We start from the raw sequence: 144,179 nt of genomic DNA, 5'->3' as shown, positions 1-144,179 counted from the left end.
CCAGACAGCAATTGAATCAAGGCAGCAATAATCCAGTGCATCTGTAAGATACAGTCCTTGCTTTGTTCATAGTCAATATTCTCCTTTCACTCTTCCCTTAATAGTGAATAATATCATCATCACCTGAGTAGTTGTGACTGGACTGGAGAATTTGCCCTTGATTCTTCTTAAGGCCTTATGTTCAACTTTTACTTCATTAGCAGCAAGATATTCATAAAATCCAGTAGCCTCTCACTAAGAACCTCTTCCAGTTTTTCCCTGAACTGCATAGAAGCAGGCTCGCTGATCTTTGTTTCTACTCTTGTCTCAATATCCATCTCTTAGCAGCAGAATAATGTTTCCAAACTGAGATCATGTCATTTCTTTCCAGTGGAGTCCACAACTGTTAGATTAAAAACTCCATGCCTTGCCCTGACTTCCAAAGTCCTGTGGGTTTGGCCCCTGTCTACCTTTTTGACTTTGTCTCTTTCTAGTCTCCCTTTTATTCACTGAGTTTCATCCACTGAAACTGTATTTCTATCCCTCGGGCACCCCCTTCTTGTACTCCCTCACTTGATGTTCCTATGCGGAGAGAACACTTCTCTCAGATGTTATTGTAGATGTTTCTTTCTTCTCCTTTAGGACTTTGTTTAAAATCATCTCTTTGAAGAGCCCTAGCCTGACATACTTTGGCCAAAGTAGACACTTTCTCTGAAAATGTCCTTTCTTTACTGTGTTCGTTTTGCTAGAGTAATTTTGGCTGTATCAAGCATTGAAGCATCAAAAAGTTCAAGGTATAACTGAAGGGGATGTACTAGATTATATTTCTTACCACAGTTCTATTGAATTTGCAGAGGGTTGCAGAAATGCAGACTACAATCCTGTGCTTCTTCTAGACTGTATTTTGGTAATGTGTGATTAAGATGGCTCATCCTAGATGAAAAGCACATATTAATGCAATGTTAACAGTTCTCACACTTTTATTTAATGAGATTCAATTCTCACACTTGGACCTAACAGTGATGTTCTCCCACGAAACAGCACTCTGAGCCAAGGCCTAAAAATATGAGACCAAAAGTCACAATGCCAGCCTACTAATTTGATTATTTGTTCATTTTTTGCTACTTTGATTACCAACGCCTTTTTATCTTTCTAAAACAACTCTCTGCTTTTGTCACTTGCATATTTTAGAGTTTTTCTGAGCAATAACCATGAGGGAGAAAATGGCTTAAATATGATATTAACCATGAGGGGAACGGATAAAGGTACAAAGGGTTTTATAAGCTCATATAGGAAAATAATGAGGTATTTAATGACTAGTAACAATGGAATTCTTTAGCTCTGAGCCAAAAGAGAAAATATAAGATTAAATATAAGGAGGGGATAACATTTAATAAGTAACTGAAGGCTTTATACTTGTCTTATTCTGCTTAGGTTACTATAACAAAACTGCCTTCCACTGAGTGACCTAACAGAAAGATTTATTTCGTATAGTTCTGAAGACTGGGAGTTTGAGATAAGTCTACCAGCATGGAAGGGATCTGTTGAGAGCCTTCTTCCTTATTTACAGATGGGTATCTTCTTGATGTATCACCGCAGAGCAGAAACAGACAGAGAAAAGACAAACTCTTTCATATATCTTTTTATAAGGACCGTAATTCCATCATGAGGGCTCGACTTTCATGACATAATTACCTCCCAAAGGCCCCCATCTCCAAATACAGTTGTCCCTCCATATCTGCAGGTTCTTAATTCTTGGGTTCAACCAACTAAAAACAGAGGAAAAAGTATTTTTTTTAAATTCTTTCAGAAAATTCCTAAAAACAAAATTTAAATTTGCCTCATGCTGCCACATATTTACATATTATAGTTACATAGCATTTACACTGGTGGCTCACTTGGTAAGGAATCCACCTGCAATGTAGGAGACCCAGGTTCAATCCCTGAGTAGGGAAGATCCCCTGGAGAAGGAAATGGCAACCCACTCCAGTATTCTTGCCTGGAAAATCCCATGGACAGAGGAGCCTGGTGGGCTACAGTCCATGGGGTTGCAAAGAGTCGGACACAACTGAGCCTCTGAGCATATCTACTTTGTGTTAAGTATTATAAGTAATCTAGAGATGATTTGAAGTCTATGAAAGGATGTCTGTGGGTTATATACAAATACTGTGTCCTTTTATGTAAGAAACTTGAGTATCCACAGAGTTTATTATTTCAAAGGGTCTTGCAACCAGTCCCCCACAAATACCCAGGGATGATTATACTATCACATTTGAGATTAGGTTTTATCATATGAATTCGTGGGGAAGAAGAGGAACATAAACATTCATCCATGGCAATACTTGTTACTTTTAAGTAATTTAAATAACTTATAGAAACTAACACAACATAGTAAAGCAACTGATCAAGAAATCCAAAATTCTATCCACTGAGAAAGATTTAAAAAAAAAACTCGGTGTTTTTATCTTCTTATTAGTGAAACGGGAGTAATAATATTTTTTATCTGATTGCTTTTTCTGATTTCTCACAGCAATCTATAGGACAGTGAGAAGTAGCACTCTTTAACATTTCTTCATGGACAATATAATGAGTCATGTTGATCATAAACCTTGTCATGAATTAACATCTCTAATTAATACAGAATGTCTTATTAACTAAAATTATGATTTAGAAATTAAAATGAACACTTCCCATTGAGCTTTAATATCACCATAATCAATTCTAGAATCTTTAGTTTTAAATTTCAATGTTGTACATTTTAGCTGCTAAAAACAAATTAGAAAAAGAAATAGAATCAAAGGGAAGATAAATCTAACTAGATATATATGTTATTACTTGATAAAAGATTACCTAAAATATAAATGCCATTTCAGACAGAAACAAATTCTCTTCTAAATGATGGTGTTTTATCATAGCTTATCTGAAATTGTTGAGTAAACTTTCTATAAAAACACAATGAGAAACCCTGTGTCTGACTTATGGTCACTACCAAGGCCTTCTGTTCCTTCTTTCTCTTAAGAATTCCTCCTGAGAGTACTTTTGAGTCAGTGAAACACATTGTGTGTGTGCAAATTAAATGAAGTAATATATATATATAAAGTGCATAGTATACTGTGGTGTTCATCATAAGCACTTATAAACAGTAAGTGCTCTCATTATTATTCTGATTCTGAATCCTGTTCTCATTCTATCACATGATCTTATTATTTCCCCAAGGGTATCACTGCTGAGATAATTTGCCTAGAGATTCCTACCTGTGTAAAGGCTCCAAATCAAATTTTTAAAAAATACAGCATTTCTTCTTACAGCACAAAGTGTTTACATGCTTTGTTTCTTTCAGGTAAATTTCGCTGCTTTGACACTAAGTCACATTTATGGTCAATTTTAAGTGAGTGAGAAATAGTTTTCTTATTTTCCTATAGATATGAACTTGATAGAAAGACAACCATTGTGGCGACACAGAACAGAAAAGCCGATCTCCAGATCACGTTTTGAGTGCCCTCTGGCGGTCACTCAGTAACATTCAAGGAACCTGAAATTAGCAGCCTAGAAATAATCACCATAGAGATATTCAGATGCTCCCTCTTTTCCATTTAAGAAATTGATCCTCAGAGAGGAAGAGTAAATTGTCTTCTGCTACAATTCTTTGAAAAATTCAAATTAGAGTCAAACTTACTAATAATATTTTCAACTATATATTCCTATTAAAATTTCAATTATTATTTTTAAATGAATACCATTATGAATAAACCATACAAACTGATATAATGAATATCATTTGTAGAAACTGTAAAACTGATATAAAGGATTTTTTTAGTAAATGTTGACTTCCCTTTCCTTTGCCACTCTTCCATTACTGCTTTCTTTCCTCCCTCCCTTTCTGCCTTCTTTCTAAGCATCCTTATTAAGCTTTTCCCATTGCTTTCTTTAGTACTTTTAGAAAGTTTATCTAAATGGCATTTTAACACTTAAAATGGTCTGACATTTATTAACAGCTTAACAAACTTTTTATAATTAAACTCCTAGATGAATGGTGATTGAGTGAATGTTTGAGTCTAATCACAACTACAAGTGAGTATCATCCACATAGAGCATCTTAATTAACAATACAATCTCCTCATTCATGTTAAATTTCATATTATAATATCCTTTTAAATAGATGCATATTTTTGATAACTGATAACATTTATAAGCTATCATATCACATGTTTTGATGTCTGAACACATTTTATAAATGAAATTTATAAATAGGTCTTTTTTACTTTGTTGTTTTGGAATTTTATTAAAACGTAGCTTACTTACTTTTTAATTCATATTCTCAGGAAAAGTTTTCTGTGTTCAATGTGTATTTTAGACACAATTTAGAAAATAATGTAAATATCCTCATCTTCAGGGAATTTATTTTTCAAAAATGTTAAAAAGATAAATATAATAACCATAAGACAATAAATTTTTAATTTTCATCATTAGGTTAATACTTTATGTGAACTCTATTTTCTGTCTGACACTGTCCTTTGCTGAGGATATCTTGGCAAACAGGAAAAAAATAGGAAAATTTACTGTATTTGATGAGTATGATATTAAAATAATCTTGCATTACCTTTTTGTAATTTTCTTTTCTATAAATGTTCCCTTCAGGAACAGCTTTAGACAGATTTTTGAAGAGTAAATAATAATGAGAATATTAAGTGAAATAAAATCTCTAACATCACTTAGCACAGTGCTTAATTTATGGAGTGTGAAATATGCATTAGCTGCTGTTATTGTAAAGTAATTTAGAGTTTATATATAATTTAAACAAAGGAAGAGAAACCTAGAAGGATATGTATGAGCTGTATAAAAATCAATTCCACATACATATTTAACATCATATTTTCTGTTTTATATTTCTTGCTGATAGTCTCAGATTTGAAATTATATAAAAACTAAAGAGAGTCAGCCTCAGTGGTGAGCCTTGTTTTAGGAATTTGTTACCTGATTTCATTTGACAGAATTAACTCTGCTTCTATCCAGGGCTAACCAGGGACTATCTCTCTCTTTCTAGGCATATGTCAACTGGTGAGTTTCCCTGGAAGAAGGGTATGAGAGTTATGGGAGGGTTAGCTTGACAGTTAGGTATCAAGTGTGTAGCTTGGTAAAAGTACATACAGTTTACAAGTGTGCGTGTATGAAAAGTGAAAGTGTAGTCGCTCAGTCATGTCCGACTCTTTGCGACCCCATGGACTGAGCCTACCAGGCTCCCCCGTCCACAGGATTTTCCAGGCAAGAATACTGGAGTGGGTTGCCATTTCCTTCTCCAGGAGATCTTCCCCACCCAGGGATCAAACCCGGGTCTCTTGCATTGTAAACAGATGCTTTACCATCTGAGCCACCAGTTTTATAAATGCATTGAAACTTCAACTCCAAACTGAGTGACTCTTTTAAATATTGTTCATAACACTCTATTGAATAATATTTTTGAAGCAATAGCAGCTGGGATCCAGTTGGCCTCCATTCACTTCTGAACTCAAGGAGAATATGCTATAAATGACAGAAAGGCACCTATAATTTGCAACATATTGCAATATCATCTCTCTCTCTGAATTGAAAGATGTTGTTTCCAGCAAACCTTTATTTTTTAATCTAGAAACATTTTTGTTATTGTTTTAGTCACTAAGTTATGTCTGACTCTTTGGTGACCCCATGGACTACAGGCCTCCAGGCTCCTCTGTTCATGGGAATTTCCCAGGCAAGAATACTGGAGTGGGTTGCCATTTTCTCCTCCAGGGGTTCTTCCCGACCCAGGGACCAAACCCATGCCTCTTGCATCTCCTGTACTGGCAGGCAGATTCTTCACCACTGAGTCACCAGGAAAGCCCAGAAACATTTTTAGCACACATCTAATCAATTTGAATTTCCTACTAGTGCCACTTTGCTAATATTCTTTAAAACAGTGAACCTCATTTCTTTCCTAGGGTTTATTTTCTAGGTATGCAGTGGTCTCTGCCTTAGAATGGAATTGTAATTTTCATTCCTAATAATGAATACATACAGGTTCAATACCTAAGTCAGGAAGATGCCCTGGAGAAGGAAGACGAAGAATACTCCAGTATTCTTGCCTGGAGACTCCCATGGACAGAGAAGCCTGACAGGCTACAATCCATGGGGTTGCAAAGAGTCGGACATGACTGAGCAACTAACACTTTCAAAGGGCCATAGGAGGTTATTGCCAGTCCAAAGAACTCCATACACTAAAAAAAAACACCAGGCCAACTTACTAATCTCTGTAAGCATTTAGAAATGTTGACGGTATTTAATCTGTACAATTGTGTATTCATTTCCTTATTCATTCCTATATTTGATGATACTTGTTATTCAGTCACCCAGTTGTGTCCTATTCTTTGTGCCCCCATGGACTCCAGCACTTTAGGCCTCCCTGTTCTTTACTATATCCTGGAGTTTTCTCAGACCCATGTCCATTGAGTCAGTGATGCCATCCAACCGTCTCATCCTCTGTCACCCCCTTCTCCTCTTGCCCTTGACATTTCCCAGCATCAAAGTCTTTTCCAATGAGTCAGCTCTTCACATCAAGTGGCCAAAGTATTGGAGTTTCAGCTTTAGCATCAGTCCTTCCAATGAGTATTCAGGACTTATTTCCCTTAAGATTGGCTTGTTTGATCTCCTTGCTGTCCAGGGGACTTTCAGGAGTCTTCTCCAGCACCACGGTTCCAAGGCATCAGTTCTTTGGCGTTCTGCCTTCTTTACTTGTGCTTAGTCACTCAGTCGTGTCCGACTTTGCAACCCCATGGACTGAAGTCCACCAAGCTCCTCTGTCCATGGGGATTCTCCAGGCAAGAATACTGGAGTGGGTAGCCTTTCCCTTCTCCAGGGCTTCTTTACTTAGATTCACCTAAAATTCATGTCTGTTTTTGTTTTTTAGCTGATGATGTTATTATATAGCTGTTACCAAAAGGAATAATGATTGCAAAACAAAAGCAAAAGCCAATCTGCCTTTATCAAATAATTATTTGGAAAATAGTCTTATTAGAACACAATAGATTTTGTATTATCATCAAATAAATGGCATAGAGTAGATTTTCCTGTGATCAATGCCCTTAGGGTTATAACAGGATTTTAGAGTAGTGGTACTATCATGAAGACTTACTGGTATCTCCATATCTTAGTCTTCCTGCATGGAGCCTAAAATAATGGGTTTCAGAGCTTTAATAAAATGATAGATTGTATAACAACAGCCAATCCTACCATGGGATTTAAGTGCCATTCTTGTATTACTTGTTTGAATCTTCACAATAATCCCACTAGAAAGGAAACATGGAATGTATGGAAACAAAGGCTTAGTAAGGCAAAGTAATTTCCTCAAGGTTATGCTACTAGTGAGTCATAAAACTGGTTAATCACATAACTCATACTGAGTACCACTAAGCCTTTACCACATGTATCTTTGACTGAATGAAGACTGTGCCAATCAAACTGAATAACTGCCAAACCACCTCTTTCCTTTTTGTATGTATAGTTCCTTAAACATATTGAAAATGTCCACTATTTTAAAAAGTAAAGTCTATGTCTAACAGGCTGGCTGAGAAATGCAGAATCTCAAATGACATTTTTGTTTTCTTCATATACAGTTACCTATGGCAGCAATATAAATTCCATACAGTGAAAGACAAAATACACCAGACAATGACAGAGATGCTTTTACTTAGGTTATCGCAGTACGTTTTCTCATTAACAAAAAAATGTCTCAAGGAAGAGTTTGAAAACCTGGGGTTTTATAAAATAGGACAATCATGGGTGAAGATTCAATGTTTGCATTTTTTTTTTTTTTGCCATCCATCACAAGTGATCCCGCTCATCCGCTGTTCTTAATTTGAATTATTATCACTAGCTTCATTTTGCATAATTGGTACAGCAGCCATTCCCCATGTCTACATCAGACCCTTTTTCTGTGTTGACACTGTTGGCACGTGCTGCCATTTAATGTCAAACTCTCTGAGGTTTGACGCCCTGGACCAGACCCTATCTTCTGCAGTGGGTTTATGTTCTCAGACTGAAAAGACTCTCCAAGTAGAAGGTAGAAGTAGCCATATTTTGCTTCAGTTCAGTTGCTCAGTTGTGTCCAACTCTTTGTGACCCCATAGACTGCAGTAGCCAGGCTTCCCTGTCCATCACCAACTCCCAGAGCTTGTTCAATTATTGTGCTTGGTTCTATGAAAAAAAAATCTCTTTTTTCCCTATTGTTTTCCATAGTGTAAGAATGACCTGAAAATTGAGTATATATAATAACAGATATTAAGCAAATAACTTGTATTTCATTCATGATTATTTGAAATCTTAGTTTGACCTAATTTCTAAGGCAAATACACGTGCATGAAACCTATGCATACACACACACACACACACACACACACACACACACACACACACACACACACACACGTATGCTGTGCTGTGCTTAGTCATTCAGTCATACTTGACTTTGGGACCCCATGGACTGCAACCCGCTAGGTTCCTCTGTCCATGGGTATTCTCAGGCAAGAATACTGGAGTGTGTTGCCATGTCCTCCTCCAGGGGATCTTCTTAACCCAGGGATGGAACCCAGTTCTCCCACATTGCAGGTGGATTCTTTACCAACTGAGCCACTAGGGAAGCCAAAGATTACTGGAGTGGGTAACTTATCCCTTCTCCAGGGGATCTTCCTGACCCAGGATTCTAACCAGAGTCTCCTGTATTGCAGGCGGATTCTTTACCAGCTGAGCTACCAGGGAAGCCCTATATACATGTATATATATGCATATATATGGTCTTCCCTGGTGGCTCAGTGGTAAAGAATCCAACTGCCAATGCACTAGACATGGGTTCATATAAACTTGTGACAGTCTTAAGCTTCTAACTCTCAGGGATCAGAACACACAAGAACACTGAAATACATGTATAGCATAGCTACATGGTGGATAAAGAGCTAGAGCCCCAAAACAAATTATAGAATTTAAAATACAGTTTTAAAAATGTCACCCATTTCTATACAGTGCTATTTTTTTTTTAAATATGGGCAATTCGTATCACTCTGATCTACTTGTATTTGCTAATTCAACTGCTGATGCCTCTTTAAACAGCTCTGTTCATCATGTCAATACAACAGATCAAGGACTTCCTATTTCTAAATCCAGAGAAATACCTACATCACATAAATCTCTTCTCTAGGAACAGAGTACAGAGATTCTTTAAAGTGCCTTCTTAGGCATTAATATGCAAAGTTAAATGTGTATTTTTTTAGCAAAATGAAATGTACTTTTAACATCTGCAACATGAAGTTAAATTTTTAAAAATGCTAAACACAGTGAGACTCCAAGAGTAATGCTCCTTGGCAAGTTTGAAATAATCCTCATTTTAACATTTGAAATGTATTTTAAAATTTCAGCAAAGTCAGGTGTAGCAGTACACTCTGAAACTATTTTATCTTCTTTATAGCTATTAAAACTTCCACTCAACTTCTGCTTCTGAAAATAATACATGACAAAATTTCTTTCTTATGTAATTGCGAATGGTAAATTCATTCATCATCCAAGTGTGAGAAAGCCTGGCCCTAAAGTTACAGATATTAGAAGATCAAGGAGTTTGCACCGGAAGTCTCTTTCCTGTCATTGCCCTCTAGGGGTCCTACTCACCACCAGATGGAAGAAGCATCTGCTGGTGCACAGGGCCCAGAGAATTGCTGCTCTTCCTTCCATGCAGATTTTTTCTTTTCTTTTTTTTTTTTTTACTAGTCCCATTCAGCATGACCCTCGGAAGAACTGCATTGGTGGTTTGTGATATATTAAGGAAAGACAGCATAGAAACAGAAAGTGGAAAAGGAGAAAGCAAGAAACAGAGATAAAAGGAGATAAAAAGAGAAGATGAAAAATAGTTGGAGAAAGAAGCATAGACAAGGAAGGAATATTTTGCAAAAGTCTATCATACTTCTATACCATCTTCTCATGAGAATTACAGCTGTCTATATTTTTCAATATTTTATAACAATCTAATTTTCAGAATTTTACTGATACACAGAAATACCAGGTTTAGCCAAGTATCTAGTTCTCTTTCAAGGTTGTATAACAATTGAATTCTCTCTCTTGCTCTCTCTCACTGCCATCTCTACCTATATTTATGTATATTGCAAATAGCAAGGTATTGATTTTTTTTTTTTTTTTAAGACCAGCCTTCTGCTTCCTGTGTGAAGACACAGTTGCTACACTGAATCCCCTTCGCTAAGAGTGAATCTCTTTGGCAGTTGTTCCAGAACTGCTGACAAAACATACTATTATCACTTCCATTTTATCTTCCTCCTCTTTCTCCCTATGGGAGAAAAAATCTGTGTGCCTTAGAGCGAGTTAAATGTTAGGATCTCTTGCCTTTTAGCCTAAGAAATGCTCACTTTTTTCCTACCCTGCTCGTCATGTAGGACTGGAGATTTTGTGAGCAACCTTACATCAAATGCCATATCTGTTCACTGAGTAATTAATTAATTTGCTTGTTTAGTCAATAAACATTTTTTTGAGAATCTACTTGATGTTGGCAATGGCTTGGTAATTGGAATTAAAGAACTGAGGACAGACTTTCAGTTTGGGAAAAAGTAATAGCATATTAGCCTCGAAGTGTGATTTTTAATTTTAAGAGCCTTCAAAAATAGAAATACAAATAGCACTCATGAATACTTTCTAAAATAATTCCAACTGTGTATGTAGTGTGTACTTTTAAAACTAGCTCATTGAATAAAATATATATGTCTTCTGTGTGTTATCATTTGGAAATGAGAACTTTATTATTTCTAAATTTTAAACAATGGTCTCAAACTATAAAACCATGCATACGTGAGAAAATAGTGAGTGTGTGCAGGGGAAGCAGCTCAATAAGAGATTTTTTAAGAATCTAAAACAGGAAACTTTTTGTGTTTCTGATCTCTAAAGAATAAACACCACTCTTTGATAAGGATAAATTTTTTACCTGCAATATTTCCAAGTTATTTTACCTTTCTAAACCACTGAAAAATGTGGATTAGCAATACTACAAGGATTTGGGACTTCCCTAGTGGCCCAGTGGTTAAAAGTCGGAGCTTCCAATGCAGGGGGCATGGGTTTGACCCCTGGTCAGAGAAGTAAATCCCATATGCCATAGTAAGCCAAGAATTCTTTTTTAATAGCATACTATAAGAATTAAAGCCAATAATCCTTCAAAAAGTGAATGCATCAATATTGTCTTTCTTTATATAGTGATAACTTAGAGTAAAGGGGAAAAGGGTAGGTTTTAGAGTCAGACAGAGAAACCACTTAGGTATTGTATCAACTTAGGAGCTAAGTTACCAATAGCCCTGAATCTCAATTTCTTTATCATTGAAGCATTTTGCGGAGCACGTGGTATAGTACATGTGGGATAGATCATTATTATAGCAGAGGAAATCTTTGTTTATGGAAATATCACCTTGCGTCAAATTGAAGAATTTGTTTTTAGTTACCTGAAATTATGAATATGACTTCTCATTTAAAAATTCTCCTCTTTCTACTTTTGTCTAACTTTCCAGTACTATTATATTTATTCTTACAAATCTGTGGAACTTTTTATTCCGTCTTTTTCACTTCCTTACTTGCTGGCTTTCAAGAATTCTGTAACTTCACTTCCCGCCTCTAGTTTTGGAAAATATTATTGCTCAGTAAACCGTGAGTTAATTGAAATCAGGACTTATTTCTATTGTTACTTTTACAGTTCAGTTATCCAACATCAGTCCTTGTTAAATACTTTATAAATGCTAAATGATTTAATAAAGAATGAATGATATAATAGTCCATTCTTTAATAGATGGGAAATACATAGCATCATTCAAAAGTCACATAAGAACAGAAAACCTTATCAAAGTGTTACACAGAGAAAAATAAATCTTTCTCAAATGGTAGAATTACAAGGATTATTGAAAGAAATATTTTGGAGGGAAAGCATTCAAAACACGTCTTCTATCATGCCAAATACATTACAGCGTTAGTTTTTTTTATTGAAATATAGTTGGCATACAACATCATATTGGTTTTGAGTACACTATATAATGATTTGATATTTGCATATATCATTACATGATCAACAAAGTAAGTCTAATAACCATCTGTCCCCTTTCTCATTTTATACAAGTTGTTCTCTGCTTACATTGTCCCCTTGATTTATGACCAAGTAAACTCTTAGTCATTGTTATTTAAAGCAGTTTCTCCTTTCCCATAAATCCTATCTATTTTGTGTGCCAGAAAAACCATTTATTTTCTGTCCTTCCAAACATTTTGTGCCCTATAAGTCATTATCATATGGTGGTTTAATTGTCTATATTTTTCAGTCTTACTTGTCTGACTTACAACTCCAGTATATTTGCTATCATCTTTATGCATTTTTCTTCTCAATGATACAGTGCAGTTGTGCATATACTTCAGGACCAATAAGTGTATCTGTATGAGATAATTAATGGCTTTGGATATTTTTGAATGAAAGTGGTGGATGAAGCACTTGGAGGAGAAATCATCATACAAGGAGAGTATCTCAAGGGAAAGAAAAAGATCCAAGGAAAGCCTTTTAATAAAGTCTACCTTCAAAGTAATTTGCAGGAAAGAGGCATTGATGAAGGAGCTATAGAAGATTTAGACAATGGACAGTATGAGGGAGACTGCCATTATAAAGAACGTGATTGAAAGCTTCCAGAAGAAGGAAAAGTTAAAAATTATAAAATGTTGCAAAATAGTAGAATAGAATATGACCAGAGAGAAGTCATTTGGTTTAACAAGGAAACAACTACTAATGGTTTCACAGAAAACATTTTTGAAAATATACAAAGATGAAACCCACATGTCTAAGCATGGGAAAATGAAACCGAGGAGAAAAAACATAAAGATGTATAGATGCAGATAACGCAGGAAAATCAGAGTTCAGCTTCATGGACTGGGAAATCATTCATAAACTATTTCAAACAGAATGGCATTTTTTATCTAATTTTTTACATCAGAAGTATATGTTTTAAGAAGAAAATAATGCATTTGGTTAGCTATACATTTGAAAATATGTAGTAAGTAATATGTCAAAGCATACTTTATAAAGTATCACAATTGGAAAAACTCATTATTGGTGAATTGACAACATTAAATATTTATAAATATTGAGTTTTTGATCAAAATTTAGCACTGAAATTCTGAGTTCCTTTCTTCTATATCCAGTGTCAACTACCATTTCAGCTTGACATGACTATCTTGCAGACATCGCAAATTTAACACTTCTAAAGATAACACTTGATTTTTTTCTCTCCATATATGTTCTTCCTCTACGTAATGCCATATCCACAGAGTGGCTCTAACCTCTCCCAAAAGGGAGTTATTCTTGATTCCTTTCTTTCCTTTACCTCTCTATTTTAAATCCATCAGCAGGATGTATTGGGGTTTCTTTCAAAACATATTCTAAGTCTTTACACATCTTTCTACTGTTATCAATGTAATTCAAGCCATGGTCAGCTTCTACCTGGAATCCTCCCTTAATTCTGCTCTTACTCCAATAATACTCATTTTACTCACATAAGTCAGAATTAGCACTTCACAATATTTATCAACTCATTATCTTTTGGTTTAAAACTTTCAAAGGCTTTCCCCTAGAAAATGAGAAACCTCCTCACTGACTTCACTGACTTCACCTGCAACTCCCTACATCACTCATTACCTGCTAGTTACTCTAGTTTTTATCCTAAGAAAACACAAAAACTTGTTCATTTCTTGGGGCTTTTCCACATGCTGTTCTTAACAGAATGTCTTACCCAGTGCCTAGAGCATCCTGTAGAATTTTTGCTCCTAGTAATAACGGGCTAGCTTGTTTCAAAACAACTGTTTTGCCACCAAAATTAATAAAATGACTGAACAAAATGTAAAATATGGAGTGGTGAGACTTACTAGAAAACTTTTTAAAGCATCAAGGACTTAAGGAACTAAGGTAATACAGTGCAGGAAATCTTGGCATTTGTTGACATTTGAACCCTGCTTCACCCTTGAAGTATTTGCCAGGCTTAAGGCAGTTTGAGAGACTTAGATGTAAAACTAAGAATTGTCACATTTTATGCCAATGATGGAAATTATAGTTTAATGTAAATAAGAGAGACCTACTAAGCACCCTAGGCTTTCAGTTAGAACATGAAGAAGACTACATTTGTCTCAGCAAGATACATACCAATTCTCATAAAACTCTTTTCTTTGAATCAGCTCAGTCTCTGATTAACTTGTCATTCCTCAGCTATCTTCCATATGCAGAAAGGAATTTTTTTTTTTTTTAATTGAAGAAGCATGTCGTTACATGCAGAACTACAGAACCTCAACTTCTATTTTTCTCTCATTCTGGTTCCAAAAGTCTTCTCTTTACCTCACAATAACCAAGTAGGCAGAATATGAGAATTAACAAAAAACTATGAGAAAAGAATAGCAACTGATCTACTGAATGCCAGACACAAGGGTAACCAGAAAGGAACTTTAAAAGAATTCAATAAATTAAATCATAGGAAAAAGAATATTAATAGAAAATAGGAAACTATTAAAAAAGAATTATACTGAAATTCTAGACTGAAAAATTTAATAACAGTTTAACAATTCAGTATATGGCTTTAACAAGAAATTAGAAACATAAAAAAAAGAATTAGTTACATGGAAAAAACAAATAAAGGATATCTATGGAAATAAGAAAAAAAAGAAAATGTAGACAAGAGTGTAAAATAATACATGTGTTTGGAGTCCCAGTAGATAGGAGTAAGAAAATGAGGGAGAAGGAATATTTGAAGAACTAGTAACTGAATAGCTGCCATAAATATATCAAAGAATAGAAAAATGAAGCAGTACAGAGCTTTAGCAATAAGACTGCACGTTTGACACCATAGTGAGAGTGAGGTAAACCAAATAAACAAAAAACTGAAACTTAAAAACAGTCACAATGACATCTGACTTTTAAGCAGAAACAATAAAACATAGAAGACAAACTATGATACCTTAGAGCAGTTAAAGAAAATAACTACCAATCTAGAATTGTGTAAAATGTGAATACATCCTTCATCATTGAAAGTAAATGATGGCATTCTGGCATACATTCGTGGAGATCATGAATAGAACCACTTTTAAGAAAATGTTCAGGTAGTAAGAAAACCACTGAACAGGGAAACCTAGAAAAACAAGAAAAGTTAAGGATAAAGGACAGAACAAATACAAGGATTAAAAAAATCAGTATCTTTTAAGTTTTCAAATTTAGGATTAAAAATCTGGGGGAAAGTAATTAGGAAGGGATAAGTTCTGAATATTTCTTAACCTGTTTTTAATATAATTTAATCATAAATCTAAAAATCTTAACTTTTAATAATTACTATTGTTTAACAACTGGTTTGCAACAACAGCAACAAAATGTTATAAGAAAATATGCCTTTAAAAAAAGAAAATGAAGTAAAAATGCTCTAAGATTCTTTTATTTTATGGAAAGTTGCAAATATATTAATATATACTAGGTTTTAATAAGTTTAGTACATACTAGACTTTAATAAGTCTTGAATTCACAGTATAAAATTAAAAAGCTAGTTAAATAATGTATAACAGGCTAAAAAACAACAAAATGATAAAAGAGCATTTAGTGAATACAAGAGAATATAGAAAGGAGATCAAAAGTAAAGAAATAAATAGGGCAGAAAGAGTAATATGGCAAACTTAAAACCAAATAGATTAGTAAATGTATCAAATACAATAGATTAAAATCCAATAAAAAGAAAAAAGTTCACATTAAAAATAAAAATCCAAATATATGCTACTTCCAATAGATTGCCTTAAATATAAAGCAATCTTGTTTGCCTTATATTTATGGTTTAAAAACATAAACTTATGGTTTAATATTTAATTTAAATGTAAATATTTAAACATATTAAACATATTTAAATATTAAACATAAATTTAAATATTTATGTTTTAAAACCCTTTCATGTTTTAAAAACATGAAAACAGAAACACTAGCCATAGGAGTAGTGATTCTTTAGGTAGGAGAATTTAGTCAAGAACTGATAGCAGAGGTAAAAAAATACTTTGTAATAACAAAAGACTCAATTCAATAAAAAGATTTAACAATGCATAGTTTTTAATGCAGCTAATGATTAGAATCACATATGGAGGAAAAATAGAGCTTACAGAAGAAAGAAACCAATGCACAGTCATTCTAGGATGATTTGATTTTTTGCACTGTAATTTCAGGGTGATATAAGAAAAAAGTTTTGATACACACATCATTTAATGTTGAGATAATTCAGTATGGCTGTACATGGTGTAAGTTTGAAAAGGTAGGCAGTCTCAGAATAAGAGACTGGAAATAATACACCATGATGAGGAGTTTATACTTTTTCCCACTGGCAGTGAAGCTCTAGGAAGGACTTTTGGGGTGGGGATGTAGGAACGACATGAACATATTTGTAATAAAGATCCCTCTTGCAATAGTGTGGAAGAAGTATTGAAATGAGGTAATTTTAGAGAGAAAGAAATGATTCACATAGCTACTGTGATATTCTTAAGTAAACCTGTTTTAAGAGCAGGAAAATATTTTAGTGCTGTCTGGTAAACAGAATTCACAAGACCTAATTATTGATTGGATAACTGGCTTGAGAGTGAAATGAGAGTTTGAGTTGTCTTCTTTTGGGTAGTTATGTGGAGAGTAGTGCCGCTGACTAATCAATACAGAAGAAAAACCAGGATTGGAGGAGGTGATTATAATGAGTTCAAGTAAAGACATATATCAAGTCTAGATTTCCTGTGATTCATGACAGAAGTCTAGACTGGAAATGTAATTTAAGAGTTACATTTAGAGTTACATACTAACTAATCTTTTAACTAATCTCAACAAGTTATAATTGAGAAACAAAGACCAGACTCTTGGGTTTATGAAATTAGAAAAGGAAGAGACAGCAGAGTCCCAGAGCTCCCTTGACTAGTTTATAATCATAGGTGGGCTTAAGTCACTCCGTCATGTCTGACTCTTTGTGACCCCATGGACTATACAGTCCATGGAATTCTCCAGGCCAGAATACTGGAGTGGGTAACCATTCCCTTCTCCATGGGATCATTTTTAATCATGGTTATAGCCAGTCCTACTGATGTATACTCTTGTGTGTTACCCAAAGAAGTCATTAATAAAACATCCTCAGCCTAAGACAATATAATGTATTTTTACGAAATTAAGGGAGTTCCTTGCTGTTATTTGTTTATAAGCTAAAAACCACAGCCATCATGCCAACAAAAAAATACACACACAAAATTGAGCAAATTAACATTTTAACACATTTTGGAAACAGCCTATGAAGAATAATGAATGTTTACTAATGGTTCTCTTTTAATAAGATGAATTACAAATGTATATATATTTTGTATGACTTTTAACATTAAGTTTAGCTTTCTTTAAGCTACCATGATCTACATCTTATTCACCTAAGTTGAAAACATTTTAACCCAAAGAATTTTATTTACTTGTCTGAATCCTTGTATCATTTGTAATTTTAAGGCAATTTAGAATATCAATAAATGGAGCTGGGGATATTTGGTAGCTGAATATGTAGTACATACATAGTAAAAAGTGATCACTCAGAGTTTAGTAATTAGCTGGGTTTTACTGTATTTTGTTGTCATTGTAGTTGAAATGGTAGGAAAAAGGCTATACACGTTTTTTTTTAGGACAGTCATATTTGAAAGGTTGAATAAAAGAAAATCATAATACAATTTGGGTTGTACAAGAAAGGACAAATCGTACAAGTTAAGTCACTCTGTTATTAAAATGTTTTTAATTGTTCTCCATTCTTTGATCTTCATTTATACCGAATATGTATACTTTCACATGATGAGTAATAAAATGTGGACAGCTGCCTTGCTGATTTCTAATTGTTCTATAAAACAGTGGAATAAGGAGGGAAAAGTGAAAAGTATAAGTTTTTAAAAAAGTTCTGCAGTCTTTGAATATTTTCCAAATGCATTTCACTAAAGAAAAGCTTAACAAGATCAAGTAAGCTTAAGTGACTGTTAGATTGTACCAGACAATTCCACATTTCCCCATTTGAGTTTATTCCTAGGAGCTTTGATAATTCATTAAATGTATCATTTTTACATTTTTAGCAATGTGTGTGTGTTAATTGCTCAGTCATTCCCGACTCTTGCAACCCCATGGACTGTAGCCCGCCAGGCTCCTCTGTCCGTAGGGATTCTCCAGGCATGAATATCAGTCCTTAAAAGATAACTGCAGTTTAAAGAAATACCTCCTACTTACAAATCATTTGATTAAATAAAAATAGGGCATTCCTTTCAAATGTTATTTCTCCGGTTTCCTTTTTCATAGAGTTCTTCCCAGTGATTTCTAACCCCTGAGATCTTTAAGTTGTAACATTGTGCTGCTGTGCTCACTCGTGTCCGACTCTTTGCAACCCCAAGGACTGTAGCCCCCCACTCTCCTCTGTCCATGGAATTTTCCAGGCAAGAACACTAAGTGGGTTGCCATTTCCTCCTCCAGGTAGGCTTCTCGACCCAGGAATCAAACCCATGTCTCTTACATCTCCTGCATAGGCGGGCGGATTCTTGACCACTGCGCCACCTGGGAAACCTGAGTTGAAACACTAATGTATTCCAAACGGTTTTAAAGTATTTCTAATGGTTTTAAAGTATTTCTAATGGTTGTATGACACTACTACTGAGCACTTTTTTTTTTCATAAAGTATGGACATTTTATCATGAGAGAATAATGAAATGTCTGCCATATTAACTTTATGTATATAATAGCAGAAAGAGAAAAAGAAATGTGAGTTTAGAGGATTTAGATTGTGCAGAAAATGACTTTGTCTCTGCGAAGACTTGGAAAACATGTTTGAGTTGAGATGTCTCCTCTCTCTTCAGTAGTAATACATAAAATTTCTATGTTAAGAAGTCAGCTATTATTTTTTCTTTTACTAGTTATATGTAAGCTCTCTTCTTCATTGAGGCTGTCTTGCAACAGTTCAGACAAAATAAATTAAGCCTTTCCAGTTTGAAGTCATTGAACATTTTAGTGCAAAAGGAAGTGAGATGGGCCTTCTTGAATTAACCTCAGTAATATCTGCTGGAACACTTTTCTAATGCTAGCTAAAGTGCATTCCTGTATATTTCCACTTAAGCCATCTGCCAATCTCAATGCTTATTCCTGAGGGAGGAAAACTTCCAGAGCTATTTTTCATTTAATTTGCAAGGACATCCTGTTTAGGTACTTATCAAAAGAACAGAAGAATTGATGCCAAATACCACAAGCCCTAGTTTAGAAAACTTAATGGGTTGGACTGAAGTCATAACCTACATTTAAAAGGAACTGTAGCTTACTTCCTTTATATTTAGTAAATACTCAGAAAGTATGGCCGTGTGGCCTAAATGCTTTTAAAAATACAGTACTTTGCTCTATATACATTAAGGGATTTCTGGGGGTAAAAGTTGTTAACCTTTCCCTGGATGGTGACTGAATATTTTAGTGCACTAAAACCATGACCCTTTGTGTTTCAAGATCATAAAATGGTATTAAAACACCTATTTGTTTTGGGAAAGAACTGATCTAACCTAAAGAATTTTTTTTATCAGATGATCAATAACAAACGAGAAATCTATAAAAAGATAACTATCTTTTTCTCAGTGTTCCACAAACATTCTTTTGCATATTTAGATTCTGTTTTATTTAATCTCTTAATTTAACTCAAAATTTACCCTGTTTAACTTGCTATTGTATAACCCTCTTGCTATTACTGTTGTAAAACACTATGTAAGAAAAATGTAGATATTTTTATTTTTAAAAACCTGTTATTTGAGTGACAAAGAGAAGATCCAGTAAAATGCCTTTGCTTTTTATTATGTTGTGACAATAGCGTATAACTGATTATATAACTCTTGTAAGTTCAACAGCTTTATAACACATTATCCTTTCTATTCTGGGCTATGCATAGGGATTTATGCTGAATAAGTTCATGGAAACCAAAGTTAAATAACATTTTTAAAACACATTTGATCAGATTGGGTAAACTTGGTCACTCATTTGATTGACACTGTATAAGAAAGATATCCAGTTAATTTTGGTTTAAACTACATTGATTATGTAATTTGAGCATGAAAACACCCACCAAGCCTTTACTGAACACTTCTTCAAGTTGCATTTTACACGCAGGTGGAATATGTAGCTGCTTAAGTTTTGTGATTTCAAAGATTTGAGTTCAAGGCAAATGTTCCTACCAAACATTGTACTACTATAACTTATTTATTTGATTCTTAAAGTCTTACAGACTTTGGTGGCATTAAAATCTTCCAAAATACCAATCTTTTAAAAAATTTAAAAATAAAAGGATATTACTTTCCTGTTGTAAACCTCAAAAATAAAATAGCCAGTTATCTTACCAGCAAAATGTCCTATGCAAGAGCAGCAGGGATTTGCAATTCAGGAGAGAAAAGCTATGGTGAGGCATAGGCAAGTCCAGAGAGCAAAGGAGAGGAGCTTTGTTTAGTAGGTTTTAGGAGAAAACTGAGGAGAGTTACTCTGAATAAAAGAAGTTTCACTGGGCTTCCCCACGTGACTCCGCATTAAAGAATCTGCCTGCAGTGCCGTAGATTCAGATATGGGTTCGATCCCTGGGTGGGGAGATCACTTCTAGGAGGTCATGGCAACCGGTTCCAGTATTTTTGCCTGGAGAATCCCACAGACAGAGGCAACTGAGCACGCATGCCAGGAGTTCACTGACGAAGACAAGAGTTTGGAGCTCGAGGTTAGTGCTTCATTACTAGGACAGTAAAGCTCTTCCTTCCTTTGCTTAAAAGTGGGCGATGAAGTTCCCATGTGAAACATGTCCTCTGTCATACCAGAAGAAACATAACACTCTTATCATGATGGGTAAAAAGCTGAGACTGAGAGAACTTTGTACAACTAATTTAATACAAACAGATCTTGTTAAAATAATTCCAAGCTTTTTTTTTTTTTTTTCCTGCTGGTTGTACAGGTTGCAAGGAGTGAGATATGTATGAGAACTCTCCTTTCAGGGTTTCCTGACTCCACTTTCAATGAGGTTTTCCTCTATTTATTTTCATACTATATTCCCTAGGGAGAAGGCAATGGCACCCCACTCCAATACTCTTGCCTGGGAAACCCCATGGATGGAGGAGCCTGGTAGGCTGCAGCCCATGGGGTCGCGAAGAGTCGGACACGACTGAGCGACTTCACTTTCACTTTTCACTTTCATGCACTGGAGGAGGAAATGGCAACCCACTCCAGTATTCTTGCTTGGAGAATTCCGGGGACAGCGGAGCCTGGTGGGCTGCTGTCTATGGGGTCACGCAGAGTCGGACACGACTGAAGCGACTTAACAGCAACAGCACAGCATATTCCCTAAGGAGTTTCAGATTCAGAGAAGCTCTGTGTTACCTAAATAGGTAAAACTTAGACTAAGTTGGGACTCTTGACTCTCAGTCCAGGTACCTTTTATTTGGCATCCCTCTGGCAATTAACCTAGTAATGGTTTAATTTTGCTTTCACTTTTTCCATTTTTTTAATTTAAAATTATGTTTTTTCTTTAGTGAGGCTGGTCACTCAAAACAAGGGAGAGAAATTCAGAAATAAATCTAGTTGAAACATACAGTGAGTCCTAAGAAGTACTTCTGTCCAAAAGCTAATCACAAATGTAAGAGAGAATAAACCTGGGTCAGTTTCAAATGGATCAAAGGCCAACAGTATTATTGGTGGCAAAGTACAAATAAAGGACAGTTTAGCATCAGATTAGTGGTAATTTCAGAACCAGCCATGATTTGCTCACTATCTCTAGTCTAGTTTCCATGGATACAGACCTGATGTATTCATCAAGAAAGGTATCCTATGTATCACACGCAAAAGTGCAGACCACCTGGATTATACAATGGTTGCATAGTTGTAGAAATAGAGAACAGATTATTGGTTGTCAGTGGTTGAGGATGGCATGGTGGTGAAGCAAAGTGGATGTGACTGTAAGAGACAGTTTGTAGGAATCCTGGCATTGACAGACATGTTCCGGATCTTTATTGAGTCAACCTCAATATCCTTATTGTAATACTTTAGACCTGCAAGATGTTACTGTTGGGAAAACTCAGTAAAATACATATAGGATCTCTCTGTATTTTTTCTACAATTCATATGAATTTGCAATTCTCTCAGAGAAAAAGTCAGAAAAAGGAAAATGATGGATTCAAAATAGTATCAGCTATTAAGAAAAGGTATATTCTTTATTTTGGATAAATCAAGTAGAAAGAAATCTGGTAAGTGTAGTTAATCTTAATTATCAAATTAAACAAGCAGACATATAATTAATAAATGTATATAATAACATATTAATCTGAATTATATATTTTTATAAATGTGTGTCATACTGTCAACCTTACAAAGACTGAGCATATAGCCTTTATAAGTACCTCAGTTCAGTTCAGTCACTCAGTTATGTCCGACTCTTTATGACCCTATGGACTGCAGCACACCAGGCTTCCCTGTCCATCACCAACTCCTGGAGCTTACTCAAACTCACGTCCATCGTTTCGGTGATACCATCCAACTGTCTCATCCTCTGTCATCCCCTTCTCCTCCCACCTTCAATCTTTCCCAGCATCAGGGTCTTTTTCAATGAGTCAGTTCTTCACATCAGGTGGCCAAAGTATTGGAGTTTCAGCTTCAGCATCAGTCCTTTCAATGAATATTCAGGACTGATCTCCTTTAGGATGGACTGGTTGGATCACCTTGCAGTCCAAGGGACTCTCAAGAGTCTTCTCCAGCACCACAGTTCAAAAGCATCAGTTCTTCAGCACTCAGCTTTCTTTATAGTTCTACTCTCACATCCATACATAACTACTGAAAAAACCATAGCTTTGACTAGATGGAACTTTGTTGACAAAGTAATGTCTCTGCATTTTAATATTCTGTCTAGGTTGGTCATAGATTTCTTCCAAGGAGCAAGCGTCTTATAATTTCATGGCTACAGTCACCATCTGCAGTGATTTTGGAGCCCCAAAAAATAAAGTCTGTCACTGTTTCGCTTGTTTCCCCATCTATTTGCCATGAAGTGATGGGACTGGATGCCTAGAGATTGTTAAAAAATAAACATATGACACAAAAAACATGCTGTGATAAATCTGCAATATGACAGTAACACTAATACTTCCTGTGTATAATATTATAGATTTAAATATAAACACAGCTAAACCAGCTAGAAATGTTAACATATCCTTCCTCAGATAAATCTTGGAAAAAAGAGGAAATCAGGGATATAATTAGACTGTGTGGAAAATAAATGTGTGCTCAGTCGTGCTCAGTTGTGACCCTTTGTACTGTAACCTACCAGGTTCCTCAATCCATGAGATTTTTCAGGCAAGAATAATGAAGTGGGTTGCCACTTCCTCCCCCAAGGGATCTTCCCAACCCAGGTCTAAAACCTGCATTTTCCAGTGTCTCCTGCATTACAGGTCGATTCTTTACCACTGAGCCATAGGGAAAGCCCTATGTGGACAATAAATGCATGTATATGTTTATAAATAAGCATAGATCATTATAAACATTTATACTGTGTGTGGTATATAGAAGAACAAGGTATATAAGATATGATGGAAAATAATTCATATATTGATATAGTATATTACAGTTCCTTTAAAATGTTGTTGTATCTGTACTCATAGCCATAAACATTTCCAAATTAAATAAGAGGCACTGAAAATATACAAACTAAGTATTCAATAGGATTCCAGAAAAGAACAACAAAGAAATCCTAATAGTGATAAAATAAAGATCAAATAATGGAATGATAAAAATCATAGTCCAATAAGTTTATCAAAAAGTGTTGAAAGTCAAATTATTAAAAGAAAAAAATGTATATGTAAGAATCATATAACAAAAGATTCTGAAAAATTAAATATATAGCAGTACTATTACAATTCTATTCAAGTTTACTTGAAAATTTCAGCCTCATTATTGTTTTACAACATAACAAAATTACTAAGCTAATCCAAGACAAAATTAAGAAGCTTTGAGTTCTCTGTTATACATTAACAGTGTTGCACAGGCTCATATATTAGTAATCATTTTTAATTTTCCATTAAGTAGATAATTACCATAAAAATATACTATTATTGTAAATTTTATTATTCTCAATGAGTGTCACATTTAGAAAAACTGATAAAATTTATACCATCACCATTAACATATATATTGCTTGGATACTGGAAATTACCATTGTGCTTTCAGGCTAAACAAACACAATAACAAAATCTCCAACCACTAGGAATTTTTAATGTTACTTTGAGCTGTTAAAGAGAAAAAAAGAGAGAGAAGCAAAAGTATTATGTGGTTTTCTGCATAATTCTATGCCCAGTGTCGTGAAATTCCAAAACTGTGTTTTCAAAAATGAAGCGTACTTTATAGACAGCCATTGGCAATGGCCAGCATTTTTTTTGTTAAGTTGCCAGTGAGATTGAATTTATCATGTATAATGAAGTCAGTTGCACTCGGCAGAGATGTGAAACTCTACACACATCTGCAAAAACCTAAAGGAGAGTTAGTAATATGTCAACTTTTTTGGTAGTTACACTACCCATCTCTTCAAAAAAGTCATGTTAAAATGACCTTATCCAATGCCAATCTAAGAAAGTGTAATTTACTCGATACTCATCTTCCACTGAAGTTTACATTAATGTTGAACTAAGAATTCAGTTGAAGTAGGAAATGGCAACCCACTCCAGTATTCTTGCCTGGAAAATTCCATGGGCAGAGGATCTTGGCGGGCTACAGTCCCCGAGGTTGTCAAGAGTCAGACACAACTGAGACGGAGCACACACAAGAAGTCAATATTTGCCATACAATGTACAGAAAATTCAACTACTCTGTATTTTTCTTGATGAAATACATAAAATCAGCATTCTATGTACCTTTTACATTTAAGTCTGTAATCAATTTTAAGATTAAATTTTGAATAAGGTGTCTGGTTTAGGTTTACTTTTTCAATCAATTGGTGCCCAGTGACTTCAGCACCATTTGTTTCAAAGGCTATCTTTCCTCTCTTTAGTTGCTTTTGCTGTTTTGTCAGTGGGGTGTCCTTGTGTATTTCCAGATTCTTTATCTATGCCATTGATCCATATGTCTGTCCCTCCCCCAATATTGTATTTACTTGATTACTGAAGCTATTTAGTGTCTTGAAATTAAGAAAACAAATTTCTCTCACTCTATTCTTCATTTTCAAAAGTGTTTTAACTCTTCTAGTTCCTTTGCATTTCCATATACATTTTAGAATAGTTTTGTCTACAAAAGATCTTGTTTTTATCTTGAAAGAATCATATTAAGCTTATATATATACACACACACACACACACACACATATATATATATATAGAGAGAGAGAGAGAGAGAGAATTGACGTCTTTACTTTGTTGAGTCTTCTATCGCATGAACACAGTATGTCTCTCCATTTGTTTAGATCTTCTCTGATTTCATTTATGAGCATTTTGTATTTTTAACATACAAAGCCTGTATAGATCTTGTTAGATTTACATCTGAATATTCAATTTTTGTGCAGTTTAAGTGACAGTGAAAATTGAATTTCAGTATTTTCATGTACATTTATGGTATACAGGATTACAATTAACTTTTATATGTTTATCTTATATCCTATGATCTTGTGAAACTCCCATTTAGTTCTGATAGTCAGTCTCTTTTCAATTTGTTGAGATTTTCTACACAAACGTGTAATATTCAAATAGAAAGAATTGTATTTATTTCAATATGCATACATTTTATTTCCTTTTCTTGCCTTACATTACTGGCTGGAACTTCCAGCAATATTTAATAAGAGTGCTAAGACAGAACAGTCTTGCCTTTTTCTCAAACATAGGGGAAAAGCACGCAGTAGTCCACCAATATATATAACGTTAGTTGTAGATTTTGTAGATACTCTTTACCAAGTTGAAGATTTTTCTTGTTCCTATTTCCTGAGAGTTCATTCATGTCACTTGAATTTTTTTAATTATGAATTTAATTTTATTAATATTGATAGCTACATCTTCTGGCTCTCTTCTACTAACTCTGTCCCCACCTGTCTCTGTATTGAACCCGATTGCAACATCCTTCCCTGCCCAGTTCAAATACCATGACGACCATCATTGTAATATATTAGGAAGTACATCACATTGTCACTGTAAAATTACCACTGATGGCTGATTTTGGAAAAGTCACAACTTTTCTGTCAATATTTACATTCCTGAAATCCTATGGACAAAAGGAGCCTAGTGGGTGATAGTTCATGGGGTGGCAAGAACCAGACACAACTTAGCAACTAAATCACCAATATAGGCACAATGCCTGATTTGCTTACTTCACTCAACTTCTATGGTAATCAAATGAAATTAAATATGTGATAGCATAGTTAAAATTTTTAACTATGTCTTAACATAGTTAAGAATTAAATTTTTCAAAATTGATGTATTATTATCTTTAATTGGTCTTTCTAAAATCAAACATTTTTTTATACTCAGGTATTTTTATTTCATTTTATTTGAAGGCAGGAAGAATAAATCATGTATCATTATATGCTCCAAAGGATATAGCCTTAGGGACTAAGTAAAGAGACTTCAGACAAGAAAATAGGTAAACTCATGTTCATGGATCAGTGAATGAATTAGCAAAAAATAATTTTAATATCCACATTCATAATATCTTTATCTAGACTGTAGGTCAGCAAAAATTCTGTGAAAAGGCCAGATTATAAAAGGGCTAGATAATAAATATGCATCTGTAGTCATACAGACACTCTAGCAACTATTCAGTTCTGCTTTTGCAGTGTAAAAGAATTTCTACCCAAAACATAAAGGAATGTTCATGCCTGTGTTTTTCCATAAAACTGAATGAATACTAAAATTTCAATTTCATATAATTTTCATAGTTCACAAATCTCATTTTTTTCCTTTTTGTCTCTCATTCATTAATATGAAGGGGAGAAAGCATTTTTAGCTTAGAGATTGTGCAAAAACAGATGGTGGATCAAATTTGGTCCGTGGGCCAAATTTGCTGATCCCTGATCCAGACACTCAAAAAATTTAAAAGTTTAAGATATAACATAATGCAATTGCTAAAATGAGCACATTTTCTGCTGTTTGAAATGGAACATAGGGAGAAATTTTCCATTTGTGAATAGACATTTGTTGGCATATGGAGCTGTACAAAGAAATAGAATTACCAAGAGAAACTCTCAGTTTAATTTTTAAAAGTTGATTTATGGTACATTCATTAAATTGGGCATTCTTTATAGATAATGTAAAGTATTTCAGATGCTCTTTGGAGAAAATAAAAGGATACAATTTGGAACTGTAGCTAAATCCTGTTGTAGTTACTAGAATTGTTACATAGTTTTTCCTATATGATTTCCAACAACCTCAGAATGAGCTGAAATGCTTTGAGAGTATTTTTCATCAACGACATAACCCCCATTTTCCTTGATCCTGTTTCCATTTTCTTCCTTTCCTGCCTTTTTGCCCTATTTTCTAACTCTAAATTTGAAAGAGTCAGGTTATCATTTAAGTCTCTATCCACCTTTTCTCTCTTCAGCAATTAATCGCATGTCACGAAAAAGCTGCCTTTAAGACTACTGTTTCGAAAAAATATTACACTTGAGAACATCTTGAAAATTGTTCAGTTTATTCTCTATCCTCATTAACTAAGTCAAACAAGTTAATAATATCTCAGAACAGTGCAACAGAGTCTCAAATGCTGAAAATATGCCTAATGTAGTGTGATGATTACAGACTTCCTCCTTTTTTTTTTTGGTCATTGTTTTTGTTTCCAGTTTGCTTTATACCTATTAGAAATAGCAAAAAGGAGATTAACCTAAAAACACCCTTTAAACCAACAGTCTACATCAAATAACTAGAAATTGATTGTGAGCAAGATATTTACCCCGACGACAGTCTTTTTTTCAGTCTCCATATGCATTCCCAAATGGCTGAGCACCATATACACTAATATACCAGAGTTAGACTTTATTTAAATGGGACACAGACTCTAAGAGCAATTTTTAGCAACTTCGTATTTACATATATCATTTCATTGCAGAGTTAGACTATGTTTTATTTAGTCATAACATCAAGATTTTTCATCTTTGCTTAATAGAAAAGAGTGTTAACCTTAAAAAAATGTGTATTTTTAGAGCTATACTCATTTTAGTAAATAAAGATGGTCTTTTTCCTTCTAACATTTTCATAGTTTATTCAAAGGTTGTAACATCTGACACTATAAGGTTTGTTATGATGTCAAAGATATTATTTCCTCTTTTTCCTTATTATTTTTAGTTCAGAATACACTGTAAGTAAGGATATCAGGAAATTTATCAAGAGATAATAAAGTTCACTGAATAAAAAACAGAAGAAGGAAAACTAAGTAGATAATAAAAAAGGGCATTAAGCCATAGCTGCGAAAAAGAAAGATGTATTTGTCTATTATATCACCACCCTCTAACCATGAAAAATCAAACAAACCAAAAATCTCCAGTCTTCTATAGAGTTCATTTGCTTGTTTGTTAACATGCAAACAACTTTTTCAAGATTTTTTTTTCCAGTGGTACAGAAATGAAAAAACAGTTGTAAGTTTAGAAGAAGCCACAATACCTGTGCAGGTGTGTCAAATTGAAATGGAAAATTGAATAAGCTCAACAGCAGTTATTTTAAATTTCTTTTTTATATTTATGTTTTTCATTAATTTTTTAAACCCCAAAAGTGAATTGCTATTGCCTTGGGAATTAAAAAATACAAAAATAATATGTGCAATGGTGTCAAGTTGAAATGGCATATTATATTAGGTCAACATTTGTTACTTTTCTCTTCCTTTATGCTCGCTATTAAATCATTTGACACTCAAAGAATAAAATTGCTGTTGTCCTGGCAACTCTGGGCATTTGAAGTGTGTCCTTATCAATCAGCCCTTTATACCCCTCATCAGGGCCGGATGTTTGCCGATGGTTTTTTCTAAGACACTGCTTATGGCTGATAGACTGGCAGCACACACTGAAAGAATGAGGCTCAGAGCCTGGGAAAGGTCCTAGCACTGAATGCCTGCCATCCTGCAGGGCAATTAACTTATTAATAGAAGATTAGAAAATCAGTACTAAAAACACCCTACTGACCCACTTCTCAAGGGTCACCAGAAATTATAAATGATTATATCATATTTTTAGGAAGAATGAGTAACTCTAAAATGGCCCTTTTTTCTGTGCTTATCTAACTCTTCAGTTATTCAGAAACATTCAGTGCAATAGTGTCATTATTTTGACTTTCCCATACTGATTTTGAGTTTACATATAAAATCTAATTTAAAAAGAAATCAACTGAGAGAACTGTTAGAAAAGACCAGATTAGTTTAAGAGTGTGAAAAGGTTCCTTGTTAATTATACAGACAAGGATAGACATCAGATTAAAAGAATCACTCATTGACAAACAGTAGCTTCAAACACACTTTGAAAACTAGGAACAGTAAAAGAAACATCAGTGTCTTTGAAAAAATTGTTTAAAACAGAAAAATATTTTAGTTCTCCCTAAAAGCAAAATTAAAGTTGCTATGTGAAAGAAGGTCAGAGAAGTAGTCTGTATTTGAAGATATTGTACCAATGAAATTCTCTAGATAACTTTTCACTGCTGTTAACAAGAAAAAATGGGAGTTGCTGGTTGAACTTTCTCTTCATTTCACTGCCAGAAGCAAAAATCAAGTGCATTTTCTGAAAGAAAGCCGCTCAGTTTAAAACATTAGCACACTTTTAATGTTTATTATTTGCTGATGTGCTCCACTCAATGTTAAAACAAGCTGTGACCTCTAAAATTGAATATTAAACACATAGGTAGAAACTTAATTTAAGAAAATGAAATATCAAAATGTCACTAAAGAGCATATTACTCTCAAGGATAAAACATGTGTTGTACAGTGATAAATGATATTTTTGGTAGAGAGATCATCTCCTCTGCAACTATGCATTCATAAATGTATCACTGGTTCATAGAATATGAGTACTTGTAAGTCCTATGAGGATACAGACAAGTTGAAAAAAATATACATAAATCAAATTTACCTTTCCTCATGTTTTGCAGGGCATTTCATACAAGGTATTAATTTCTTATAATATGATAATAACAATATTAGTAATAAAACAGCTAGATGTCACATAATAAGGTGATGCTTCTTTGGTGAAAAGGATGGCATCCCTGACTCGATGGACATTGTTTGAGCAAGCTCCGGCAGTTGGTGATGGAGGGGAAGCCTGTAATACTGCAGTCCATGGGGTCACAAAGAGTCAGACACGGCTGAGCAACTGAACTGAACTGAGGCAGAAGTCAAAAAGTCAAACTTAGCATTTCCTTACATATCCTAATGAGGTTTCTGGGTTGATTGTTGGTAATAAAGATAAGAACTCAACCAAAACAATAGGGTTTATGCAGTGGGAAAAAGTCATTTCTCTTCTATTTCTGCTAAAAATGACCTTAGAGAAGAGAGCTGCTCAGTGGGAGGAAATATAATTTAGGTCCTTACCCTGATACAATATGCATGCCTGCATGCTTAGTCACTCAGTTGTGTCCAACTCTTTGTGACCCCATGGACAGTAGCCCGCCAGACTCCTGTGTCTTGGGGATTTCCCAGGCAAGAATACTGGAGTGGGTTGCCATTCCCTTCTCCTGGGGACCTTCCCAACCTAGGGTTTGAACCCAGATCTCCTGCATTGCAGGTGGATTTTTTTTACTGTCTGAGCCACTAGGGAAGCCCAATACAACATATATATATGTATGTGAGTGTGTGTATATATATATGTATATGTAAATGTGTGTGTGTGTGTGTATATATATATATATATATACACATACACAGAGAGAGAGAGAGAAGATCATTGTAAGAAAAGTACAGATCAATATTTCTAAAGATGCAAAAATACTCAACTAAATATCAGTTAGTTGAATCCAACAGTGTATAAAAAAATTATACACTACAGCCAAATAGGATCATTCTAGGTACAAAAAACTGGCTCAACATTAGAAATTCAGGTATTATAATCCTTTACATCAAAAGACTAAAGAGAAAATATATAATCAAATCAATAAATGGAAACATTAAACAATCTAATACCGTTAATAATTTTTAAAAAACTCAACAAACTAGGAAGGAACATAGATTTTGATAAGAGACTTTAATTTTAATACAAAATGCATAAAATAAAATCACTGAGTGTGGGTGGAGACGTGGGCAAAGGTGATCTAAATAACTTTGCAAATGAGTGAAATCCATAAGTCTAGAGAAAAGGCAAACAAGGTATTTTCACTGCACTCCAGTTGATAAAGTTGTTTCTCATTGGATACTGTTAAGACATTCATGCTGCAACTGAACAATTAAGTAAATGTGTAATGAATAGTAGTGAACAGGTTCCTTAGAGTTGTGGTAAGAATCTACAATAAAGCAAAGAGATGATGCTGAAATACAGTAGAGTTGGAGACAGTAAAAACTAATGTTTAACTCAATATGCATAGAGATGGTTATGTATAGCAATATCTATACATATGCATATATGTTAATGTACTCATATAATTTTTTTCCTCTATTACCTAAGAGGCCCTAGAAGAAATATCACTCCAGTAGCAATAAGCACAGTCGGTCTCCAATTCTTGATTTCTAACCATTCTCAATAAAAGGCTCAAGAGCTCTTTGGAGAAATAATTGATTAGTGGAAGAAAAGAAACAAGATGAGTCCAGATTATCTTATAGTAACAGGAAGAAAGGCAGTTCTAAAATAGCAACAAAACCTACCTCTACATTGATGGGCGCATGGTGAAAGAACATAAGAATCCAGTAAAAGAGACCCCAGTGGCCAAAGCTGGAAGAATTTGAGTAATAAAATAAATTAATATTAGACTAAAACCCAGTGTAGGAAATAAAAATCCCATGAGTTCATACTGATATAAATAAGTTTTTGAATAAATAAATAGTCAAGAAGAGACAGATCTCCCTTGCAGAAAAAATTCAAATAAATTAAGTAAGTACTCTGCCCTCAAGGAGTAAATCCCCACTCCTTAAAAGTGAGCTATATTAAGTAGCTTCCTTCCAAAGATTTCAATTTGGAAATGGGGGGAAAGAAAGAGTAAACGTACTGTTGAGAAACTTGACAAACAGTATCTCAGCCTGGTGATCAAGGTGAATATTAACATTTGATAAGTTATATTGATACTACATACCCTTGCTATGATGTATTGAAAATGGTAATTACCTCTTAAATTTTCCTCCCCAAAACCCATTCACCAGTTTAATAATGAGAGAAACACCCAAAAAATTCTCATTGAGGAGCATTCTACAAAGTTTTTTGACCAGCATTCCTCAAAACTCTGATGATCATGAAAAACAAGGGAAGTCAGACAAATTGTCACCACCGAGGGTAGCCTAAGGGCACGTGAAACCCAAATGTAATCTGTTATCCTGGATAGGGCCCTGGAATATAAATAGGTATTAGATCTATTTAAAACTAAGAAAATCTGAATAAACTATGGACTTTAGTTAGTAATCACAAATTAATATTGGTTCATTAACTGTGGCAAATTTACCAAACGAACATCCGATGTTAATAACATGAGAGACTGCATATGGGCTGTAAGAGAACCCTCTGTACTCTCTTCTCAATTTTTTCTGGAAACCTAGAGCTGCTGTAGAAAATGCACTCACAAATGAACCTAATACAAATTATTGTCTTTAAAATTGTTTTGCTCTTTGATAGAATTGGTACTAATTTAGAAAATATTTTTATATGGCATGACTGATTTTTTTTTACTATTGAGGGGAAATAGGGATATTTGATGGCATATCTGGATTAAACATCAAATATTTTAAACTCTCTAAAGGAAAATATTTGCCTTACTGCCATCGTTAGGGACAATGTGAAAACTAAGCTTGTTTTTCTACAATTTTACACAGCTGCCCCAAGCCAGAGAACTCTGGACAAGTTTCAGAACTTTTCAAACTGTTTATAAACTGAACAAACAAAGCTGCCCAAGTCCATTCACAGTTGATTCCTCAGTCTGTTTTCAGTAGTGAAGAACAGCTCTTTCACAAACGCGGTCCATCCTCCATAGACTGCGAAAAGTGATGTCAGCAGCTTAGGTGGATGTCTAAACATAAGAATTCCAAAGTGTCTGGTAAGTTCATGTTGAACGTTCAAATGTTAAATAAACCGTTTTTATATACAATATGGAGAAATGAGAATTCAGTTCAGTTAGGGAGATATGTGCAAAAGTGATTTTTTTTCTCTAATATTATTCAGTTTCCATTGTACTTTGTAAAGATTAGCCCTAATATTTACTTAAGAATCCTCAGGCCTAACTCTAAGAGGATGATCAGATATTTGTATAGTTCCTTCTAGTTTCAAATTTGAATAAAAATTAAACCTTGTGAAATTATGATTAGAATTTACCTGCTCCTTACCTCTACCATGTTTTAATAGATCAGAATCTAAGTGGGAAATTGTATGTGTGATTGCATTCTTTCCAGCAGATGTCTCTTTGAATTATAGGTGACACATATAGAATGGTTGTTATGGATCTGAAGGAGGGCTGAGAGGTTTTCTGTTCACTTAGGAGAAGAAAATCAAACTTGGCAATCATTAAATCTTCAATTCCCTCTGGAAACATGTAACTATATTATTCACTGTGCATGTTACATGTGTACGTGCTCAGTCACTCAGTCGTGTCCAACTCTTTACAACTCCATGGACTGTAGCCCACCAGGCTCCTCTGTCCATGGGATTCTCCAGGCAAGAATACTGGAGTGGGTTGTCATGCCCTTCTCCAGGGGATCTTCCCAACCCAGGGATCGAACCCAGGTCTCCCTCATTGCAGGCAGATTCTTTACCCACTGAGCCCTCACTACAGGGGAGTGGGGGCAGAATCCTACAACCAAACCTCAATTAGTCACAAAATGATTTTCTAGTTTCTGCTTTTTCTATGCCATTTGCTTCTCTATCTAGATACCTCTTGGCAGTCCAAATTTGTGTAAGAAAACTGCTGATGTTGCTGTTATTTTAAAAAGCACACAAATGTAAAATATACATGTCACAACATTCCATGTATTGACATAATTACATATCTTTATGATGTATACAGATGTTATCATATATGTATATGTAATAAAAACAATATATATAGGCTTCTCCGATGGCTCAGCAGTAAAGAATCCACCTGCAATGCAGGAGACGCAGGTTCAATCCGCAGGTTGGAAAGATCCCCTGGAGAAGGAAATGACAACCTCTTCTAGTATTCTTGCCTGAAAAATTCCAATGACAGAGGAACGTGGTGGGCTACAGTCCATGGGGTCACAAAGAGTCAAAGAAGACTGAGGGACTCTGTACACACATGCATGTGTACGTGATATAACAATTATACAAAATATCATGGTACATTATGCATAGCATATTACATGACAGTATACATAATACATGAATATATTTATATATCTAAATATGTAATATGTCTACATTTACTGTGTTTTTAATAAATTCTTATATCATGCAAATTATACCACTTTTTATTTCTTGAAATTAGTATCTGTATTAGGAGTATAATGCATATTTATAATGTTCAATAACATGTAGAATAGTAAGTAAATGTAAACAAAAGACACAAAATTTCACCAAGATCCATGCAATAATGAAAAAAAAAAGTAAAATTATTTCTATTTCAGATTAGCATAAGTATGTCTTTCCTGGTGAGGGGTTAAGGGGACTATTCAGGGATTATTCTACTCATATAGAAATCTGGGCTCCGCTACTGTATGTGCTTGGAGAGACTACATAACTATTATCAGCTCCAGTCCTCCTCAGTAAAACAGAGATAATAATGCATTCATTTTGAAGATTAAATGTGATAATTCATACAGTATGCTCAATTGAAGCCCAGAAAGGAATCCCACTTAAGGGTGATCGAAGTCCAGGTTATGAATAAAGTATTTTGATTTGAGTCAGTTACTAACAGTTGAAGAATAGGCCAGTTTTTGTAAAAGTCTAGTATAACCAAGGTACAAAACTAATATGAAAGCTTAGTGTACAAATAAAATTGTTTAGCAGAAAAATATTATTTCTAACTTCTCTTTTTTTAAGGATTCATTGAACTCTCTAGGTTGAATGGTTATGAATGAATATATACATATTTACTATATTCATTTACAATGGCTCTTTTGTTTTGGTTCTTACTTTTCTCTGCTTTTCTCTGTTGTTTCAATCATTTGCTTTATAATGCTTATTTCCTGCATTACTCTAATAGGAAGCTATTTCAATTTAAATAAATTTTTAAATAACTTCAAATACTGAAAGCTCTGTGCTGAATGTATCAACAATGTAGTAGGTCATAATGTATCACAGGATATAATGCTCATAAACAAGTTAGCAGCAAAATCTTTCTCCATATACATTTTGTATTTCAAGGTGCCATCAGATTGAGAGTCAGAGGAGATTAAGTCTGAAAATGAAATTGAAAGTGAATGCTTATCCACTTCTTATGTATTATAAATTATTTTCCTTTTAGAGTCAGACTTGACTCCAGTGGTGTGGTAAACTACAAATCATCAACAAATTCTTAAATAATTTTGCACATATACACTATGTTTCCTTTGTTTTGTAATTATTAATATTTATTCTAGGATTCAAAAGGTTAAATCTATTTTTCTTCATTCAAGATTTTACTTTTTATTTGTAATATTTTCAAACTTCTAGATAAGGTGCAAGAATAGTACAAAGAATTCTCATGTATCCCCCACCAAGAGGCCTCACTGAGGTTTTACCAACTGTCCAATTTTATCTTTTCTAGCAAAGGGGCCCAATACTTAATCATTGTACTTAGCTGTCATTTCTCTTTGGTATCCGTCACTTTGGAGTAGTTCTTCTGACCTTTCTTGATTTTCATGAATTTAACAGTTTTGAAAATTATAGGCCCATTACTTTGTAGAATTTCTCTCAATTTGGATTAGTCTGATGTTTCACATAATTTCAGTTCATGCATTTTCAGGTGGAAATACCACAGGAGTGATGCAATATTCTTACTCCAGTGAGGTACTATGTGATATCAGATTGCCCATCAAAGTTATTTTAACTCTGATCACTTGAATAAGGCCTTCTCCAATGTAAATGAACTCTTTTCAGCTTTGTAATTTTCAAGTATTTTGAAGGACCTAATTTGAGACTGTGTGAATTTTGCAATCTGAATCAAATTCATATAATCTAGTTTTAGAGTCCCTTAATGGTTGTTATTTGAGGTAACTATTAATATGATAGTTGCCATGTAGCAATTATTAAAATTGTGAAAGTCACTCAGTTGTGTCTGACTGTTTGTGACCCCATGGACTATACGGTCCATAGAATTCTCCAGACCACAACACTGGAGTGGGTAGCCGATCCCTTCTCCAGGGGTTCTTCCCAACCCAGGGATCAGTCTTCTGAACCCAGGGATTGAACCCAGGTCTCCTGCATTGATGGCAAATTCTATACCAGCTGAGCCACCAGGGAAGCCCAAGAATACTTGAGTGGGTAGTATATATCTCTTCTTCAGGGAATATTCCTGAACTAGAAATCAAATTGCGGTCTCCTGCACTGCAGGTGGATTCTTTACCAGCTGAGCTACAAGGCTATCCTTTAAAAATTTGTTAAATCTGAGAGAGTGCCTGAAGAACTATGGATGGAGATTGGTGACATTGTACAGGAGGCAGTGATTAAGACCCTCCCCAAGAAAAAGAAATTCAAAAAGGCAAAATGTTTGTCTGAGGAGGCCTTACAAATAGCTGAGAAAGGAAGAGAAGTGAAAAGCAAAGGAGAAAAGGAAAAATATACCCATTTGAATGCAGAATTCCAAAGAATAGCAAGGAGAGATAAGAAAGCTTTCCTCACTGATCAGTGCAAAGAAATAGAGGAAAACAATAGAATGGGAAAGAGTAGAGATCTCTTCAAGAAAATTAGAGATACCAAGGGAACATTTCATGCAAAGATGGGCTCAATAAAGGACAGAAATGTTATGGACCTAACAGAAGCAGACAATATTAAGAAGAGGTGGCAAGAATACACACTGGATGAAACTGGAGCCCATTATACAGAGTGAAGTAAGCCAGAAAGAAAAACACCAATACAGTATACTAATGCATATATATATGGAATTTGAAAGATGGTAACGATAACCCTATATGCGAGACAGAATAACAGACACAGATGCATAGAACAATTTTATGGACTCTGAGGGAGAAGGTGAGGGTGGGACGTTTTGGGAGAATAGCATTGAAACATGTATATTGTCATATGTGAAACAGAACACCATTCCATGTTCGATGCATGAGACAAATGCTCAGGGCCAGGGCAATGGGATGACCCAGAGGGATGGGATGGGGAGGGAGGTGGGTGGGGGGTCCAGGAAGGGGAACACATGTAAACCCATGGCTGATTCATGTCAATGTATGGCAAAAACTATTACAATATTGTAAAGTAATTAGCCCCCAACTAAAATAAAAAAAAAAAAAAAGAATACACAGGAGAACTGTATAAAAAAGATTTTCATGACCCAGATGACCATGATGGTATGATCACTCATCTAGAGCCAGACATCCTGGAATGCAAAGTCAAGTGGGCCTTAGGAAGCATCACTATGAACAAAGCTAGTAGAGGTGATGGGATTCCAGTTGAGCTGTTTCAAATCCTAAAAGATGATGTTGTGAAAGTGCTGCACTCAATATGCCAGCAAATTTAGTAAACTCAGCAGTGGCCACAGGACTGGAAAAGGTCAGTTTTCATTCCAATCCCAAAGAAAGGCAATGCCAAAGAATGCTCAAACTACCACACAATTGCACTCATCTCACACGCTAGCAAAGTAATGTTCAGGATTCTCCAAGCCAGGCTTCAACAGTACATGAACCGTGAACTTCCAGATGTTCAAGCTGCATTTAGAAATGGCAGAGGAACCAGAGGTCAAATTGCCAACATCTGTTGGATCATTGAAAAAACAAGAGAGTTCCAGGAAAACATCTACTTCTGCTTCATTGACTACGCCAAATCCTTTGACTGTGTGGTCACAACAAACTGTGGAAAATTCTGAAAGAGATGGGAATACCAGACCATGTGACCTGCCTCCTGAGAAATGTGTATGCAGGTCAAGAAGCAACAGTTAGAACTTAACATGGAACAAAGACCGGTTCCAAATCAGGAAAGGAATACATCAAGGCTGTATATTGTCACCCTGCTTATTTAACATATATGCAGAGTACATCATGCACAATGCCGGACTGGATGGAGCACAAGCTGGAATCAAGATTGCTGGTAGAAATACCAATAACCTCAGATATGCAGATGACACCACCCTTATGGCAGAAAGTGAAGAAGAACTAAAAAGCCTCTTGATGAAAGTGAAAGAGGAGAGTGAAAAAGTTGGCTTAAAGCTCAACGTTCAGAAAACTAAGATCGTGACATTTGGTCCCATCACTTCGTGGCAAATGGATGGGGAAATGATGGAAACAGAAACAGACTTCATTTTGGGGGGCTCCAAAATCACTGCAGGTGGTGATGGCAGCCATGAAATTAAAAGATGCTTGCTCCTTGGAAGAAAAGCTATGATCAACCTGGACACCCTATTGAAAAGCAGAGACATTACGTTGCCAACAAAAGTCCGTCCAGACAAAACTATGGTTCTTCCAGTAGTTATGTATGGATGTGAGAGTTGGACTATAAAGAGAGCTGAGTGTCGAAGAATTGATGCTTTTGAACTGTGTGGTTGGAGAAGACTCTTGAGAGTCCCTTGGACTGCAGGGAGATTCAACCAGTCCATCCTAAAGGAAATCAGTCCTGAATATCCATTGGAAGGACTGATGCTGAAGCTGAAACTCCAATACTTTGGAGACCTGATGCGAAGAACTGACTCATTTGAAAAGACCCTGATGCTGGGAAAGATTGAAGGCAGGAGGAGAAGGGGACAACAGAGGATGAGATGGTTGGATGCATCACTGATTCAATGGACAAGAGTTTGAGTAGGCTGTGGGAGTTGGTGATGGACAGGGAAGCCTGGCCTGCTGCAGTCCATGTGGATGCAAAGAGTCTGACACAACTGAGCAACTGAAATGAACTGAACTGAACTGACTCTATTTTGAGGAAGGTATTGTCTCTCTGCCTCTCTTTTATTATTTGTTTATTTATTTTTGGCTGTGCTATGTCTCATTTCTGTGCACAAGCTTTCTTACTTCCTGAGAGCAGGGCTACTCTACTTACTTGTGGTGCACAGGCTTCTCGTTGCAGTGGCTTCTCTTTTGCAGAGCACAGGCTTTAGAAAGTAGTCTCAGCAATTGTGGTACACAGGTTTAGTTACTCCTCAGCGTGTGGAATTCCCCTGGACCAGGTATTGAACCTATGCCCCCTCTATTGGCAGGCAATCTCTTAATCACTGGACCATGCAGCAAGTCCCTGCCCTTCCTCTCTTAGAAGATTGTTTCTCTTCACATTTATTATTAATATTTTTCTAGATTTGACACTTAACCTGTTTGTGATTCAGCTTCAAGGAATGAGAAACGTAACCTTGTTGCTCTAGATTCATGAATGGCACTAGTGCTTAGCTCTCAGTCCTCCTGAAAACTTCCTTTCATTGTAGAGTGCCATCTTGCTTGTGGCCATACTTCTTTTTTGGAGCAACCTGTATCCAGTGACTGATTGATGTAGGAGTGTGAACGTTCAGTCTTATTGTCATATCTGCTAAGTCTGGATTCAGCATCCCTCTTGAGATCGGCTGAGATCATGGTTGTGTCTGCATCAGAGATCAAGTTCTCTCTCTCACCAACTTTATTTCTACAAGTGTTGAGACCAAGAGTATTTCCTCATAAACTCCTGCAGGATAATCTCTGACTCAACATGGGCTTCCTGGAGTTTCCAGTCTGCAACAGAGTATGTTGCATTTCAATAATTAATCATTATCTCTCACAATATTAAGGAAATATAGAAGTAAGTTAACACTAAATACCTTTATAGTCAAGCTATAAAATCTACACTATCTGGATTTAGTATAATTACTTCTAAAGTCCATATACTTTCAGAGTATAGTTGAATTTAATACAATATTAAATATATAGCTTTTTAAGTTAATGAATTCTGATCTAACTTTTTCTAACTGAAATTGATAATTTTTCATTCATGAGTTTAGTTTAAAAAATTTTTTTGGATAGAACGCATATCACTGTGCACAAACTGATACAAATGCTTCCTGAAAGGATAGAAAGTCAGAGGGCATTTTGGATATTATCTTTTAATCTACATCTTAATGTTAAATATATATGTGTATATAATATAATACAATGTAATACAATATAATACTTACAGCTTAGTGTTTAATAGTATGCACTAGAGTAAGACTGCTTGTGTCTGACACTTACTTAGACATAAGTTTCCTCTAGCAGATAATAGTGACTGTCTCTTTCCATTACTCAAAAGATTAAATAAGTATAATGTATGCAAAGCACTTGCAAGAGTATGTGGTAAGTGGTCAGTACATGCTATCTCTTATTACTTGAAGCAACCCTCACATCAGGGACAGGCATCATACAGCACAGGTTCTCATGTGACCAGCAATTCCAGGGATGATATGGTACAAATAGAACAAATAGTGCTCTACTTGAATTCTAGAGAATGTGTTGAGAAGTTGGGTTTTTACACTTAGTATGTGATCTCAGGGCTTCCCGGGTAGCTGAGCTGGTAAAGAATCCACCTTTAATGTAGGAGACCCTGGTTTGATTCCTAGATCAGGAAATTCCCCTGGAGAAAGGATACGCTACCCACTTCAGTATTCTTGTACTTCCTTGGTGGCTGAAATGATAAAGAATCCACCTACAATGCAGGAGACCTGGGTTCGATCCCTGGGTTGGAGAGATCCCCTGGAGGAGGGTATGGCAATCCACTCCAATATTCTTGCCTGGAGAATCCCCAAGGACAGAGGAGCCTGGCAGGCTATAGTCCATGGGGTTGCAAAGAGTCAGACATGACTGAGTGACTAAACACAGCAACACAGCACATGTGATCTTGATTACTTTTTGCTCCAATTCATTAATCTCTAACATGTAGGAAGTTTTACATTTTCTATATACTTATAAGGATTTAGTGGATCAATGCATGGGAGACCTCTACTATCTGCTATTGTAGGCATTCAATAAGTGGGAAGATGAAAGAGTGAGGAGGTATAGCATGGTGTTGATACTTGACTCTCAAAGGTGTTAGTAAATTATTCAGGTAGCAATGGTGTGAGGATGTCTTAGTACTCGTTTGTGTCTTTCACACAGACTAACCACTTCTGCGTTGTCCTCTGACCTGTTTCCTTTACTCACACTAGCTTTTGTCAAGCTCAACCCTGGGTGCATCTATGCCAGTATACTAATCATGAAGAACTGGTAATCTTTTTATAAAAAATTATTTTCAGTGTAGTGATTAATGTGCAGTTTTTCTAATAATTAGATTCCAGCCATTAGGCTGTGTTTATTTCTATGAGCTTGTTCATTAATCTGTGGAAATGTGAAAGCGCCATCTCCTTCAAGATGAACACCCTGATGATGATTGCCACTTAATTCCCTGCTGCGGAGTGCCTAGAAATAAAGATCAATGCCTTTTGTGGCTGAAGTAGAAATTTTATAATCCTCAGTGACTTGGGGCTAGCAATAAAAATCTTTCTATTTATATGAGCAGGGAAATGTGTCTTGATTTATCTGCTCATTGAAGAGTTGAGATGAAGATCACAAAGAGGGAAAGAGAAACTATGTCCTTAAAGGGATTCTGAAGGCCATGAAATTAAAGCATTGGCCTTAGGAGGGTAATGGAGAGAGAAGTGGCATCAGAACTGGGAACTGCTGAGGACCTTCTCTACCCATCAGAACAAGAAGTCTGATGGAAGCAGACCAAGGTCTGAAGAACATCTCTCACCATCCAGTTTTGAGGTCCTCAGGGCTGAATTAGTTACCTACTTGTTGTTGTCCATTCAGAGCCTTCCATGTTGTACCTAAATTGGGCAGCAGAAAGAGAACTAGTCTTTCCTCCAACATTCTCTGAGCCCCTTCTAACTACCTCACATGGACCACCCATTTCTTTCCCTTGATTATCCTTACTCTGTGTGTGTGTGTGTTAGTCACTCAGTCATGTCTGACTCTTTGTGATTCCATGGGCTGTAGCCCACCAGGCTCCTCTGTCTGTGCAATTCTCCGGGCAAGAATACTTGAGTGGATTGACATTCCCTTCTCCAGGGGATCTTCCCAATCCAGGGATTGAACCTGAGTCTCCCGCAGTGTGGGCAGATTATTTACCATCTCAGCCACTTGGAAAGCCCATCTTTATTCTGGTTCAGGACAAAAGATCCAAACTTGTCATCCAGTCTTGTCACCCTAGTGGTCTAAGCAAGGATGATGGGAAGACTGGTACTAGCCCATTAATAGAACAGTGGGGAATCTATCCAGGTTTCAAATATTGTCTGTAAGATTTTCTCTTTAATTACAGAGGCTTGACCTCAAAAAGTTTGACTTTAGTAATTAAAGTAAAAAATTGCTCATGCATTGCTGTTCGAGAGTCTTGCTATACAAAATTATATCTCATATACTTAGTGTAACAGATTAGATGGAGTTAGAAATAGAGAGATAAAGAAAAGACAAATGTGTATTTCTAGATAAATGCCTGTAATTATGGCATACTTAGGGAAATTATTAGTTAAGAAACAATAAGTGTGACCCTAGTTAAGTCCCTTATCTGATTCCTTATTTTAAAATTGTCAAAAGCATCATGAGAAGCTACACGATCCCTTCCAATTTTAAATTCTCCATCCATAATTCAGGATGTAGGTTTTTATGGGAATTTACAAGATTTAAAATTATATTTTCATCATAGAAACTAAACACTATATATTTACTTCCTTTTAAGGAATCTTAGAACCTATGAAATTTGAGTTCCAATCTGAAAATACATAAGACAATAGAAGCCATTTGTCTTAATAACTTGACACAAAAATATCACCTATAGAAACAGCACATTACAATATTGGTGATTATAACTGCTTTAAATGAACAACATGAAATGTATCCTGTGCAATAATTCTTGATTTAGTCAAAGAATTACAGTGAAATATTTAGTCTGCCCATATGTCCTGGACTGTTTGTTCATTTCCTGTTATTTTGCTGGAGGCAGAAGCCAAAACTTTCAGTTTTCCTGCCTTTATTATACATCTGTTGGTTATTACTGTTTAAGCTGACTTGGTTCTTGATGACCACAAGGTGACTTAGTACAGTTGTTTTCCGAAAAGACGTTAACAGCAACATGTGTTTTTAAACGCATTCAATGTTGTTTTGCGACTTTTCAAATAATTTGGGAGTAATCAAGTGTAGACTACACATATGAACCCATAAGTAAATGTAAAGAAATGTTTTGTCTTCAAAGCACATAGTTGGTTTCAATCTATAAATTGCTTTGATTTAAATTTTTATTCAAGTTTTATTTCTATACTACATTTGGTTTTGGATACAATTTTTCTCATTCTATATACTTTTCAGAGCATGTCACTTAAATATTTATGTCAGCTTAGCAACATAACAAGGCATTCTTCAAAAAGCTTTCAATAGACTATATACACTTTACCTAGATTACTTCCTTATCTAGATTTGCTAAAGAGAACACCTACTTGCACATGTGAAGTGATGAGCCAGCTTTATATTCAGAGAAGAATTCATTTAACCACATCTGCTGTTCAATTCGATTTTAGTATATTATGTTTTATTTGATAAAAGGAAACAGAATACTTGGAAAATTTTCATCATGATGAGTTCATTCAGAATTTAGTTAACAATTTTATTCTTTTAGTTGCACTCAAAATTTTAAGTGCATCTTCTTTTGTATACACATGTATCTTTGCACCTATAAGATGATCTCTGTGGCCATTAATTACTAACTATGCATCAGTATCTACTCAGTGCTGTGTTGATCCAGGTTTCTTTTCAGAGTACTTTATCCCCTCAAACCACTTTAAAAAGTAAGGAATTTATGTATTTTTTTTTTATTGAAGTATAGTTGAAAAAATAAGGAATTTATTTTAGGGTTCAAGAAATAGACTCTAAGTTGAGTTTTTATGAATAACTGCCAACCTGATAAACAAGCTAGTGTCTTTCCTATCATTGAGAACCAGGCAGGGGATTGGGAAGTTACTCCTTCAGCTGCCAGGGGCAGAATCACAAGGCCACTGCCATAATCAGGAATCTCATAAAAGCTGAATATCTCCATGCCCACCTGTTATCACCTCCTCCACTCCATGCCACACTTTTTTGTCACTAGCTTAGCTCTATGGATGTGAGAGTTGGTCCTTAAAGAAGGCTTAGTGCCGAAGAATTGATGCTTTTGAATTGTGATGCTAGAGAAGACTCTTGAGACTGCACAGAGAGACAGCGAGAAGATCAAACTAGTTAATCCTAAAGGAAATAAACCCTGAGTATTCACTGGAAGAATTGATATTGAAGCTGAAGCTCCAGTACTTTGGCCACCTGACCTCTACCTCACTACTGTTTTCCAAATATTGAGCAATTGCATCTAGGTTAACCAAGTATACATCATATTCAGAATTTCAGAGGTAACTGAGATGTAGTTTTAATTTTGCAGACTTTGCAAGGCAACACACATTAGTAGAAAGTAGATAGATGTCTCCTGTATCAAGTGCAGGAATTAAGTATTTTGTCTTATATTTACATAAGAACACTATGAATCAAATTATTCCATTATGTCCATAAGGGAACTAAAGCTCAAGAAATTTAAATAGTTTACATACAGTCAAAACTTTATGATTTCCACTATACTTTCTAATTTTACTTCCAATGACTTCCTTTTTTAAAATGTTGTATCTTTTGTTTATTCATCTTAAACAGAGAGCTCTTGATAGATTCTGAACATTAACTAAGGTTTTTCCTTATTCAAACTTACTAAAAAAGTTATAATAATTAGAGCCCAATTTTCCATCTTTTTATTAATAAATCTTCCTTTTTAGTTGCTTTAAAAGAAAACAGTATATTCATTAAAATGTGTTCTGTTAGTGAATAAACTTTTTTCAGTTCTTTATTGTAAAGATAAATGAAATATTCTATATTTATATGTATGAAATAATAAAAATTATTGGTTTTATTTTATTTGGAATCCCATTTCTCTATAAAATTAGGATTAAAATTGAGGAAACAATTTTAAGCCTTCTATGTAGTATCTGGAAAAAAAAAAAAGAAAAAACAAGCATCTTTATCAGGATAAAAATTAAAAGAAAATCTGTGAACTTGATTAAAGGGACACAAGAGAACAGGAAAGAACAGTTATGGCATTATGCTCATTTAAGATATTTAATTTTATCAAATACATTCTGGGAAATATCATATTTTATATTCTTTCCTTTAGATAAAAGTTAGCAAAGGAAAAATATTTTGTCTGCTTATGTAACATCATCCTTTATTCCCGAAATTTTCTTTAATAAGATGAGGGTGTTTGTTAAGGAGAAGATTCAGTAAGTCAGGTTGTCGGTATCATAACCTCCATTATCTTTCAAATGCTCTTGCTAAGTGGCTGGAGGAAAGACATCCAAATATGTTCATGGTATGTTAATTGTTTCTCCCTCTGAAGTAAAAAGTGTGAATTTTGATATGAAGATTCAGAAAATGGATTATTTTTTCATAATGTTATCATTTGTTTAACTTGAAACAATTTATCAAAATGTTGTTTCACCGTGTTGTGAGTTTCAGGTATACAATAAAATGACTTAGTTATACACATATATAAGTATGTATATATATATACACATATATGTATTATTTTTTCCATTCTCTTCTATTATAGGCTATTACAAGATATTGAGCATAGTTCTCTGTGCTATGTAATAGGTTCTTATTGTTTATCCATATAGCAGTTTGTATATTTTAATTCCAAACTACTAACTTATCCTTCTCCCCTTCTCCCCTTTGGTAGCTATAAGTTTGTTTTCTGTGTCTTTGAGTCTTTCTTAGATAAATTTAGTTGTGCCATATGTTAGGTTCCATATATGTGATATATGGTTATTTGTCCTTCTATTTCTGACTTACTTCACTTAATATGTTGATCTATAAACCCATCCATTTTGCTGCAAATTGCATTAATTCCATTTTTTATTGCTGAATAATATTCCATGGTATATATGTACTACATCTTCTTTATCCATTCATCTGTTGATGGGCATTTAGGTAGCTTCCACATCTTGGCTATTGTAAATAGTGCTTCTGTCAACATTGGAGACTGTTTTCTATAGTGGTTGTACCAATTTACATCCCTATCAACAGTGTGGAAGGATTCCTTTTTCTCCACACTGAAGAGAAATTGAAATAATTGAAATGAAGACATCTTTGAAAATTTAAGAGTAGAAGTAACACATTTTTTTTAACACTTTGAAGGCACCCACCAATAGATTTCTCTGGAAAGGAGTGGAATAGGTGGAGAAAGTTAGGAAATGATGTGGCAGAGCTAAAGAGGGGACAGATATCTCATAGGCTTTGTGAGTAATTACAAATATTTTGACATTTACTCTAAATAAGATGGTTAAGAGCAGGGAAGTGATATTGCTGAGTTACTCTTTAATATGACCTCTCTTATTTCTCTGTTGCAGTACATTAGAGAGACAGGCTGGAAGTAAGGGGACAAATTACGAGACTTAGTAATAATTCATAAAAGAGGAATAGTGGTTTGAAGCAAGGGGGTAGCAGTGAAGGTCATGAGTAATTATTAATCAGAATATGTTTTAGAGAAAAAGTCAACAGGTGAGTTTATGATATGAATTTTGAGTAAAGGAAGTGTTGAACGATCTCACAATTTGGGGACTACAAAAGAACATAAATAGAATAGCTAATAGTGAACCCTCTAGATTAGCTGCTTCTGCTAGTGGGTAAGAAGAACTATAAATTTCCATGTTGGCTTGTTAATTTTTACATGCTTCCAGGTGGTCATGAGACCATGACATGCAGGTGATTAGATGTATGACTCTGGAATTCAGTTAAAATTTTTAAGACAGAGATGCAAATATAGGAGTCATTAGTATACAGATCATATAATAAATAATAATGAAACATTTTGAGACTATCACTCCACATTTATAAACAGAAAACATCTATAAACATAGTAGAGAATTATGTAACAGTTATGAGTGTCTTCATCTGCATGATGTAGTAAACTTGCTACTGTGGCCAGAAACCAATTTATTTTTTCAAATAACAGGAAGTTCTCAGATAGAGCATTCCAGCAAAGATTTGGCTGCTTGAGAAAATCTCAAGGACCCAGACTCCTTCTTGCCTCACAAAAGTTATCTTTATCATGCCACATTTATCCTCATGGTTGTTAGATGTTCATTTCCATTCCAACCTAAAATATAATTGCAATCAAGAGAAGAAAATAGAGGTACCTGTCCAAATTCACGAAAGCACAACTTTTTCAGAAATATCAACCAAACTTCAACAAATCTTATTCACTAAGATGTGATTTGACCACCTGTAGCAATAAGAGAGCTAAAAGATATATTAGTTTAGCTGGAGTTCATATTTTGAGGAAATGGGGGGGAGGTGTCTTGAATGAATAATTAGCAATGTTGCTACAAACCACAGCAGTGAATTTCAATGGTGAAAGGAAGTCATAATCCCCTAGATGCAGGACTCAAAATCATCTGGAATAGTATTTATACTGTGTGCACATATACTCACTCACTGATATTGAGACAACATTCTAATGTCATTCTTCCTTTTTGAAATATATTCATTACTCAAATATATGGAGGCATCAGATATATGATGAACCATTCAACTAGATGATCTTGAAAATTCAGGATAATATAAATACAAAAATATACACTTATTAGATAATGAAGAACAGATAAATTGTGCTTTTTAGACAATGTTAGTGTAATAATGCCCAATAAGAACCTATTTCTACCAGCTGTTAAACACGTCTTTTGCTCCATCTCTGATGTTCTTGCCGGAAGAGCATTTTCATGTTTCATTTATGAGCTTTGTGATTATATGATGTATATGCCATACAGCTGCAGAAAGATTTCTCAACCTACTATTAAAAAAGGCAACAAAAGTTTCTTAGAGAAAACAAAAGTCAAAGCATCTATTCTTCTTCCAAATTGCATAGTCTTCATGAATTTGCTTCCTTACAGCACTCACACACATGTGCACAAGTGCACACACAAGCTGGAGGTCTCCTAAAATTCCCAAGAGTAGGAGTATCATAATCCTAAAGGGAGACAAGTCTTGTAGAAACGTGTACGGATGGATCAAAAGAGAGAATATTGTATTTTTTAAGTAGATTTTCTTCCAACTAATGATTCATCAAATGACTTTTTTTTTTAACAGTTTCAATTTTTTATGGAAGATTATTTGACTTAATTTCAATATACAATCATTAAGAAAAAAGAAATAATAGAAATAACAGGGTTATACAAATAACCTATTTCGTAAAAAGGAAATGAGGTTTAACTAGTGAAGGAAACAATGTTTAGAATGTTTGTATAGAACATTCTAAACATTATATAGAACTATGATATTCTACCTATAAATATAACAATGAAGAGGCTTCAGCTATTTTTATGTACTAAATATTTATTATGTGCCAGGCACTACAAATATAGCAGTAATCCTATTACAGTGTTGAAATAATTCAAGTACTAAGGTAATATCATATAATTTCTGTCCTTTATTGTGCCCATCTTTGCATGAAGTGTTCCCTTGGTATCTCTAATTTTCTTGAAGAAATCTCTAGTCTTTCACCACTTCATGGCAAATAGATGGGAAAACAATGGAAACAGTGAGAGACTTTATTTTGGGGAGCTCGAAAATCACTGCAGATGGTGACTGCAGCCGTGAAATTAAAAGACACTTGCTCCTTGGAAGAAAAGCTATGACCAACCTAGACAGCATATTAAAAAGCAGAGACATTACTTTGCCAACAAAGGTCCATCTAATCAAAACTATGGTTTTTGCAGTAGTCATAGATTGGGAGAAGGCAATGGCAACCCACTCCAGTACTCTTGCCTGGAGAATCCCATGGACAGAGGAGCCTAGTAGGCTACAGTCCGTGGGTCGCTAAGAGTCAGACACGACTGAGTGACTTCACTTTCACTTTTCACTTTCATGTATTGGAAAAGGAAATTGCAACCCACTCCAGTGTTCTTGCCTGGGGAATCCCAGGGACGGGGGAGCCTGGTGGGCTGCCATCTATGGGGTCACTCAGAGTCGGACACGACTGAAGCAACTTAGCGGCAGCAGCAGCAGCAACATGTATAGATGTAAGAGTTGGACTATAAAGAAAGCTGAGTGCCGCAGAACTGATGCTTTGGGACTGTGGTGTTGGAGGAGACTCTTGAGAGTCCCTTGGACTGCAAGGAGAGCCAACCAGTCCATCCTAAAGGAAATCAGTCCTGAATATTCATTGGAAGGACTGATGCTGAAGCTGCTCCAATACTTTGGCCACCTGATGCAAATAACTCACTCATTGGAAAAGACCCTGATGCTGGGAAAGATTGAAAGTGGGAGGAGAAGGGAACAACAGTGGATGAGATGGTTGGATGGTATCTCCAACTCGATGGACATGAGTTTGAGTAAGCTCCAGGAATTGGTGATGGACAGGGAGGCCTGGTGTACTGCAGTCTATGGGGTCACAAAGAGTCAGACATGACTGAGTGACTGAACTGAACTGAATTGAAGGTAATATCATACTTTTTAAAATGATTAGTGACAGGTTTTTGTTATCCCTAAAGACATATTCTTCATGCTAACAAATACTTTATATTATTTTTACTACACTTCATTTTGGGGGAAATATCATTTAGTATGCATTCTGTAATCCTAATGACATTTGTAGAGAAATTATAGTTAATAAAAATAATAGTTTATACTTTATGAACAGTATTCCATAGCAGCATTTGTGTAATTGCATTTCAACCTTCTGCCAACCCATTGAGGTAGACATTATTATTGTATCTATTTTATGAATTTGGAAACTAAGACTTAGAAATATGAAAATGCTATTTCTTGATAATGCAATAAATGATGCATCTTAGATTTAAAAAAAAAACACCCATTCTAAACACCTCACTTCTTAAACACCCCATTTCTGTTCCCACACCTAATTTTATGTTATATTTTTTTTCTCCAGAAACTAGTTTAATTCTATTACTGCAGACCATTAGTTCATTATGTTGGCATACTCTTTTAAAACATTGCTGAGTGCAATGCAAAACAATGTTCAAAATAAAACCTGCCCATGCTCAGAATTTATCTTCCAAGTAGAGGAAACAGATAAGTACAAAGGCAATTGTGATACATTTCTTTACATACGTGTAACTGTACAGGTACAGGTGCAGACATAAATGGCAACCCACTCCAGTCTTCTTGCCTGGAGAATCCCATGGACAGAGGAGCCTGGCAGGTTGCAAAGAGTTGGACACAACTGAAGCAACTTAGCATCCATGCACACACATAAAAGTTAGGGGCAAGAGAGTTATAAAGTGATGTTCATGATAATGATTGGTCAAATTTAAGAAATTTTTTATTTGTAGCAAAATTTAATTTTTTCCAAGAGCTTTCCTAACTTTTTCATGTAAGCTCCTACCAACCCAGTGAAGTAAATAAAATGTGTTTTCATGCTTTTTGTTGTTGTAACAAGTTGTTGACAAGTGTGAAAACTGAGAAGTTAACTGACTCCCCAGGTAACATATCAAGTAATTTGCTTGAGCCTTAAATATGTGTTTACTTCCTATTCGCCTCACAGATCACATCTTCTTCATAGTCATTTGTTCAAGAAATTCAGTGATCTCTCTTAATCCTGGACCTCAGAAGCAACAGAATATTAGATCCTACAATCGTAAGGTATTTCCTGATATAAAAAGCAGCCAGTCATAGCTCTCTACTGAATCAACTTTGCTGCTGACTATCTTCTTCTCAGAATATTTAAACCAGATACTTATTTCTTTCAAATCTGAATTCTCTCTCTTTTTTTTTTATCCCATTCACACATTTCTCCTCTTCCCACCCACCCCCTCCACCCTGGCAACTGCTAGTATGGTCTTTGTATCGATTAACTTAGTTTTCTTTGTTCTTTTTTTTTTTTTTTTAGTTTCTGCATTTGGAAGATCATGTGGTATTTGTCTTTCTCTGCATGACTTATTTGGGATTCCCTGATAGCTCAGTTGGTAAAGAATCCACCTGCAATGCAGGAGACCCTGGTTCAATTCCTGGATTGGGAAGATCCACTGGAGAAGGGATAGGCTACTCACTCCAGTATTCTTGGGCTTCCCTTGAGGCTCAGCTGGTTAAGAATTTGCCTGGAATGCAGGAGACTTGGATTTGATCCCTGGGTTGGAAAGATCCCCTTCATTGACTTATTTAATTTAGCATAATACCCTCGAGGTCCATCCATGTTGTCACAAATGGCAAGATTTCGTTAACTTTTATAACTGAATAATATTCCATTGGGACTTTCCTCGTGGCTCAAATGGTGAAGCGTCTGCCTACAATGCGGGAGACTGGGATTCAATCCCTGGGTTGGGAAGATCTCCTGGAGAAGGAAATGGCAACCCACTCCAATATTCTTGCCTGAAAAATCCCATGGACGGAGGAGCCTGGTGGGCTACAGTCCATGGGGTCACAAAGAGTTGGACATGACTGAACGACTACACACTCACAATATTCCATTGCATAAAGTTATGATGGTTCAACTTATGATTTTTTCAACTTTACAAGGGTGTGAAAGCGATGTACATTCAGTAGAAGCTGTTCTTCAAATTTTACTCTTTTCCTGGGCTAACCAAATGGGGTTTAAAACTGTTTTTGTAATGCTGGGCAGCATCAGCAAGCCCAGCTCCCAGTCAACCACGCAATCACAAAGATCAACAGTGAATACACTTAAAACATTCTATACCCGGACAGCCATTCTGCTTTTCACTTTCAGTACAATATTCGATAAGCTCCTCAGAATGCCTATTCAATCTACATTCAGTGCATTAACTCCTAGTCACAATCCTGTAAATGTCTTGCATATCCTGAAGTCTTTACTGTTCCAAATGTATTCCTATATCTGTGTTTTCCTATTATTGCTCAATTCATTATTGCCAGCTCAAGTCATACAACCTTCTTAAAGACATTCCTGACCCATGCTCCTTTTTCTTTAAATTTCTGCATCCCTCATATTTCCATGGCATTTATTTGGCACTCCTTTTATCATTTAACTTGAGCTTAACACATTATTTGCTGCATGCAGGGCTTTTTTCCCTGAAGAATAAATATGATAAGTCTTATTATTCTGTTTCAGGCAACAAAATTGATTCTAATGCTAGTTGTGGGATTCTAAAACTGCTACCACCACCCTTATTTTTGCCACCAACACCATCTCTGGTATATAGTTAAATTGAATTTCTTACATCATTTATGACAGTACTTGGCCCATGAGAAATATGTATTTGACAGATATACATATATATTTATGAGATATATGTAATTGATTGGGATTCAATTTCTCAATAAAAGAAGCAACATGTGTTTTCCAGTTGTCCCAATAAAGGAAATGAAAAGATTAAATGTATTTATAAGAAATCAAAATTATATCTGAGGAAACTGTTAGCTATCACACATTTATAAAGCATGCATTAAAAATATCTAAAGCTTGTTTTACCAATTTCAGATTCATGTGGAAAAAGCACACTAAGCTCATAAAACTGAAACTTCAGATACTAGCCCACATTCTCGGGTAAAGCAAGTGTCCTTTTCTCGTTTTTGTTTACAGCAAGCAATTCTAGACTAAACTCCATTAAGCAGAGAGATTCTGGCGATCTTTTGCTGTACACAAACAGGATGTTCACTGTAAACACAGTGAGGGAGGTAGGAAGTGGACATCACCGGAAACTATACAAAAATGGATGCTGGCCACTACATATTGTGATGAAGCAGATCGTTAGATCAACAAAAGTGAGAGACATTTTTAATACCTAGTGAGATAAGCTAAATTAAAAAAAAAAATGATACTACCTCACTTCTGATTTTGCAATATACAGATTGATTTTTCAACCAGAAGCAGAAGCTCATTTAGAAGTTCTACTTGAAGGGAAAAAAAAACTGTTTGCGTATATAATTGGTAAATGACCTACAGTGCTATCCACAGTCATTTTGGTTTTAACTTAATTCTCTACATTTATAAAACTTTCAGACTGTTCCCTATGCACTAGAAAAGGGGTTTTATATTCCATAGCTTTCTGTTATATCATCATTACACCTTTGTTGGAATAGAAAATGTATGTGTGTAAGTGTGTGATATGTGATCTTTTCAATATATGTTATAACAAACCCCTTAAATTATTTAACTTCAGTCTCCAGTGGGTTTTCCTCAAAAATATTTTCAAAAATCTATCCATTACCTATGTTTTAAGTATAAAAGACTACACTTTAGCATATCAGAAGCATATCAATTTATGGTTATAATTTACCCAACACATCTGGATTACTGGTTTCCTCTTTCAGGTTGATTAAAAGAAATTTGTTGACTGATTAAGGGCATCAAAGCTTTGTGCTGCTATAGGCTTATTTAAACCCTAGAAAAGAGCATCAGTCAGTTTCCCTTGACCTTGATAGATTTCTTATAGCTATGCTGGAGGACAGAGACCAAAGAGACGATTTTAAATATGTGTTTTGGAAAACTGGAGACTATCTACCACTGCAAGAATTACATTCCTGAGTTGGCTTTTAAAACCAAATTATAATTTCAGAAATCATATCAAATATAATCCCATAAATGACCTATTGGTTAAAAAGATCTTTCTTGGTCATTGTAAGACTTATTAAAGAAAAAGAAAAAATGGGAGGGAGGAAGGAAGAAAGGAAAGAAGAAAATGACCTTCTTTGATTTTTTTTCCATTGACTTGTGGCAAGAAAGAATCCATGATGGGTGTCGATTCCATAACAGCTTCAGTTAGTCCCGAAATGTCTGTAAATTTTCTGAGACTAAATGTGAGGAGAGAGGAGTGGAAATGAGGAGTGAGTTTCATTTCAATAAATCTATTTCTTCTGTTTCTAAAGGAGAATATTCAGCTTATATGCATATTATCAGACCCATTACATTCTGCTGACATTTCCTTAGGAACAACATCATTCTTATTGCAAATATATACCCAGGTGGTTGAATTCACCTATGCCTTGGATATGTTGTTGCTTTCATTTTTCCAAAGGAAAATAAATTTTCCTCATTAGTAATAATGTTTAAAGTTACTGCTCAGTATTTAAAATCCTCCTTCAGTTTGAATTCCTCATGAGAATCAGCTCCATCTTTAATGGATGGTGCTGTCTCCACCATTATACATCGCCCTCACTGTGCCTCAGGCTTAGATTTTGAAGGTGAAGACAGGCATTGGTTTGTAGAAGTTTTAGCTGACAGAATGGGGCAGAAAGGAATAATATTGTGGAATTCAGAGATATGTTAAGATAAAGCATGAATTATAAGGGATGATTAGAGAAGATATCCATGCCTTCATACTTGAAAGATACACACTCTTTAAAAAGCAATATGCTGTTCCTCAGTGTCTGTTAGAAAAAAAAAAAGGCAAAAGAAGCAGAATATACTTTATTATGAATTATATTTATATTAATAGAAGTCTTCTAGACAAGCACAGATGTGAATGAGCAACTCTACTTGATTTCCAATATGCTAACAACAAAAACTCAACACCCACAAAAGTACCAAATGAATACTAATTTTTGAAGTCAGCATTTACTTCTATTGGTAGTGAAGACAACTCCAAATTATTCATCATTGTTAAAGAAAATATCAAAATACTAAACTGCTTAATTTAAAAAAAACTAAGTGCCATTATTGCTATCAATACCAATTTATTCCAAAAATAACGCAAATGGAAATGTACTTCAGTGATCGAATATCCTTTTTTTTACTGTTTCTCTGATGAGAACACCCATTCCCAGACGATCCTGCAGGTTACCTGTAGGGTAACATGTATGACTTCTTTCCTACACACCTACAGTGCTCCAGCTTTTTCTGTTACCAAATACTGAGACGTGTCCAGGGGTTCCTTACTTCCCTCACTCCTGTGTTTTTCAAAACCCTCATATTACTGATCATGTAAATATTATTAAGAAAAAGAGAACAAACACAATGTAAAAAGAAAAAGAAATGAGAGAGTTTATAATTTAATATAATGTAAATATCAGAGCATCTCAATTATTCAAAGTGTGCTGCATTTTAAGTGCATATTATTTTTTAAAAATATCTACTTCTGATTCCAATAAGGGGCTTCCCTGTGTCTCAAATGAAAAAGAATCTGCCTGCAAATGCAGGAGATGTGGATTCAGTCCCTGGATTGGGAAGATCCCCTGGAGAAGGAAATGGCAACCCACTCCAGTATTCTTGCCTGGAGAATCCCATGGACAGAGGAGCCTGGTAGGCTGCAGTCCATGGGGTCACAAAAGAGTCAGACAGGACTTGAGACTAAACAATAACAACAAATATACAATAAACAGGAAGGAAATATTGGTAACCAGCAACAGAGAAAGAAATTTTGCACAATTTTCTACCCTCAGAACCTACCTAGGGAAAGAAAAATTTCATCTTCTTAGCATTTCAACTTAAGAAAATCAATGTCTATTTCAAATTTAAGAATCTAAAAAATTAGGAGTATTACAACCAAAGAAAACTTCAACTCTATAGTAGGTAACTAACTATATACGTTTTTTTAAAAAAGATTTAATTAAATCATAGTTTTAAGTATTACATTATATAAAGTAAGATAGGCCAATAAAACTGCAGGTTAAATTATTATGCAAAAATATCTCACAAAAATAACACATAATTTTGTTAATCATACCACAGTTAAACATTATTGCAACAATGCAAATAATAAAATATTTATTTACAAAATAGCTCTCAATTTCAGGAAATTAAATTTTTGTTTTTTCTTAAGCTTGGACAAATGCTATAGAGACATAAATTTTCCTATTAAAGAACCTAATTTTTGTAATTCCAAGGTAGTTTTGAAATGTTCTAAACATCACAGTATTTTTGTATGCCTCCTATGAAACACTGAAAGGCAACATTTATAAAATAAAACTATTTTCATCTTTTTTGCATTTATTTTCACAAAATTAAATTTGCTCTTGACATTTTATTCCTTTTAAATTAGCGTGTCTCAAGAAAGATTTATATTCATGAAGAATCATCTTCCAGAAATCAAATGAGTAGAAGGAAATTTTACCAAACTGAAAAATGTGATATTTTTTTTAAGCAACTTACTCCTGCTTTATTATTGTACAGTTGGCAAATATAAATTGTAAATATTTAAGGATTACAGCAAGATAATTTTATATATATATATATACAGTGAAATTATTACAATTAAGCTAATTCACATATCCATCACCTCACATAGTTACCATCTGTGTGTGTGTGTGTGTGTGTGTGTGTGTGTGGTGAGATCACATCAGATCTACTGAAGTGTTAGCAAATTTCAGAATGCAATAAATGCAGTATTATTAACTATGATCACCATGCTATATATTAAATCCCTAGATTTTATTCATTTTATAGTATTTGTGTCCTTTCACTAAAATTTCCCTATTTCCCTCAGTCCCCAGCCCCTAGCAACCACCAGTCTACTCTTCACTTCAGAGTATGATGTTTTTAGATTCCCTGTATAGGTCCCATCACTTCATGGGAAATAGATGGGGAAACAGTGGAAACAGTGTCAGACTTTATTTTTTGGGGCTCCAGAATCTCTGCTGATGGTGACTGCAGCCATGAAATTAAAAGACGCTTACTCCTTAGAAGGAAGGTTATGGCCAACCTAGATAGCATATTTAAAAGCAGAGACATTACTTTGCCAACAAAAGTCCGTCTAGTCAAGGCTATGGTTTTTCCAGCGGTCATGTGTGGTTGTGAGAGTTGGACGGTGAAGAAAGCTGAGCGCGGAAGAATTGATGCTTTTGAACTGTGGTGTTGGAGAAGACTCTTGAGAGTCCCTTGGACTGCAAGGAGATCCAATCAATCCATCCTAAAAGAGATCAATCCTGGGTGTTCATTGGAAGGTCTGATGTTGAAGCTGAAACTCCAATACTTTGGCCACCTCATGCGAAGGGTTGACTCATTGGAAAAGACCCTAATGCTGGGTAGGATTGGGGGCGGGAGGAGAAAGGGACGACAGAGGATGAGATGGTTGGATGGCATCACCGACTCGATGAACATGGGTTTGGGTAGACTCCGGGAGTTGGTGATGGACAGAGAGGCCTGGCGTGCTACAATTCATGGGGTCGCAAAGAGTCGGACACGACTGAGTGACTGAACTGAACTGTATAGATGACATCATTAATATTTGCCCTTCCATATTCATCTTATTTTACTTAGTATAATGTTCTGTGGGTTCATCCATGTTGTTACAATGGCAGGATTTTCCTTTTTTAATGAATGAATAACATTCCACTGTGTATCTATGCCACATTTTCTTTATCCATCCATCTGCAGATAGACGTTTAGGTTATTTCCTTATCCTGGCTATTGGGAATAATACTGCAATAAACATTGGAGTGCAGATATCTCTTTGGGATACTTATTTCATTTCCCTTGGATATATGCCCAGAAGTGGGATTATCGGATGGTATAATAGTTATATTTTATATTTTTTTGAGGAAACTACATACTATTTTTCATTGTGGCTATACCAATTTTGGAGTAGGAAATGGCATCACATGCCAGTGTTCTTGCCTGGAAAATTTCATGGACAGAGGAACGTGGCAGATTACAGTCCATGTGTCGCAGAGTTGGGCACAACTGAGCGCACACACATACCAATTTACATTCCCAACAGCAGTATACAAGGGTGGCATTTACTCTACACCCTTACCAGTATGTGCTGATTTTCTTTTTGATAATAGCCACACTATATCTCCCTGTGTTCTTGATTTGCATTTCTGGAATGATTAGTGGTATGAAGGACAGTCTCATATACCTTTTGGCCATTTGTATTTCTTCTTTGGAAAAATGTCAAATCAGGTTCTTTGCTGATTTTTTTTTTATTGGATTATTTGGTTTTTTGCTCAGAGTTGCATGAAGTGCTTATGTATTTTGGATTTGAACACCTTAGCAGAGAGTTTGCAAATATTTTCTCATTCCACATGTTATCTTTTCATTGTATTCTTTCTTTTTATAGGCAGAACCTCTTTAATTTGATATAATGCCGCTTGTTTACAGTATTTTTTGCTTTTGTTGCTAATGCTTTTGGAGCCACATGCCCCCAAAAAATAATTACCAAGGCTAATGTCAAGGAGATTTCCCTATATTTTATTCTAGGAGATTTATACTTTCAGGTTTCACATTCAAGCCTTTTTTTGACATTAGTAGGTTTTATTATTGTTTAATTTTTATTTGAGTATAGTCAGTTTATAATGTTGTATTAGTTTTGGGTGTACAGGGAAGTAAATCAGTTATTCATACACATATATGCACTCTTTTTCAGATTCTTTTCCCATATCGGCCATTACAGAGTATTGCGTAGAATTCCCTGTGCTATTATATAGTAAGTCCTGATTAGTTATCTATTTTATATATAATAGTGTGTGTATGTCAATTCTAATCTCCCAATTTATCCCCTCTCCCCTTGCCCCTGGTTACCATAAGTTTGTTTTCTAAATCTATAATGCTGTTTCTTTTTGGTAGATAAGTTCATTTGTACCCTTTTTTAGATTCTACATATAAGTAATATCATGTTTGTCTCTCTCTGACTTACTTCACTTAGTATGAAGAGTATGCTGCTCTTCTTTATCCATTCCTCTGTTTCCATCAACATATAAAAGGTTGCTTCCATGTCCTGGCTATTGTAAATAGTGTTGCAGTGAACATTGGGATATATGTGTCTTTTTGAATTATGGTTTTCTCTGGGTATTTGCCCAGGAGTGGGATTGCTGGATCATATAGTAGCTCTGTTTTTAGTTTTTTAAGGAATCTCCATACTGTTCTCCATAGTGACTGTACCAATTTACATCCCCAGAATCTCCATACTGTTCTCCGTGGTGTCTGTAACAGTTTATATCCCCATCAACAGTGTAGGAGGGTTCACATTTAAGTTTTTTATTTTGAGTTGATTTTTATGTATGGTGTTAGATAAGGGTCTAATTTCATTATTTTGTATGTGGATATCCAAAACCAAATGGGGCTGTAGCCAAGTTCATAAGAGATGTGGCTATTTCCTGATCTGTATCCAGAACCAGTTTACCAGCCCTTCATCTGGGTGTGGGCTGACCTTAAATGATGTTCATTCTAAGCATCCTTGTCAAAGACAGTCAATCATATATGTGTGGATTTTTTCTGGACTCTATTCTATTCTATTTTCATACTACTTTGATTACTATACATTTGTAATATAGTACAAATTTAAAATAATTATTGATAGGTAAGTACTTCCCCTTGTCATTTTGTTAAACGTTTTCTGACTGCTTTGTAGCTCCTTTGACCCTTCATTCTCTTGCTACCTTCATCTGCAATTCGATGGGGTTTCAAGGTTTTCGCTTTAATTCCTTTATCTTTATCTTCTTTATATCTATCACAGATTTTCTTTTTGATTATCATGAGACTTACATAAGATATCCTACAACAGTATATTTTAAGCTGGAAACAACTTACCTTTGCACACAAAAACTCTGCCCGTTTACTTCTCTCCACCATGTTTTATGTTATTGGTGTTACTATTTACATCTCTTTACAATGTGTATCCAGGGGCTGGAGAGAGGCTGGAGCCAGGCCATGGAATGCTTCAGGGTGCATAGCTGAGACTGAGGTTGTTGAGCTGTTACCCAAGGCACAGGCAGGTGTGGCTCCTCCCAGGTCTTTTGGTGGATCGTGCAGGTAGCGGGACCAAAATCTAATGGGGCTATAGCAAAGTTCGTAAAGGTTGTGACTATTTGCTGCTCTGTAGCCAGAACCACAGTCCACAAGCCCGTCATCTGGGCAACGGCCGGCCTTAAATGATGCTCTTCTGTCTTGAGCTCCGCTGTGGTTTCACAACTCCCTACCTGGATCCCAAAGCTCTCACAAAGGCACTTTTGTTCATGGAAGACTGCCAAATTATTGTTGGAGTAGAGGAATATGAGCAGGGAACCTGCTGTCCTGCCATCTTACTGATGTCCTAGTCAAGCAATTTTTAAAAAGCATGCCTAAATAAAACAAAATAGAGCTTCATATTTTAGTACATGCAGATTTTTTTCTCTCAGTAAACTCAGTGAACTAATAGCAAAAGAAAGTGAATAGATTTAAGCTGAAATCCCCTCATTTTCTCTATATACCACCCAGTCATAAGCTACACCAAGTTTGGGGAAATTAGATTAAACATATTAACAACTGGATAAATCTTCTCCAAGTAATAGAGATGTAGTATTATAAGAAAATTACACTTCTTAACTTCTGTCCATAATCAACAAGCCTAGAGCCAAGGAAAAAGTTATGGTATTTATTTCACTGCTACTCATCTATGTCTTTTGGACAGTGATACACATATTCACATGTTTTACTTGTTTGTTTAACTAGATACTAAATAACATTTAAAAGCAAATAAAAAATAAATTGAGAAAAGATGTTTCAAATTATTGTGTAATTGAACACACAAGTTGCTGTTGTGATTTCTTAGTTAAAACTGTAAAATCAAACAAGTGCGGTGTGATCCTCTTTATTTTACCCTTTGTGAGAAACTGAGAGCCTTAACTCCAGTTGCACTAAGAAAACATTTTAAATGTTGTCACCATGCCAAAGCAGCAACCAGAGCAGTTCTGTCTATAGTCTCAGGCCAGGGAGCATTTTCCATTTCATAACTTGTTCCCCAGATGTATGATCATACCTCATATACACAGAAAACAGAACAATAAGCCCTTAAATATTCTCCAAGGCATTTTTTTCACAAGGGCAGGTTTACAAGACAGCGTGTCTGCTTAAAGAATTATTCTCTTGCTTTCTGTTTATTCTCAAATTAGCCATTTCCCATAAAATTAAAACACATGAAAATACCCCTCACATGGTCAGTTTATTTGGAAATCCTTTCTCTGTGTTTGGACACTAAGTTCTCACAAACTCAAACTTCAAGTGGGCTTTAATAATTTTTCTCTGTAAACATTTTTGCTGGTAGCAAATTTGCTAGAAGGCTTTCTGTCTGTTGCTGGAATAGTACAGCTGACTGTGTGTCCAAAATAATGAAAAATTTGCCACCCCATAACTCCTTTAGATAATGCTACAAAGTGAGTAACTTTATCACAGTCTCATGGAGAGATTATGGATTCATGGACAATGCAAACATCCTGGAGATCTAGTTAACATGTTTCTGAAAACAATACACATGAAAGAATCCAGATCTACATGGAATCTTCTTAGAGCAGTCTCCCTCCAGACTAGCAGAAACCATTCCTGCCAAGGAAGAAATATCTTCAAGATTCATAAAAATTTATTTTCTTTAAGAAAACTATTGTAACAATAAAATATCAAATCCAAGAAAATAGTATCTACCCTGGTGGCTTAGATGATAAAGAATCTGCCTGCAATGCTGGAAACCCATGTTTGATCCCTGGGTTGGGAGGGCCCCTGGAGAAGGGAATGGCTACCCACTCCAGTATTCTTGCCTGGAGAATCTCATGGACAGAGGAGCCCGGCAGGCTACAGTCCATGTGGCCACAAAGAGTCAGCTCCCTGACCCTGAGCTCCCAGCTCAGACAGGACTGAACAACTAACACTTTCACTTTATACTTTCAATGAGCTGTATCTTTTGGAAACTTTTGAATGCAATTAAGAATCAACCATGTTGCACAACTGCATAGTTGCCACTCATGTAACAAAGTGAATGCTGCTGCTAAGTCGCTTCAGTCGTGTCCAACTCTGTGCGACCCCATAGAAGACAGCCCATCAGGCTCCCCCGTCCCTGGGATTCTCCGGGCAAGAACACTGGAGTGGGTTGCCATTTCCTTCTTCAATGTATGAAAGGGAAAAGTGAAAGTGAAGTCACTCAGTCGTGTCCGACTCTTAACGACCCCATGGACTGCAGCCTATCAGGCTCCTCCATCCATGGGATTTTCCAGGCAAGAGTACTGGAGTGGGGTGCCATTGCCTTCTCCGAAGTGAATGCTACCTTCCTTGAATTGTACAATGTGTTGATACTAAAATAACTTCATTTTCAGGAAAAAATTGGAAAATAAATAGCAGTTTCTTCCCAACAATTGTGTACTGTAGATGGAAATGTTCTGAAATATATACACCATTCCAAGTTATGGTTGATATAGTTATATTTTAAAGTCCAAATGCCACATTTCAATGAAGCTAAGTATTTGAAGTTAGGAGTACAAATCTATGCAATTTGTTTCTAATAACTGAGTGATACAAAGAGAAGTGAGCTAGAGTACATTGGTGAATATTTGTGTTTGCCTAGATCCCTGCCCTTCATTAACAGTATCTAAAATATCTCTTGTGGATCCTTACTTCTTTCAGTCCATACGACCATGCTCCTGGATCCAAAGCTGGGCATAGTCATAGGTTTGCAGGCATCCTTTACCTGCACAAGGGAGAAACCCCTTTAGAATAGAGCAGTGAAAGTGAAAGTCACTCAGTTGTGTCCAACTCTTTGTGACCCCAAGGACTATACGGTCCATGGAATTCTCCAGGCCAGAATGCTGGAGTGGGTAGCCTTTCCCTTCTCCAGGGGATCTCCCCAACCCAGGGATCAAACCCATGTCTCCTGCATTGCAGGTGGGTTCTTTACCAGCTGAGCCACCAGGGAAGCCCAAGAATACTGGAGTGGGTAGCCTATCTCTTCTCCAGTAGATCTTCCCAACCCAGGAATCAAACCAAGGTCTCCTGCATTGCAGGCAGATTCTTTACCAGCTGAGCTATGGGGGAATCTCTATTCATAGAATAGAGTGGTGGTTCTCTAAATGTAGTCCTCAGAGCAGCAGTGTCATAATCAAATGAATACTTGTGAGAGATGCAGATCCCTAGGCTCCGGCCCAGATATACTGAAACAAAAACTCTGGCTGTGAGACCCACCATGTGAGACCCATGCTATTACATTTTTGCCAACATGACTTTATTCCCCAGGTTCTCTGTGCTTGCAACATTGTTACCCTCTTGATGAATGCTTGAGTTTGATCCTTTCCTCAAGGACTAAATCCAAAAGCTTTCACTTCTGTGATGTCATTCTTGATTGTGTTTATTCATTATCTTCTTTGAATTTCATGTTCACTTATATGTGCCTCTTCCAGGCATTTAAAAATGTCTTGTTTTATTATTTCTGTGCATATCTCATTTATCCCATTAGTTTAAAACTACTCACAGAACAACAAGGTCTATCCATGATTGTTACTCCAAACATATGTACTGATGAATGAATGAATATATAGAGTTCAAAACAAAGTAAGGCAGATGGATGAATTAGAATATCTGAAAAGAAACTTTTTTAGGCACAAAATAATTTGAAAAATCCTTTTAAAAATCCGTCTCAGTATTCCTCTCTAATACTCTTAATAGATTGAAAGATTACAAGACTAGTTAATGCATTTAGCTTCTTCTGAAATATATTTTATATTTTTAGGTTGTTAAATAATGGAGTTTTAATTTGCTACCCATTTCCCATTAATGGTGAATATAACTCTGGTCTTAGAATATAATCCAAACTGAAACAAAAAGACCTTTGGACAGGGGGCTTCCCTGGCGGCCCAGTGGTTACAACTTCACCTTCCAATGTAGGGGGTATGGGTTCAATCCCTGGTCAGGGAGCAAAAATCCCGCATGCCTTGTGGCCAAAAACATAAAAGGGAAGTAATATTGTAACAAATTCAATAAAGACTTTAAAAAAGGTCATTATTTTTAAAAATCTCAAAGAAATAAAGAACCTTGGGCAAAACTGAGATTAAGTTCAAGAATGAGCTTCAATATCCATAAGCAAATCACCTAACCCTCTGAACCTCACTTTTTCCTCAGAATGATTAACACATCTCTCCAAGATTTAAAATGCTATGGTTTATATTTGTGTTATTGTGTGGCTAATGAACAAGGCAAGTAAATACATATGCTGAAATTTAGAGTACGGCAGTAGTTGTATATTTTCGATAGAATTGAAGATTTCTGGGATTGCATTAAATACTGTAATTGAACTCATCTAATAATTGAATAACTATCTCAGAGCTGTGGTGGTAATGGTAAATCAAGTTACAACGAACACTAAAGAAAGGATATTGAGTAAGACGTCATCTTTCCAATACTAAAACTGTTTTTGCTATAATTAAAATCAGTAGGAATCATAGAATAACGACTTATGGAAACCATTAAGAAGCATAGGATTATTTGAGTTGTATAATAATCTTTTTTAGTCTGAAATTATAAAAGGTTCTAGAACATCTTCCTCTGGATGAGGGTGGACCAATCATAATATGAATTTGATTGTATATATGTTAATATATTTTAAGATGAAAAAAATATTAGCTTCCAATTACAGATACAGGTGAAAATTGGGTATGAATTCTGATTGATGACCTTGGCAAGTTAAAACCTGGAGTTATTAAGTAAACATGAGAAACCCTTAGAGAAAAATATAACACGTGGAGACAATGTCAAATTCCATGAAGGAAAGGGTTAGGAAGAGGGGTTGGGTGGCTTAATATTTGCCTGGAAACATATATATTGGGTTTAGGAAGGAAGGGGGAAGTTATGCCTTATTTTGCCTTTTACATTCATTTATTAATTGTTCAAAAATGGTTAACACCAATATTGGTCCAAGCACTGAGCTAGAAACTGAGGATACAAAAATTGAAAGATACGGAAAGAAATCCCATGCCCTTAATAAAGTTAATACGCTATAGAATGTTTACTTTTTACAGTTTCTAGAGTCTCAAGGTTTGGAAAGTTTGTGGCACTATCAAAGCCAAGATTGTGGACTCCAAGTGGATGTAGTATAAACAAATTGTACTGTACTTACAAAGGAATCCTAATTACTTGTTTCTATCACTCAAGGAGAGGCCTCGTCACAAAAAAAAAATAAAAAAATAGACAACATGTGACTCAATTAGCCTGCTTTCTCAAGGTCCTCACTGCCCTTGGAACACCTAGCATGAACCGCAAAGCTCTTTATGATGCTGTTCCTGCCTCTTAGCTCAGTCTATTCGTTACACACTACATGCAGCAGGCTACTTACAATTTATAATTTCTCAAATTAGTGTTTTTGTGTGTGATTTTATATAAACTGTTCCACTGTTTAAATGCTTTCCTCTCACAGAGTTACAAAATCCTTACCTACCCTGAAAAGGATTCTCTTTAGAATAACAGTGGAATGAAAGGGAACATCATTATTCTAATTAAGGATAGAAACAAAAGCCTACAGCCAGCTTCTAACTTAATGGTAAAATATGGCAATCTTTTCTACTGAGACTGGCAAAGAGATAATTAACTGTATGAGACAACCAGCCAGTGCATTAAAACAAGAAGAAGAAAAAAAGTCCTGTCATTATTCACAGCTGATTATATGTAGAAAATCCGAGTAAATCTACCGAAAACCTATTGGAATTATCAAGTAAAACTGACTGAGTGAATAAATATGATAAGACACGTGTATTTCTCTTTACCTGCCTAAAATCAGAAAATCAAATTTTTTAAAACATCATTTAAAATCATACTTAGATACTAAGTGGGCTTCCCATGTGGTGCTAGTGGTAAAAAATTTGCCTGTCAATGCAGGAGACCTAAAGAGACATGGGTTTGGTCCCTGTGTTGGGAAGATTCCCTGGAGGAGGGCATGGCAACCCACTCCAGTATTCTTGTCTGGAGAATCCCATGGACAAATGAGCCTGGTGGGTTACAGTCCATGGGGTTCCAAAGAGTCGGACGTGAGTGAAGTGACTTAGCACACATGCACAGATGCTAAATATCTAACTAGGATCTACAACAAGCCCAGTCCCTCCATGGAAAATAAAATCAACTTTGCTAGAAAAGTTAAAGAAGAACTAAATTAAAATATGTACAATGTTCATGAATTGAAAGACTCAGTGTAAAAATACCAGTTATTTCCACATTGTTCCATGGAATCAGTGCAATTGAAATAATCACAGCAAATCTGTATATAAACTAACCAGTTCACTTGGTGTGTTCACTCCAGAAATTCATTAAGTTACACATATGATCTGTGTACTTTTCTACATGTATATTATACTTCAGTATTTTAAAACCTAAAATACAGGGGGGGAAAAGGTATTTTATTTCATTCATAATTTTTCTCTATGAATACTTCTTTTTTTCAATCAAGAAAGGATTTCAGCTTTTTACATCTTTATTATAGCAGCTTTTAAATAAAGTGTGGAACATAGTCTTTTTTCAGGGCTGCTCTGAAATCAGATTAGGTGAGATACATATTTTTGGCATTTATGAATGAGAACAGAAGGAACATATGATATAAACATGTTCTGAGAGAGTCGTTGACTTGTTGAAAGCTCGTAAGACAGATGTTCCCATTTTATATAATACTTTCCCAACTTTAAACCTGTCCATTCAATAAATTGTTGAATTTAACAACTAAGCATTTTGCAATCTGGTGTCCTGGGAGAATTTTAGGCAAATAACCAATAATCTCAATTTTAAAAAATGAATTTGTCAAAATTTAGCCTAGCTATCAGGTATGGTTATCTCGTGCTTTGAGATTTAGATCATGTTGGCTCGAGTCCTTATAGCAAGTGTTATAGAATATCCAATGTCCTTGGTAAGTTTTCTATCAATGTTCTGAGGAATCATATTTTCACCTCATTTCCTGCTTTTTTTGGCTAAGTTACTTTAGTGCCTTGAGTGCTATGGTTGTTTTTTCTTCTCTGGTCTGCATTTTTCAATCTCGTTAGCTGCATTAACTTTGCATACACATGATATACTCATTTTGTTTTAAATGACTAACTGTGATATCTTGGTAAAATTTGTATTAAGCTTTAAAAAATTACATGAATATGTCTCTTTCTTTCTTCCAAAAGGATATTGGGGCTCAACCTGGGTCAGTCAGATCCAATGCTCTAAGTAATATAAAGGACGTGTTACTAATGCTTACTATGCTTTTCATCTCTACTCAGCATTTGTAAGGAGTGTTGATAATCACATGAAAAATATTCTCTAACTATACATTTTCCTCTTCCAAATACCACATTCAGCATATCATTTATGACTTAGGATGGAAATAACCCCTATTTATGATGAGAACAAAGCCCCAGTTAATTTCACATTCAATATTTCATGTAACTTATCATGTTCACATATAATTAGTGCATTTATCAGAATTAGAGTTCTTTATCTTTTAACAGCTATCTCAGATCACTTGGATTAATTCAATCTCTAAATTTAATTTAAAGATTTATTGAATTTAAAGAATAAAATTTATCATAATGAAATATATCAGTAATTTGGTTAAAATTCTGTCCAACCACCAAAGAAAACTTTATAAGAACACTCAGGTTAATTGTTGATCTCCAGATATAACTTCTTTCTAAAAGTAAATGTCTTTTAGGGAGGTCTCTTCCAGAAAGTAGACAAGGACGTTAAAGCTGGCCCATAGTAAAGTTTAACTATCTTCCTTAAAGATGGTGTTTCCTACAAATGTTTTAAATGAACAAATGTGAAAAACATATTTAAAATAAGAAAAAGTAAAATCAAGTAAATAGTAAAATGCTCTAGTTGATCTATTTATATCATAATTATTCCAAACTTTCTGTGTTTGAATTTCTTACTAATCACATTTTATATACATAAAGTTGGTAAATGCATGCTGAAGTCTTAAGTGAAAGTCACTCAGTCGTGTCCAACTCTTTGCAACCCCATGGATTATACAGTCCATGGAATTCTCCAGGCCAGAATACTGGAGTGGGTAGACTTTCCCTTCTCCAGGGGATCTTCCCAACCCAGCAATTGAACCAATCAATCCCTCATTGCACCAGATTCTTTACCAGCTGAGCCACAAGCCCAAATGCCTGCTTGGGTATAGAAAATATGAGAAACATTGAAAACTCACAGAACAATGTGTCCTTGATCTTAAGAATAAATGAGACTGTGTACTTGACCACTTTATAATCTGCCTATGCATATAAGGTATTCAACAGACTAGTTAATCTTTCTAGATTCCTCTCAGAACAGCTCTCCTGAGAAGGATCTCTTAAAGGAGCTCTGTCTCCCTCTTCCTCCTTTTCTTCCATCTTCTTCTCCTTCTTCAATTTTTCTAATCTACTCCACGATTAGCTGAGATTTGTAATTAGCAAGCTTTAACTCAGCTTTCTCAGGTAAGCATCTAACAAAATACAGAGAACTATGATTAGAATACCCCAAATTACTCACTCACACTTAGCTATCCATTTATCCCCATCATTGATCAAATTCAAATAGATTCTCCAGGATCTTATACTTGGGGAAATCCCACAGCAGCTACAAAGGAAGCAACATGAAGCTTCAATACACACAAAGAAACCATTGTTACAGTAAATCCATACCTAATATACACTTTATCCAGCTCCATGTAGTTGGCAGGTTTTAGTCATTTATTCAGTAATACTGTTTAAAAACAACAGCAGCAGCAGTAGCAAGAATAAGCACCTTTATATTGTTTACACAGAAGTATAGAAATTGTGGTTATAAAGGAATAGAAAATTATAGCAAAGAGCAAAATGAAAGCTGGTAAAGTTTTGTTAAAATTCAAAAAATTGGCTTTAAGGCACAATCTTTACTTAAAGAGCCATAGGAGAATGATATTTATTTGAATATCACAAGAATATGTAATAGTTATAAATGTATTTGTACCTAATGTGAATTTAAAGTATAGAAGTCAAAATTCAATGAAACTAAAAGATTTAGACAAATCTAGAATAACAATAACAGTGAAAAATTGTGCAAAATAATTGCTAGAATACATAAAAAATAGATAAAGATACAAAAGTTGTATACAATGTGTTTTTAAATATATCCCCTGGAATATATAGAATGCTACCTTTAAAAAATACAGTTTAGCAATATTTTCAGATATACACATAAGAAACTTTTGCAATTCAACCAAAAATAATGACCAACAGTAGGCAATAAAGCAAGTCTTAAAAAATGTCAAATGGATGCATGTTTATGTATTGATGAGACCCTTCGCTGTTACCTGAAATTATCAAAACATTGTTAATCAGCTATACCCTAATACAAAATAAAAAGTTTTAAAAAATAAAACTCAAAAGAATGCCAAAGGATTGAAGGAATACAGAATTCTCTGACCATAATTCATTGTATTTGAAATAGCAAAGCAAAAAAATAATGGAAAATGCCATATTTATTAATATAAAAGTATTTTTCTAGATCACCCAAATATTTTAGAAGATATCATACTAGATAGTAATAGTTTTGAAATAAATGATAATAAAATGCTACATACCAATATAGTTATTCAGTGTACTGAAGTAGTGCTTAGAACATCTACATTTTTAAATGCATTTAGCAGATCAAACAAAAAGCTGACACTAATAGTAAGTCTGTATCTGAATTATAGATTAAACAATAAAAATTGAAAAAGATAATAAGAACAGAAATTAATAACAGAAAATAAAACAGATAATCAAGAGAGCAAAAAGCTGTTTCTTAGAAGATAATAAAATCGATAAATCTCTGGCTTCCCAGTGGCTCAGCAGAAAAAAATCCACCTGCAATGCAGGACCTGTGTGTTCCATCCCTGGGTCAGAAAGACTCCCTGGAGAAAGAAATGGCAACCCACTCCAGTATTCTTGAATTGAAAAGATTGACACCAGTAAGTTTTTGGTTTTATTGAGATCACTAGCCACAGTCATTCTCTTCCAGATTTAAAAAAAAAATGGTGTATTTCTGTATTTTCACAACTAAAAAGGACATAACATTTTTCTATTTTACATGTAGAGATTTCCAGGTGGCTCGGTGGTAAAGAATCCACCTGCCAAGCAGGAGGCGTGGGTTCAGTTCCCTGGGTTGGAATGATCCTCTGGAGAAGGAAATGGCAACCACTCCAGTATTCTTGCCTGGGAAATCCCATGGACAGAGGAGCCTGGTGGCCTACAGTCCATAGGGTCACAAAAGTGTCAGACACAACTTAGCAACTAACAACACAACGAGACTTCTAGAGAAACGTTTTAAAGAAATGAAGCAAGTCATCAAAAGCCAATACCAATTATCAAACATGTAAAATATGAGAGAATGTTATAAGCAATTATAGCCAACAACTTTGAAATGGGCAAATTACTAGAAAAATAGAACTTACCAAGCTCATATCAAAGAGAAAAAAAACTGAATAATCTTATAGATCCTTTAGCTAATTATTGTATTTTGTTGTGTAACTCTTCTCATTAAATTCTTTTGTAATTGTTAAGCATTTTTCACCCATAATGATAAGCTAAATATGTCTGTCTCTATAAATAGTCTATGTAATTTGGCATTTAATGAAGAAAAAGAAGAGTAAAGACTATAAAGAAACCTATGGAAAGAATGTAAATGATACCATAATCAACAAAAGAGATCATGAGATGCATGTTGTACAATATTTTTATTGCTATAAATTTGTAAACTTTGAGTCTTCAAATGGAAAACTTGCCACAAAATGCATTAGCCATAAAACTTCATATAGTAGCTCTCATGTGATGGTGCCCATCTGTTCCTGAAGTAAAGAAATCCTTTTTTATAAATAATAAGAAAACTTTGCAAGAAAAATAGGAGTAGGAACTGAAACTCCTGGTAACATTGAGTTCTTATTACCTGATTTATCTAAACTCAAGTTATAAATCTACATACTTTATATGAGTACATAAGCATATAGAAGACTGCTTAGATACAGTCTACCTTTATTTTGTTATGTGTGTGTTTGTAGTGGTATTGCTGCATGCATTTGGTGCAGAAAGAAAAAAAGGAGGAGGGAGTAAATTAAAGAAAAAATAAAACTTTAAAAATAGGCAACCATATATGACCTAACTCATTTAAAATAATAAATGTACATGAATTGGTTTAAAAATAGAAACCGATATGCCATAGTCAGTGAACTACAAAGAATTTTAAAGGAATCTGTAGATTATGATTAGGAATATTTGAATAAAAATTCCAAAATATCTACAGGTATCTATAAGTTTTATAAGAGAAAATTTCCAAAGAAATAAACCTGTTAGCACTGGATTGATCTGAGATGGGAAATAGAAAGGGGAAATCAGATAAAAGATAAACTGTAGTTGTCTGTGTTTGCATGCTAAGTCGCTTCAGTTGTGTCCAACTCTTTGTGACCCTGTTGACTATTGCCCTACAGGCTCTTCTGTCCATGGGATTTTCCAGGCAAGAATACTGGAGTAGGTTGCCATTCCCTCCTCCAGGGGATATTCCCTACCCTGGGATTGAACCCACAACTTGTTAAGTTGCCTGCATTAGCAGGCAGGTTCTTTACCTCTAGTGCCATATGGGAAGCCCAAACTGTAAAACTGTAAAAACTCCTCTATGTTTATTTTCTTGTTTTAATTTTGTATTTTCTCACTTAACACATTTAAAAAAATGCACATTTTAATTTAATTATGCCCTGTTATGGTTTTCAGGTTAAATATCATATAAGTGATTTTTTAAATCAATAATTGGACAGAACTGAATTTGAGTCATGGTTGCTCATTAGTTAATTCTTTGGGAGGTAACTAATCACTTTGTGTCTAAGTTTCCTCATCAGTAAAATGATCCTAAGTGTAGCAACCATATTAGATTATAGAATAGTTGAGACATGACATGTGAAAATCATAAAAAATAGAACATGGCACCTAGTAGTCAATTACTAATCAGTAGCGAATTTTATTCTCTTTGTATGGAGGAGAAAGGGATTTTCCTAGTGGTTTAGTGGTAAAGAACCCACCTGCCACTGCAAGAGACTTGAATTCAGTCCCTGGGTAGGGAAGATCCCCTGGAGAAGGAAATGGTAACCCACTCCAATGTTCTTGCCTGGGAAATCCCACGGACAGAGGAGCCTGGCAGGCTACAGTCCATGGGGTCTCAAAAGAGTTGGACATGACTTAGTAACTAAGCAACAGCAAAGAGAGGAAAAAGCCCTTTAAGGTGATTTAATCAACTCAGATCTTGGAGGCAGCCATCATTCTCATTTTCAGACCAATTTATAGTCAATTGAAGAATTAACTGAAAATATCCAACTTATTACAGAAAAAAAAAAAACTGTTTTACATAACTTGTCATGAGAACAAAATATAAACAAAGGAGACTACCCCCCCAACTTGGGGCAGCCCTATTAAGTCTTTAAATTTAACACACTCGAGTCATCAGTCTAAATGAAGAAAGAAGCAGTAAACTTATCAAATACCATTCGATGGATTTCTGAAAGCTTAACCCACCTTCTTGAGAATTGCAGACCAAATTTATTAACCAAGTAGCACAGTCCACTAGAGAAGTAGGGGTAGGACAGAGCCAAAAGTGTATCTTCTGCCTTAAGAAAACCATAGGTGAGGAAAGATGTTCTAACATTATCTGGTAGTTTTCACACATAGTATAAGAGAAACTCTTTACCGAAATTAATCTTAAGGCAAATCGCAATACATAAAACTACTTAATACTAACATGAATGACTCAGAAAGACAGACTGAAAGTTTACCCTCAGCCACAAATCTCGTTGATGTTATTTAGTCTCTAAGTTCTACCCAACATTTTGAGACCCCATGGACAGTAGCCCTGCAGACTCTTCTGTCCATGGGATTTACCAGGCAAGAATACTGGAATGGGTTGCCATTTCCTTCTCCAGCGGATCTTCCAGAACCAGGAATCGAACCAGGGTCTCCTGCATTGCAGACAGATCCTTACCATTGAGACCCCTGGGAAGCCCTACATCTCATTCAGTTCAGTTCAGTTCAGTCGCTCATTCATGTCCGAATCTTTGCGACCCCTCTTTGCGACCCCAAGGACTACACCATACCAGGCCTACCAGTCCATCACTAACTCCTGGAGTTTACTCAAACTCAGGTCCATTGAGTCAGATATGCCATCCAACCATCTCATATTATGTCATCCCCTTCTCTTCCCACCTTCAATCTTTCCCAGCATCAGGATCTTTTCAAATGAGTCAGTTCTTTGCATCAGGTGGCCAAAGTATGGGAGTTTCAGCTTCAGCATTAGTCCTTCCAATGAATATTCAGGACTGATTTCCTTTAGGATGGACTGGTAGGATCTCCTTGCAGTCCGAGGGACTCTCAAGAGTCTTCTCCAACACCACAGTTCAAAAGCATCAATCAATTCTTCAGTGCTCAGCTTTCTCAATATTCCAACTCTCACATCCACACACGACTACTGGTAAAACTGTAGCTTTGGCTAGACAGACCTTTGATGGCAAAGTAATATCTCTTCTTTTTAATATGCTATCTAGGTAGGTCATAGCTTTTCTTCCAAGGAGCAAGTGTCTTAATTTCATGGCTGCAGTCACTATCGGCAGTGATTTTGGAGCCCCCCAAAATAAAGTCTGTCACTGTTTCCATTGCTTCCCCATCTATTTGCCATGAAGTAATGGTCCACATGCCATGATCTTAGTTTTCTGAATGTTGAGTTTTAAGCCAACTTTTTCACTTTCCACTTTCAGTTTCATCAAGAGGCTCTTTAGATCTTCTTCGCTTTCTGCCATAAGGGTGGTGTCATCTGCATATCTGAGGATATTGATATTTCTCCCGGCAATCTTGATTCCAGCTTGTTTCTTCCAGCCCAGCGTTTCTCATGATGTACTCTGCATATAAGTTAAATAAGCAGGGTGACAATATACAGCCTTGACGTACTCCTTTTCCTATTTGGAACCAGTCTGTTGTTCCATGTCCAGTTCGAACTGTTGCTTCCTGACTTGCATACAGGTTTCTCAGGAGGCAGGTCACGTGGTCTGGTATTCCCATCTCTTTAAGAATTTTCCACAGTTTGTAGTGATCCATGCAGTCAAAGGCTTTAGCATAGTCAATAGAACAGAAGTAGATGTTTTTCTAGAACTCTCTTGCTTTTTCAATGATCCAGTGGATGTTGGAAGTTTGATCTCTGGTTCCTCGTCCTTTTCTGAATCCAGCTTGAACATCTGGAAGTTCACAGTTCATGTACTGTTGAAGCTTGGCTTGGAGAATTTTGAGCATAATTACTTTGCTAGAGTGTGAGATGAGTGCAATTGTGCAGCAGTTTGAACAATCTTTGGCATTGCCTTTCTTTGGGATTGGAATGGAAACTGACCTTTCCAGTCCTGTGGCCACTGCTTAGTTTTCCAAATTTGCTGGCACATTGAGTGCAGCGCCTTAACTGCATCATCTTTTAGGATTTGAAATAGCTCAACGGGAGTTCCATCACCTCCACTACCTTGTTCATAGTGATGTTACCTAAGGCCCACTTGACTTTGAATTCCAGGATGTCTGGCTCTAGGTGAGTGATCGCACCATCGTAATTATCTGGGTCATGAAGTTCTGTTTTGTACAGTTCTGTGTATTCTTGCCACCTCTTCTTAATATTTCTGCTTCTGCTAGTTCCATACCATTTTTGTCATTTGTTGTACCCATTTTTGCATGAAAATTTCCCTTGATATCTCTAATTTTCTTGAAGAGATCTCTAGTCTTGCCCATTCTATTGTTTTCCTCTATTTCTTTGCATTGATCACTGAGGAAGGCTTTCTTATCTCTCCTTGCTATTCTTTGGAACTCTGCATTCAAATGGGTATATCTTTCCTTTTCTCCTTTGTCTTTCACTTCTCTTCTTTTCACAGCTATTTGTAAGGCCTCCTCAGACAACCATTTTGCTTTTTTGCATTTATTTTTCTTGAGGATTGTCTTGATCCCTGCCTCCTGCACAGTGTCAACCTCTGTCCATAGTTTTTCAGGCACTCCATGTATTAGATCTAATCCCTTGAATCTATTTCTCACTTCCACTGTACAATCGTAAGGGATTTGATTTAGGTCATACCTGAATGGTCTAGTGGTTTTCCCTACTTTCAATTTAAGCCTGAATTTGGCAATAAGGAGTTCATGATCTGAGCCACAGTCAGCTCCCGGTCTTGTTTTTGCTGACTGTATAGAGCTTCTCCATCTGCGGCTGCAAAGAATATAATCAGTCTGATTTCGGTATTGACCATCTGGTGATGTCCATGTGTAGAGTCTTCTCTTGTGTTGTTGGAAGAGGGTGTTTGCTATGACCAATGTGTTCTCTTGGCAAAACTCCATTATCCTTTGCCCTGCTTCATTCTGTACTCCAAGGCCAAATTTGCCTTACTCCAGGTATTTATTGACTTCCTACTTTTTCATTCCAGTCCCCTATAATGAAAAGGACATCTTTTTTGGGTGTTAGTTCTAGAAGGTCTTGTAGGTCTTCATAGAACTGTTCAGCTTCAGCTTTTTCAGCATTACTGGTCAGGTCATAAACTTGGATTACTGTGATATTGAATGGTTTGCCTTGGAAATGAACAGAGATCATTCTGTCATGTTTGAGATTGCACCCAAGTACTGCATTTTGGACTTTCTGGTTGACTATGATGGCTTCTCCATTTCTTCTGAGGGATTCTTGCCCACAATAGTAGATATAATGGTCATCTGAGTTAAATTCACCCATTCCAGTCCATTTCAGTTCACTAATTCCTAGAATTTCAACATTCACTCTTGCCATCTCCTGTTTGACCACTTCCCATTTGTCTTGATTCATGGACCTAACATTCCAGGTTCCTATGCAATATTGCTCTTTACAGCATTAGACTTTATTTCCATCACCAGTCACATTCACAAACTGGGTGGTGATGTTGCTTTCACTCCGTCTCTTCACTCTTTCTGGAGTTATTTCTCCACTGATCTCCAGTAGCATTATTGGTCAATGCTAATTAATTAATTACAGTTTCCACTTCATTTCTCTTAAAATAATGCCTGCCCTAAAAAACAAAAAAGAAAAAATGGTTATAAAATGCACCTAACATGTATTTTAAATAGTAAATATATTTCATATATATCAACGCTCCCTTATATGCCTTAATATGTATAACTTTATACATATATATTAATATATCAGTCTTATTCTGAGAACTGCAGTAAAAGAGCATTCCACGTAAAGTTAGCAGACAACACTCTGGTTATTTTTATTACATCACTTATTCCCCAGTAATATTGACTTTCCAGGCAGAGATTTTGTCATTTATTTTGATGTAATATAATCCATAGTAGAAACTGAACTATTGGGTGCATATGGTTACAATCTTATGCATATGTGGAAAAATCATTTTTTTTCTTTATTTCATACAGCTAATAATACACCATTGACTTAAAAAAAATGATTTTCAGGGAAAGAGAATACAGCTTCACTACTAAAGGAAAGTTTATAATAAATTTTTAATTCCCTGTTAAAAAAGAAACTTTATTCAGTATACTAGTTTGTAGATATGCAAAATTTATCTCTAAAATATTTGAACTCATGCTCAGAATTCTATGATGTATATTCTAGTCTATTATACCCTGGTTTCAAGTTCACTCAGAGAAAAGCATTATAGGAGCAGGAATATCTTTGCAAGGCCATAAAAATGGATTGTATAAAAATAACTATTTCTAGCAGTACCTGTTCTCAGCTTTCACAAGTCAGTGGATAACAAGCTATTGGAATTTTATCCAGTATATATTTTTTAGAAACTCTATATTGGCTATTTTGGCTTAAAAATCCCACTAAAGTTGGCCATTGCCATTAGTGGCTGTTTCAGTGCTTGTAAAAAAAATCATATGTGTATGTGGGGTATATGTATATAAATATGTATTTAGATGTACACACATATATGTATATATCCATATATACACCGTGTGTGTGTGTGTATATATGTGTGTGTGTGTGTATATATATATACACACACATATGTAGAGAGAGACACTACTGTGGATGGAAACCCAGGTAACAGTAATGACCAAGAAACTTGGCTTCTTTTGATATTTGACATAGGAAGAGTAGAGTGCTGACAGGTGGAATTACAGATTGATATGTGACTATGGCTGGAAGAGGGAAGTGGGTCTCCAGACAGGACCTGCTATATAGAGCTCTAAAGTTTGGTCTTCATATGTATAAGGCTGACAGAATAGGGAGATAGGTGCCTTCCATTATTACAAACAAATGTAGGTATCTGATGATATAACTCAAACTGTGTTTATATGATGGCATTAAATTTAATGATTTCCACAAAAAAAATATAGTAAAGGTCAAATGTGGCTAAATAGGTGAGATATTCAAAAATAGATTATTTGTATAGTTAAGTAATATCAAATTTCAGATGATTTATTAAAGACCTTAACATAAGACATTATACTGTAAAACTCTTAGAAGGGAACATAGGCAAAACATCCTCTGATGTAAATTGCATCAATAGTTTCTAAGATCACTCTCCCAAGGCAAAAGAAATGAAAACAAAAATAAACAAATGGGACTTAATCTAACTTAAAAGCTTTTGCAGAGCAAAGAAAACCATCAGCAAATGAAAAGGCAGCCTACAGACTGGAAGAAAATATTTGCAGATGAAGTGACTGACAAAGTATTAATTTTCAAAATATACAAACAATTCATACATGATTGATTTTCTTTCCTTTACTATTTTCTAGTAATTGGGTTAAAAGTTATCTTATATGTAAAAATGCTCAGCATCACTAATTATTAGAAGAACACAAATCAAAACCACAATGAGGTATCACCTCACACTGATCAGATGACTGCCATCAAAACGTCTTCAGATAATAAATGCTGGAGAGGATGGGGAGAAAAGTGAGCTCTCTTACACTGTTGGTGGAAATCTAAATTGGTGCAACCACTATGGAGAACATTATGGAGGTTCTTTAAAACAAAAACAAAAGAACACCTAAAGACAGAATCACCATTTGATCCAGCAATCCCACTCCTGGGTATACATGTGGAAAAGACAGAAACTCTAATTCAAAAAGGTATATGCACCCAATGCTCAAAGAAGTATTATTTGTAATAGTGAAGACATAGAAGCAATCTAAGTGTCCATCAACAGATCAATGTATAAAGAAGATGCAGTATATATACACAATGGAATATTATTCAGCCATAAAAAGAATGAAATATTGCCTTTGTAGCAATATGGATGGACCTAGAGAATATCATACTAAGTGAAGTAAATCAGACAGAGAAAGATATATACCATATGATATCACTTATATGTGGAATCTAAAAAATAATACAAATGAATCTGTTTACAAAACAGAAACAGACTCAGATATACAGAAAACAAACTTACAGTTACCAAAGGGCAAAGGGGGACCAAGATAAATTAGGGCTATAGGATTAACAGATGCACACTACTCTATATAAGATAGACAAGCAATAATGATTTCTTGTGTAGCATAAAGAACAGTATTCAATATCATATAACAGTCTATAATAGAAAGTAGTTAGAAAAAATATATGTATATATACAACTGAATCACTTTGCTGTACACCTGAAAGTAATACAATATTTTAAATCAACTATACTTTAATTAAAAAAGAAATTAAATTTCATGTCATTTAATCTGATTCTAATGAAATATTTGATAATGAGATTAATCATTTTTATTGCTGAAAGAAATTATTTTAGAACGAAGTGATTTGTGGTGGCTAAATTTAAACTAATGTGAATTGAAAACCACTTGGAATTTTTTTTTGTTTAAATGTTTCCACATTAAATTGTTTTTAATATCACTTAAATTTCCCTAAAACAATGATATTTAAAAATTATTGTGAATATAACCATTGATCAATGATGACTTTTGTTGTATAGTTTTCTCTTGGCTCATAGCCAATGTTATATTTAAGGCAGAATTAAAGGGAGTATCAGTAGGCAGTAACATTTCTTTCTAGGATGTATTGTCCAGCTTCATATAAAAAATTATAGTGCAGTAAGTGACTTTCCATACTTTTCCACCTGAATTTCTGAGAACTTCAAGAAAATTCACACAGCTCTCCAAATTGTTGTCAACATGGATGCATTTAAGCTTAAATTCGAATGGCATTCTGAAGAATATAGATATATGCCAGCCCTTCTGTCAGAAGAAAACTCTTATTCAGCTCATTCTCTGGCTTGAGTTTTCTGGCTTGTGCCCTCTGTGCCTGCGTGCATGCTAGGTCGCTTCAGTTGTGTCCAACTCTTTGTGAGAAGGCTCCTCTGTCCATGGGATTCTCCAGGGAAGAATGCTGGAGTGGGTTGCCATGTTCTCCTGCAGGGGACCTTCCTGACCCAGGGATCGAATCCCATCTCTTATGTCTCCTGAACTGGCAGGCAGGTTCTTTACCACTAGCGCCACCTGGGAAGCCCTGTGCCATCAGTGGCAGTCACCATTTTGCTGCACTCAAGAAGAAGGAAAGAGTCTTCCCATTGTGCTGAGCATATGTGAATAATTTCCCTATGTGCTCAAGGTGAGGGACAGCAAGAGGTTATATTCTAGACATTTCCCTGTAGTTAGTCTAATTGAATCTTTCCTCAGATATAGCACTACATTTAAGGATTAATAAAGTCATAATTTTACTCCATAAGAACAACTCAAATTCACTGCTGCTTTCAGTATAAACCAATGGTTTGATGGAGATTTCCCTGAAAACCTCCTTTTCATCTCCCTCCTTGTAACTTGGCAGCAGTCTGCTCCTTATTATACATTTCTCCCTAAGAAATGTTTAGTCATAGGAAAAATGCTCAACATTTTTTCCAAGGTAACAGAGAAAGCTGTTGGGAAACCTCACAATACTAAGTGGGCTAAAAGTTCATGAATGTCAGTTGACTTGTGAAAGATAACGCCTTGGGGTAAAATGCCTTAGTTTAGTGGACTTTGAGCCATGAGACAAGGTAGAATAGAAACCAGAAGCTAGCTTAAGCTGTTGCCTTGAGCACAATGGCTTGATGCACATAAACCTTAGAAACAATGCTCATTGCATGATTTTTTTAATCACAGATGCGGGTATCTATGAATCCTAAACACTTGGTTTCTGTATGACAGTAAAAACACAGAACTGTTCTGGAATCAATTAAGTAGAATTCACACCTTTTTTCTATCAGGTAATGTAGTACCCAGTGCCAATAGAGGCAGATGGAACATAGTTTCTGCTCAAAAATATGCAATCTGTTAAAAACTTTTTATAGTATGATAAAAAGTCCTCTGTTTCACTCTTAAAGCTAATTTAAAGCACCTTTCAAAATGCATAAAAGAGGAAAAACAACACAAAGGATACTAATTAGTAAAGAAATTTGAGCAAACAGAGTATCAGGATTAGAAAAGAAAGAGGTGGCCAACGTTGAATTTTAGCACACCAGATTTATCCTGTAAATTCCTGCCTCAAAACTGCAAGAACAGCGATGACTATTCCAAAAGTCAAGGCAAAGAGGGACATGTGTTCAGCTTTGGCACTCACAATGCACACACAGGCAGTACTCCCTGAAATTTGTTGTCAGGGTCCTCACAAAAAGAATACAACATAAGTTGGCAAATGCATGCTCCTTAGCAGACTAACCAGTGACCCAGCACACATGCCCTTCTCCTGTCAGGAGAGAATCAGGGGAGTGTGGGTCCCAAAGCTCTAGATGCATCAGCTGTAATACTCGGGTCATCCTGAGAAAACAGTCTCATTTTTGGTATTATGGGGGCTCAATCTCAGAGAAATGCCACCAAATTGTTGTTATTATTTTGATGTAAACTCCAAAGCTTGGTTCTTCAATAATTAATGTTTCTCCTGAATGTTGTGCCTAGTATTTTGTGGTCATATAGTGTCATTTTTCACAGTGAATGAACAAATGCTCTGTACTACTTCTTTCTTCCATTGCTAACTGTTGTGACCATTATAACAAAAGGAAATAAAATAATTAAAATAAAATATTAAGATATTAAACTAGGCAGTTAAATAATCAAATGAGGTAAATGTTTTGAAGATAATAAAGTGTTAAAAGAGATAAATAATGAAGTGGTGTATGCATGCTCAGTCACTTCAGTCCCTAGAATGTACTGACTCAAGATAAAGAGTCTCAAGGCAAAAACTCTTTTACTCTTGTCACTAAATTAGTCTCTTGAGTGCCTCATAGACCAAATAGAAGTAGGCAGTTGTTCAACCAAGGAGAGAAATTCCTCTACTATCTGAGTTGCTGGCAAATTATAACTTGCCATTCTTCAAGGAGCTATAGCTCCTTGAACTATAATTTTAAATTTTAAGGATAAAAACTAAAGAAAACAAAAGGGAATTACTCCTTTTCATCTTGAGATGTTTCCTTAATACAAATGATCATTTTTTTCTCATTTGTTGATATAATGTCTCCATAACTCTGATATTCTTGAGTTATGAACAAAGAAACAGATTGCTTAATTGATTTTTTCTAGAGCAGTATCAGGCATTAATTGAACTTTGGTTTGAATCTATTTGACTCTTTGAAGGAATTTTTCACCATTTTTGCTTTTTTAATTTTATGAAAAAGGTGATTAGACTGAATATTGAATCTCAAATGTTAAAATTATATGATAGACTTTAGAAAAATCACTGATTAAGGACATGTAAAAGTTGATAATACTTTTACAATAGGTAGCAAATTTAAGAAATCAGCAATTTATATTTTTTCACTTAAATAGTATTTATATATAATATATATAATTTAAGAAAAATAAGAGACATTTTATGAGTAGCAATTGTAATGGTCTCAGATACCTTTTCAATTCTTAATTTTAACAAATAATTATGCATGAATTAAATCTATTGTGATACAAATACATAATAAAGAAATAAACTAAACTATTTGCATGTTTATAAGACTAAGGGCAAATAAACAAGTTTGTATAAAATTTATGTTGGCATTGGAATGTGAAAACAGGCTAGGAATTTGGAGACCTTTTCCTGAGGTACTGGGTAGATTGTTTATCTTCCTTAACCACCCTACCTGTGACTAATAAGTTTACTGAATGATCTGTGTGCATGTTCTTGCCCTTGTTCAAACAAACAGGCTAGAGCTTGTGGTAACACGATGACCTTACAAGTACAAAATACACACTCCTCAGGCATATTTCAGACATTAGCTGTGATAAGCAGAGAGCTCAGCCTTATGCAATCTGTCAACAAACTAATAAATTACTTTGGTCAAGGAAGAAGGAACTTCCTCCCTGTGACCATCTGCATAGGGGAATAGTTTAGTAATTAGGATCCCAGGCAAACTGAAGATTTTGACAAGATAAGCAAAGGCTTAATACATAAAGTTAAGGCATAATCCTTTTAGGAACTGATTAACACAAACTTAACATTTTTGGCATTCTCTCCATAAATATTAAGAGATTACTAAGAAATATGATCAGGTGGCAGGAATGTCCATGTGGAGCCCTACCCTGAATTCAATATGAAGTCCCATTTCTACTGACGTCAAAAGTTCTACTTCTCTAAAGGAACCACACTCTGGTGATTTCTGGATTATTGAGTCAAACTCAAATTTACTTAACTCTCCTGCACAGGATTAGTTATTTAAGCACTTTAGTATATATTTTGGCTGTGGAACTGTTATCAGGAGGCCTGGATTCATGTCCTTGTTCTTATACTTAAGAGCTATTTGACTTAAGGTAACATCTCTTTCATCAATAGTACCCAACAACTGAAGAATTGATGTTTTTGAACTGTGGTGTTGGAGAAGACTCTTGAGAGTCCCTTGGACTGCAAGGAGATCCAACCAGTCCATCATAAAGGAGATCAGTCCTGAATATTCATTGGAAGGACTGATACTAAAGCTGAAGCTCCAATACTTTGGCCACCTGTTGCGAATAGCTGACTCATTGAAAAAGGCCCTGATTCTGGGAAGGATTGAAGCCAGAAGGAAAAGGGGACAACAGAGAAAAAGATGGTTGGATGGCATCAGTGACTGGATGAACATGAGTTTGAGCAAGCTCTGGGAGTTGGTGATGGGCACGGAAGCCTGGCGTGCTGCAGTAAATGGGGTTGCAAAGAGTCAGACACGACTGAGCGACTGAACTGAACTGACCCAATGACCTGTACCCAAGAACATACTCAGCAACCTGTTGGATGAGCTAACTAAAAAGGAAAACAGACAAAGACTTTCAAGTGATATGATACAAAACTTTCCACTCACCTACCCACTATAAAATGTTGACTAAAATTCACCACTTTGGGGACTCCCCTGGTAGTCCAGTGGCTAAGACTCTGTGTTCCCAAGGCAGGGGACTCAGGTTAGATCAAGGAACTAGATCGTGCATGCTGCAATTACGATCCAGTGCAAACAACCAAATAAATAAATAAGAATAAATATTAAAAAAGATTCATTAAAAACAAAAATAAAATAAAATTCATCATTTTGGCTAAAAATCTATATTGAAGTTTGAACCACAAGCTAATAGGAATAAGTTGTGAAAATCCCAGGAATACCATTCTTTCTCATGTGGTATGCCATAGTGCTGTTTATTCTTGGTTTACTTTTGTTTTTCTTATAGGGTTACCCATGTTTCACCAAGCTACAGAGGCTTCTTAAGAAACAGCAGGACTACTCACTATACCCCTGGGTCTACTACAATTTGTGTTGTAATTGTTTTATATATATATATCTTTTGGAGAATTTCTAAGAACTTGGAGCTCAACCTAAGTTTGCTAATGAGAGTTAACATGAAACTCATCAGTTGTTAGTATAAAAAATGTTGCTAGTTGATGGCAAGCTTTGCACATAATTGTTTTTTATAAACAAGCACAGCTTTAAACTTAACATTTGGAACATAGTTTCATTCATAATCTGAAAAGGAAAAGATTTATCAAGAAAATAAAATGATATCTTCTCTGAGTTATGAGATAAATATATTCCAAGTCATAAAGGTTATAATGGAGTGAGATTATACATACACATATCCAACAATGATTGAGCTGTTTTACAAAGTGAGTCAGTCCTAGTCCATTAATTATCCTTAGAGTGCAAAGGAGGAAATGAATATTCAGAGGAATGAAGGAAAGACTTTGGATAAAAATATCTGAAGACATACTTTATAGTTGAAAATTGAAGATCTAGGATAAGGCAGACTTCAGGAAGAATAATGTTTATCATTTAATTTAGATAAACAAAAATTCTGTTTTTGTGAAAGTATTTATCTTTCATTACAAATTGCCAAGAAGGTCAAATTCAGTTCAATGTGCCTGTCACATTTTAAGGCCAGTCATGTTTTAAACTATCCCTTTGAATGTTAGACTTTCTTCCCTAATTTTGTATATCTTTTAAGATTTGCCTTTCTTCCAGAGACTTTCTGCCAAATATGTTAGAAATATAAGCCTAAATAATAAGATATCCTATATGTGCTAAGACATCTGTGTTGGGTTTTTTTTTCTGGTTTCCTCTGGAATTTGAATTACACAATTTGTCCAATTCTCCTTCCTGTCATCTCAGGCTTATTCTCATTCTTGCCCTTGACAGAGAGAGCCCAGTGTGACCTAGGAAGAAACCACATCAACAACCTTAGCTCACTTTCCACGCTTCTTATTCTCTACTTGGCAGGTAGAGGTGATGGCCCTACTCTGGCTTCTATTGGTTGGTCTCATAATCGCTGCTGACAGTCACACTTCTAAGTCTCTGTAATGAACTAATGAGTCTCCTGGGATTCAGACTCCTGTAGTAATTTACTGCAGGGGTCGCCAACCTCTGGGATCTAATGTCTGATGATCTGAGGTGCAACAAGAATAGAAATAAAGTACACAATAATGTAATGTGCTTGAATCATCCTGAAACCACACCTCCTCCTACCCCCTGACCCTGATCTGTGGAAAACTCGTCTTCCAAAAAACCAGTCCCTGGTGCCAAAACAGTTGGGGTCTAAATGAACTGGACTCCAAAGTTGCTCCTGCCAGGTTTTCTCCTCTTACTCTCTACAAAGAACCAGTAGGACAGACATTCTGCTTGGTTCCCTATCCAATCTAGCTTCCATGTCTAACACTCCAGCCTTGCTGAGGAAATGGATACTAAGCACCAGCCAGTGGCAGAAATGGTCTACCTTGCTCTTGTGCTAGAGTATTGCTGAAATAACTGCTAAATAATCACCACCACTCCTAGGGGATGTAGTAGCTTATCCTCATAAACTGGAAACCTGAATTTTTAGTGAATTTGGCATTTGCTACATTTCTAAGACCATGTTTTTGTTTTGGTCAATTTCTTCAGCCTTATCCCTAAATTGTAATTAGTCTATTCTGTATTTTCTGTCCTGAATTGATCATGCATGTTATTCCATCTACTCTGTCTGCTTTATGTTAGGCATTGTGCCATAGTTCTCATGTATGATTTTGGTTTTATTCATCTCAGTTCACAAATGGGGACACTGAAGCCCAATGCAGTTAAGTAGATTTCCTAAATCCTCAAACTAGAAGTGAGTAGACGTTATTGAGAGCCATATCTGTCCCACTTGAAATTCTGTTCTCTCTCAAACAGAGCATGCTGTGAGACAACTCAGCATACTATGATAAGTACTAAAATTGAAGTGAGACCAAAAACGTAACGTAAGGACAGAGGAAGTGAGTAAATTTCTTTCTCTTAAACACATTTTTGCTATATGTCATCTAAGTGTCAAGCACTGCATGACGGCCTGGAAGCATAATAATGATCAAGATAGAATTCGCTCACACCTCTCTGGATAGAGACATTCCTACTAGTCCCCCTCAAGTATTCCTCAAGTTCTGTCTCATTGCTGAAACATTCTGGAGACTAATGCTCCTTTTTCTAGGGACACACTAGCCCTTTAGTGCCATCTGTGTTTCTACCTATCTTTTTCAACAAATTTTATATCTTTCTAAGTTTGCAGTAGAGACATAAGCCAGTAAAGCCCAGAATTTGTCACCTAAACTGTCTCTCTAGCTGTCCTTTGCTCTGTGCTAAGGAAGATCTAGGGTCAAATGTGTCTCCATTTAAAATATGTTTTCTCTCTAATTGTAGATAGTCCATTGTTATTTCCCAAAAGTATTTAAATTTAGGTGAACTCAAGATTTGACAAAATTCCCAAATACTTCTTCAAATATTCTGATCTCATTCTAAACTCCAATAGATTTCCGGGCCAGTTCCTAATATCCTCAAGTTTTCAAATAATAACTAAATGTAATAATCCCTTGGACAGCAAGGAGATCAAATCAGTCAATCCTAAAGGAAATCAACCCTGAATATTCATAGGAAGGACTGAGGCTGAAGCTGAATCTCCAATACTTTGGCCACCTGATGGGAAGAGCTGACTCATTGGAAAAGACCCTGATCCTGAGAAAGATTGAGGGCAGGAGGAGAAGGGGGCAACAGAGGATGAGATGATTAGATAGCATCACCGACTCAATGGACATGAATTTGAGAAAACTCTGGAAAATCGTGAAGCTCAGGGAAGCCTGGCATGCTACAATCCATGGGGTTGCAAAGAATAGGACACAATTGAGCCACTGAACAACAAAAGTAATGACCCAGGTGTCTGATTGCATGCAAAAATTTATGATTGATTTGTGATTCTGTTATTTACAGCCTTTTATCAATTTGTTATCCTGCTTCTTGCTGGACATTATCATTCAGTGGCTTTGACCCAAAACTGGAATTAAATCAATGTAGTTCTTGTATGTAACCTCAAGAGAACTCTTTCTCGCACAGAAACTTTGGAATTTGGGCCCAAGTGAGTAAGTAAGTGTTAGTCGTTCAGTCGTGCCTGACTCTTGGCAACCCTATGGACTGCAGCTCACCAGACTCCTCTGTCCATGAGATTTTCCAGGCAAGGATACTGAAATGGGTTGCCATTTCCTTCTCCAGGGGATCTTCCCAACCCAGGGATCGAACCCAGGTCTCCTGCACTGCAGGCAGATTCTTTACTGACTGAGCTACAAGAGAAGCCCAAACTACAGGCAGTTTGCATTTTTTTTAAAAAAAGTCTTCATTGTGTTTTTCTAACTCTCAAAAAGACAACTCATCAAACGATAAGGGTTTATTATATGTTACAAACTTTAGTTGTAAAATATCATTTTACTAAAATACTTCTTGATCTATACATACCATACAATACTGCAAAGAGCAATTTTTTACTTAACTCATGAAACATCAACAGTATTGAAAAAAACTAAGATACATGCTTCTGCATATTCTTAAAATTCATTTTCTTTTAACAGCTGAGGTCAAATTCCAAGCATTAATTTTATATATTTTTCCCTGTAGAGTAGAGATTTAAATCACTGGTTGACTTTATTTGCTCTTTATCATTACATATTCTTAACAAAGGCACCTTGCTCACAAGCACACAGATTTAATCATTTTAACTTGCAACATAAATTGATATCTAGGACATGTCAACTGAAACTCTAGTTATTTCCGAAACCTGCAGGTGCTATGAAACAGAGCCAACTGGAATTCATCTTCCAAATGACACTGAGTGTGACAAAATTTTGCAAGGATTATTTCCAAAGATGTTTAAAAAATTAGAATATGGCAAAGGATACATTTACCCAGTACAGCTGAAGTTTAAATATCATGAACTTATTTTTAACCCTAAACAACATAAAATTTTCCAAAACCATTTGTACTCATCTATATTGTTCCCGATAATTATCTTGGCAGGAAGAAAATTTGGAAAGAAAATATTTGAAATCTGGAATTAATCAGGCAGCTTACCAATCTAAATTCTGACCGTCTAGATAAAGATTTTCAAGTAAAGTTATTCATTCTAATTGGTCAAATTCCAGGCAATTCAAACTGTCCAGTAAGATGTTATCTTCTTTTTAGCCTTACACAAAACATAAAGTGTAAATATTTTATCTCAGTTCCAATATTGCCTTCACATGTACCAAATGCCTAATTGAGGATAAATGTGAACAAAACTATGTGAAATGTTCAAAACCCCAGTATACTCTGTTCTTTGCCAATCATGAAAAATTACTGCACAGTTTATAATTTACTCTGTGTCTGAAACACAAACATTTATACATAGTTTCTTTGCCAAATAGGGCTTGCCTGTAAAGATTTTTTACTGGGATAACTTTATTTGGAAAAGATATGATGATAAGAGTCTGCTTTATTTTAGTACTTCCTAATCTGTGCTTAGTTTTTATTCAGTTATTAAAGGTTTACATAAAAGACAGGAAGACATTGTAAAAGTTTAAATTTATAAGTTACAAATAAATCTAAATCTGAATTTAAAATTAATGTAACTGTGGTAACAAATTTTCATGAGAGATTTTAACTTTAAACTCTATAGGATCAAATTCAGAATGTTAAACTTATTTCATGCAGTGTAACTCTATTTTCTTTAATACAGAGTTCAAAATATTTCAGTGTATTTATACTAACAAATTTGAAACCGTAGCTAATGAACAATCAGGTTGTAAGCTAGAGACAGAAGTCATACTAGTGATTTATTTTTGCTTACTTTTAAACATTTTTGCTGTTGTTCAGTCACTAAGTCATGTCTGATTCCTTATGACCCCATGGACTACAGCACACCAGGCCACTCTGTCCTCCACTATCTCCCAAAGTTTGCTCAAATTCACGTCCATTGAGTCGGTGATGCTATCTAATCATCTCATGCTCTGCCTCCCTCTTCTCCTTTTGCCTTCAATCTTTCACAGCCTCAGGTTCTTTTCCAATGAGGCAGCTCTTTGCATCAGTGGCCAAGGTATTGGAGCTTCAGTTTCAGCTGCAGTCCGTCCAATGAATATTCAGGACTGATTTCCATTAGGATTGACTGATTTGATGTTCATGCAGTCCAAGGGACTCTCAAGACTCTTCTCCAGCACCACAGTTCAAAAGCATCAGTTCTTCGGCATTCAACCTTCTTATGGTCCAACTCTCACATCAATACATGACTGCTGGAAAAGCCATAGCTGTGACTATATGGGCCTTTGTCAACAAAGTGATATCCTTGCTTTTTAATACACTGTCTAGGTTCGTCATAACTTTTCTTCCAAGGGGCAAGCATCTTTTAATTTCATGGCTGCAGTCACTGTTTGCAGTGATTTTGGAGCCCAAGAAAATAGTCTGTCACTGTTTCCCCTTCTGTTTGCCATGAAGTGATGGGACTGGATGCATGATCATAGTTGTTTTTTCTCTTTTCTTTTCTTTTTTTTTAATGTTGAGTTTCAAGGTGTGCTGCCGTCCATGGGGTCGCAAAAAGTCGGGCACTCTGACTGAGCGACTGAACCAAACTGAACTGAACTCAAGCCATATTATTTCACTTTTAATGAATAAGTATCCTGTTTTTCATAATAATTTCCCCAACTAATTCTAGCACACTGATGATATTGCATGTGCATGACCCCTGTGTCCGGCTCTTGCTGAACCAATAAACTGTAGCCCTCCAGGCTCCACTGTCCATGGGATTTCCCAGGCAAGAATACTGGAGTGGATTGCCATTTCCTACTCCAAGGGATCTTCCCAACCCAGGGATTTTTAACCTGCCTCTCTGAGTCTCCTGCATTGGCAGGTGGATTCTTTACCACTGGGCTACTTGGGATGCTTGACAAGAAAGGATAATTACAATGTATCCACAAAATGGTGACTTTCAAGTTCTATGAATTTTTCTCTATTTATATGTTCAAATTCACAGCTAAAAGGAAAAGTTGTCCTATATGTAATATCTATCCATCCATCTGTTTATTTATATATTTATATCAATGTAAATACATGAGTATTCATTTTAGTTTGTTCACTGTAGTTTATATATTACTAGCTTTATTATTTTGTGGTTTTAAAATGTCCCAGATTTTGTCACTGATTGCTTTTTAAAGTTAGCCCCTCAGTTCTTTTGACATGGAACTTTCCTTTTTAAATAGTTCATTACTTTAAACCACCAGTGATTGATGTTCCAAGTTCCTCTTGTACTTTTTCTGCTTAGACCTAGAAGCATCTATTTCCTTTTATTAGAAAACAGCAAATCTAAATACCAAATTTGCTTATTGCTGACTGGGTATGATTACTTTTAGAATAACATGAACTAGAAAATAAATATATGTATGTACATATTCACACATATTTATATCAACATGTCTGTACATATTTTTTTTTAAAAAACGTAGCTTCATGTTAGTATAACTGAAACTGGCACAACACCACAAGTTTTATACTAGTCTTATCTCTTTATTTTTTTTTGAAAATATATTTATTTTAGTTGATTAATGATTGCTTTACAATATTGGTTTGATTTCTACCATACAGCAACATGAATTGGCCATAGATATATATGTGTCCCCCTCCCTCTTGAACCTTCCTCTCATATCCCACTCCATCCCACCCCTCTAGGTTGTTACAGAGCCCTGGTGTGAGTTCCCTGAATCATACTGCAAATTTCCATTGACTATCTATTTTACATATGTTATTGTACATGCTTCCTTGCTACTCTCTGCATTCATCTCACCCTCTCCTTACTCTCTGCAGTCCATGTTCATAAGTCTGTTCTGTATGTCTGCATCTCCACTGTTGCCCTGCACATAGGTTCATCAGTACCATCTTTCTAGATTTTATATATATGCATTAATACTCGATATTTATGTTTCTCTTTCTGACTTACTTCATTTTGTATAACGTGAAGTAAGTCTTATCCACCTCATTAGAACTGACTCAAATGGATTCCTTTTTATGGCTGAGTAGTATTCCATTTTATATATGTAACACAGCTTATTTATCCATTTATCTGTTAATGGACATCTAGATTGCTTTCAGGTCCTGTTGTTAGTTACTTAGTCATGTCTGACTCTTTGCTACCCCATGAGCTGTAGCCCACCAGGCTCCTATGTCCACGGAATTTTCCAGGCAAGAATACTGGGGTGGTTTGCCATTTCCTTCTCCATTTCATGTTCTAGCTGTTGTAAATAGTGCTACAGTGAACATTGGGGTACATGTGTCTTTTTCAGGTTTTGTTTCCTCAGGGATATGCCTAGAAGCGGTATTGATGGGTTATGTTGTGGTTTTATTCCTAGTTTTTTAAGGAATATCCATACTGTTTTCCATAGTGGCGGTATCAGTTTACATTCCCACCAGCAGTGCAAGAGGATTCCCTTTTTTCCTTATTTTTAATGCCTGTCCCTGACAATGAGAAACCAGGCTTTATCTACAATATAAAGTTTGAGTGGCAGAAACATGGCTTCCTTTAACATCCCATTTATAATTATCTTAAATATTTCCTCTATATACACTTAGAACTGTATCAAATAGTGTCATAGTTTTTACTTCAACAATAAAACATAATTTATGAAAGTCAGCATAAGTAAAGTGTATTTAGACTTGTTTCACTCATTTCATTATTCTTTCTTTCCTCTGAATGTTCCAGACTCTATCTTCATCATGTCCTTTATCTGTTATCTACTCAGATAACTTTCTTTAATCCTATTTTAGATCTGCTAATTTTTTCCCCAGTTTTCTTCATCTAAGTCTGCCTTGATTTTTTCCTTGGTTCCTAAAGACTGTTTCCCCAGGATAGGATTTGAAGTTAAGACTTCTTTTCCTTCAGCACTTGAAAAACATTGAACCTCTTCTGGCTTCCTTCTGATAAGACCAGTTATTCAAATTGATTTCCCACTATTTTTCTCTCTCATTACTTTCAAGATTTTTTTCCCCTTTATTTTCACATTTCAGCAGCTTGATTGTGATGTTTCTTGATGTGAGTTTATTTGAGCTTATCCTGTTCGGGATTATCTTGGCTTTTAAAATATATTCATTCATGTCTCTTGGAAAATTTGGTAACTATTCTACCATTGTTGCTTTGAATACTAGAACCCCAAGAAGAAAGAACAGATCCCAAAGGTTCCCAAAAAGGAGAAAAGCAAAAAGTAAGCACAGAAAACATTAGACTGAGCATGGTGTTAAATGTCTCAGTAATAATACTAGACAGCAAACAAAAATGAAGCATTGTGAACATTCTGAGAAAGAACAATCTCTGAGCTTGGCTTCCATACTCCATCAGGCTATTAATTAATTATAAGTATAAATCAAGTTCAGACATGTTAGCTTAACAAAAAATCATCTCCCTTGTACTCTTTTAAAGATAGCCAATAGAAGCTATGTTGTCAAGGGAAGCATGTCAAGCAACTCAGGGCCTTCAGGAAATAGATGGACTATGAAATAAATACTGATTTATGGTAAAGAAAGCTTCCAGATGAAAGCTGTGAATCAATACTCAGAGAGAGACCAGTTTCAATCAGAATAGTCTACTAGAGAACTCAGCAAAGATCTCTCAGGGAAAACTAGGACTGCATAATTGCTTGATATAGACCTAAATTTTACACATGTGATGAAGAGTGTGTTGAAAGGTTAGTGATAGGTACAGGGAAAATCAAGCAGAAAAAAAAAGACAAAACAGAATTGTTGACTCCAGAGAAAATAAAAATTTGGGTGCAAGTCAGGAAAACATAAGACTCAATTTTAAACAAGATAACCATAGTTCTTAACTTTTAACAAATAAATACTAATTAAAATTATTGCTTAACAATATGGAGAGTTGGTACTGAATTATGTGTTGTGGAGAAATAAGGTATAAATGAACTAAATATATAACTTTCATAATAGATATTCAACAGATCGTGTATAAAGTGAACCCTCAAAATATATCAGTTTAATATATCATTTAGATATATAGAGGTAAATCCTAAAAGAAATAACTAAAATTACATAATGGACTTCAGCTTAAATAAAGATAAGAAGGGGCAAAGCAAAAGACTGCTTTTGTTCATTCTAAGATTTATTGAATTAAGTAAATATTAAAACTGGGCACATATTAATTAGGTAAAAATTAAATTTCAATTTCAAAATAATATACAAAGAAAATACACATACTTCCATAGAAAAATGGGTAAAGAAATTTAAAGACAAAAAAGACAAATGGCAAATATGCATTTGAAAAAGTATAAGCTTTATTAATAAAGTATAGACTTTATTAATGACTAACAAAAAAGTATAAACGTTGTTAAATTCTAAAACAGCAAAAATAATTTTATTGACAAGCTATGAATTTATTTCTTCACTTTTTCCAATAATTCCCTGTTTTTTCTATTACTAATTTTTGCATTTGGAGGGTTGACATCTTCACCTAACTGATGGTCTGGTTACCATGGTATTTCTCAGAAGTTTGAATTGCCATTGCAGAGTTCTGACACTGTAGACTTACTCATTCCCGTTAGAGTCAACCTAAAATGCAGGTTTACATCCCATTGTGAAAGATAAAATGAGATGATGTGAAGGTGTACCTGCATGTCTGTTTGTACAACTCTAAATGCAAAATTGTGGTTTTAGCAGACATTGGATTGGACAGAGAGAAAGGGTAACTATCAGGGAATAGCTAAAGTTCTCTTCTTTCCAGTGTTTTTTCAGAAAACATGTGCAAGACACATATAAATTCATTTCTAAATAACGTATAACATATATAATAATATAAACAGAATATTATAGATGTGTGTGTGTGTGTGTATCAGCTTTTCTCTAATTCTACAGATATAGAATAAAGATTTCAATGTTTGGCATATAATTTATACCAATTTGGCATATAATTTATACCAAGTAAAATGACTATTTTACTTTAACAATGCTACTCCTGAAACTAATGCTGTTCCCAATTTTCCTTTCTCCCCTCCTTCCTTCCCTCAACCTCCTCCTCTCCCACTCAGTCTTCTCTCCTTTTCACTCCTGTCTCCTTTATTTCCTTTCATTTCCCTTTATTTCCTCTCATTTCCCTTTATTTTCTCCTTTCTCATGTTTCCCCCTTTCCTCCTTCCCTGGATACTTCTTCCAGATACATTTCCCATCCCTTTGCACACAGCCTTCACTTAACCTTGCCCTTTTAGCTGAAGGAAAGAATATCATCAACTTCCTCTTCACAAATGTTTTAGAGATTAAAAATTGTGTCAAACAGATTCCACATGACACACACTTAATTCACTCCCAGATGTATTAACTGCTGAGCAGCTTTATCTGAATAATGACTTATGTAATGACTGAACCCTTCTCAAGTTAAATGTGTATTACATTGACCTCTTTTCTACAGACCGAAAAAAAAAAAAAAAGTCATTATTTACCTAGCCATCAGTGGGGAATGCTGATAGAAATACCACAAATTGTTTGACTAAGGCTGTAATAATAGTCCATGTTAGTCCAGATGTAGCGGGTGCATGGGAATAATGAGAATCTGTGTCTAGATGGGACATTTTTGGAGGTCCAGCAGTTAAGACTTGGCCTTCCAATGCAGGGGATGAAGTGTTCAACCCCTGATCAGGGAGCTAAGATCCAACATGCCTTGTGGCCAAAATGCCAAAACGTAAAACAGAAACAACACTGTAATAAATTCAGTAACACTTTTAAAATGGTCCATATCAAAAAAAAAAAAAAAAAAAGGAAAAAAAGAGAGAGAGAATCTATGACTAGAGAAAGAACCCAGATGACAAAAAGTCTAGCTTGAGAAGAGCAAGGAAAAAGTTATACCCAAAGGAAAGCTATCTGATGTGACAAACTCAGTAAAAGTTTACCGAGGCCAAGTTCACTCTGTTCACCACGTGACAAGCCAATGAATCTGAGAGACAAGCAGTTGAAGCAAGGAAGATGCTTTATTCAGGGACTCTGCTGACGGAGAAGATGGCAGGCTAGCACCTCAAAATAACCATCTTATCTGGGTCTGGATGCCAGGTTCTTTAATAGATTAGAGATGGAGGGAGTCCAGGAAGCAAAGGAAAAAGTCCATTAATCTTGCAAACATCTCCTCGGAATGGCAAGCCTCAGGCAGGGGATATGTTAATTTCTTTTTTCCTGCAGTGTATGGGTGGGCAGGGTTTTGAACAAAGGCACTTTAGTTTAACAGTCAGCCATTTTGTATGACAATGGTAACAAAAGTAACAAAGCTTTTGTTTTTATAAAAATAACAAAAGCAATTAGAATAATAAAACAAGTCAAAGAAACAGTTCCAAGGTGGAGTCAGAACTGGATCCTTCTCTGAAACAAATATACAAATCAAAAAGGTAGAGAAAACATTTGATCATCAAGAGCTCAGGAGAAACAATTTCAGAAAGTGTTCTAGGCTGGAAATAGAAGAAACTGTGTCACAGGGTCTAAGTTCTGGAACCTAAGTAATCAGAGCAGCTTTGAGTTCAAGGTTGGATGGTGGTAGAGTGGACAATTTTAACACTTCCAAGTTTTGAGGTGGGCCTGAAACCCACACTGACTAGCATTGCCCATTTAGATATCTAGAAGTTGAAAAAATGCAATTTAGACAGCCTGGGTGTGAATCTGCTTGAAATCCAATACATTGGGAATCGCGTGTATTCTAGGTTGGTATGAATTGAATTCTCCACTGAGGAGACAGGAATAGCATCCTTGTACAGCATACATCAAATGAACTGTAGAGTCTGTTTTGTATCCTTGATGTTTGATGGAAGATAATGTCCTTCACATATATACACTAATATGAATAAAATAGATAACTAAGGAGAACCTGCTGTATAGCACAAGGAACTCTACTTAATGCTCCATAGACACCAAAATAAGATCTCGTGGAGGAGGGCATGGCAACCCACTCCAGTATTCTTGCCTGGAGAATCCAATGAACAGAGGAGCCTGGCAGGCTGCAGTCCATAGGGCCGCACAGAGTCGGACACAGCTGAAGAAACATAGCTCGCACACAGAGGCACCCAAATGGGAAGGAAATCCAAAAAAGAGGGGATATATGTATGCATAGAGCTGATTTACTTTGTTGTAAAGCAGAAACTAACACAACACTGTAAGGCAGCTATACCCCAATAATTTAAAAAAATAATAATGTCTCACAATGCTAATTTGTCTTTGTCAGTTAGTTCAGTCAGCTCATTCATGTCCGACTCTTTGCGACCCCATGGACTGCAGCACGCCAGGCTTCCCTGTCCATCACCAACTTTTGGAGTTTACTCAAATTCATGTCCATTGCGTCAGTGATGCCATCCAACCATCTTATCCTCTGTCGTCCCCTTCTCCTCCTCCCCTCAATCTTTCCCATCATCAGGGTCTTTTCAAATGTGTCAGATCTTCGCATCAAGTGGCCAAAGTATTGGAATTTTAGCTTCAGCTTTGGCCCTTCCAATGAATATTCAGGACTGATTTCCTTTAGGACTGACTGGTTGGATCTCCCTGCAGTCCAAAGGACTCTCAAGAGTCTTCTCCAACACCACAGTTCAAAAGCATCAGTTCTTTGATGCTCAGCTTTCTTTTGTCTTTGAGTATGGTGTAATTGAAAAAAAAAAGCCTGCAGCTTTATCCCTCTCATGGTGACATATGAATGAGAGCCATGAACCCCCAAGGACATTTCTGTTCCAGGCTAGTTCTAGGGCTAATGCTTCCTAAAAATAAACCTTACTCTTTAAAAATGCAACTTTAAGGCAAAAAAAAAAAAAAAAAAGAAGTAACATTTTTATAAAATTCTGAAACATCAAATTAGAAATATTGGTCAATAGCCGACTAAGAATAGGGAATTTATGGCCTGAAGGTGTATTTAAGAAGACTGTTTTCTATGTAGGTAATACGATTGATAGGAGTATTTGCCGAAATAATGGGCACTTGAAGGGTCCATGCATGAGTCAATAAGATGGCTTAATGTGTTCTCTTAATGGACCATTTGCTTTCTATTTTGACGGTTATCAAGGCTGCATTATTTATTTAGTTACATATTGGATTTAGAAAGTAAGCTTTCAAAGCCTGCCCTGTGCATGCCGTTTATTGAGTACCTGCTCTTCTAAACTCTTAAACATAATGTGCTCATGACATGGCCCTTCCCTTCTAATAGCATGATTATATACTGTTTTTAATATACTTATTATTTTTCTATTTGATAGTATAATTCTTTAATAGCCATATGGGAACCTCCATGCAGCTAGTTAAATCTGGAAAAACTCTTAAAGGGAGCAATGTGGGTGAGCTTTTTCTCCCTTGAGCCACAGGAGGTTGTAAAGTTCTTTTCTTTCTGTTAAAACTCATTTCCCTTCCTGGTTCCCACTTTGTCTAACATTTTATTGTAATGTCCCTGGAATCTATTTTGTAGATTTTTTTTTTTTTTTTGGCTATAACTGTGCATTGCAGTTTCCATTAATATTGTTTTCTCTTAATGAATTCTATGCCTTTTGGAAAATGATTATACTTGATTGTTTATAATTGTGCCTCATTTTGTATTTTATACCTTAATAGAAAATTATGAAAATATAAAAGGTCAAGACATCACAGTCTTGGGACGAAATGATGGTCACATTTTTAGTTTTATAAAACTGTGACTTTATAGATTTTTCAGCTTTCTTCTATAATATTATTGGGAAGCTATTCTAAGAGCCTCCATTTCCCACCCAGTTCCTGCTCTTAACCGATACCAACCTTATGCTTCAGTGGGATTTTGTTGTTATTCTGTGTACAGCATATTTCCTCTAGCTCTTTTCCCTGCCCCCTGCCTTCCTGCCTTCATTCAAACAATTATTAAATACTTTGTCCACTTTGCTAAAGTGCAAATGCTGTGCAAGGCAATAACAATAGGTGCTTCAATAAGTACTTTAAAGGGGCATAGAATCTTGGAGACAAAAAGACAAAATTATCCTAAATCAATTGATTAAATAAGAAGTTGTATATAATAAACTTCTTCTGTGATAATATCTAATACCTGCTTTATATTAACCACTTTCTACACATCATCTTATTTAATGACTCTGAGCCTGGGAAAGTTCCTGAACCTCTCTGCGCTAAGGGTGCTCCCTTTTCAGAGATTTTATTGCTGAGTAATTCAGCACACAGTGCAGTGAAGAGAGATATTAGTGCTGGATGCAATTGCCAAGGAAGACTATATGGAGAGACAAAGTATATATTCTGGTTGAAAAATTCATGTGTGTGCATGCTAAGTTGATTCAGTCGTATCCAACTCTTTGCAACCCCATAGACTGTAGCCCTCCAGGCTCCTCTGTCCATGGGATTCTCCAGGCAAGTATACTGGAGGGAATTGCCATGCCTTCCTCCAGGGGGTCTTCCCAATCTAGGGATCAAACCTGGGTCTCATGTCTCCTGCACTGGCAGGCGTATTCTTTACAACTAGTGCCACCTGGGGAGCCCATTCATAAATGCTTGCTATTAACATTCATGAGAATGCAATGAAACATAGCTATAAGTACATGTGTGTGTATCTGTGTGTGTGTTTGAGGACAAGGCAATGAGGAGACTTACCTACACAAGAGTTATTTGTGCCATATCCCAAACTGAGGTCCTCAGAGTACAGGACTCTATGAAGTTATACAGCAGAATCTGTCACAACATTGTAAAGCAATTATATTCCAATTTTAAAAATGGAGTAGAAACCTCAGGAACACTACTTATTTGACCACACACTAAGCAAAGGAAAAGGTGCAATGTTTCTTCAAAGAAAATGGGCACATGAAACCCTTTGGTCCAATGACAAACTGGAAGTCAAAGAAGGCCATAAAACAAGTCCCATATGCACATAGCAATATGCAAGATAGGAATATATTGGTATATACCAGAACCATATATATATACCATGTAGTCAAAGATATGGCTTTTCCAATAGTCATGTACAGATGTGAGAGTGGACCAGAAAGAAGGCTGAGCACTAAAGAATTGATGCTTTTGAACTGTGGTGCTGGAGAAGACTCTTGAGAGCCCCTTGGACAGAAGGAGATCAAAACAGTCAATCCTAAAGGAAATCAACCCTGAATATGTATTGGAAGGGCTGATGCTGAAGCTGAAGTTCCAGTACTTTTGCCACCTGATGTGAAGAGCTGACTCATGGGGAAAAAAGCCGGATGCTGGGAAAGATTGAGGGCAGGAGGAGGAGGGGGCAACAGAGGATGAGATGGTTGGATGGCATCATCAACTGCATGGACATAAGTTTGAGCAAATTCCAGGAGATAGTGAAGGATGGAGAAGCCTGGTATGCTATAGTCCATGGGATTGCGAAGAGTTGGACACGACTGAGTGACTGAACAACAATACCAGAACCAGAAAGAGTTGGACAGAGGTGCATAAGATAAATGATGGTGCTGTCCACCAGAGAAGGAGTGTGTTCTCAGAAGGCATTAGGAAGAAGATGGTTCTGAGCAGCAGTTTAAAAAAGAAATTTAAAAGAAAAAAAAAAAAAAAGCTAAGTGATAAGTCTTCAGGGGGAAGAGGTAGAAATTTCCCTTAATGTAAATGGTCAGCATCCTTAGTCATCATCACTGAAAATAAGAAATTAATACATTTAATTCATTTTGCTGTTCACTAGTGTTCATGAAATTGTTGCCTAAAGAAAATACTGGTGACTTGAAACATTCACTTAAAAGACACTTTACGTTCATTCAGTGAAGAGTAGTCAAGTTAAAGAATATCTTGAGTTGCATTTCCTTGGGACATTTCTCTGTTGGGTTTACGTAATATTGGAAGTATTTTCTCATTTCATGCTGCTGGGCCATTTTATTTAAGAGTTTCAGAAATTCATAGTCATCCTGCCTTTCACCCTCCCAACACACATCCTTTCATGGTACAGCCCTCGAGGTGGGGTTCCTCCTGTCCTTCCTGGAGCACTCTCTCCTGCTGTTTCATAAGACAGCTGTTCTTTGCTGGTGGTCTCTCTGCCAGGCCTGAACCCTCTGCATTTTCTCAGAGCCGTAGGAGAAACAGGGCAACAATTTTCTTTTTCAATTTTTAAAAATTATTTGGTAGACCTTGAGTATCTTAAAATTATAATTTAAGAAAAAATTGTGCTAGAAAACTCTCAGAAAGAGACACTAGTAACTTAAAATACATTCTTTCTGTCAAAAGGGCATTTTGAGGAAACCCACAGCTGATCAGGATTAAATTCCTTATCCAGCTAGGCTGTTGTTTGGAACTATTCACAACTAATAATAACCAAATAATAGTATAATACTGCAAAATGAGCCTTTGAACACAATGGATTTTCGTTAGACTTGATATCATGATAAAACACTTCAATATTTTATGATAATGCCACTATTGGTTGTTATTATTGACTCTTCTGAGAAGTCCAAAATACTTTTGATGCATTGCCTCATAAAACTTTTTTTTGGGAAAGATTAACAGAAACTCTCTCTTCCCCCTTTTAGGGATGAATAAACTTGAACAGGGGAGATAAAACCACTCCTTTGTTATAGCCCGCATTGGAATTTAAGCGTTCCAAAGCAGGATGAGAATTACAGCTGCTCTCTCCAGTTCGCATGTTTTCCTTTCTCTTTTGAAAGTCAGCAATTCCTACCTGTTCCTTTCTTATAACTATTAAATAACAATTATGATGTGGCCACTTATATAAAGGTATCACAAGAGTAAAAATCTGACTTTCATGACATTAAGTTTTAAAAAATAAGATTACTCATGAATAGAAATGATGTCTCTGCTAATTTGGTATAAAATAAACCCGAGACTAAAAAAATTGTGCAGTATTGTTGAATAAATATTTTTAAATTAAAGAAAAATGAAAAGTTTTTAATGTGAAAATGTATTAAATGCAAGGAAATAAAAAGGAGAAAAACATGAATTAGGGTAGCAAAAGTAAAAGGAAGACAGGTTAGAAGTAAAAAGATAGAATCTAAATAATAACCTGTAACTTGACCTTGATGTAGAGATACATCGTCCCACAAATTACATGAATTAGTAACGAACTAAGTGGTCATTCTTAATATGTTCATTCATTCAGTGAATCTTTATCAAAGGTATTCAGTCCCTGGCCCTATACTAACTGCAGCACATCTCCAAAATAATCACACAAATAAGCTCTTGGAGTCTGTTTCAATTACCTTTGAACCTGAGTTCAAACTAAATTAATATATTAAATCAGGGGTTACCAATAGCGAGGTCCTAAACCGGTACTAGCCCATTATAAGGTTTTCACACTTCCACATAAAAAAAAATCAAATATAAAAACAAAAAAGAACAAAGAATTTTATTCAAATATTCATATATATTAATAACTATATAAAAGATTTATTTTCACTAATGGTATATTCCTCCAACTTTTGATGTTACAAACAGCCATTATTTTATAACATAATGGTATAATAAATCTGAGAATTTATAAAAATTTCCTCATCAGGAAAAAAATATGGCAGCATTAAAGGAAAAAGATATTTAAGAATCAGATGAATATCCAGCCTAAATGTAGCTTCTAGTTCAATGGTGGAAAAATAGAAGCAGACAATTTCAAGTGTGTGGTAAATTTTATAGTGGAAGGCAAACATATGACACTGTGTTGGGATAGACGGGGAAGGAAGGGTCTATTCCGGGTGTCAGATGAGAACTTGAAAAGGTGACGCTGATCTAGTTCATGAGAGATGAGGGTGATTCACTGTTTAAAAAAAGGAAGAATGGAGGCTCAAGAGGGAGGGAATATACATAGACATATAGCTGATTCACATTGTTACACAGCAGAAACAAACACAAGGTTGTAAAGCAATTATACTCCAATTAAAAAATAAATAAAAGGAAGAGTGTCCCCTGCAGAGCAAACAATGCAAAAGCATGAAGCCACAGAAGAACATGGGCACGTTCTCAAGAATGGATAGAAGTTTGATATGGGAAGAGTAGGAAGAGGAGGAGAGAAGAGTGCAGGCAAAATGAGGTCAAAACCTCTTATAATAAATACGCTGATAAAATTAAACTTTGTTCTATGGCCGGTGAGGGTGCGGATACACGGGGAGTCTGCCTGTTAGGGAGGTTATACTGACAGTTTGGCGGACAAACTTAAGAATACCCAAGTTTGAGAGAACAAGAAGAAAACAGTTACAGTAGTTCAGTTTAAAAGAGGCAGAGGGCCTGAACCAAGGCATCAGGAAGGAAAAGGGGTAGAATACATAGGAACATGTGATGCAGTGAATGTAAATATGAAACCCTGTCAGATAAAAAAATGACAATAATTGTTGAAGGTCAATCTAGCAATGTCATGATAGATATAAAGAAGAAAATTTATAAGGCCAATGCCATTATAAATAGGTCAATTTGGCAATGCCATGATAGATAAAAAGAAGAAAATTTATAAGGGCAGTTTTGGACATACTGAGTTTAAACTCTGTAGACTGTTTCTAGAATTTTACTATATTGTATATGTCATATAGATAAAGTGGAGGATAATAGAGAGACCTTGAGTGGCCTACAAAGAGAAATATTAAACATCATTCTGTTGCACACACTTGCATTTCTCTGATAGTCTAGAACACAAACATCTATCATATCTTGCTATCTTCTTGGTTGTAAATTAATTAAACGTAAAATTCATTTAGCATTATTTTTATGACACATTTTGTCTGTGCAAGCCTGGTTCAAAATCAAAATTATGGAAACATGTTTATATATATAATCATGAATTATATAAAGAAATGCTTTGAAATGTGCATGGAAACTTTATATATTTTCTCTCCTGAATTCATCAGAAACATGTGAAATATGAAGGGACAGCAACATCATCAATAACTCACAAATAGCCCTCGTATGATAGCACTTGACTCACAGTGAATAATTGCATCTCATAAGTCTGTCAGGTAGCTGTTAGCATTATGCCCATTTTGCAGATGAGAGAAGTGTGACACAGATAGTTTAAGAAAAAGTTGTCTTGGGTCATGCAGCTTATAAGCTGCAGATTTTGGTCCAAGTCCTCTATGGTCTCATCCACTTTACATGGTATAGTGACTACACACACACACACACACACACACACACACAAATATTTGTTCCCATTTTAGAGATATGAAATCTCAAGTTCAATTTTTTAGTCGCTTCTCTATGAATTTTAGGCAAAACATTCAAATTCTGCATAAAATTTATGTAAGGCAAATGGTATTTTTTAGAAAACAGATTCTTAATAAAATTCTTAGAACAAGGAAAATAATGATTTACCATTTCCATTGCCATTTTTAAGTGAGAAATTGACTAGCATTGATGGTAATATTTGATTTAATATTATAACTTAATTGTATTCCTTAATACCATTAACTTACCCTTCATTCAACAACAAATGTACATTTTACTTTTTATTGTGTTTCCATGTATAATTGAAAGTGGGTGACTATTTTCTCCCCAAAGCATTTAACACATATCATATATTCTATTGTGGACTCCAGTCTTTTTTTTTTTGGTAAAAGTGTGATGAATGCTTTCCTCCGTTAATTTTAGAAATTTAAAATTTTGTAACAGTAAATTTAACTGTGATGCAATCATTTTAATTAATTTGAAATGTTTACATTGGAAATTTAAAGGCTGTGTTTTCAAGAATCTGTCTTGAGGAAAAAAGTGATCAGTTGGAAGATTTGGAAAAGGTACACAGGCATCTCCATGATGATTTATTCCTAAGTGGAAAAAGAATTCATTCATCTTTCAAATTTTAGTATAGTTTATTGCCCAAATCTGGATGAATACAATGAGCAGTCTAATCAAAAGTTTCAGATATTATATAATATAGTTAATGATCAAATTTGTATAAAATATAGTTTACTTTTGGTTCTTTAAGAAGAAAAAATAGATACTCAATATTTATAAATAATAAACATATTGAATGTTTATTATATCAAACTTTTATTCTTAGTGCTCACCCATATCAACTAGATATATTTCCATCACAGTCACTCATTCACAAAAATGCACCTGTATTGTAAATATCAGACTTGTAGGAAAACTGTGTAATCTTGGGTGGTCTCTTTGCCCAGGTTTGATTAAATATGTCTTTTCACAACAGGTGACTTTTTAATTGTTTTCTTATGGCAACCCATTTATTCCTCAGGCTTTGTTTGGCTTGCGTTAGTTTTCCGAGTTAATGACCGTGTGTGAGAACGTGCCGAGTCCAGGTGGCCAATGGTTATACAGAGAATGTGGGAGTTAGAGCGAAAGCAGGGCAAGTCATTTAACCTGACCAATTAATACAGTGGTGAATAGTTCTCCAGCCCTCAAGGTCTTTCAAACAGAAAACTTGGGTAATGCACGTATGGAATAAAGAATAAAGCTGCTTGTTCTTTCTATTTATTGGGCTTGCTTTCTTTAGTGCACTGGGTGTTTTTCCCTCGCACAGCTTAAGGGCTCAAATCAAGTTTTTCAAAGTGGCTTCTTCTTTGTACCAGCAGTTCTATTAGCACATTTGGTATTTTCCTCCATCTCTTTGCATCTTATTGTTGTTCTTCTGGAAGCCTGTAGGTTAGCACTTTGAGCCCTGGGGTGGCCTTGTTTATTTCCCCTTGGCCAATAGATGTGGGGATTACTATAATGAGGAGCATTAGAAACTCTAGCACCAAACAATTCCAGTTATGAGAAATCCTTAAGTTCAAGAATAGAAGTTGAATTAGGAGTAACATAATGGAGCCCAGGCAACCCTTAAAGAGAACCAAAGGAAAAAATGAGATCTTTGGACTGTATAGCCTGCCAGAAACTAGCACCAAACACTGAAAGGGGTTTTCCACTGGGCTTAATATTTTTTTTTCCTTCCTTTCTGACAAAAGGAACATTTGTTTGCAATTAGCTTAGTAGAGGAAATAGCATCTGAAGTCTTGTTTTCCAATTGGAATGACCCCTATGACCAACTATGAAGACAGTTGGAATATTTATTCAGTCTTATTTAGGTATGCATGGGGGTGGTGCACTTTTCACAAATGCAAATACATCTGCCAAGTGTTTGTAAGTTTCACAATTATGCAAGTACTACATTATAAAAATATTAAATATTTAAAAGTATTTGAAGTAAAATATACTAAATTCACCTGGAGAAGGGCACGGCAACCCACTCCAGTATTCTTGCCTGGGGAATTCCATGGACAGAGGAGCCTGGAGGGCTACAGTCCATGGGATCACAAAGACTCGGACATGACTGAGCAACTAACACACACACACACATACTAAATTCAACTGCAGTACAATCTTGGATCATGAAAACTCATGATATGTGCTAGACTGATAAATGCCAGAGACCAGGTTTTGACAGTGCCAGTATAATGATTTGCCAAAAATAATTGGAGGAGAGTTGTGGACAATGCCTGCAAATTGTTGAGTTTTGTTTTAAGCCATCAAAGAAATAATAAGCAAGAACCATGTAATCCACAGGAAAATCTCTGTAAGTTGACTGCAGTTAGTTTCCTTTCAGCATGTCTGCTAATTCCTGTAAATACTGTCTAACAGAGAAAAAGAAGAAAGTTGTAATTTTATTGAGGTTTTTATAGTCAACTGTTTTCAACATGATTTCAAAATGTTGGGTTTTCAGGTGTGGCCATTCAAATTCTTCTCCTTGTCATGCTTCAACTTTAAAACTTTAAATACAAATAGCATTTACACTATTTTAAAACATTCTTATTTTAAAGTAGGCTTGAATTTTGATGTATTAACTTTAGTAGCTCATTTCTGTAAAATTGAACCAATTTGATTTAATGGGGAAAAGAAAGCCTGAATACCAAAATATGTTAGGAAAGAACCAACCTCCTACCCACCTTCCACCACCTCATTCCCTCTTAATTCAGTGTAACATGAAATATACCTGTGCTTCTGAATATCATAATTCTAGAAACAAGGGAAAAATAATAAATTGAGAACAGTAAGGAGTGGTTCTTTTTTTCCAACTTTTTAATTCAAAAATCTCAAGTAAAGTTATAACATTGTAGCATTGGAGTAGGAGCCAAGATCTCCACTCTAAGCTCAGAAATTCACACAAATGTAACCTCATAAGTTCAAAGTAAAAAAATTATTTCCTTCCATCTTGTTCGTAATAGCTATGCTGCTTCTTAATTCCCTGAGTACTGCAGTAAATTGGTAGCCAAAAAAATCTTACTTTGAAAAACAACTTGTAGAAACTTAGGTTTTCACTGGAAATTAAGATAGGAATGTAGGGTGAATGGGTGGCAGGAAAGATTTACTAGCTGAAGTGAACACTTGAGACATGCATACACTGCATACACTAGTCCTCAATTCTACAATGTCTTTCATATTAATCAGCTTTATTAAAAGTCATCTCTTCCAAGAAAAGCTAGAAGACCTTCAAAACTTTTTTTCTTTTGCAGCAATAGTCTTTGTTGTTTTTATTTCATATGCTTCATAGAATTAAATAGGCAGTTTCCTGGTGGCTCAGAAGATAAAGAGTCTGCCTGCAATGCGGGAGACAGGAGTTTGACCCCTGAGTCGGGAAGATCCCCTAGAGAAGGAAATGGCAATCTACTCAGCATTCTTGCCCTGGTGAATCCCTTGGACAGAGGAACCTGGCAGGTTATAGTCCACGGGGTCGCAAAGAGTTGAATAGGACTGAGCGACTAACACTTCCACTTCACTTTCCACTAAAAACTGTCAGTATTTTAATGAATAGTTTATTAATTATTTAAGCCAACTTGAATAGATTGATACCTTTAGAATACTGAGTTTTTACCATTAATAATATATCCTATCCATAAATTAGGTCTTCATTATTAACTTTCAGTAAAGTTTTAATATTTTTCATAAGACCTGTACCTCTTCTGTTAATTTGTCCCAGTGTTCTCTGTTTTGTTATGTCTTATATTTTATGTAACTTAAAATTTTTTTCTAGTTATATTTTCTTATTGTAGATGGCATATAAAACCTCCCTTGATTTTCTGTATTAACTTGAATCTAGCAATTTTACCAAACTCTATAATTCTAATAACATAGCTTTAAATATTGGTATTTCAGTTGTTTTTGCTGCACAACAAACTACTCTAGAGCACAGTGGATTAAAATAATTATTTTATTATATCCCATAATTTTGTGAGACACACTGGCTTTTAAGCTTTTTTTTTTCTTATATAGTGGTATTCTTTTTCAATGTCAAAATCATGCTGACCTCAGAAAGGTCACTGGAGTGATTTCTAGTTTCAACACATAAAGCGCTTGGAAGTCGTAACTCCCCCTTTCACAACAACAGCAAAAAATGATGAACAAATCAAAATCAATGATTTTTCATAGATCTGTCAGAGAATGAGGTCACAAGGCAAACTACTTCCTCAAGATTTGGAGAGAGAGATAAATATGCACAGTCAGATCCAAGATCAGCTTAGCAGAAGCAGAAGACATTAGACACAATAACTGGACTACAGAATAATCCCAGTGGATTAAAACTGAGTCTGTTAGACAGAGACTGTATTTTATAAGGAATTTTTAGGGAAACCTAAACAGCAACAAAGAAAGTATCAGAAACGAAAGCCTTTGACATCTAGAGCAATAATATATGTACAGCACAGCTCAATGACAAGCAAAATTAACATAAGACCTGAGAAAAACCCCTAATTACCTCAATTCCCATTGCACTATACTTCATGTTCAGCTTTTAACAAAAATTTACGTGATTCGTTAAAAAAAGGAAAAAACATAACCTGTAGAGACAAAATAAGTATCTCTGAATTGATTAAAGCACTTGTTTTTTTAATTTTCAGATAATAAATTTAAATTAATTATGATTAACATATCAAGAGCTCACATGAAAAAAGTATACAGCAAGTAAAAACAAATGTAAGCAGAAGTATGGAAGCTCTAAGAAAATAAAAATAAATTCTAGAAATGAAAAATTTTATAAGTAAAATGGGGAATGTTTTTATGGTTTCATCAGTGGACTGGACACAGATGAATAAGAATCAATTTGCTAAAATACAGGTCAATATAAATGTTCCAAAACAAAATGTATATGGAAAGAAGAAGGAGAAAGTAGAATATAATATTCAAGGACTGGGTGACAATTACAAAGGTGTAATATATGTGTATAGAAGTACCAGAAAGAAAATAGAGAAAGGACTATAAAAAATATCTGAAGCACTAATGGATGAGGATTTTTTTAAATTAGTGACAAATACCAAACCACAGATACAGGACTCAGAGAATATCAAGGATGGCAAATACCAAAAAATGTATTCTAAAAACATCATATTCAAAATGAAGAAAATCCTGAAAGCTTAGAGATGGCATGAAGGAGAACACTTTATGTGGAAGAACAAGGGAAAGAAATACATCCGCCTTCTCATCAAAAACCATGCCAGCAAGAATAGAATGGAGTAAAATAAAACATTAAAAGGAAAAAACTATGAATCTAGAATTTTGCATCCAGTGAAATTATTCTTCAAGTTGAAAAAGAAATAAAGACCTTCTCAGACAACAGTTAAGAAAGTTTTCTACCAGAAGACTTACTTGCCTTGCAAGAAATTTTAAGGTTCTTCCAGGAGAAGGAAAATTACATAGGTCAGAAACTTGGATTCATGTAAAGAAAGAAAGAGCATCAGAGAGGGAATTAATGAAATTTAAATATTTCTATCTTATTTTTAATTGATCTAATAGATCAGCAGTCTCCAACCTTTTTGGCACCAGGGACCAGTTTTCTGGAAGACAGTTTTTCCACAGACCAGGGGTGAGGAGATAGTTTCAGGATGATTAAAGCATATTACATATATTGTGCCTTTATTTCTATTATTATTACATCAGGTCCACCTTAGACTACCAGGCATTAGATCCTGGAGGTGGGGAACCATTATAATAGATAACTGTTCAAAGAAATAATAGCAATAATGTAAAATAAATAAAATCAATGTGTTAGGGGAGGCAAGAATAAGAAATAATCTTTTATAAAGTAACTATACCACATAAGTGGGGTTGGGATAGTTACAAATATACATGGAAACAATCTAGAGCAACCACTCAAAATTTTTAAAGGAGTATAATTGACAGACTAATAGATAAAAGTAAATAAAACTCTATAAAATGCTCAATTTTAACCAAAGAAAGCTGATAACATCAAATGCTGCTGAGGATGCAGAGCAGCAGAAACTCACATTTACGCTGGTGAGAATGCAGCATGCTACAGTCACTTGGGAGACACTTTGGTATTTTTTCTTTTTTTATAAAAGAAAGAATATTCCTTCCTTACAATCCAGGGTCATGTTCCTTGGTATTTACCCAAAGAGGTTGAAAACTCACGTTCATCATAAGTCTAATTTTGACAAACAAGCAAAGACAAATTTGACAAATAAGCAAAAGCAATTCAATGGAGGAAGGATTGCTTTTCAATAAATGACACTGGAACAATTGGACATCTACATGCAAAGCACCCCAAGAAACAGAAACAAAAAATAATCTAAACACAACTTTATACTTTTGAGAAAAATTAGCTCAAAATGGACCATAGAGTGAAATGTAAATTGGCAAGTTTGACATTGTTAAATTTTCTTCTGTTGAAAGAGACAATTAAGAGAATAAAAAGGCAGACTACAGACTGGGAAATAAATATTTGCAAAACATTCTTAATAAATGCAATACATCCAAAATACAAAAATTCTTGCAATTTAACAAAAAGTAACGTGACTCAATTTAAATATGGGCAAAAGATCTGAACAAACACTTCACCAAAAAAGATTTACAAAGCTGATGGCAAGTTTGTCTGTCAATGTTAGTTGCTCAGTCGTGTCCGACTCTTTGCAACCCTGTGGCAAGTAGAGGTACACAAAGATGTTCAACATCATATGTGATTAGGGAATTTCAAATTAAAATAGCAATGAGAAACCACTACACACCCATTATAATGGCTAAATTCCAAAACACTGATAATACCTACAATACAAAAAAATAACAATACCAAAGTTTGGTGAAGATTCAGAGCAACAGGAACTATTATTCATTGCTAGTGGGGATTCAAAATAGCTCAGTCTCTGCAAGATGCTTTGGCAGTTTCTTTCAAAGTTAAACCTAGTTTTACCAAAAGTACCAACAATTTCATCCTAGGAGCTTACCCAGTTGAGCTGACACAAACCTTCACACAATGTATTTTTATAGAAGCTTTATTTACAATTACCAAAAGCTAGAATCAATGAAAATGTGTTCCAATAGGTGAATGCATAAACAAACTTTGATACATCCATACAATGGAATATTACTGATTAATGGAAAAGAATTAAGGTATTTGTCCATGAAAAGACATGAAGAAAAACTTAAATGCATATTGCTAAGTGAAAATGCCACATACTGTATTATTCCAATGATACGACTTTCTGGAAAAAGCACAGCTATAGATGTAGGAAAGAGATCAGTTGTGCCATGGGTGGGGGGTAAGGACATGGAGAGAAAAAAAATACAGAAAAATTTAAGGGCAGTGAAACCATTCTGTATGCTATTTTAATGGTAGATCCATAGCATTATGGGCTTCCTAGGTGGTGCTAGTGGTAAAAACCTGCCTGCCAGTGTAAGAGATGCAAGAGACGCATATTTGATCCCTCGATTGGGAAGATCCCCTGAAGGAGGAACCCACTCCAGGGCAATCCACTCCAGTATTATTGCCTGGAAAATCCCATGGACAGAGGAGCCTGGTGGGCTACAGTCCATAGGGTCGCAAAGAATCAGATACAACTGAAGTGACTGTGCACACATACATGCATGTATGTATATAACCGTACAACATAAAGAGTAAGCCTTAATGTAAGCTATGAACCTTAGTTAATAACATTTCGTTAGTTTTAACAAATACATTACAATAACACATGAATTTAGTAATAGAGAAAACTATACAGGGGAGGGGTTAATGTGAACTTTTTCTACTTTGTGCTCATTATTTCTCTGAATCTAAAATTGTGCTAGAAACTAAAGTCTATTCATTTCTTTTAAAAATTAACTGGGAAGTAAAACTACTTTTCCTGCTACCTTTAAAAGCATAAAAAGGACGAGACTGATCAATTCTTCATTCCAAGTACTTCAACTGTGGCCACTCATTAACATTCTGCTGGCAGATGGGCTGGTCTGGAATGTCCAAAATGGCTTCCTTCACCCTTGTGTCTGGAGCTTTGGCAGGAATGAATGAGCAGCTGTGCTTATCTGGGACTAACAAGGTCAGTGTGTACACATGGCCTCTCCAGCAAGCTATTCTTAGTGCAGTTCAGCTTTTTCCATGGTGACCAGGGCCTCCATACGAGTGTCCTATGATACAAGCAGTAAAAGCTGATGGTTTCCTAAATCCTGGGCCCAGAAACTGGTGTGGTGTCACTTCTGCCGTTTCCTCACAATGCCTAGTGAGATTCAAAGAGAGAGACCTATTGATAGTATTCAGCTCTTGACAAGATGGACGTCAAACAATCAATAACCATCTTTAATCTTTGTGTGTGTGTCCATGCCCAGTTGCTCTGTTGTGTCCAACTCTTTGTGACCCCAAGGGCTGTAGCCCACCAGGCTCCCCTGTCCATGGAATTCTCCAGGCAAGGATACTGGAGTGGAATTTCCTCCTCTAGGGGATCTTCCTGACCTAGGGATCAAGCTACCTTCTCTTGTGTCTCCTGCATTGACAGGCAGATTCTTTACCACTGAGAAGCCCTTTAATGAGAATGCTAACAATATTTCATCTTAATTATAACATTAACTAAGAGTGCTGTAGATGTCTTTATGCTTTTTACGATTTTAGTGAAATTTTCTTCAATTTCTGATTTGATAATAGTTTAAAAGCTTTTCCCTTGTCTGCTGAGATGATCATATGACAACAGCATATGATCATGTATTTTCTTCTTTATATTAATGTCTGTTACTTAGTAGATAGATTCAGTAACTGTAAAAGAATCTCAACTGAGGATTGCTTAAAGCAGACTAAAGTTTCTTTCTTTCTAATTTAATAGACCAGGCATGTGAAGTACAGATTTTGATATAGAATCTGTTCCAGATGCCTGCCTTTCTGTTCCTGTATCCTTCTACTGTTCATAAGGATGTTATATTGCTGTCATCATTTCTGTAAGCAGAAGAGAAAAAAGGGGGTGAAATCAGGTATGCTTCTTTTTATTTTAAGATAACTGACTGGAATTTATACACATCACATCATCTCACATCCCTTGGCCAAAACTTAGCTCTATGGCAGCGTGTGTTTGCAAAGAATGCTAGGATATTAGTGAGGTATTCTGGGAAAACACATACCCTCATTAAAAACAAACAAACAAACAAATATATATATATATATATATTTATGGAAAAACATATTTCTAGGCAAAAATTGTACTTACATAGAAGAAGGAGAAAATAAATAAATAGTCCTGACATGTGGTGAATATAAGAATCAGTTTTCTAACATGAATTCAAGCTTCCATATTGCAGTAAATACAATTAGCTCATGCTGAATCATCACTTCTTTCAGCAGTGTTAATTTCCTTTGCTACTATTTGGGAGCAAATCTCTCTTAGAGATTGGCCTACAAGATTCTTTTCTTATTCAGTCCTGGCACATTTTAGTATCAAAATTATGCAAATATTAAAAGAAGTAATTTGGGAGTGAAACTTTTTTAAAAAAATTCTTTTTGATATATGTTAGAGTTTTTTTCTTGAACTTAAGTCTCTATTGCACGAGGCTGCACTAACAACTTAAAATCAATTTAGTGCTTTTTTCTGTCCATACATGTGTCCTGTATGGACACAAACTGAAGTAAGGGGTGATTGTTTTCCCTCTCCTCCAGATGCCAAGTTTAAGCCAGGTTTTATTTGTTTTTTTTTGTTGTTGTTGGTTTTACTGTCACATTCTGCTTAACAATTTTATTTTCCTTTTATCCTTATGATGCCAATGAAATCCCTTCCCAGAGTTATAGGAGAAGTTTCTTATTTTGGGTCCCTTGCCCTAGGTTAGACTGTATCTCCTTATTCTTTTCCCCATGCAACTATCAGAACAGAAACTCCAGGTATCCAAGTTTTTTCAGTAGTGATTAATGTGAAGGCAGGCTTCCTTTGTCATTGTTGTTGAGTCTCTAAGTCATGTCTGACTCTTTTGTGACCCTATAGACTGTAGCCCACCAGGTTCCTCTGTCCATGGGATTTCCCAAGCAAGGTTACTGGAGTAGGTTGCCATGTCCTCCTCCAGGGGAGCTTCCCAAGGCAGGGAGGGAACCCGTGCCTCCTGCATCTCTTGCATTGGCAGGTGGATTCCTTACCACACCTGGGAAGCCTTTCAGATCCACTAGCCATGGATAATATCTCCCTCATGTATATCAACAAAATGCTTTATATGATTCACATTATAATCATTGTTCATTGTCATTGAAACATTGAATGACATTGAATCATTGTTCAATGTCTGTCTATTTCTCTCCATAAATATTATCATTTCTGAGAACAGAGACCATATTTCAATCACCTTGGAATCTCTATAAAAAACCAATACTATAACTCATTAATGTGTCAATAGTGGCTCAGTTGTTAGAGTCCGCCCACAATGCAGGAGATCCAGGTTCCATCCCTGGGTCCAGGAGATCCCCTGGAGAAGGAAATGGCAATCCACTCCAGTATTCTTGCCTGGAGAATCCCATGGACAGAGGAGCCTGGTGGGCTACAGTCCAGGGGGTCGCAAAGAGTCTGACATGACTTAGCAACTACACCACACACGTACATTTATTGAATTCAATTATATTGACCACTTTCTATTTCTTTTACATTACCACACAATAAACTTCAGATTCCTAAAGTTATCCATGTGAAGTGTTGGGAGATATTTTCTTCTAACACTTAAACTTCAAAATAAAATAAAAAATGAAATTTAAAAAATAAACTGAAAAGTGTAAAGGTCACTAACAAAACAAGGGGATTTTTCTGAGGGGAAGGATTTAAACTAAAAGGCAGAGTCTCTGTGGGCCTCGTGGAAATATGCAGCTGTACTGCTGGCCGCAGTCTGTAGTTCAAGAGATATTTTCTAAGTCTGTTGTTGTTATTAATTTGTGGAGAAGAGGTCTCTGCAGAGGAAAGAAATCCAAGATTTTTTGTTTCCTTTTCCATCACTCACAGTCACTGTAATGTCAACACCATTTAGGTCAAATTTCAGGCATTCAAAATGTGCAGCTTTGTCCAGCTGCAAGGACTAAAACTCTTCTTGAGCACTGCAGCCTGACCCATAAAATATGTCTAAGGGTGTTAGTAACAATTAGCAGGTGTGTACCTTCACCAGAAAGCTCACATAAGACATTTTATGCATAAAGTTGTATATGTGGATTTAGTAAGAATTATGGAGAGGCAGATATATAGGCTTTTTTTTACTAATGGATCTTAAAGAATTGTAATGATTCAATGATCATAAATTAAAACATGTAAATGTAAGTTACAAAAGGACACCTCCCGCCTCGTCCTAGTCAGCGTGCTCATTGGATAAGCTCACAGGCTCTGCTGCCCAAGAGCCTGTCCCTGAATCTCCTCTCTTCCATTCCAAGGAGAATTAAAAATCCTCTTCAAGCTACTTAATGTGTCTAACTTTTGGTTTCCTCATCTATAAAGTAGAGATAATAATACAACTGATGGATGATATTTTGTGAAAATTTATCATGGTAACACAGGTATTAGTTTTAGCCCGAGATGAGCAATCATTAAATGTTCAGTTCAGTACAGTTTAGTCGCTCAGTCGTGTCCGACTCTTTGCGACCCCATGAATCGCAGCACGCCAGGCCTCCCTGTCCATCACCAACTCCCAGAGTTTACCCAAACCCTTGTCCATCGAGTCGGTGGTACCATCCAACCATCTCATCCTCTGTCATCCCCTTCTCCTCCTGCCCCCAATCCTTCCAGCATTAGGGCCTTTTCCAATGAGTCAACTCTTCGCATGAGGTGACCAAAGTATTGGAGTTTCAGCTTCAACATCAGTCCTTCCAATGAACACCAGGACTGATCTCCTTTAGGATGGACTGGTTGGATCTCCTTGCAGTCCAAGGGACTCTCAAGAGTCTTCTCCAACACCACAGTTCAGAAGCATCAATTCTTCGGCACTCAGCTTTCTTCACCGTTCAACTCTCACATCCATACATGACCACTGGAAAAACCATAGCCTTGACTAGACAGACCTTTGTTGGCAAAGTAATGTCTCTGCTTTTAAATATGCTATCTAGGTTGGCCGTAACCTTCCTTCCAAGGAGGAAGCGTCTTTTAATTTCATGGCTGCAGTCACCATCAGCAGTGATTTTGGAGCCCAAAATATAAAGTCTGACACGGTTTCCACTGTTTCCCCATCTATTTCCCATGAAGTGATGGGACCAGATGCCATGATCTTAGTTTTCTGAATGTTGAGCTTTAAGCCAACTTTTTCACTCTCCTCTTTCACTTTCATCAAGAGGCTCTTTAGTTCTTCTTCACTTTCTGCCATAAGGGTGGTATCATCTTCATATCTGAGGTTATTGATATTTCTCCCAGCAATCTTGATTCCAGCTTGTGTTTCTTCCAGCCCAGCGTTTCTCATGATGTACTCTGCATATAAGTTAAATAAGCAAGGTGACAATATACAGCCGAGACGTAGTCCTTTTCCTATTTGGAACCAGTCTGTTGTTCCATGTCCAGTTCTAACTGTTGCTTCCTGACCTTCATACAGGTTTCTCAAGAGACGGGTCAGCTGGTCTGGTATTCCCATCTCTTTCAGAATTTTCCACAGTTTATTGTGATCCACACAGTAAAAGGCTTTGGCATAGTCAATAAAGCAGAAATAGATGTTTTTCTGGAACTCTCTTGCTTTTTCGATGATCCAGCGGATGTTGGCAATTTGATCTCTGGTTCCTCTGCCTTTTAAATGTTAGCAATCACTCTATTTTTATTTATTTATTTGTTTATTTTGGCTGCACTGCCTGGCATGTGCAATCTTAGCTCCCTGACCAAGGATAAAACCTGTGCCCCTGCAGTGGAAGCATGGAGTCCTAGCCCCTGGACTTCCCAGAAAGTTGTAACAATTACTTTTTAAAAAATTATTTTAGGGATTTCCCTGGTGGTCCAGTGGTTAAGACTTTGCCTTCCAAAGCAAGGGGGTGCACGTTTGATGCCAGGTAGAGGAACTAGTTTCCCACATGTTGTGCCATGCAGTGTGGCCAAAAGATTTTTTTTAAATGGTCTGCTAAAATTGTTTTTTTTTTTTTTTTAATAAATTTATTTATTTTAGTTGGGGGCTAATTACTTTACAATATTGTAATAGTTTTTTGCCATACATTGACATGAATCAGCCATGAGTTTACATGTGTTCCCCTTCCTGGACCCCCCACCCACCTCCCTCCCCATCCCATCCCTTGGGTCATCCCATTGCCCCGGCCCTGAGCCTTTGTCTCATGCATCAAACATGGAATGGTGTTCTGTTTCACATGTGATAATATACATGTTTCAATGCTATTCTCCCAGAACGTCCCACCCTCACCTTATAAAATAAAATTGTTTTATTATGGTTAAACCACTCTTATCCTTCCACCTTGTGCCTTCTCATCTTTGATCTCCATCTTCATCATGTTCTCTAGCAGCATATCTGGTCACTCCTTTTCTGGCTGGGAGCCACACCCTTCCTCTCCATTCTGCCAAAACCCACAAGATCAGTCAGGTCAGTAATGCATTTACGGAGAAGGACGTGGCACCCTACTCCAGTACTCTTGCCTGGAAAATCCCATGGACAGAGGAGCCTGGTAGGCTACAGTCCATGGGGTCGTGAAGAGTCAGACATGACTGAGCGACTTCACTTTCCCTTTTCACTTTCATGCATTGGAGAAGGAAATAGCAACCCACTCCAGTGTTCTTACCTGGAGAATCCCAGGGACGAGGGAGCCTGGTGGGCTGCCGTCTATGGGGTCGCACAGAGTCAGACATGACTGAAGCAACTTAGCAGCAGCAGCAGCAGCAGCAGCATCAATGCACTTACAACATGCCTAAGTCTACCCTCTCTTTGTTCTTCTGTTATTTCCATTTTTCCAAAACCCAACATTTCCATAACCTCTCGCCCACTTTCTCTTCCCACATTCAGAAACTGAAGCACATCACTAGGCAAAAGTGACCAAGTCAACCGACCTCGGCTGGGCTCTTGTATCTCAGCAATTCTTTTATTTATCACTTGTTGACTCCCCATCACATTCCTTGCTGCAGCTGTTCCTAATATTTCCGCTCTGCTCAAGTCCCTAGCTCCAGCCCTCTTCCTTCCCCTCTTAGCACTTAACCTCACCTCCTACTGAGAAAATTGAAACCATCCCAACCCAAGTTTACACCATGGCCCTCCTCTTCTACTTAAAAAAAAAAAAAAAAATCTGTGCATCTCTCTTGTTGCTTTGCATTGACTTGAGGAAATGGTTTTCTTTGCAGGGAAACAGAGCATTATATTCTGGTTGAGGAATCTCCGTTCGGAGTTGGACCAAGTTAGATACTTTGTGTTGACATAGTCAGACATTGACAAATGTTTCCGTTTCACAGCCTCAAGGTTACCATCTCTAATAAGGAAGTAATAATTTCTACCTTATATAGTAGTAAAGAATAATTAAGTGTTTGGCAGTTGGCAAATAGTAAACATTCAATAAACTATTGTTATTGGTTGGAAAGCCCAAATTCTTAACCTGCATTCTTAAGCCTATTAACCCTAATAATTATAATGATGATGATGATGAAAGTAAATAATAATCTCCATGCCTTTCGCATTAAGTTAGTTACTCAATTATCGCTTTACTTTCTCAATTCTTTAACTAATCCAGTTCATTGATCAAGTCTTCCTTTTTCTTTAAAAGAAAAAGAACTACCTTCTGTTTAAGCTAAAATCTCATTGCCCCCAAATTTTGACCAGTGTCCTTGAAAAAGTTGTTACCTTAGCTGCCTTTTCCAAGTAGTTCTTGAAACCCTTTAAATATAATTTTTCATCCTATTTAACCTGTTCCTTTAAAAGCACCATTGGATGCATGCTCATTCAGCATTAGTTCCTCTATCTCCAACCTCCAACTCCTCTTGTACAATAGCTCTTGTTCTGATTCACCCATTCTCTTCCTGATTTCTGTAACTTTATACAAACCTCATCCTCTTCTTCTTCCTTCATATTCTTTAAGTGCTCTTAGTTTTCCTTCTATTGCCAAAGTTTAGCCATTCTTCCACATTTAGTCCTTGGCTTTATTCCTGTATTTTCCCTGAGCAAGCTCATTAATTCTCATAGTTTTAATGACAGATCCTCACAGTGGCTCCTCAGACCCAGGAAATTTTGTATTCTCTGCAAAGAGTATTTTCTTAACAATATAAGAGTACTTGTAAAGATTTTCAGTTTGGTATTTACCTTAATGTCTTTTTTCTACTTTTTAAGCTGCATAATTCTAATTGCCTCTAAATATCTACACCTTAAATCCCTACCTAAATTAAAATTGAACATAAAAACATAAATTTAATGTTTTGGAAAATGGTTCTCCTTTCCATTTCTTTCTTTTCAATAGTTATTTCATATTCCAAGTCACCCAAGCTGAAAATAGTAAAGATATTAAATAAGCAAGAAACATTCATTGATCCCTATTCTTTGACAGATCTGGGTACCAGCAGTGAGCAGAAAAATGTGGCTCATGAATTCTTAGAGATTAAAGTCTAATATGAAGTCACACATAGAACAACTAATACAAGTATTAATATCAGAAACAGAGAGTGCAAGATGCAATAAAAATTTTATACACTAATGAGACTTAATTAGTCTGTAAAAGCTAGTGGAAACATATCACTAAAATGTACTGAAGGAAGAGTTATGCATGGGGGGAAGTAAAGGAATATGAACACTAGAGTCAGAAAGAAGTATATGTGTGAATTTCCTGGTATAAAATGGGGGAACTGAATAACTAGTGGAGAGTTGTTTAAAAGAAACTAAACAGAAATTTGCCGTTACAGAGTTTCTAAGCTAAGTTATATTTTAACATTTATTCTAAAAGACAAGGAGAATCATTTGAGACTTTTAAGGGAAGGGCTAACAGGATCCCATTTGTATTTATTGTTTTTATTTCTTTTCAGCTTTATTAAAATATAATTGACATATAACATTAACTTTAATGTGTACAATGTGTTGATTCTTTATACTTAGATAGTGCAATATGACTACAACCATACTATTAGCTAACACCTCAGTCACATGACATGATTGTCCTGTCTTTTTCTGTTATGAGAATATTTAAGATCTATTCTCTTAGAAATTTTCAGGTATTTAATACAGTAAGATATAATCACTACGCTCTGCGTTAAATCCTCAGAATGTATTTGTCTTACAGCTGGAAGTCTGTACCCTTTGACCAACATTTCTCCTTTTCCCCCACCATCTGGCCCCTAGTAACCACTATTCTACTCTGTATTGCTGAGTTTGGCATATTTGGTCCCACATATTGTCCTTTCTCTGACTTATTTCACTTAGCATAATATGCTCAAAAGTCTACTCATGTTCTCAAAAAAGTCAGAATTTCCTTCTCTCTTTTGGGTGAATAATAATTCACTGTACACACACACTTCATCACCTTTATCCATTTATCTATTGGTAGACTTTTAGGTTGTCTTCATATCTTGGCTATTGTGAATATGCTTCAGTAAACATGGGAGTACAGATGTCTCTTCAATACCTTGTTTTCATTTCCTTTGGATATATACTCAGAAGTGAGACTGATGGTTCATATGGTGCTTCTGTATTTAATTTTTTTGAGGAAATGCCATACTGTCTTCCATAGTGGCTGTACCAATTTGCATTCCAACCAACAGAACCCAAAGGTACCCTTTACCCCATATCCTCACCAGCACTTGTCATCTCTTCTTTTTTATGGTAGCCAATCTAATAATTGTGACATGATATCTCATTGTGGTTTTGATTTGCATTTTCTTAATAATTAATGATCACCTTTTCAAGTACCTATTGGCCATTTGCATATCTATTCAGTTCTTTTGCTCAATTTTTAATTGGGATTGGTTGTTGTTGCTATTGAGTTGTATGAGTTCTTTATATGTTATAAATATTAACCCTTTATTAGATACATGATTGGAAAATATTTTCCCTCATTCTGTAAGTTGCCTTTTCATTTCTGTTGATTGGTTCTTTCACTGTGCAGAAGCTTTAGTTTGATGAAGTTGCACTTATTTATTTTTGCCATTATTGCTTGTACTTTTTGTGTCAAATCCAAAGGGGGAATAAATTGCCAAGACCAATGTAAAGAGATTTCCCCCTAAGCCTTCTCTGAGATTTTTGGTTTTATGTCTTTTGTTTAAGTCTTTAATCCACTTCAGGCTAATTTTTGTGAGTAGTGTAAGATGCTTGCATGCTCTGTTATGTCCGATTCTTTGCGACCCCATGGAATGTAGCCCTCCAGGTTCCTCTGTCCATAGGATTATCCCAGCAAGAATACTGGAGTGGATTGCCATTTTCTCCTCCAGGGGATCATTTTGACCCAATGATTGAACTCATGTCTCCTGCAGCTTCTGCATTGGCAGACAGATTCTTTTCCACTTGAGTTTCCTGGGAAGCCCAATATAAGATAGGCGTCCAAATTATGCATGTGGTATCCAGTTTTCTCAACATGATGTATTGAAGAAACTATCCTTTCCCGGTTAAGTATTCATAGCTTCCTTAACTAATATTAGTTGACTCTATACACATGGCTTTATTTATGGACTCTGTATTCTATTCCATTTGTCTATATATCTGTTTATTATGCCAGTACCATACTATTTTAAGTAATATAGCTTTGTAGTATAACTTGAAATTAGAAATTGTGACTTTTTTAAGTTTGTTCTTTCTCAGTATTGCTTTGGCTATTTAGGATCTTATATGGGTCCATACAAATTTTAGAATTTTTTTCTATTTCTGTGAAAATTGTCATTGAATTTTGATTAAGATTGCATTGAATCTATAAATTGCTTTGCATAATGCAGATATTTTAACATTTTAATTCTTTGAATCCATGAGCATTGAATACGTTTCCATTTATTTGTATCTTCTTCAATTTCCAAGATATAATGCCTCATCTTTTTAAAAGATTTTTTTTTCATATATTAAATGTGTAATTTAAAATTTATATGTATATAAGACATATTTATATGTATATAATTTTTAAAATTATGAAAATTTGCCTTAAATTTTGAAAAATTACCTTAAAATTAAGACATCTAGATTCCGGTCTTGAATAATATCTTGCCACCATAGCAAATATTGCACATCACTATTGTCTTTTTATACATACCAAAAGAAACAGATTTATGTTTCAATTAAACTATGCCTTTTCTATAGGTAATAATAAATTAGCACATGGGACCCTATTATCATTTAAGATTTTCATCATTAGAGTATAGATAACAAACTGGTGTTTATTAAATAAATTGAATCCTGAGATATCGTGGAATAAACATAACATCGGGATACCAGTACATCTTTTAAAATGATAAAATCCATGAAGAAGCAGGGAAAGAGAGAATAATTAGTCTTAGTTAGGAAGAGCCTGGTTCAAGACAACTTGGGTGCAGCACTAGTTTAAAAACTGAGTGACATGAATCAGTTGCTTAAGATTTCTATGCCTCATTTTCTTCACAATTAAAATTTGAATAATAATAAAGCATAGGTTTTCTATGAGGAGCTAATGAGAAAAATCTTAAATCTCTTACAGCCACACTGAAGAAGCGTTTGATGAAATTGGCTGATTTTTTTTTTTTTTTTTTTGTAGCATGACCCTATTGGGAACTTATAGGAATATGTACAAGTAAGTTATAGGTGGAAGGAAGTTGATGGAGAGCCCAAATAATGACTTCCAAAGTCTTTGTGACTTCAATAAATGTTATGTGCTATCTGGGAAGAAAAGAGAGGGATGTAGAGAATAGAGAAGATACAAAATATCGCCCTGGATGATGGTAGAAAAAACTGGTGAGAAAAGGCAAACTTTTTATTGGGAGAAAACTTTTTATTGGGAGAACCATAAATTGTGGGGTTGTGTGTGTGTGTGTGTGTGATTACTGATTTCTTTCCTACCATCACTCAATAGCCGTGGTGTAGATTCAGAGAAGACAGTGAAAGATTTCTCTAGATCCATTTTGCTACTGTAACTGGATTCAATAGGAAAAGGAGCTGGGATAGTATGAAGAGTCACAGTGATATAAGCTGAGAGGAAAAAAGAAAAAGGAAAGACGCATTTATAGACATAACTGTATTAAAAAAAAAAGTGCAGATGAGAATGGAATTTTACTGGAAAGAATGAAAGCAATGGGCTGGAAGAGATTTAAAGATTATGAAGGATACTTACTGCAGTTCCCAACTCTGATGTAAATGGAAGATGACACAGTAGAAAAATAGTGATATCAGGAAAGATCCAATTTCATTTAAGGTAAATGAATGGATGAAATGTTCAGAGAAGAATATAATAAAATTTCTTATCCTCTGATGTCTGAATTGGTGTAAAGCAGAAGAGAATTGAGATAACTAAGAAGTTATCAAATTTCAATCAAGCACAAATAATTGACATAATAATTAAAAAAATCAGTCCATGATTATTTTTAACTGGGGTAGAATAAGAAATTATTGTTATATTATGCCTTCGGGCATCAGTAAGAAAATGAGACAAAAATCAGGAAACCCTGTCTTCATGCTTCTCTTCTTGTGTTGTAAACAAAGGGTTTGAATAAGATTTTGATAAACCTACCTCGCAAAGAGTCTGACACAACTGAGTGACTGAACAACAACAAGATGTTTATATTGATAGGGTTAAAAATTGTGAATTCTCTTCAAATGATCTCAAGTTCAAACATTTCAAAAAATTAAATCACAGGAAACTGATTGAAAATGTGTAACAGAACACAATTGTTGTTTAGTTGCCAAGTCATGTCTGCCTGCTTGTGACTCCATATACTGCAGCACACCAGGCTCCTCTGTCCTCCACTATCTCTTGGAGTTTGCTCAAATTCATGTCTATTGAGTCAGTGATGCTATCTAATGATCTCATCCTCTGCCACCCCCTTCTCTTTTTGCCTTCAATCTTTCCCAACATCAGACTCTTTTTCAAATGAGTCGGCTCTTTTCATCAGGTGGCCAAAGTACTGGAGCTTTAGCTTCATGTGTTAACAAGTAGAAAAAAAATGCCAAAATGCCCTTAAAAAGTCAAAAAGAATAAAATTATTACTATGTCATTAAACTCTGAAGAGCAAAAAACTGTAATTTTAGAATATTATTTAAGAATATTGTTCTTATTAATCCTGGCTTACATGTATTAAATGCTCTTTAGATATACATTGAAAAACTAAATTAGTAGCTATCATTTGCAAAATAAGAACAGTATACAATGACATGAAATATATGACATTTGAAAATTTAAAAAGAGGCTTTCATTTGTAGTTTATTGGAGAACAATGGCTCCAGGTCTGTTGATGTAATGTGTATTAACATAAATTAGGTATGTTCATTATAGGTGTCTTCATCCCAGTGTCCCAATCAGTATTGGATCTTGGTCATGTTACTTTCGCAAAAATGAGTAGGAATTAATAAGGGGAATTATACTTCATAATAAATCCATATTAACACTGAAAGAGAAGAGATATACATACTCAATAAAATTTTCCTGTAGTGTTGTTTTTGTTTTCTATAAAATGGCATTAGTCCTTATTCCTAATGGGGTCAACAGTTATATTTGGAAATTAGATAACCTGTCACAATTTAGACTCTTTTGTGATGAGCATTAACCAACTATAAAATGTTCTCTGCGAGGAAGTGGCTTTAGTGAGTGACTGGTAGTGACTCAAGGACAGTACTTGTGTCATCACAATCTAGATTTTCAGTCCATTTCTACCATTTCTTATCTGACTTGTTGTTGTTGGTCAGTCACTCAGTCGTGTCCTACTCTTTGCAACCCATGGACTGCAGCACACCAGGCTTCCCTGTCTTTCACCATCTCCCAGAGCTTCCTCAAACTCATGTCCATTGAGTTGGTGATGCCATCCAACCATCTCATCCTCTGTTGTCCTCTCCTCCTGCCCTCAATCTTTCCCAGCATCGGGGTCTTTTCCAATGAGTCAGCTCTTCACCTCAGGTGGCCAAAGTATTGGAGCTTCAGCTATAAGTCATTACTATTTACAGCTTTTAGCTTGTTTAATCTATGAAATGAAGACTCTAGTATAAAAATGGAGAAGACTTTTATAATTTATCTAATGAAACCATGATACTATTTTTTTCCTATCATAAATGTAAGAAAAATAAATAAACAAGCAAACATCTCTTACTGCTTGCATACTTCTGGAGAAAGGGGGAATAAAATACATTTATCTTAATTGAGACCACACTTTGGCAGTACTCAAGTACACTGAATTCCAGAAATCCTAAAAACAAAATGCAAAGCAGTAATACTATGCAAACAACATCCCTCACAATAGATTTCCTGAAGCATCATGAGATTCTCTAGGACTGTCTTCAATTTAGAGCAGGAGCTCGATGTGATGAAATGAATAGGACAGCTCAGGTAGATCTAGATAGTCACCCTTCTACTTACTGCAGACTTCCTTGGTGGCTCGGTTGGTAAAAAATGCTACGTGCAATGCAGGAGACCACCTGCAACACAGGAGACGTGGGTTCAGTCCCTGGGTCAGGATGATCCCCTGCAGAAGGAAATGGCTACCCACTCCAGTATTCTTGCCTGAGAAATCCCATGGGCAGAGGAGCCTGGTGACCTACAGTGTATGAGGCCCTAAAAGTCAGACATGACTGAGTGACCAAACCATCTAATTACTGCATTTGGCTTTGTGCTTAGGCACCACAAGCTCTCCTTTTCATCCCAGTGAGAGACTTGGTAAAGTTGTCTATAGGTTGCTTTAGTTCTATATTCCTCTTTGCAAATCTTCTTCCCAGACTCATACAAAGTCCAGAGTGAGAGCTTCCCTGGTAGCTCATTGGTAAAGAATCCACCTGCCCATGCCGGAGACCCAGGTTTGATACCTGATCTGGGAAAATCCCACATGCCGTGGAGCAACTAAGCCTGTGCATGCCAACTATTGAGCCTGTGTTCTAGAGCCTGCGAGCCACAACTGCTGAGTCTGTATAGCACAACTACTAAAGTCCAAGCATCCTAGAGCCCGTGCTCTGCAACAAGAGATGCCAGCTCCAAAGAGAAAGTGGTGCACCACAACTAGACTAGCCCCATTTCTCTGCAACTAGAGAAAAGCCTGCACAGCAATGAAATCTAGCACATCCAAAAATTAATTAATTAATTATTTTTAAAAGTCCAAAGGGATAGATCATGTAGTAATGTTTGCAAGACCAAATGTATTACACTGACTGGACATTATATTTGATTCACTTGATTTATGTAAACATACTATTTAATAAAATATTTATTTCACACTCAAGCAAATACAAACCAAACTACAAAGGCATGAATGTTATTATAGGAAGGAGTGGTTTTAATTCTGAATTCTCTGGCTAGTAAAATGCTCTTGAGTGATTTTGATAAAGCCTGAAATGGTCTTTCACTTATTAAAAATAAATGCTTACCTAGGATCTGCTCTCTGAATTATTCAAAGCAGTTAATATACACCAACTTATTAAATCTTCATAAAAACCTTATGATGACATGACCTGCTGTGATCAACAAAATCTGAATTCCATCTCTGCCACTGTGAATAAACTCTAAATCTTCCTATGTCTTTGTACCACTCTCAAATTTCAAACTCCTGTTGGGAACATAATGATTAGTTGAGCCAGAATTCTGTGTCTAAAAGCTTAGTTGCAGGGTCTGAAATGGCAACGATTATTGCCTCCCCACTCACCAAAACTCACATAATAAAGAGTTTCCCCTAAATAGAGAGGTACTTTAGAACTGAGCTGACCAAAATGCAGATATTCAGCATAGCTCATCCTTTTGACTGCTTAAAAGTTATGTGACCTTTGCTTTAATAATCTCTTTACCATAAGAAAAGACTCTCATATAACATAAAACTTTCAAATTTCAGACAACTAAAAATATGTTCTCATCATCTCAAAAGCGAAGCATCACAAAGTCCAATCTCTGGCTCAAAATATAGATTCTCCAGGTGATAACCAATCCTTCTCTATTTCTGTCATGATCTCATATTCTATAATGTATGGACAAAGTTAAGAATACAAGCAAGATAAATAAACCCTATTTACAAAAGGAGAGGCAGACAAAGTAGACTAACTGTATGGGAAACATGGAATATTCTTAGGCACCAATCATTTTTGAGTAATTTGTGTTTAAGAAAATCATCACATTATGAGTCATCATCCATTCTGTAGAACTAAAATTTTGAACTCCAGACTTGAGCAATGGCAGCAATAGCAAGATTACATTTCTCATGAGGCAGTGTCATCAGTACTGGTAGTAATGCTAAGACGTGCTGCAGTTAAGTTGATTTTTTTTTTTTTTTTTTTGCATTTAGTTTTTAGAGAAAGCTCCAGAATGGGTTTCCAGGAAGTAATTTTTTCAGCATGTTTCTAAATATACATCTATTCGTTTGTTACATTTTTACTCCCATCAATCTACTTATCTTATTAAATATCTAATATTTTTTATGAATTCTCTTTTTCTTAAACTGCTCAGCACATTTCCAGGTTTTGCAACTATAAAAATGCCTAAAAGAATAATGACATTGGAAATGATTGCAGGTAGTAGACATTCAATAATCAATATCTAGGATTGATCATTCAATATGCTTAGATCTGGACACAATAAGAATACAGCTACAGTTAGAAAACAAGACTCCAGGAGTCCTTGAGGGACAACTGCAGAATGGTGCATTATTAGTATCTTTGTTCTCCTGTGCCCATTAAATGTGCATGTATGCTAAATTGCTTCAGTCATGCCCGACTCTTTGAGACCCTATGAACTGTAGCCCACCAGGCTTCTCTGTCTGTGGGATTCTCCAGATAAGAATACTAGAATGGGTTTGCCATGCCTTCTTCTAGGGGATTTTCCCCACCCTGGGATTGAACACAGGGCTCCTGCGGTTCCTGCATTGCAGGTGGATTCTTTACCACTGAGCCACCAGGGAAGTCCACCCATTAAGTACAAGTCTCAATTAAATAGCTGCTACTGTTGAATAAAATGTTGATCATGACCTAGGAGTTTGATGATTGTTTCCTTTTTTTGTAATTGACTTGTAAGTGTAAAGAATGAGGACAAAATATCAAAGTCTTAACTCTTTTTTTTTTTCCTTAATTGAAGCATGGTTGATTTACAATGTTGGGTTAATTTCTGCTGAACCACAAAGTGATTCAGTTATGCATATATATTCTTTTTCATACCTTTTCCATGATGGTTTATTGAATATAGTTCCCTGTGCTATATAGTAGAACCTGTTTTAATTCTTTAACACACCGTTCAATAATAGTCTTTACAGATTGCAGCAGAACTGAAAAGCGAAATGAGTTGGCAAAATAAAATATTAATAGTATTTACAAATATACTGGCTGACTTTAGGAAACAAGGTTGGAGGTGGTGGGGAGAAAAGGTAAACTGAGAATTAGAATGAAGTCATAGGATTAGGTTAATATAAACCTGATCACTTTGAACCACTAAATCCTTTTGAGCTTCTCAAGCCAACAGAAGTAGCTAGTTTATCATTGCCTTGTTTGAAGTCCCTGTAATGACCATGCCTATAGTGTTTAATTGTAAGGACAAGGCAATTCTGTTTGTATCTCACTTATTCCACCCCCATTATTTCCAGACATAGAACTAGAATCCAAATTTTCTTTCCTTGGAGAAAAGTACAACTCAAAACCTAGAAGAGATAGTGAATATGTCAAAAGTCTGCAGAAATGGGGTTAATTCCTGGCTATTCCTATTTTGATGAGCTTTTATTTTTTTTTTTTTAGTTAGAAATATGTGTTTGATATTGTCAAATGCTTTTTCTCTACCAATTGAGATAATCACATGGTGCTACAATTTTTAGTACATTAATATGTTGAATAATAGTACTTGGTTATTGAATGTTAAATCATCTGTGCATTCCTGAGTTGAACTTCACTTTATGTATTTATGGATGTGATCTCTGAAATTTTGTAAGGAAGTTTGGTATCCATGTATTTATAAGGATATTAGTTTCAGTTTCTATTCTTGCTTTGTTGTTGGTTTTGATAGCAAAGTAATGTTGGCCCCATAAAGTGAGTTGGGAAATAGTCTTCCCTCTACAATTTAGTGGAGAAGTTTTTGTAGAATTGGTGTTACATTGTCCTTAATTTTTTGTTTTAAATCATCAGTAAAGTCATTCTGTCTTGGAGGTTTCTTTTTTGTAATGCTTTAACTACAGAGTCAATTTCCTCAAGAGATATCATGCACATATGGCCAATAAACACATGAAAAGATGCCCAACATCATTAATTATTAGAGAAATGAAAATCAAACCTACAATGAGGTATCACCTCACACCATCTTCAAAAATATCTGCAAACAATAAATGCCGAGGATGTGGAGAAAAGGGAGCCCTCTTGCACTGTTAGTGGGAACATAAATTGATACAGCCAATATGGAGAACAATATGGAGATTACTTAAAGAACTAGGAATAAAACTAGTATATGACCAAGTAATTCCACTACTGGGCATGTACCCTGAGAAAACCATAATTAAAAAGACACATGTACCCAAATGTTCATAGCAGCACTATTTACAATAGCTAGGACATGGAAGCAACCTAGATGTCCATCAACAGATGAATGGATAAAGAATATGTGGTACATATACACAATGAATATTATTCAGCCATAAAACAGAATGAATTTGGGTCAGTTCTGGTAAGGTAGATGAACCTAGAGCCTGTTATACAGAGTGAAGTAAGTCAGAAAGGGAAAAACAAATATCATATATTAACGCACATATATGGAATCTAGAAAAATGGTATTGATGAAACTATTTGCAAGGAAGGAATAGAGATACAGATATAGATATCAGACTTGTGGACACAGGGCAGGTAGGAGAGAGTGGGACAAATGTTGAAAGTAGCCTTGACATGTATACACTAGCATGCGTAAAATAGATAGCTAGTGGAAACCTGCTGTATAACACAAGGGGGTCAGCCTCATGCTCTGTGATGACCTAGAAGGGTGGGATGGGGAGAGGGGAGGGGGAGGCTCAAGAGAGAGGGGATATATGTATAATTATGACTGATCTGCATTGTTGTACAGCAGAAACCAACACAACATTGTAAAACAATTTTCAAAAATTAAAAAATAAATTAAAAAAAAAGAGACTCAAGCTGCTCAAGAAATATATTTCTTCATTTCCAAAATTTTTTTATTTTTATCTTTTTGTCAAATTTCTTTGCATAAAATTGTTTTAAAATTTTAATTAATTTAATTTAAAATCTTTCAGTTTTATTATTTTTTTATTTTCTATATTTTAAAATTAAACAATTTTAACACAGCTCTTTATTAATTTCTTTTTTTTTTTTTACATTAACTGTCATTTACTCTGTTTTCTAGATTCTTAATGTTGAAGATGTGGTCATTAATTTGAGACAACTTTTTAAAAAATAATACATGCATTTAGTGCTTCAAGTATTAAGTGCTGAATAGGCAACAATCCACAATTTTGATATATATTTTTAAAAATCCTATTCAATTTAAAATAGATTTGAAACATGGCTTATTTAGATGTGTGTTATATAATTTTCAAACATCCCATATTTTCCAGAGATCTTTCTGTTAATTATTTCTAATTTCATTTTCATCAGAAATTATACTAAAATTAACCCAAATTTTTTGAAATTGATTGAGATTTGTTTTATAGCCCAGGATATAGATTATTCTGTAAATTTTCCATGAGGATCTAAAGTGTATTTATTTTTTTTGGATCAAGTATTCTGTCAATTAAGTTAATCTGTTAAATATTATTGCTCAAGTTCAATATATGATCACTGATTTTCTATCTCCTTTTTAATTTTTGAGATAAAGCTGTTAAAATTTCTTACTGTATTCACAGAGTTTTCTACTTCTCCTTGACATTCTGTCAATTTTACTTTCATGAATTTTAATGGTCGATTATTAGGTATACAAACATTTAGGTTTGTTACAACACCCCTTTATCACTATGAAATGAATGTCTTTAATCCCTGGAAATATTATTTTTCTGAAATATACTATATCTGTTATTAATACAGCCACTTCAGCTTTCCTTTGATTAATATTAGCATGGCATATAATTTTTGATCCTTTTACTATTAACATTATGCCTGTCTTACTATTTAACATAATTTCTTTTAGGCACATATAGCTGGCTATCTATACAATTTTCCCTTTCTCACTGGTTTGGATCAATTTAATTTTAATCTACCTTTATAAAATACATATATATATATATAATACATATGTATATATACATAAATAATATATGTTTGTGTGTGTGTATGTATGTATTTTTTCATTTTGCTTGTGCCTGGAGTTCATTGAGATTTTGGGAACTTTAGGTTTATAGTTTAATCAATTTGGTAATTTTCATATCATTGTTTCTTCAAGTACTTTTTTTTTACTACTCCTTTTCTGCCATCTCAGCCAAACTCCCTGCTTCCAACTGCAGTTATAATTAGGATTTCAAAGTTATCCCAAAGTTCACTAATATCTTGTTCATTTTTAAAATTATGTATTTTTCCCTGTGTCTTTCATTTTGTATATCTGTTGCCCTATCTTCAAGTTCACCAATCATTTCTTCTGCAATAAACAGTCTGATGTTAATAACATTCAATGCATTTTTCATCTCAGCCATTGTAGTTTTCACCTCTTGAAGTTTGGCTATATTTTGATATCTTTTCTCTCACTACTTAACATATTCAACTTTTCCTCTAGCTTTTAGAACATATGGAATACAGTTGTAATAACTGTTTTAGTGTCCTTGTCTGCCAATTCTAACATCTGGATCAGTTGCAATCAATTTATTTTCCTCATTATGAGTTCCATTTTCCTGCATGTTTTCATGCCTGATCATTTTTATTGGACATTAGACATTGTTAATTTTACCTTGTTGGATACTAGATATTTTTATCATACTATATTCTCAACCTTTGTTCTGGGAGACAGTCATGCTACTGAGAAACAGCTGGAGACTTCTGAGTCTTACATTTAAGATTCGCTGGGTGGGTCTGGAGTGGTGCTCAGTCCATGGCTAATTATTTCCCACCACTGAGGTTAAGATTCTTCTGAATACACTACCAAATGTTCAGTGAATTATGAGGGTTTCCAGTCTGACTGATGGAAATAGGGTTTTATTCCCAAAGCTTGGTAAGCTCTAGTTTCTCTGTTCTAATCCTTTTAGATGGTTCATTTCCACAGCTCAGGTCATTTTTCACATGCTTTCATTGATCAGTCCTCTGATGAACACTTGTGGGATCCCCTTGACAGATCTCTAAAGTTCTTTCTCTGTGCAGCTCTATTATCTCAACACTGTCTTATGAACTCAGCTACTTTGTTTTCCCTGGACTATTGGATCTGTCTCCTCTACTCAGGGAGCCTGCCAAGTTCTACCTGGTTTTTTTCTTGCTCTATGACCTGGCAACTCCCTCAAGATGGTAAACTTAGACAATTTAGAGCTCACTTCATTCTTTTTCCCCCCTATCTCAAGTCACTATCCTCCATTGCCTAAAGTCCAATATCTTGAAAAGCATTGTTTCATTCATTTTGTCCAGTTATTTGTTTCTCTTAGGAGACTAGATCCAGCCTTTGTTACACATTGATAATGCTTATTGGCTAGGAACAAAAACTTCTCTAAAACAGATATTTTAAAAAATGGCACAATCCCCATGTTGCCTTTTCAGTTCACGGAGTGAGAGCAATTTTGACCACTGAAAGTGCTTGGAATTTATATACCTTTCAAAATTGTAAGCTAAAAACAACATTATACTCTTGGGGGAATCAGTAATTAATGCCATCACCAAAACTTTAAAATCTGCATGGATTAGTATTCCTATTACATATTCATTTAAATTGCCTGCTGGATAATACAGTTGGTGATTATTCTTAGTATATGTCAGTGAGTTGTTATGAACTTACTCAGCTGTTTACTCCAATTACAAATCAACACAGATCTCAAGACCTATTATTCATTTGTGGATCTTTCAAACACTAAAGAAAGGAAATTATTCTAATAGAACCTGGCAACTCAAAATGATCAGGAACCATGGATGACTTTATACATTATGTTTATGAATAAGATGATAAATCCTAGAACCTGATACTTCTGTAAAGTTATTAGTTTTCCAATAGCTCAGACATGTAAGGTAATTTACTTCAGGGTGAAAAAAAAATTACTGCATTTGAAAACTCCACCCTAGGTATATCTCTTTGAATTTCAAGCTTACCTATACCACTTTGGATATACAGTTCAGGACAGACGCATTTACCACATTGACTCAGAAATCTGCTAATTTTGAGTGAAGTCCAGAGGAAAATAAGACTCTCTAGCTGGTCCAGCCTTCAGTGTTCTGTCACTTGGACCCGTAGCATCATGTACATGTATAAGATGGAGGTGCTTCAGTTTGCATTTGTATTTCAAAACAAAAGTCATGTAACCAAGTAATTAAGGCATAATTTTTTTAAAAAAGAAAAACATGGCTCAAAGAAAAGGGGAGGAGAGAAATGCAGTGGAAAAAAGCATATAGAAAACAAGTTTAGGGAGTGAACCAGGAAGATGAAAAATAGAGGGACAGTGGATTTTTCTAGATGCACATTTCAACCTAAGTCATGCTCCAGATCCAAACTACATCTGTCCACCTTAGTTTTCTGGAAGGAACTCCCATTTATTCAGACCCACCCATCCCCTGCAAACAATTCCTTTCCCCAGATATTCTTACCTCCCACACTTAGAACAGCATCACATGTCACTTGGAATTTATAATGCTTTTTATTTTGCACATCACTAAAACATTTGCCTCTTAGGCAACAGGATTATCATTTCTCTCTCTGCCAAACGATGTACTTCTCTTTCTCATTCTGAAGGAAAAAAGTCCAGGATAGGAAACTTGACAACGTGTGCATCATTTCTAGGCAGCACATACAAGTGTATCTGTGGACTCTAAGGACAGTATGACTGGGGTTTTAATGGAAATTAAGAAATAAAAAATTTGAACATAAGATCCATTACTTTTTAATGATACCATACTAGAAATATTTAAATCGGGAAAAAAGCTTATCTGTACTAGAGAGATGCTTTTTGGAAAAACTGATTCTTAAATGAATCTCAGATTTCTTTTTTTTAATATGTATTCAATGCAAACCTAGTAAATATATCTAGCTCTTCAGGTATGACAAACACAAAACTTTGTAATGACAGCCTCTATAAAATATTTAACATTTAAGTATTCGTACTATTTTTAAAAATTAAGATCATCACTCAATAGGCTGTAATATTGATACTCTCTTCATTTTTAAACTGGAAATTGTACTGCCTTTCCACATAGCATAATGAAATCTTTGTCTCACAATCTTGTTTTTTAGTGTTAACATTTTTAATATTACATGAAGAAAAATATAAAATATAATATCTTTTTGTTCATGGGATTAAAAATTTCAATTAAGTAGACATACACTCATTCTTCTAAAAATGCAGTTAAATGAGTATTTATCAAGGAAGCTATCCATTTCCTTTGTCATTAAATGTCATAGGAGAAGATTTTTGCAGATATCTGGAATTCCTTTGTGCCCCCTAAGAGCTGAATCTTATTGATAAATGATTTTTAATGCTTCTATTTGTCAATTTTTTCAAAAGTATATAATTTTCATAAACTTGTACTAGATAATTGACAAGATCTAGGTTTCAGTTCTAGTGTCTCTCTTTTTATTTTTGGATTTAAACAAATTGCATAAATGGTTTTGCATACGGTAGCAGGAGTAATTTAAGATTACTACTTGATAGATTATGTAACATGCTTAGCTTTGAACCTGGCTCATAATAACCAGTCAATAAATTAAAGTTCTTACATTCTACTCATCTTTTCTTTTTTTCTCTATCATTATCCTTTTCTTCTTCTTCCCTCTCTCCCTATCCCTTTTCCAGTCATTATCATCATCATTATTGTTATCCTCAATATCTTCATCATCCTCTGTGTCATTCCTTATTTCTTTGGAATATTGTGAAAGTAAATGATAATGGCAAACCATTATGCATCAACCCATACTTTTTAAGCATAAGACACATAGGTTGAGGTCTTTAATCCTCCTTACCTGTAGGTAATCCTGTTGGAACTATGCAAGAGACATTTCAAAATGCTTGATATTTCTGAGGGATGGAAGGGAACAGGTGGAAATGCAGCTACTCCTCGGGGAACATGAAAAGGGTGTTTAGCCATATTAAATGCAGCACACTGAATTGGTAGTGGGTACTGATCAGCAACCATTTTGTAAAAAGCATTCTTATCTGCTTCTCTATATCCAGATATCTGTACATTATTAAACTGCCAGAGAATTTATCTACAGTTTAATAACTCTCTGTAATAATGACCTGTTGGAGTTCTTCATTATTTGTAAGGAGGTTAGATCCCTGGGTGGGAAGATCCCTGGGTGGGAAGATCCCCTGGGGAAGGGAATGGCAACCCACTCCAGTATTCTTGCCTGGAGAATCCCATGGACAGTGGAGCCTGGTGGGCTACAGTCCATGGGGCCACAAAGAGTTGGACATGACTGAAGGACTAATACTACTTCTTTTAAGCTAAACAATCTGATTAAACCATTACTTAGAACTAATGTAAATATATGGAAAAGAATTTTACAGCAGAATTCTATTGTTAAAAACATCTCACTAATAGACTCAAGTAAAAATGATATACATAATCAGGAATAGATAAGGCAATAATTTATCTGGACAAATCCAGATTCTCTTTTGCTATTTTTTGAATTCTCCCCTGTGGCACCTCTGATCCTTGAGGTTCTTTGAGTGTATTATTGGCACAAAGTAAACACTCTGTAAGTGTTGATGCTTGCTAGTGTTATTTTAACTGCTATCTTTATTGCTGATACATTTAAATTTTTCTGTGATTGATAAAAATTAAGCTTTAAGTGGAAAAAATGCAATTAATCTCCTAATTATTCTAACTTGAGTCCATATATGGGCTTCCTGGGTGGCATTAATGGTAAAGAACCCACCTGCCAATGCAGGAGACATAAGAGATGTGGGTTCGATCCCTGGGTCGGGAAGATCCCCTGGAGAAGAAAATGGGAATTCACTCCAGTATTCTTGCCTGGAGAATCCCATGGACAGAGGAGCCTGGCAGGCTCCAGTCCATAGGGTCTAAAAGAGTCAGATACAACTGAAACAACTTAGCACACATGTAAATCCATGTGCATTCTAGAAACCCAAGAGATACAACTACTCTAATGCAACTGACTTCTAGGAAATATTTTCTTAGGATTGTGATGAAAATTGTTTTATATTCCTTGAGTTTTGATGAAAATGAGATTATCTTCTATATTCAGTGTTTGGTCAGTGGGTTCCCAAATTTGTCTAGGTGTCAAAATCATCAGAGTAGTATTTTACAACACAATTTTCTGAGTCTCAACTATAGAGATATGGATTCTGTATGTCCTGGGTAGGACACATAATCAATGAATTTTTAAAAACTCTTTATTTAGTTTTACTGCATAGTAGGAGCCAAGTGTCAGAAATACCCATCTGAAGGACAATTGCCAGTTACAAATAAACCCTGTCCTACATGATTGCTTCTGATACCCCAAAGTCAAATGACTCCTTATTCCAAAAATTGTCTGTTTGCCCTTTGATGGTGTTTGGTTACTCCACACATTCTTTCTCATATCACTGAGGATTAAACTTGTAATCTGATTTCTTATTAGTTGTCCTATTTCTACCTGGATGTCCATGGACTTACTAAAAGTGTTTCTTTGAGAATGGGCATAGACCATGGAGCTAATGCTATCTCAGATGAACTGGGAAGGATTTACATATCACAGAAATAAAGACAGAAATGCTTAACTTCATCCCAAGAAAATGATTTTTCTCTAAGCTAGGCAAAGGTACCCAAGTGATCTATAACATTAAGTACGATTAAAAAAAAAAAAAAAAGTGGACACCCTTGTCTTGTTCCAGATCTTAGAGGGAATGTTTTCAGTTTTTCACCACTAAGAATAATGTTTGCTGTAGGCTTATCATATATGGCCTTTACTTTGTTGAGATAGGTTCCTTCTATTCCCATTTTTTGAAGAGTTTTAGTCATAAATGGGTGCTGAATTTTGTCAAAGGCTTTATCTGCATCTATTGAGATTATCATATGGGTTTTATCTTTCAATTTGTTAATATGGTGTATCACATTGATTGATTTGTGTATATTGAAGAATCTTTGCATTCCTGGAATAAACCCAACTTTATCATGGTGTATGAGCTTTTTGATATATTGCTGAATTTTGCTAAAATTTTTTTGAGGATTTTTGCATCTATGCTCATCAGTGATATTGGCCTGCAGTTTTCTAGATGTCCATCAACAGATGAATGGATAAAGAAGTTGTGGTACATATACACAATGGAATATTACTCAGCCATAAAAAGCAATGCATTTGAATCAGTTCTGATGAGGTGGATGAACCTATAACCTATTATACAGAGTGAAGTGAGTCAGAAAGAGAAAGATAAATATCGCATTCTAATGCATATATACGGAATCTGAAAAATGGTACTGAAGAATTTATTTACAGAACAGCAATGGAGAAACAGACATAGAGAATAGGCTTATGGACATGAGGGTGAGATGTATGGAAAAAGTAACATGGAAACTTACATTACCATATGTAAAATAGATAGCCAATGGGAATCTGCTGTATGGCTGAGGAAACTCAAACAGGGGCTCTGTATCAATCTGCTGCTGCTGCTGCTAAGTCGCTTCAGTCGTGTCCGACTCTGTGCGACCCTGTAGACGGCAGCCCACCAGGCTGCCGTCCCTGGGATTCTCCAGGCAAGAATACTGGAGTGGGTTGCCGTTTCCTTCTCCAGTGCATGAAAGGGAAAAGGGAAAGTGAAGTCGCTCAGTCGTCCGACTCTTAGCGACCCCATGGACTGTAGCCTACCAGGCTCCTCCGTCCATGGGATTTTCCAGGCAAGAGTACTGGAGTGGGGTGCCATTGTATCAATCTAGAGGGATGAAATGGGACGGGAGATGGGAGGGAGCTTCAAAAGGGAGGGGATATGTGTATACCTATGGCTGATTCATTATGAGGTTTGACAGAAAACAGCAAAATTCTGTAAAGCAATTATCCTTCAATAAAACACTTTTAAAAAAAGATTGTTTGCAACAAGAACAAAAGTACTTTTAAGTTTGATTTGCCTAGAGTGATGTTCTTCACTCAGTCATGTCTGACTCTTTGTGACCTCATGGACTGTAGCCCACCAGGCTCTTCTGTCCATAGAATTCTCCAGACAGGAATACTGAAGTGGGTAGCCATTCCCTTGGCCAGATATTCCTGACCCAGGAATTGAACCCAGGTCTCCTGCATTGCAGGCAGATTTTTTTTTTTTTTTTTTTTTTTTTTTTTTACAATCTGAGCTACCAGAGAAGCCCAGAGTGATGTTCCAGAAAACCACAACTACAGTACCTAAAGAGGCAAGGCATGCCTCCTTCACTTAGCCTTCTGCTTAGAGTTTCAAGGTTTGGGAAGGACTAGGATATCAGTCTTACATGGTCAGTGGTGTGGTTATAGCATCAGGGATCAGACTTGGGATTACCTTATAGGGCCTCTATTCTGAAAGAGATGGGAATACCAGACCATCTGACCTGTCTCTTGAGAAACCTGTATGCAGGTCAGGAAGCAACAGTTAGAACTGGACATGGAACAGACTGGTTCCAAATAGGAAAAGGAGTCCGTCAAGGCTGTATATTGTCACCCTGCTTATTTAACTTCTATGCAGAGTACATCATGAGAAACGCTGGGCTGGAAGAAACACAAGCTGGAATCAAGATTGCCAGGAGAAATATCAATAACCTCAGATATGTGGATGACACCACCCTTATGGCAGACAGTGAAGAAGAACTAAAGAGCCTCTTGATGAAGGTGAAAGAGGAGATTGAAAAAGTTGGCTTAAAGCTCAACATTCAGAAAACTAAGATCATGGCATCTGGCCCCATCACTTCATGGCAAATAGATGGGGAAACATTGGAAACAGTGTCAGACTTTATTTTTTGGGCTCCAAAATCACTGCTGATGGTGATTGCAGCCATGAAATTAAAAGACGCTTACTCCTTGGAAGGAAGGTTATGGCCAACCTAGATAGCATATTTAAAAGCAGAGACATTACTTTGCCAACAAAAGTCCATCTAGTCAAGGCTATGGTTTTTCCAGTGGTCATGTATGGATGTGAGAGTTGGATGGTGAAGAAAGCTGAGCGCCGAAGAATTGATGTTTCTGAACTGTGGTGTTGGAGAAGACTCTTGAGAGTCCCTTGGACTGCAAGGAGATCCAATCAATCCATCCTAAAGGAGATTAATCCTGGGTGTTCATTGGAAGGTCTGATGTTGAAGCTGAAACTCCAATACTTTGGCCACCTCATGCGAAGGGTTGACTCATTGGAAAAGACCCTAATGCTGGGTAGGATTGGGGGCGGGAGGAGAAGGGGACGACAGAGGAAGAGATGGTTGGATGGCATCACCGACTCGATGGACATGGGTTTGGGTAGACTCCGGGAGTTGGTGATGGACAGAGAGGCCTGGCGTGCTGCAATTCATGGGGTCGCAAAGAGCCGGACACAACTGAGCGACTGAACTGAACTGAACTGATCCCTTCATGAGGACACTGTTAGTTAGTTTTAACTGGATGGGTGGATAAGGAGACAGTCGAGGCCCACAAGTATATTTTCGCTAGTAACACAGACAGCAGCGAATCACTCCTCCTCATAGATCAGTGTCATCAAGGCCCTGAGGGAAGCTTATTTCATTGACAACAGTCCTTCACTGTACCAAAGAAAACATTTTTATTTGAAAACAGCATGGCTCTCCCTATTATAGTAGCTCTTGCTCTAAAACTGAAAGTTCCAGAGGGCAGATTCCATCTGGCTCCAGCAAGGACATGTTTCATCAGGGGGCAATGTGTTGAAGACTCCTGTGGGTAATCCTTATCCTCACACCTTGACATTTGTGGTGTGGCCTCCAAGACTTCTTGAGATTCACTGATCCTGTATTATCACCTAAGGTGACGGTCAGAAGATTTGTTCAACACTAGGTAGGAAGCCTCTAGCCTATGCCTTGACACAAAGATAGGCTGAGAAAAACAGAAGACTGCCAGTTCAATCACTCTGAAATATGAGGATTCCACTGAATGCTTCCCTGATGGCTCAAGCAGTAAACAATCTGCCTGCAATGCAGGAGACACACGGGACACAGGTTCCACCCCCAGTTGGGGAGGATCCCCTGGAGGAGGCAACGGAAACCCACTCCAGTATTCTTGTCTGAAAAATCCCATAGAGAGAGGATCACGGCGGGCTGTAGTCCATGGGGTCACATGGAGTCGGACACAACTGAGCAAGCACGCACTATTGAATGCAGATGTTTAACATGATCATTGCTTCTATTCCCAGCACAGAACTTCATGTGTGCCTTGGACATGAGCACCTAAAGGTGGATCATAACAAGTGCCACAAGGGCAGTTAACTTCCCACATCACTTTCTCCAAAAACTACAGCTATTTACCATAACAAAAGCCAAATGAAATATCCCTAGGGGTCTTCATATACAAAGAAGTACTTTCACTATTCAACCTAATCTCCATGAAAGTGAAAGTCGCTCAGTCGTGTCCGACTCTTTGCGACCCCATGGACTATACAGTCCATGGAATTCTCCAGGCCAGAATACTGGAGTGGGTAGCCTTTCCCTTCTCCAGAGGATCTCCATGATGGGATTTTAATAACAACTATCGATTCCTTAGGACTGGAAAAGTATGACTCTGGAAGTAAGGAAAGTCCTGCCTCTATTTCTCTATTATATTTGAGTATTTTTTTCTCTCAGAATTTGCTTGTCTCAAGTAAGTAGGTTATTGCCTTCTCTTTAGAGTGTTTATATTCATTTATATATACATATATGTATATATATACATACCTATATACAGAATATGTTTGTATATCATAGTATCCATATATAATTAACTATATTTTACATTACTTGAAATTAAAAAAAAAGAAATCAAATTAACTCCTATATGGCACTGGAAGCTGCTTCCCTGGTAGCGCAGCTGGTAAAGAAGCTGTCAGTAGTGTGGGAGATCTGGGTTCGACATCTGGGTTAGGAAGATCCCCTGGAGAAGGGAAGGGCTACCCACTCCAGCATTCTTGCCTGGAGAATTCCATGGACAGAGGAGCCTGGCAGGCTACAGCCCATGAGGTCACAGAGTCGGACATTTACTGAGCGACTTTCACTTTCATGGCACTGAAAAGGGCACCATTCATCATTTCCAAGGCTTTTACACTTATAAATAATTCCAAATTATAGCTTCTCTCATGAGTATTAACTTACTGAATATCGATTTCATTTGATGGGAAATTAATATTCATTTAATGGCATGAGGCCCTGGTTGAAACAGGCCTAGATGTAAAGTAGATTCTCTTTCATTTCCTCTCCTGTGGCACTGATTTTGATTGTGGAACAGAAGGTATGAATTTATAACATGATGTGTGATTGAGTAACAGCTGTCAGTAATTGGAGGCAGCAAAGATCGTAATGAAACCTCAAGTCATGAAAAATTTACCTGATTTTTGTTTCACTACAAAGACCCAAAAATCAGCCTAGGTTATTGAAACATCTGGCTCAACTTTTGAGATTTTGCCACCTTGAAACCCCTACCTCAAATGGTTGTTTCTGTAAGGGCAGACGACTTGATTTTTTTTGTTCCTGAATTTATGGATTAGGGTTGCCTTTCTCCAAAGTGATAAAATGTTATGTTAATATGTTTTATATTGAGATATTTGCACTACTCTGAAATATAGATCCAGATTATTAAATTTTTTTCCAGGAATGAGTCTGTGTGAATGAAATGGTGCATGAGTTTTCAAGAGTTTTAAAAATATGTATTAGATAGGACTTCTGTATTATTAAACCTATTGCAATTAAGTCTCAAAATCTTTTCTCCAGGGAAGAGGGGATCTTACTTAATAGTTTAAAACCTGTTAAAATTTGCCCAAATAAGAGAGTAATTTTAGGGTGTATAATGAAATGAAAAGTCCAGACAGCCAAATTCTTCATGAATGCTTAGACAACATTTTTTTTTTTTATGTTTCTGCTTCATTTCTCCTTTTTAAAATAGGAAGATAACTATTATGAGAGAATCAGAGAGATTACAACACTACAAAGCTTTCTGAAACCAGTTAAATGTTATTGTCCATAGTTTAGAGATTAAAAGAACCAGAATAAGGAAATAAAGAGACTATTAAAACCCAGGTTTCTAAACTATTAAAGAATGTAATAGAATCACCAGACACCAAATGAAACAAATATAGCAATCTTACATTTTGCTAAAATTCACTGTTACATTCCTCAACTGATTTATGGCAATAACTCATAAGCAGCTAAACCTACATATTCCAGGTGGACTCTTTATCTTTTGGTTTCTGTTACAGGAACTTTCCAACAATTATTTTTATGGTGAGGATAGAATTCAGATGTGCTTTTACAATTTAACAGTCTTTCCATCTCAGCATTGGAATTACCAAGATAGCAGAAAACATAGATTCACAAAGGACTTTTTATAAGTGATATTAAAATAATCGTCAGTAAGTCATACACATGTAAACAGAATCTCTTGTGTCATGTGACAGTAAAAGCAAGTTTCTGGGCTTTTAAAGAAAGGTTCAGAGCTATTGTCTGAAGAGGGTGCTAAAGTCAGCGGAAATGGAGAGAGGCAGCTGGCAAAAGGTTATGCACACAAAGTATGACTTAAATTGAATACAATCAGATATAGGTTTTTTTTGACCTCAAGGGCTATAACTTTACAGTTGAACAACTCTCAGTGGAACAACTCATATAACAGTAAAACAGTAGATTAAATAAGAAGAGGTTTAACTGTCATGCAGTGCTGTCTCACTTAGCTGTGAACTTGCTAATTAGTACATAAATTATCAGTAAAATGAAGTTAAAATTAACCTAAACTATTTGATAAAGATAATAGCAGCTTCTCTTTTAAATCATCTATTTCATTATTAACTAATTCAAACATACTGAGAAGTGCAAAGAAAAATGTTATAAGCTTTATTTTATCAATATAAATACACCCAGGTTCAGGACACCTTAACATGTTGCCCAGTTTGTTTTGAATCTCTTATAATCTTTTAATTGTTTCTCCCTCCCTGATTTTACTTCCCTCTTTCCCTCCTCTGAGATATTCAGAAGTCTGAATTTGGTGATTTTCATTCAGGTGAAAATTTTTTATATTTTTACTATACATTTATATAGCCATACTGTTTTATTTTGAATATTTTGAACTTATAGAATAGTATATTGTATATATTATTATTTATTTTGCTTTGGGACACTAAAAGCTATATCTCTAAATTTGTCCATATTCATATACATCCTGCTAGTTCATGCATTTTAGTTATTTTCCACTGTGTTACATTAATACATTGCACATCAGTTTTCATTTATGCTGTTGATGAACATATAGATGAATACAGTTTTCTTCAATTAAATCTAAGCCAGATTTTAATGATTACTGTGTACATGGTTTTTGTGGGGGTTTTTTTGCATATAAGCTAGAGCCTGGGGGTCTAGGTTTTACATCTAAAAGTACAAAGCTAAAGTTTATGGTGTAAATGACATCAACATTCATAAGGTATTGATAATAACTCTGAATCAACAATTCATAGAAGTTCTTGCTTTACATACATTCCACATTTTTGGTTATGTCTCTCTAATGAATATGATAAAGTAGCACATGTTTATCAGTAGTACGAGATATTTTATCCTGTTTATTCATCTTATTTTCTCTATTTTATTTTAACAAATGATGCCTGTTGGTGTTACTTTTCCAACTATATATTTAGTTTTCTTGTTGCTTTTGTCCTATTGATTTATATGTAGGTATATAAGTGTATGTAGCTATCCATATTCTAGATATTAATGATCTTTTTAATTCATTTCTTGCCTTTTACCTTTTATGGCATCTTTTTCCTGAAATATTCTGTTTCAAAAATACAAAATACATCATTTCAAATGAAGATGTTCTCTCAGTGATTTCCAACTTTTGGATACCTGTAATATTTATTTTTTTCATTTTTCAATGTATTGTTTTTGAAAAAATTTGATTTCCAAGTGTTCCTCATTAATTTTTAGTAACTTACATCAATTTCATATATTAACTTGTTTTCTGTGGCTTTGCTATGTTAGCTTATTTGTTTTATAAACAAATTATTTAGGAATTCTTCATAGATGATTATCTCATCTATAAAAAAATACATGATTTTGTTTTCTTGTATTTTTGCACTGACTAGGATCCAATGTAATGTTGATTAGCCCCACGAAAGTGAGCATCCTTGCCTTGTTCTTGATCTTGGTAGTTAAAAAAAAAAATCAATATTGTACCACCTAGGATAACAATGACTGCAGGTTTTTAGTAGATATATTTCTTATTTGCTAGAACTTTGGTTTTGAGTGGTTGTTGACATCATCAGACACTTCCTTTGTATCTGTAGAGATGATTATGTTTTTATTGCTATTGTTGTTACCTTTTGTCTATAAACATCCCTGGCAGGTATCCTACTTGAATGTAATAAAATATCTGTGTTATTTTTCTAAACAAATTCCACAAATTCACTGTGCTAAAACAATGCAAATTGTTAGCTCCTGTAGGTTAGAAGTTTGACACAGGCCTTACTGGGCTGAAGTAAAGATGCTGGCAGGGTTGTTTACCTTTCTGGAATCTTTTTTTTTTTTTTTGATTTATTTCTTTTAGTTGGGGGCTAATTACTTTACAATATTGTAGTGGGTTTTGCCATACATTGACATGAATCAGCCATGGGTTTACATGTGTTCCCCTTCCTGAAACCCCCCCCACCTCCCTCCCCATCCCATCCCTCTGGGTTATCCCATTGCCCCAGCCCTGAGCATTTGTCTCATGCATCGAACCTGGAATGGTGTTCTGTTTCACATATGATAATATACATGTTTCAATGCTATTCTCTCAGAATGTCGCATCCTCACCTTCTCCCTCAGAGTCCATAAGACTGTTCTATGCATCTGTGTCTCTTATTCTGTCTTGCATATAGGGTTATCATTACCATCTTTCAAATTCCATATATATGCATTAGTATACTGTATTGGTGTTTTTCTTTCTGGCTTACTTCACTCTGTAAAATGGGCTCCAGTTTCATCCATCTCAGTAGAACTGATTCAAATGTATTCTTTTTAATGGCTGAGTAATATTCCATTGTATATATGTACCACAGCTTTCTTATCCATTCATCTGTTTGATGGACATCTAGGTTGCTTCCATATCCTGGCTATTATAAACAGTGCTGCAATGAACA

General features: G+C 35.6%; 3 long non-coding RNA genes across 3 annotated transcripts in view; 1 reads left to right on the top strand and 2 right to left on the bottom strand.

The window, feature by feature from the left end:
* The window catches only part of LOC145529438 (uncharacterized), a 975,418-nt gene extending 921,075 nt beyond the window's left edge, over nt 1-54,343 (top strand). Inside the window, exons 7-8 of the long non-coding RNA XR_014071229.1 lie at nt 50,868-50,965; nt 52,878-54,343. This is a non-coding gene — a long non-coding RNA (uncharacterized LOC145529438). The remainder of the gene's footprint in view (nt 1-50,867; nt 50,966-52,877) is intronic.
* Nucleotides 54,344-68,638: 14,295 nt separating this feature from the next.
* Nucleotides 68,639-72,311, bottom strand: LOC145529452 (uncharacterized). Its single transcript, XR_014071245.1, has 2 exons — nt 72,070-72,311; nt 68,639-69,866 (listed from the first exon to the last, which is right to left on the bottom strand). It is a non-coding gene; the product is annotated as an uncharacterized LOC145529452 (long non-coding RNA).
* Nucleotides 72,312-74,856: 2,545 nt separating this feature from the next.
* On the bottom strand, nt 74,857-116,830 carry LOC145529453 (uncharacterized). Its single transcript, XR_014071246.1, has 2 exons — nt 116,528-116,830; nt 74,857-76,014 (listed from the first exon to the last, which is right to left on the bottom strand). It is a non-coding gene; the product is annotated as an uncharacterized LOC145529453 (long non-coding RNA).
* Between the last annotated feature and the right edge of the window lie 27,349 nt (nt 116,831-144,179).

This window comes from Giraffa tippelskirchi, chromosome 12, assembly GCF_054371585.1.
Source record: "Giraffa tippelskirchi isolate mGirTip1 chromosome 12, T2T-mGirTip1v1.2.pri, whole genome shotgun sequence".
Taxonomy (NCBI): domain Eukaryota; kingdom Metazoa; phylum Chordata; class Mammalia; order Artiodactyla; family Giraffidae; genus Giraffa; species Giraffa tippelskirchi.
The sequence above is the reverse complement of the archived record's forward strand: the minus strand, read 5'-3'. Positions and strand labels throughout refer to the sequence as shown.